This window comes from Panthera tigris, chromosome F3, assembly GCF_018350195.1.
Source record: "Panthera tigris isolate Pti1 chromosome F3, P.tigris_Pti1_mat1.1, whole genome shotgun sequence".
In the NCBI taxonomy this organism is placed as follows: domain Eukaryota; kingdom Metazoa; phylum Chordata; class Mammalia; order Carnivora; family Felidae; genus Panthera; species Panthera tigris.
The window spans coordinates 67314224-67441747 of record NC_056678.1 but is presented as its reverse complement, the minus strand read 5'-3'; the positions used below and the strand labels follow the sequence as shown (position 1 = coordinate 67441747).

General features: G+C 58.6%; 6 protein-coding genes across 9 annotated transcripts; 4 read left to right on the top strand and 2 right to left on the bottom strand.

The window, feature by feature from the left end:
• Positions 1–20606: 20606 nt before the first annotated feature.
• Positions 20607–56407, bottom strand: IQGAP3 (IQ motif containing GTPase activating protein 3). 2 transcript variants are annotated; one of them, XM_042976368.1, is made up of 38 exons: positions 56331–56407; positions 53828–53915; positions 49267–49423; positions 48669–48746; positions 47305–47381; positions 46580–46647; positions 46378–46491; positions 45978–46156; positions 45267–45345; positions 44552–44715; positions 44044–44131; positions 42318–42481; positions 40765–40922; positions 39393–39511; positions 39151–39314; positions 37609–37699; positions 36648–36815; positions 36423–36562; positions 36154–36324; positions 33279–33362; positions 33049–33120; positions 32885–32954; positions 31449–31657; positions 30722–30874; positions 30302–30465; positions 29748–29972; positions 28813–28953; positions 27496–27580; positions 26918–27150; positions 26495–26627; positions 26309–26411; positions 25574–25700; positions 24585–24672; positions 23736–23948; positions 23194–23360; positions 22882–22980; positions 22441–22549; positions 20607–21594 (listed from the first exon to the last, which is right to left on the bottom strand). In XM_042976368.1, the coding sequence occupies exons 1-38, from the start codon at positions 56365–56367 to the stop codon at positions 21469–21471; spliced, it is 4905 nt and encodes a 1634-aa protein (XP_042832302.1). In that variant the 5' UTR covers positions 56368–56407; the 3' UTR covers positions 20607–21468. The 2 variants fall into 2 exon arrangements, with proteins under 2 accessions (XP_042832302.1, XP_042832303.1); XM_042976369.1 differs by having other exon boundaries at positions 20607–21582.
• Positions 56408–56655: 248 nt separating this feature from the next.
• TTC24 (tetratricopeptide repeat domain 24) lies at positions 56656–67824 on the top strand. Its single transcript, XM_042976327.1, has 10 exons — positions 56656–56755; positions 61512–62230; positions 62425–62628; positions 63219–63347; positions 63444–63556; positions 63877–63975; positions 64854–64921; positions 65066–65172; positions 65800–65896; positions 66476–67824. The coding sequence occupies exons 1-10, from the start codon at positions 56739–56741 to the stop codon at positions 66555–66557; spliced, it is 1635 nt and encodes a 544-aa protein (XP_042832261.1). The 5' UTR covers positions 56656–56738; the 3' UTR covers positions 66558–67824.
• Positions 67825–71257: 3433 nt separating this feature from the next.
• Positions 71258–73498, top strand: NAXE (NAD(P)HX epimerase). The gene is made up of 6 exons (XM_042976330.1): positions 71258–71460; positions 71577–71685; positions 71782–71892; positions 71968–72081; positions 72684–72831; positions 73191–73498. Exons 1-6 carry the CDS (start codon positions 71279–71281, stop codon positions 73391–73393), a joined length of 867 nt encoding a protein of 288 aa, XP_042832264.1. The 5' UTR covers positions 71258–71278; the 3' UTR covers positions 73394–73498.
• Positions 73499–73535: 37 nt separating this feature from the next.
• Positions 73536–79764, bottom strand: GPATCH4 (G-patch domain containing 4). Of its 3 annotated transcripts, none has more exons than XM_015540162.2 (8): positions 79688–79764; positions 77865–78003; positions 77333–77406; positions 77137–77229; positions 76968–77054; positions 75526–75617; positions 75223–75273; positions 73536–74811 (listed from the first exon to the last, which is right to left on the bottom strand). In XM_015540162.2, the coding sequence occupies exons 2-8, from the start codon at positions 77941–77943 to the stop codon at positions 74076–74078; spliced, it is 1212 nt and encodes a 403-aa protein (XP_015395648.2). In that variant the 5' UTR covers positions 77944–78003; positions 79688–79764; the 3' UTR covers positions 73536–74075. The 3 variants fall into 3 exon arrangements, with proteins under 3 accessions (XP_015395648.2, XP_042832262.1, XP_042832263.1); XM_042976328.1 differs by lacking the exon at positions 79688–79764 and adding an exon at positions 78457–78543; XM_042976329.1 differs by lacking the exon at positions 79688–79764 and adding an exon at positions 78478–78511.
• Positions 79765–95006: 15242 nt separating this feature from the next.
• On the top strand, positions 95007–96704 carry HAPLN2 (hyaluronan and proteoglycan link protein 2). Its single transcript, XM_042976706.1, has 5 exons — positions 95007–95094; positions 95311–95664; positions 95795–95911; positions 96039–96221; positions 96424–96704. The coding sequence occupies exons 1-5, from the start codon at positions 95007–95009 to the stop codon at positions 96702–96704; spliced, it is 1023 nt and encodes a 340-aa protein (XP_042832640.1).
• Positions 96705–110881: 14177 nt separating this feature from the next.
• Positions 110882–124179, top strand: BCAN (brevican). Its single transcript, XM_042976185.1, has 14 exons — positions 110882–110889; positions 111798–111907; positions 112488–112862; positions 113191–113365; positions 113623–113750; positions 114250–114543; positions 116451–116672; positions 117136–117759; positions 120886–120993; positions 121481–121639; positions 122211–122293; positions 122668–122812; positions 123290–123480; positions 123785–124179. The coding sequence occupies exons 1-14, from the start codon at positions 110882–110884 to the stop codon at positions 123887–123889; spliced, it is 2727 nt and encodes a 908-aa protein (XP_042832119.1). The 3' UTR covers positions 123890–124179.
• The last annotated feature ends 3345 nt before the right edge of the window (positions 124180–127524 follow it).

The following is a 127524-nucleotide window of genomic DNA, read 5'->3' as shown; positions in this document are numbered from 1 at the left end:
CCCCTCGGCGCTGCTGCCCCCGTGCGCTTGCCGCGGTCCTCCCCGCAGGCGCGGCAGCCGCCGCGCACACGAGCGGCCCCCCTCGGCCCCCAAGCCCCGGGAGAGTTGGAGGTGGCGGTCTAAGTAGACAAATTCAGGGTGGACGCCAAATGGCGACAAGATTCCGGCTCCCCCACTTAGTGTGCGCCGAAGCCGCGCGCAGAGGAGCACGTTCTCTGCCGGGGGTTACCTGGGGAGCTCGCCCGCCCCTCTACCTGTGACGGGCGCCTCCCTCCCCGGGCCCGGTTCGGCAGACGCCCAGCAATTTAAAGCGACAGCTCATAGTTCTTGGGTGACCTAATCCCCAGTGCCTGCGGTCCCAGAGCACTTACAGCCGAGGGGGGCAATTTAAAGGGGCGGGACCTTAATTTCCCCCAGCACAGGAAACGCCCGAAAGCATCTTATTAAAGAAGCAGTAGTAGCTCTTAAAAAAAAAAAAATTAAAAATTAAAAAATCCCTAGTTGCCCAGGGCGTGGTGAATCTTCACGTGCCCTACAACAGGAGTGTGGGTGCCATGCCTGCCTACCCCACTGACCCGGGCAGACTTCTTCTCCATCAAACCTATTACCTCCAGATCCTGCTGCTTTCTACCTGCAGCCTTAGGAAATGATGGAATCCGGCTTCGATCTCTAAGAACCTTGCAGAACAGAGGGGCGCTCAGTTCTTCACACACCCTGATTTCTATCTGGCTGGGTCTGATTTACTGAACAAAGACGAGATTCTGCGTGAAGTGTTGGGTTAAGTTCTGGGTGAAGAGACTAATACATACGAGAGAGACAGCTAGTCGTGGTGATTGAAAGCATCAACAGTGGAGCAGTGGAGCTGCCTGGGTTCGAGTCCTCACCTTACCCTGCGTTACCTTCCCCCATGTATGTTACCTGTGAACACGGGTACATCGGTTAACCTCCCTGAGCCTCGTGATCCTCATGGCTAAAATGGAGATGGTGATAACAGTGCCTAACTCCCACGTTTGGTGTGGAGATTAAGTGAGCGTATGCAAGCAGACTGCTTAGAACAGTGCCTCACGCTACATTATAATAACTTAAGGGTTGGACTCCCAAGACAACTTTAGGCCCATTATCCCATACGAGCCTCAAAGGAGGCAAGATCAGTGGAACTGCTTTGCCAATAGGTTGGAGGTTTATCTTGTATGTCCTAAAAATGTCCTAAAACAGGAAGCCAGCAGGCCCCTATTTCCTTGGCCTCAGTTTCCAACCCTTCCACCTGGCCCCTCCTTCGGGAAACCTGATTTAAACAGTGTCCTGCTTTGTCCCCAAATGTAGCTTCTCAGTTCTCCATCAGATCTGGGAGATGGGGCCCCAGCACCAGAAGATGTCAGTCTTCCCTGCGAGGCAGGGCTAGCTTGCCCCAAAGACCTCACTCAGGGGAGGCTAGGGGAGCCCATCTGTCCCGTCCCAGAGGACCGTGAGAGGAGCAGAGCCTTGTGCCAGGGCTGGGGCTGTGGCAGTAGCAAGATGGGAAAGTGCCTCCCCCCTCAAGTGGGGAACCTCCCCTCACTTGTGGCCTCTATTTTTAGTGCTTCCCCAGGCTCTCGCTGGAGAAACCGTTTAGTCATCAGGGTGTTTATTTTCCGGCTGTTTCCGACGTCGGGAAAGCAGAATGTTGAGACTGGAGAGATCCAGGGCTGCTGGAAAAGACTTCTTAGGAACAGGCCTGGGAACTCAGCCTTCAGACCTTTGGGTCCCAAGATCGTGGTTAAAAACCAAAGTGGGCACGGGGCAGCCAAGCCCCCAGGAGACCGAGAGATGGGTTCTCAGCCTGCCTCCAGTTTGGAGTCTCTCCAAGCCAGAGACCCCTATGGCCCCAGCTCTACTTGAAGGATTTTCTCCAAGAACATAAGCAGCCCCCAGAACAAATTCTCCCTGACCGCTGATTCCCAGAAACCCCCTCCCCAACCTCTGATAGATCTGCGCGGTGAGCCTCCCGCCAACCACGGCTCCAGCCAATCTCAAGCCGGAGGCCGGCTTGCCAGGGCTGTGATTGGCTGGCTAGTCCTCCTGCCTTGGAATGTTGGGTCCTTAACAAAGGAATGAGGAAGGAAGGTGAGTCACCTGGGAGGGTGTTAAAGGGCCAGGAGCTGGAGAGAGAAAGCGAGGGAACAGTTCAGTGACGGAGATGGAGTGTCCCGAACCCTGCGATGCTGAATGATAATTCGCTAGAGAACAGAGTAGGAGAGAGTCGCAGAGACTGACGTTACAAGCGGGGTAGAATTTACATATATTTATTGGGAGAAATTCATGGAAAGGAAAAGTAACAAATACAAGGTCTTCATTTCCGAGAAAGACTAAGAAAGGATCTAGGGAGAAATGTTGCTGGGAGTTAGATTATAATAAAGACTTCCTGAAACTGACTCACCGCATCTTTGCCTTCTAGCCCCTGCACTACCCATCCCAGGATCCTTTAGGGGGAAGAATACCCTGGCAGCCTCAGGGGCCTGGGTTTTCATTCTTCCTTCTCCCCCTCTGGCTCCCAACCCATCTTTTGTAGAGAAAAGTCATCTTACAGCCCAAAGTTGCTATAAAACCCCCGAGGAGGCAGACAAGTGCCCACCAAAGGCCTATAAAGTGTGTGACTCCTCTGTACAGCGTGGCCCTCGCAGTTTCTACAACAAAGGGACACCCTTTATTCACACCGCCATCGGAATTGGGAAAGGTCTTCCTCACCCCCAAGGGCTGCTTCCCTTCTTGCCTGTTGTTCCAGAACCCTAGGAAGCCACTGCTGCTGTTCCAGCCTTCTTCTGGCTGCTTGGTTTGACCCCTTTCTCCTTCCTCACTGCCATTTGGAGGATCCCCGCCCCCCACCTCCCTCCATTTCATCCCTTCTACTGGGCTGATCATTCTTCCTCCCCATTTTTCAATCTCTCCCCACACCTTCCACCTTGTTTGTGAGGGCAGGGGCCATCAGCGGGGGCCTGGGGGCCCTCCTGTGCGCACATTCTCCGCCGGGGCCTGTGTATCATCTGCTTGTGTAGAGTGCTCTGTAAGCCACGTGGCTACCTCGCCAGTACACATCGGGCTGGACTGACATTTTTGGTTTCCAATTTACTCTTCTGCACCAGGTCCTGATCTCCTTGAGGGCAGCAGTTAAATAAGCTTTGGTTTTGCAGGGCCTGGAGTGGAACGCGTTCAGCCAATGTCTGTTACATGAATCTGTGCATATCTGTGTACGTAGCCGTGTATCTCAGTTAAGATTACAAAAACTTTAATGGATATCTCCTCTATTTGTCCATTGATTACTCTGTGCTGGCCCAGGGATGGGGCTCTGATCTGGGGCCCAGACAAGTCCAGCTCTAGGCCAGAAAGGGGGGCGGCGGGGGGGGGGGGGGAGGAGTTAAGCAGAGAGTTGTCCCAGGCTGTGCTGGCAAAGCTGTGCCCCAAGCTCAGTGCCAGGGTGCCCTGTCTGGGGCCAGGCCCGGGGCAAAGGGCAGAGGCCCCACCCTGGATCTGAAGGGGGCAGGAAAGGGGTGCCAAAGCCGGGTCCTCGGTCCGTGCCCCCCCTACAAGAGTTCCCTGCCCCGGGCTGGGCAGGATGTGGTGGCAGCTGCAAGAGGGTGGGCAGGATGTGGGGGTGGGGGCAGCTGAAACGAAGCCTGACATTGCCTCCCCAGCTCCTCCCTCCTTCCCTCCCCCCCCAGCCCGCCCCCTCCAGGTCACGTGCTTCTAGCCCGGGCACCGACGGACTATTTCTCCCTTTCTGCGGAAGGACATAATTGACATGGCAAACTCAAGTCACCTTCGACTTCAGCGGTACCACGCCTTTTTCTTGCCTCGTAGCCCAGGACAGAAAGTTTGCCAGATACACATTTCTTTAAAGCCCTGCTCACCAATTCGGGAGTGGCCCCTTTAAATGCAAATGAACTGCCTTCTCGCTCTCGCCCCCCGCCCCCATCCCAACTTCGCTCCTCGTGCCCAGACTCCGCCAGCTGCCATTGACGTCACGCGTGCGTCAGCGTCGCCAGCCCAACCAGACGGCACGTGGGGGGAAGAAGGTGGCCTTAAAGGGCCAGCCGCCTTCGGACGGCAGGGTCGCAGCTGTGAGTTTGGCCTTGGAAAGGAGGCATGAAATGAGAGGTGGGGAAATCTATTGGAGCGAGAGGACATGCAGGATAGACGTTAGGAAGGACAGGTAGGAGTTGTGCTCCTTCCCAGAGTAGGAGGGCCAGGCGTTTCCTCTAGACTCCCCAGAAGGTTGGGGTTTGCGCCCGGGAGAGCAGCGCTGGAGGAGAACAGCTCTGAGGGTAGAGGAGGCTGGCACTTAAGACAGTTATAATGTCAGTCCTTCCTTCATCCCTGCCCCGCATGTCCGCAACGCAAGGAACTCGTTCTCCTCGGCATCTCCAGCACGGAGAGCAAAGCTCCTGGTAGGCAGGTATTCGGTATTTGTAGAACCAATGGGATCCAGTGCAAAGTCGCCTCCTTCAGGAGGCTCTCCCTGAATGCCCCACCGGCGGGCTAGCGCGAACACTGCTAAGGACGGACCGCCCACAGCATTCAAGGAACCTGCGTCTTCCTTCCTTGCTTTAGCGACCACGAGGCAGTGCTGAAGCGCTCAGATCTTGGAGTGATGTAGGCACGGGGGGTCGAATCCCCTTTATACTGTTTACTAGCTGAGGGACTTTGGAACAAGTGTGTTCATCTTACCTCTGCTAAGTGTGAAATGGGGCTAACGCTGCTTGGACCACATACTTGTCAGCGGGATTGAAGGAGGCCGCCCCTCTTGCATGGTATCTGTTCCATTGTAAGCCGCTCAGTGATGGTGGGGAGTGCGTTTTAGGATGCTTCCCTCCCCCACTAAACTGTGTGCTTATTGAGAGCGAGGACCGTGCCCACTAATTTATTCCCAGAACCCACACCATGCAGGGTTTAGGGTTGGTGATTTAAAAATGTTTGCTGAGTGAATAAACATGAGTGAATGAGTGATTTCAGTATTTCCTGAAATCTGACCTCCAAACCCACCCCTGAAGCTGTTACCCAAAGGGAGAAAACATTACAAATGCCCCCCCTCTGTGCCCCAGCTTTTCAGCTCTGTGGCAGAGGTTGGGGTGAGGCCCTCATCACTGTGGTTGAACCAAAAGTATTATGCAAACAAGCCAGAAATGATGGGTCTGCAGTGGAGAGTTGAGGGGGCCTCCCCACCCGAGCTCTGCTGCTTAGAACCCTGACCCGGGACCCCCAGGCTGGGCTGCCAGGGGCAGAGGACACTAAATGGAGCTGGACGAGGGGAGTTTCTTGCCCCTTCAGAGTCTCTTAGCCCAGACACGGGTCCATCTTTGGCCTCTCCTTCTCCGGAGCCCTGTCTGTCCTGTGCCCGGCTCTGCCTCCCATCCCCCACCCCCAACCTTCATTCCTTCTACAGCTTCCCCGCCGTTATAGTGGGGGGTGAGGGGGGCACAAGGCCTCCTACCACCTGATTCCAGCTCGCTGGCCACAGGAGCAAGAGCCACCTCATCCTGGTTCGGCCTGGCTCGTAGCTGCTTATCGATCTGATTTTCAATATCTGTCACCATCTCTGAAGTAGAAGGGCGTTCAGACAACAGAAGGAACTTCTTGCCAGGGGAGGAGCTCTGAGAGCCCTCTCCTTCCCTGAAGACCAGGAGGAAGTGGGGTGACCCTCCTCTGGGAGAGAGCAACCCTGTCAGCTCAGGAACCGCGAGGGGCACGGATGGGTCCCCACAGGACTCTCCCCGCTGCCTGGGTGCCGGCTCCACCCTCTGCCGGGGTAGGGTGCTGTCCAGGAGCATTCTGTGTTCCAGAAAACCCCAAAATAACCCAACTTGGCTGTCCAGCTGCTATTTCTGTCCATCTTGTTTAATTATTCAAACCCAAGTTGGGGAGTGAACTATAAAAAGCTCTCCTACTTGGGGACCCAGGAGAGCTGGGAGGCTCGCCAGGCTGCATTACCAACAGGGCCACATGGTTTGGGTGAGGTCACTTGGTCCGGTCTCCTGCCTGAAAGTTCCATCTGCTGTTTGCCTGCTTCCTCTGCTAGAAGGCAGAGGCCAGGCCTCCCTCCTTGCATCTCCGGCTCTGTGGCAGCCCGTCCTGCCGGGGAGCCGGGCTCCAGCCCGCACTCTGGAAGCGTGCGCTCACGGCTTCCTAGCCCCGGTTCTTATCCCACAGATCCTATTATCAGACCCAAGCATCCAGGACTGAGGGGGTGGGGTGGCAGGAAGTGCAGGTAAAGAGGTCAAGTCAGGTGGACAGTGGGCCCTTGGAGGGCACTCTGTCGGTGGGGGGGCTGGGGGACGCTTTTCTGGGTGGGGCAGGTTCCTGTCACAGGTGCTGAGCTTCTTCAGGGGCTTCTCTTGGGGACTCTGATATTGTAGCTGAAGGGACAGAGGGAAAGCCGCAGGGACTTTGTTTTTCTGGGCCTAATCCTCTTCTGGTCGCCCAGAAGTTCAATGTCAGTTTCCATTGAAACTGAAGCCCAGGTGGCAGGTGGCGGTGGGAGGTGCGGAAAGCAGGGTACCCCTGGGGGTCTGTTCTGGGATCCCCCCTCCCCCTTAGGCCTTTCCTAGAGAGGTGATAACAAAGGGTGTGGCCACAGTTGCTATGGCAACTTGGGGAGCGTAGTGGGGGGGGGGGGTGTTAGGACTGGGCCTCGCTTGGGCTCGGTCTGAGCAGGAGGGGCCGAAGGAGAGGCCGGGCCTGCCCTTGGGACAGATGCAGGTGGAGGCAGACTTACAAGATGGACAAGAGGACTAGGGCTTTGAGCCCCAAGAGAGGAAGGGACCACAGGGACAGACCCGGAGACCCAGGACACAAGTTGGGGGGGGGGGCGGCGGGAGGTCCAGTGTGGGAGGGGAGGCGGCAGCCTGCCAGAAGCTGGGGGCGGGGGCGGCGGAGCCCGGCAGGACTTTCCAAGAGACCATGTGGGACCCAAGTGTTAAAGAGGGCCCTGGGCTTTACCCTCGGCCTGTCTGGGGGCTTGTTCCCACACATTCCCTGGCAGCGGTTCCTGTGAAGTCCAACCTGCCCCCACCCCTGCCTCGGCTCTACTGGAGCTGCAGGGGAAGGTGCTGAGGTAGGGGAAGAGGCTGGCCGTTGCTAAGCAACCAGAGGCTGTGTACCTGGAGGGCATGGGAGGGCCCCCCCCCCCCGCAAGGATCGCGGGCGCCAGGGAGGTGGGGAGACCGCGGAAGGCCTGGGTGGGTGGACAAAGCTCAAGGCTCCCTCTGCCATCGTCCTCCTGACAGCGGCAGAGGAGGGATGCCCTTGTCACCCAGTAAGTGTGTTAATGAATGTGTGAGCGTGTGGCCCCTCTCCGGGGGGCTGCCGCTGCACACGGCCCCCGTGGGACTCTCTCTGAGGGCAGGCGGGGCCCGGGCTGGGGGTAGGGGCCGAAAGCCAGTGTAAGCCTCTCTCGCTGGTTAGGGGAGGGGGGAGGGCTTGCCTGTCCGTTGAAGGTAGCGGCCCTGTGGAGACGCTGCGGCTGGAGGGGGGCAGCTTGGGTGAGACAGGCTGCACAGGAGAGGCCGCCTGAAGTCCAAGTGCCCTCAAGGCCCGTGTGGTCCACCGTATTTCATCGTTTCTAATCTATTATTTTCAGCATATTTGGGGGCGGGCTGGAGATTGACAGAGGTAACCACCAAAGGGAGCCCTGTGGCCCACACACCTGCATCCCTGCCAGGCTAAGGAAGCCGCTCAGGCCATCCGCAGTGTGGACACACGACCGCCCCCGCGCGTGGCTGGTGGCTCCCCACGGACTCAGCTCCCATCCAGAAAGCGCACCTTCATGGGGCGAGCATTCGCTGTGCACCTGTGCCGGGGTCCTGGGGAAGCGGCGAGAGGTGGGCCCGGTGGACTCTCCCCCCGCACCTGCGGTCTCTCCCGGGATGGTCCCCAAACCCTGCAGGGGACTGCCTGTGCTTCGCCCCCTCTGCATAAGCGCTGCCAAGTCGCAAGACAGCCCCCCCCCCCAAAGCACGTGCTCCGGACTGACCCCCGAGGGCCGTGTTGCTGGGAGGACACAGGGGCCTCCTGGTTGCTGACCCACGAGAAAGAGAAAAACCTGGGAATAAAAGGGTACAGGCTCATTTTGTTTTCATGCCCGCCTCACGGGGGCACCCCGGAAGGCATGAGGCATATGTTCTCAGCATGGCACCACAAGCCCACGGATGTCTGAATCCTCATCCTCCTTGTACAGATGACCAAACAGAAGCTCAGAGAGGTTGAGGAGCCATGTTCATGGTCACACAGCAGGAAATGGCTCTGGGATTCCAAGCCAGGCCTGTCTGTTGCCCTGTAAATGATCAAGGGAGAAAACGCTTTCCCTGTTGCCCTGACTACGTGGTCACAGGGACACTGGAGGGGCCCAGGACCCCAGAGGGAGGGGAGACCTCAGAGCACAGTTAGGCAGTACCCCCATCAACTAATAAAGAAGCGGCGGGCACTCAGAAATCCTGCGTGGTCACACGGGGACCTCGGAATCGCTCAGGTTTAGAGAAAGCCAGTGCAGAAGGCTGGGTCGGGCAGACCGGAGATTGAGTTCCAGCTCGGCCGTTTCTAGCTGTGTGGCCTTAGGCACGCCACTGACCCTCTCTGAGCTTCACTTTCCTCAGCGTGAAGGTGACACTCCTGGAAAACTGCAGAGATTAGATAGGGCTATGTGTGGTGCCTTGCAATAATTCTCCTCTCCTTCCTTTCCCTGCAGGAGGAGATCGCGGGTGACCAAGGGCACATTGAAAGGCCCACGCAAACCTGGTGGCCGAATGACAACAGTATTTTGGGGGAGCCTCGCAGAGGTTTGTGGAAGGTCTCTGAGATGTCTCCCCCTCTCGTGGCGGGGGCAGCAGGGAAGCGACGTATGAAGCAAGAGTTATCAAGAAAGGGCCCGAAAGCTGTCCTCTGCTGGAGGGGTGAGTAATGACCACAGGTGACAGAGGGGACACAATGTCCATTCCTGTTTCTCACCTTTAAGACAGATATTTTTTAAGTTTATTTATTTTGAGAGAGAGTGAGAGAGCAGGGGAGGGGCAGAGAGAGAGGGAGAGAGAGAATCCCAAGCAGGCTCCACACTGTCAGCAGAGAGCCTGACGTGGGGCTCGAACTCATGCACCACAAGATCATGACCTGAGCTGAAGTCGGATGCTTAACCAATTGGGCCACCCAGGTGCCCCCCAAGACAGATATTTAAAGTGGAGACAAGAGGGGCACCTGGGTGGCTCAGTCGGTTAGGCATCCGACTTCAGCTCAGGTCACGATCTCGCGGTCCGTGAGTTCGAGCCCCGCATCGGGCTCTGGGTTGATGGCTCAGAGCCTGGAGCCTGCTTCTGATTCTGTCTCCCTCTCTCTCTGCCCCTCCCCCGTTCATGCTCTGTCTCTCTGTCTCAAAAATAAATAAACTTAAAAAAAAAAAAAAGAAAGAAAGCCCATATGACTTTGGGCAAATCATTTAAAATAAATAAATAAATAAATAAATAAATAAATAAATAAATAAAGTGGAGACAAGAGAATGGAAGTTCTAGAAAGGATGACAATAGACTCCCCAGCCCAGTCATCCGTGACTTCCTGTGTGCAACATGGGGATCAGCCGCTGTGCCCGAAGCCACAGGCGGCCTCGCCTGGTCTGGGAGGCGTTTTGGAGAAAGACGTGCTAAGACTGGAGGGGAGAGGAGGCTCCAGGGAAACGGGGGAAGCCAGACCCTCGCAGCTGCAGGCCTGAGCCACAGGTTGGGAAGGTCAGAGAAGAAATCAGAGCGGGCCGGGCTTCTCCAGCCCCCGGACCGACCGGCCGACCGCTCAGGCCTGTGGACGCCAGCTGGCAGGTGCGGGAACCACCCGGAAACAAAGCCCTCTGCTCACCCGCCAGTCGCTGCTCGCATCTCACGAGTGCACAGGTGAGTGGAGCGTGTGTCTGAGACTGAGAAACACTTCTCGCCACAAGAAGAACAGTTAGCGACTGTGCGGTAACGGGCGTTCGCTGGGCAGTCGCGGTGGTCATGCCACGGCACGTGCAGACACCCGGTCCTTCTGTCGTGCGCCTGAAGCAGATGTACCGTTATAGGGTAGTGGGCTCGCAGGGAAAGAGGAAAGACGGAGCATCACTGCTGTGCCCGGGGCTTGGACTCTGTGCACAGGGCAGGGGTCTTTAAGGGTGGCCTCGAAGGCTCGGAGCTCGTCAAGGGCCCTCCCGGAGCTCCACGCAGGGCCCAGTGGCTTCCTTCGTTCGTTTGGCACAGCGGGCCCCCAAGTAGGCCTTCCTTTGAAGCCCCCTCCCCAGACCAAAGCAACCCCCCTCCCCCGCCGTGCTGCGTTGTGGAATGTCTCTGCCGCGGAAGGAAGGCCGCACGGCCGCACGGGGCGAGGAGCCGAGCCGGACCCGCTGAATGGCAACTGTCGTTACAGTGACTTACGGTTTCCGGGATCGATTGGGTTCAGCTGGGTGGTTTTCACTCAGCGGCTCGTGTTCTGACCGGGTTGCGGGTGAAGGCGTCCTCTTGGCCTCACGTGTCTGGACTCGGGCTGGGAACACTGAGACGGGCGGGCTCCAGAAAAGCTCTGCTGATTTCTCTGTCTAGCCCGTCCTTGTGGTCTTTCCAGCACGGGGCCTTCAGAATCCTTCCAGGGGGGGGGCTCAGGGCTCCAGAATTGACGTGTCTGAGCACAGAGAGCCACGGGGGCGGGGGGGGGGGGTCGGTCCTGCTTCTTAGGACCTGGCCTTGGGAGTGACCTAGTGTCACTTCTGGGCCACGGTAGTGAGGCGGTCACGGGCCCCTCCCGGGTGGGGACGGAGCCTCCACCGGTGGACAGGGCAAGGTTTTGGAAGAGCGGTGGGATAGGAAGTGGCCTGCCCGTTTCTGGAAACCGCACTCTGCCACAGTATGTTTGCACACGTGGATGCAAATATATAGAAAAAAGGCCCCAGAGGGTCTGTACGAAAATATCAGCAAGGCTTACCTGTGGAGGGGGTGGGGTGCTGGTGTCTTCTGTCTACCTTCGTATGCATTACTCGAGTCTTTTACTTTGAGATGATATGTACGTTATTTTGTTGAATGGAAAGGGAAGAAAAAAGGGAGAGACACCAGGTAAAAGTTGGCTGTAAGCCCTTCATCATAACAGGTTTGATAGATTGGTGTTTCTGGAGACTGTGGCACCAGGCATCTGAATTTCATGAACGCATTTCATTAGGTTGGTTATGTTTTATTTATTTTTTTAAGTCTATTTTTGTTAGTAATCTCTGCACCCGACGTGGGGCTCAAACTCACGACCCCGAGATCAAGGGCTGGAGGCTCTTCCGACCGAGCCGGCCAGTAGCCTCAGGTTGGTTATATTTTATTTTGTTTTGTTTTGTTTATTATTTATTATATTTTATTTTAATTTTTTAAATGTTTATTTATTTTGGGGAGACAGAGAGACAGAGCGTGAGCAGGGGAGGGGCAGAGAGAGAGGGAGACACAGAATCCGAAGCAGGCTCCAGGCTCCGAGCCGTCAGTGCAGAGCCCGAGGCGGGACTTGAACTCACTGACTGCGAGATCGTGACCTGAGCTGAAGTGGGACACTTAACCGACTGAGCCACCCCGGAGCCCCAGGTTGGTTACATTTTAAGTAAGATGCAGAAATGCGGACAGAGTTATTATTATTTTTCAGCGTTATTGAGATATCATTGACATATAATACATTATATCAATTTCACATGTGCAATGTAGCAATTCGATGCGAATTCCTATTGAGAAAGGATCACCACAGAAGGTTAGTTAACACTCCGCCACCATCGTGTGCCCACGGGTGTGCGTGGGGAGGACATTTAGGACCTGTTCTCAGCAACTATCACGTGTCGCTAACTGTAGTCACCACGCTGTGAGTTACACGCTCAGCACTGGCTCCTCTCCTGACCGGAAGGTTGTGCCCTTTGACTAACATCCGCCGTTTCTACCCCTGCCCCCGAGAACAGCGTGATTCAGTCCTTTAACAAACATTTATTGCCTGCTGCGGCCGTACCCGGGACATCTTGTTAGCAGGTCTGAGTTAGCTTTGAGGGACATCTCTCTAGGTCCCTCCGTGGCCGGGTCCCGCTCCCCACGTTTACGTGGAAAGAGAAAAGCGGGTCCTGTCGAGGAGATGGCGTCAGGATGTAAAAAGACTTCAACGTATTAGATAAAAATCGGGGCTCCTGGCTGGCCGTGGAGCGAGCGACTCTCGATCTCCGGTTGTGAGTTCGAGCCCCACGCCGGGGGCACAGACTACTTTAAAAAATCTTTAAACGTGTGTCCGTACATATGAGATAAAAGGAGTGAAGATGTTCCTCTCCACCCTTGCGATCGTGTATTGCTATGTAACGAACCGCCTTAAAACGTAGTGGCTCAGAACAACAATAACAGCGTGATGGGTATGATTATGGTTCTGGGCCTGACCGAGCTCAGCCGGGCGGCTCTCTCCCAGGGCCGCTCCGGTGGCTGGAGGGCCCCCAGAGGCTTCCGCTCACGCTCAGTTGTCAGCTGGGGCGTCCACCGCCAACGTCCCTGGACACTGACGCTTCTGCACGAGACCTCGGCTTCTTCACCGCGTGACCGGAGGCTTCCAAAAGAGGATGTCCCCCAGGACCAGACGGAAGTCACCACATTTCTTACGACGTTGCTGTAGAAGTCAACAACCTCGCTCTCAGGGTGATATAGATTCGAGGGGAGGGAGCACCGATGTCGCCTCTCAGTGGCAGCCGTGCTGCTGTCACAGCAAGAGCACGGGCACGGGGATTCTGTCCTGTCCACCTTAGAAGATACAGTCCGTTGGAGCGCCCGGGTGGCTCAGTCGGTTGAGCGTCCGACTTCGGCTCAGGTCATGATCTCACGGTCCATGAGTTCGAGCCCCGCGTCGGGCTCTGGGCTGATGGCTCAGAGCCCGGAACCTGCTTCGGATTCTGTGTCTCCCTCTCTCTCTGCCCCTCCCCGACTCGTGCTCTGTCTCTCTCTGTCTCAGAAATAAATAAACATTAAAAAAAAAATTTTTTTTTAAAGACAGAAAATACAGTCTCCTACGTTCAGTAATTATCAAGGAAATTAAAGGTAAACAGCGATGCTTGTGTTTTTCAAACGACCAGTGGACTCAGTTAATGCAGTAAAAGCTGGGCCTTCTGTGTCAGGCCATGAGCTAAGCTGTGCTCCAGTGAGAGGCGCCCGAATCCCAGAGCAAGAGCCTCAGTGCCCGGGGGCGCCCCGCTGACCCAGGCAGGGGACTGTGCGACTCTTTTTTTTTTTTTTTTTTTTTAATGTTTTTGTTATATTTTTGAGAGAGAGAGACAGCATGTGAGCAGGGGAGGGGCAGAGAGAGAGGGAGACACAGAATCCGAAGCGGGCTCCGGGCTCCGAGCTGTCCACACACAGCCCGACGCCGGGCTTGAACTCACGGACCGTGAGATCATGACCGGAGCCGAAGTCGGATGCTTAACCTGCTGAGCGCCCCGGGAGTGTGCGACTCTTAATCTCAGGGTCGTGGGTTGGAGCCAGAGATTACTGGGCACAGAGATTACTATTAATTAATTAATTGATTAATTAATACACAAACGAAAAGAAAAAAAAGTCTCAGTGCCAGACAGTGGCTGTCTCTGTAGGGTGCTACCGGCCGGTGACTGGGCTCAGGACACGGGTCACAAGGCGGGTCCCAGGCTGATGGAGGCTCCAGGGCTGTCGTCGCTGCTCCCCTGGAGCACAGATCCCACACCAGGGAAAGGAAGGCTAGAGAATCACAAGCGGGACTTTTATTCCTGAGCCCGAAGGTAACTTGCTGCGTTTCCACTCCCGTTTCCGTGGCCGGGCCGGTGGCACAGCCCCGCCTAACTGCACCAGGCTGGGAGACGAAGCAGAGTAGGCGGGGGGAGGGGGGGCCTCTGCCCCAACCTGTTTGGCACCTGGAAGGCCACACGTGGTCTGTGTCACCACCTTTCCTCCAGGCGTCCCACGGCTTACCTCTCCCTCCTTGTCAGTGCTGAGATGTCTTTTCCGCGGGGAAGCCCCTCCTGATCACGCTATTTAAAATTGCAGCCCCCCCCCCCCCCATTCCCGTGCGTCACCCGGGATGTCCCTTGTTCTGCTCTTTCCGTTTTCCTAAGCACTTACTGCTTTGGACATACCGGAGTATCTGTCCCCCCCCCCCCCCCCGCCACCGTCCGCCCCGTGAGGACACTGATTCAGGTTGGCTTTGTTTACTGTGCGTCCCAAGTGCCTGAGATCGCGAGGCCACGGAGCGCGTGGCAGTGTAGCGTGCTACGTGGCCTCGCCGTCTCAGGCACTTACTAAATATTTGTTGAAGGACTGAATTTCTTAAAAATACTTGCCGCTGGCAAGGCTGCGGTAGGACTAGCACTTCTGTGCCCTTTCGGCGGGACTACAAATTGGTGCAAACTGTCGTTTTAAGTCAACTTTCAATTTGGGCGCAGCGTCACATTTACAGAAAGGTTGCAAAAGCAGGACAGAGAGTTCCCGGACAGCGCTCCCCGGTCTCCCCGAGGTTAGCGCCCCGCGTTCCTGCGGTCCATCTGTCAACACGAAGAAACCAGTATTGACCAACTCAACTCCAGTGCTCAGTGTCACCGGTGTTCCCGTTAACGGCCCTTTTTTCCGTCCCAGGATCCAGTCCAGGGTCCCACAGTGCATCTGGCAAGCCGTCCTTCTTAGACGTGTGTGTCCCCCGCAGAGAAAGGAGTCCTCTTATGCCTCCCTGGCGGAAAGGCAGTGGACGGGTTTCACAAGACCCGGCGAGGGCGGGTTCTGTCGATTCGCGGGAGTCAGGCTGGGCTCCTTTCCGGACTCTGGACAGCTGACCGCGACGCGCACCCCTTCCTCTCACCTCCTGTGCCCTCTTTCCGTGAGTTGGTGCAGGTTTTCTGGACGCTTGGCCGCAGGTAAGAAGATCCTTTATAAAGCACACACCCTGCGAAGCAGAAACAGTCCAAGGAGATACACACGGGCACGCGGATCTAGGTGCCAGGACGAATCGGGAAAGCAGTCTTGGTTAGCAGCAAGAGAGGAACGTCAAGCAAGAGGTGACGACAGGCTTCCAGGCTTGTCTGGAGCGGAGCGACTTGACCCGGGAGAGGTGACGGTCTGACCCCCTCCCCCCCCCCCCCCGGGACCCCGGTGCCAGAAGCTGGTGGCCGTCTCTGCAGGGTGCTGCCAGTGGGTGACTCAGCCCCATCCGGCTTCGCTTCCTGGGTGCCGCCCTCAGAGTTCAGAATTCAAGTTCCCACGGCCGAGGGGAAGGAAGTCTGAGTGTCTGCTCTGGAGTCCTGAGCCCAACGTCCTGGTGGGAGGCAGTTCCGCTGACTGTTAGCCCCACGGCTGCGTGGAGGGAGGGGGATCAGCTCCCCGAAGGAGGAGACCCAGAGAGACTGACGCCGACAGGCAAAGGGTTTGTAACACAGCATTCGTCTGCCAGAACATAAAGCATCTAGATAGTTGTTTCTTTTTAAGTAATCTCTGCACCCAGTGTGGGGCTTGAACGCACGACCCTGAGATCCAGAGTCACACGCTCCACCTAGTGAACCAGCCGGGCACCCTGGTTTGTCTCATTTAATGTGGGAGGCGCGGGGGCACCTGGCTGGCTCCGTGGGTTAAGTGCCCAACTTCGGCTCAGGTCATGATCTCTCGGTTCGTGGGTTTGAGCCCCGCGTCAGGCTCTGTGCAGACAGCTCGGAGCCTGGAGCCTGTTTCGGATTCTGTGCCTCCCTCTCTCTCTGCCCCTCCCCTGCTTGCGCTCTGTCTCTCTCTCTGTCTCAAAAATAAACATTAAAAAAAAATATATGGGAGGCTGTTTACAATGTAAATAGAAAAAGCAGGTTATAAAATGAGATGCATAGCGTGGTTCTAACTGCAAATACGATTGGGAGAAAAGACATCAAAATGTTACGAGTGGTTATCATTTTGTGACAGTGTCATGAATTGTTATGGCCCCTTTTTTGCTTTGTAAATATTTCCCAAACTTTCTACAGTGAATATGTAATGGGAAAAAGCGACAATCATTTTATTTATTTATTTTTAAATGTTTATTTCTTTTCGAGACAGAGAGACACAGAGCGTGAGCAGGGGAGGGGCAGAGAGAGAGGGAGACACAGAATCCGAAGCAGGCTGTCCAGGCTCCGAGCTGTCCGCACAGAGCCCGACGCGGGGCTCGACCTCAGGAACCGTGAGATCCTGACCTGAGCCTCTAGATCTGAAGTCGGAGGCCCCACCGACTGAGCCCCTCGGGCGCCCATATATTTTTTTTTTAACTTTTTGATTTATTTTTATTTTTCTTATTTAAGCAGGCTCCACACCCACGTGGGGCTCAGACTCACAACCCCGAGACCAAGAGCCGCCCCTCCACCGGCTGAGCCAGCCCGGCGCTGCCGGGCCGACATTTTTGTGAAATACCACAAACGCTAGTTACTAGAAAAATGCAGCGAAGAAGTCCTGTGAAATACAAGCTCCATGTTCTCTCTGTAGATTCGGGGGTTAGGCCCCTGCCAGCTGGCTGTCAGTTTCCGAGCGCTCGGTCTCAGGTTCTGCGTGCGGCTGGGGGCCAAGAAGGAACGGCTCGTGGGGCCGGCGGGGAGCTGCCGCTCTGGAACGAGGGATGCTCGTCCTCAGCGTGTGCTGGCTCTCCCCTTCCTGAGAGGGACGGAAGCTCATCAAAGTAGCGGCACAGACACTCCCCCCCCCCCCCCCCCCCCACCATTCTAGTCCCCGAAGGCGGCCGCCGCCGAGTCCCCGGGCATCGTCCGGCACAGCACACACGGCGGGCCGCTTTTCACACCAGTCCGCTCGTGTGTGCTCATCGTCGCCGTTGGCCGTGCCATGTCCCATCGTGGGGCTGCTCTGCCCCCACGCACAATCCTTGCCCCATCCAGGTGCGTTCACAGGAAGCATCCCCTGCTGGGCGTGTGCAATTACAGCCTTAAAAAGTAACCGCTTGGGGGCGCCTGGGTGCCTCCATTGGTTCAGTGACGTTAGCTCAGGCCGGCTCACGGTTGAGGGGTTCGAGCCCCACATCAGGCTTTGCGCTGTCAGCTCAGAGCCTGCTTTGGATTCTCTGTCTCCTTCTCTCTCTGCCCCTCCCCTACTCCTGCTCTCTCTCTCTCTCTCTCTCTCTCTCTCTCAAAAATAAGTAAACATTAAAAAAAAAAGTACAGCTTTATTGAAATATAACTCACATACCATAAAATGTACCCTTTGAAGATATGAAATCAAGTGGTTTCACTATGGTCAGAATTGCAGCCTTTAGGGGCGTCTGGGTGGCTCAGTCAGTTGAGCGTCCGACTTTGGCTCAGGTCACGATCTCACGGTTCGTGAGTTCGAGCCCCGTGTCAGGCTCTGTGCTGACAGCTCAGAGCCTGGAGCCTGCTTCGGATTCTGTGTCTCCCTCTCTCTGCCCCTCCCCTGCTCATGCTCTCTCTCTGTCTTTCAAAAATGAATAAATGTAAAAAAAAAAAAAAAAGAAAAAGGAATTTCAGCCTTACTACTTAATTACGGAGCATTTTCACCACCCCTAAAAGAAACCCCACACCCACCAGCACTCGCTCTGTTCTCCCTTTTCGCCAGACCCTGGCGCACTGATCGACTTTCTGTTCCTGCGGATTGGCCTGTCCTGGACCCTCATACAAATGGAGTCAGACATACGCAACCTTTCGTGTCTTTCACCTTGCGTGTTCTCAAGTGCCCTCTGTGCGGTTGCGTGTGTCGTGACTTCATCCCCTTCGACGGCCAAACGGTACTCCCTTTGTATATATCACCCTCTCTTCATCCGCTCATCAGCTGGTGAGCATTTGTGCCCAGACTTTCCCGGACACGTCGGCTTCCAGTTCTCTCGGGTACGTGCTCAGGAGGGCGAGTTGCTGGCTGGTATGTTTGACATTTCGAGGAAACGCCAAATTGTTTTCCAAAGTGGCTCCACCGTTTTCCAACCACCCGGGCCCTATAGCAATCAGTTTCTCCCCATCCTCAGCAACCCTTGTTGTTAGCTGTTTTACTTCAGCCATCCTAGTTGGGGATGAAGTGGCATCTCATTAAGATTTCATTTGCGGGGCGCCTGGGTGGCTCAGTCGGTGGAGTGTCCCTCTTGGGCTCAGGTCATGATCTCGTGGTCCGTGGGTTCGAGCCCCGCGTCGGGCTCTGTGCTGACGGCTTGGAGCCTGGAGCCCGCTTCGCGTTCTGTGTGTCTCTCTCTGCTCCTTCCCCGCTCAGCTCACACACTGTCTCTCTCTCGAGGATAAATAATAAAAGATTTTAAAAAATCCATTTGCATTATGCTAATCCTAACGATGCTGAGCATCTTTTCATGTGCTTATTAACTAATTGTGTATCTTTTTTAGAGAAATGGCCACCAAAATTGCCCATGTAATTGGGTTGTCTTTTTATTTTTGAAATAAGTCCTTTACAAGATAACACAATCTGTGGGGTGCCTGGGTGGCTGCCGGTGAAGCGTCTGACTTTGGCTCAGGTCGTGATATCGTGGTTTGTGGGTTGGAGCCCCGTGTCAGGTTCTCTGCTGTCAACACAGAGCCTGGAGCCTGCTTCGGATTCTGTGTCTCCCCTTCTCTCTGCCCCTCCTCCACCGGTGCTTCTATCAAAAATATGCATTAAAAAAAAAAAAGACAAATGATTTGCAAACATCTCTCCCTTTCTGTGGGTTGTCCTTTCATTTTTTTCAACTTTTTTAAAGTTTATTTTACTATTTTTTAGCGTTTATGTTTTTTTGAGAGACACAGTGTGAGTGGGGGAGGGGCAGAGAGAGAGGGAGACACGGAATCCGAAGCAGGCTCCAGGCTCCGAGCTGTCAGCGTAGGGCCCCAACGCAGGGCTCAAACTCACAAACTGCATGATCATCACCTGAGCCGGAGTCTGATGCTTAACCGAATGAGTCACCCAGGCACCCCTAAGATAATTTATTTTGAGAGCAAGAGAAAGCATAAGCAGGGGAGGGGTAGAGAGAGAGGGAGAGAGAGAATCCCAAGCGGGCCGGGTGCCGTCAGCGCAGAGCCCGATGCGGGGGTCCATCCCACGAACCGTGAGATCGTGACCAGAGCCGATGTCAACCAACTGAGCCACCCAGGTGCCCCTGTCTGCATTTTCCTGAAGGTGTCCTTTACAGCACAAGTTTTTGACTTTGCTGAGGCTCCAGTGTATCTAATTCTTGCCGCTGGTGCTGGTGGTTCTGGTGTCTTCAGAAACCATCGCCCGATCGACGTCATGCAAATTTACGTTTCCTTCTAAGAATGCTATAGTTTTAGCTGTTAGTTTTGGTTTATGATCTGTTTCAATGTTGGTATACGGTATGAGGTAGGGGTCCGGCCTCATTCTTTTGTACGTGGATATTCAGCTGCCCCAACAACATTTGGTAGAAAGACCTCTCTTTCCCCATTTCTGATGTTGTCAAATTGTCCCTGAAGAGAGTGCCCTCCCCCATAGGACCTACGTGCCTCTGTGTCACATTGGCCATTGACAGGAAGACAGTGATGAACCGGGGCGTGTCAGGGGCCACCGGGAGGGTTGAGCAGTGGGCTCGAAAGAGGGCGGCACGAGAGGGTGGGCTGAAGGAAGTGGAAATGTTTCCCTCAGATAAGACACGAGGTGGGGGAAGGTGAGCCCGGAGGGGGTGGGCCCGAGTTTAGAGCCCTGCTCTGCCCCTTGCCGGCTGTGACCCAGAGCTCCGAGCCTCGCCCGCCTCAGTTCTGTCACCTGCCCTGCAGAGGGCGGGGGTGGGGCGCTCCCCTCTGCGGAGTTGCTGTGAGAAGTGCCTGCAAAGAGCCCAGCCACACAGGCCCTAGTGACAGTAGCCACGGTGACGAGCCAGCGCGTGCTCCACGTGGCTGAGCCCACGCGGCTGCCGGGGAGCATCACGGTGGTACCCAGTGCTGGAGCCGTCGGGCGAGTGTGAGCTTTTCAGTGACGGCTGATGGTGTGTGGGAACCCGAATCCACTGTGTGTGTCACTGTCACTCAGAGTGAGGCAGTACCGTAAGTCTCTGCTGTGACATGTTATGGGAAGGAGACGATGTGACAGCGAGACAGATCCTGAGTGACGGAGCGGAAGACAGACCCGCCAGGCAAACCGGGGGTGCCCAGCGGGGGCTTCTGGGCGGGATGTCAGGGCGGGTGCCTCTGTACCGTTCCCTCGTCCCTAGGCTTTGTCCCTGCTCCCGGACAGCAGGGAGGAAAGGAGGGGGGCTCTTGTCGCGGAAAGGGGGTTTTGCTCAGAGCACAGAGGCCGCAACACACCTAAGCAGCTGTGGCCAGAGCACACGAGGAGAAGCTGCTGGAAGTGTGTGCGGAGCGGGTGGGGCGCAACTGGGCCTGGTCCCTCCTCCTCTTGGCTTTAGCCTCCAGAGCTGCGATAAAAACAGCACCAAAACCTAAGCACTCCTTCCCCGTGCCCGTGCCCGTGCCCCGGGGCAGGCGGGAGAGGAACCAACCCTCGTCTAATTAAGCTTTTACGAGCTCGGCCAGGCGGGCGCTTCGGGGGCTGCAGCAAGGACCCCCCCCCCCCCCCCCGGCTCTCCTCTCCCGGGCAAGAGCCGTCTCAGAAGCCGGAGACCTGCTCTGCAGGAAATGAAGCCGGGGTGAACTGCACATGTGCGGGTGACGGCTGCTTTTATTCAAGTGACATCAGGGGCAGACGGACAGGAAGTTGGGTGGACGTGGGGGAGAGACAGTGTCAGGGACAAGAATGCAGGGACTGGGACTGCCCGGAAGGGTGAGCGAACAGAGGGAAAGACGCTCTTCGTGCCGTAGGAAGGGGACAGGACGAGTCTGAAACACGAACGGGGACCTTCCTGCCCCCCACCCAAGGCGTCCTGCGCACACGGCGGGAGGGGCTGGCGGGACTGTTGGGACATGGGAGATGGCAACGCCTTCTCTGAGCTCAAAGAGATGAAGGGGTACACCCAGGGGGAGGGCCACACGGTGACCCCCAGTGCCGGGGGGGGGGGAGAATAAATATCCTCGGAGCGGGACTTGAGGTAACGGGGCGGGGGGGGGGGGGTTTCACCCGCTGCTGCTGAAGAGGGAGGAGGGAGCGGGAGCCTGGCTTTGGGGCCTGCAGGGAGCAGGGAGGCAGAGGCGGCGGGGGCAGTGCTTGCAAATATCGGGGTGACCGCGGGAGGGCAGCAGCGGGCAAAGAGCAAGGGCCTCAGCGGGCCAGGGTGCAGGGCCCAGGTCCCCGCGCTGCGGTCCGGCAGGGACACCGAGGGGCTCTGGGGCTTATCGGCCACACGGCCAGCCTCTGGGCAAGGCTCACTGTCACCAGGGAGCCTTCGTGTGGCCCGGTGGGCCAGCTGCTCCAGCCGGGGTGGGGGCGGGGGTGGGGGGGTGGTGGTGGTGATGCTCCCGGAGCTCGGCCCAGCCCTGAGCCCTGGGCGTCCGCAGGGCTGTGAGCTAGTGTTAGTGTTGAGACCCCGCAACCTGGCAGGGAAGAGGGGCTCGCGGAGCGGCCCCTGCCTCCGTCACTTCCGCAGCAGTTTCTTGTTGAGGAGGAAGATGAGAAGGTTGACGTTGACCTTGGCCTTGTTGAAGAGCTTCATAACAGCTACACCTTCGTACTGGAGCTGCAGGAGGTCCTGGGGAGAGGGCAGGGGTGGGGTGCGCGAGGGCTCCTGGTGGTGGCCCGGCCAGTCTACACAACGCTCATGCCCCCGAGCCTCCCTCGCCCACCCAGGGGCACTGGCCGTCAAAACCCCAGTTCACAGATGAGGACATCAAGGCCAAGAGAGGCACAGGGACTTGACCAAATGTCAATTCGAGCAGAGTCAGGGCTTCAAACCCCTTCTCTCATTCAAAAGGCCAAAGGGCAGAACAAAAAGACGTGGGTTTAAAGTCACTGCTTCCTGGGGCGCCTGGGTGGCTCAGTCGGTTGAGCGTCCGACTTCGGCACAGGTCATGATCTCACGGCTTGTGAGTTCAAGCCCCACGTTGGGCTCTGTGCTGACAGCGCGGAGGCTGCTTGGGATCCCCCCCCCCCACCTCTGCCCCTCTACAGCTCGTGCTCTCTCTCTCAAAATAAATAAACCTAAACAAACAAAATCACAGCTGTCCTGAACACTGGCCTGTGTCTCAGGCTGCGTCTTGTGTCAGCCTCAGAGCCCGGAGAACAGGGGCCACGCTTCAGGGCTGTGCAGAGGGCCGCAGGGCGGCGTGTGCGAGGTCCCAGACACGTGCTGGGACATCAGGACTCATCCGCTCTGACAGTGCCCGCCAGCTGCACGCTCTGTGCTTGGCGGTGGGGTCTGGGCCAGGGCCTGGGGACAGAGGCGCTCGGGCTGCAAGACCCTCACCCTTCTGTTCAGGAACGGACGGTGCTGACGGGCGGGGTGGGGAGCTGACGTCCCCCGCAGCTGAGAGGAGCGAGGCGGGCCCACTGTCCTCAGGCGGGCACCCGAGCCAGGCCGGCGGCTTGGGGCCCCTGGGGGGCCTCTCACCTGGTAGTGGAGCTGGAACCGCTCCACGTCCACACCCAGGAACCGGGCATTGACTTCGAACTTCCCTGCCTCGTCTCCAGGGCTGATGTCAAAGATCACATTTCTGAAGCTTTCAGGGACAGGATTCAAAACGCGGACTCAGTGCCTCCTTCCAGGGCCCCGGCCCCCCTCCTCCGGAGCCCAGACTTCCCGTCAGGGCTCGCGGGGCCCCGGCTGCCTCTGTCTTCGGCGTGCCTGGCCCTTACGGCCGTCCCCTCCTCCAGGACGGGTCCCCGGTGCCCTCCCCCTTGGGTGTGTCCGGGGCTGTGCCGGACCACGTGCGCTGCCCTCGGCTTTCTGTCTGGAGGTGTCCCGTCTCCCCATCACCCCGCAGCCCCTCCAAGGCGGGGCCACGCTGGGGCCCGGTGGGGGTCTGACACTGTGCCCTCCGAAGACACGTACTGAGAGGTGGGAAGGCCCTCGATCTCCAGCAGGACCCCCTTGTCCAGGAGCTGGGCAGCAGTGTAACGGAGCGACGGCTTCTTCCCTTTCCCGGAGCTCCTGGTTTAAAAAAGGGCCCAGGGAGTTCATGGAGCCGGGTCTTCAACACCAAAGACCCCAGTTCTCCCTGTGGCGGCCGACTCGGACCCCGAGGTTCTGTGAGGGGACCGAAGGCCAGAATCGGAAAGGGACCCTGCCGTCCCGGGCGACCTCCCTTTCAGGGGTCACGTGGGCAGAGGTGAGAGGTCACGGGGAGCGGGAGGGGGCACCCACTTGGGGCGGGGGGCCAGCTGGTCCAGGCAGGCCCGGATGTACTGGCTGTAGTAGTCGCCCTGCTCCTCGAAGAAGGTGGCCTTACTGTCCAGGCCGCGGAGCGTGGCCCCCAGCCTCACCAGCTCTGCCTTCCGCCTCTGCCGGCAACGGCGCTGGTTGCGGATGTCCTGGGGTTGGGGGATAAGGGAGGGGGAGTTGCCCCCTGCGACGGGAGCGCCTCGGGGCCGGGCCGGGCCCACAACAACTCCCTGTGAGGGTCTCCGGGGAAAAGCAGGAAGAGGGAGGTTTCCCAGCTGCTTTTCCGACGAGGAGGAGGGTCTCGAGGATTCCAGCCCGAACCCTCAGGGCCGGGGCCTCGCCCCCACCGAGGAGTCACGGTTTCAAGGCTCCTGGTCTTTCAGTACAAGAGCGCCCTGAGTAACGTTCAGACCTCGCCTTCAAAACGGACCCTCTGGCTGTGCCTTGGCCTCCCCCGGCTGGTGAGGATCTGGGCGGACACGTGCCGGGCGGGGGGCATGTCCCGAGGCGCCCCGGGTCGCTACCTTGGCCAGTTCGTCCACCAGCCCCTGGTAGCCGTCGCTGGCGCTGACCAGCCCCAGGCCCTCCAGCCGGCGCAGGTTGCGCAGGACGCGCCGACGCTTGTCCGCCAGCGGCAGGAGGGAGTGCGCGGTCAGCGAGCGGTGCCGTCGCAGGGGCTCCGGGGTCTGGCTCTCACGGGCCCGGCGCCAGCTCGTCAGCCGCTCGTGGGCCGCTTCCTGAGGGACAAAAGAGCTGCAGGGATCCGCCGGCCCTGCGCCACTCCGCCCCGAGGCCGGGGCGGACCCCGGCTCATCTGGGGCAGGGGTGGGTGCGGTGGGGAGGTCAGAGACGGGAGAGGGCCTCGGGGGTCCCCACAGTGGGGCAGTGGCCCAAGGAGACCGGGGCGGAAGCCGCAGCGGAAGGGGTTCTGGACACACACCTCCCAACACCGCGATGGCTCCAGGGTATCTGGGGCGCCCCTCTCCTCCATCCCGTGCTTTGGGACCTGCCCCTACGGGCCATCCTCGCCTTCTCTGCAAGGCCCTCGGCTCTTTGCTGCCGGGGGCCCAACCGGACCTCCACCCAGTACCTTCTCTGCCTCCAGGCCTCGGGCGGCCCCTCTCCCTGCAGGATGCCTGCCCTCCAGCGCCCATTGGGGTAGCTGCGCGATGCCCCTGAGCCGCCCTCCCCACAGCACGGACATCAGGGGCTTTGGGGTCTCGCTGCAAGGGGAGCCGGGACGGGGGTGCTGTTCTCATTCCTGGGGGGCACATCTGTCTGCTTGTGGAGCCTGGGTGGGTCTAGGGGAGGAAATGGGCGGTGCCAGGAGCGGGGGATGAACAGACCAGACTCGGAGCTACCCGGCCACTCACCTGCTCTCTGGACGCCGGGAGGGACAGCATCTCCTCGAGGGAGTCCCCAGGCTGGAACTGCATGATGTCCACCAGCATCTGCTTGGTGCTGCAGGAGGAGGGGAGGGACAGGGAAGGGTCTGGGCCCGGGGCTGGCCAGGAGCTGAGGGTGGGTGCACCCTGCCCCGCGTCATGGCTGCCAGGGACCTCGGGAGGTCAGGAGAACAAACGAGGAGGGAGACCCCAGGGTGAGATGCAGGGCCCGAGTACAGAACCCCCTGTGTGCACACACACCGGGCCGCCTCACCCCTGCCCTCACCCCCGGCCCCCTGCCAACAATGCCCTCCCACAAACTGTCGTCCTGAGTCCACGAGCTAAAGGATGTGCCTCCTCCTGTGGGAGACCTTCCCCAGCTCAGGTGTCCCTTCTCTGAGCTCTCAGGGTGCCTGACGGCCACCTTCCTCTTGGTGGCTCTGGCTGTGTGCTCACGCCTGGCCCCGCCCTGCTAGAAGTGCGATGGCAAGACAAGGCCAAGGGCCCAGCTCACCGGTTCGCTGGGCAAGTGGGTGGGGAGGGGCCGCCCTGCCAGCGCGAGACCGAGGCGGCGACTTGGCTCCTCTTCTGCCCAGATGGCCAGCCAGCCCTGCGGGGCGCCCCCCTCGCTTTCACAGGACCGGGGGCGGAAAGCTCCCGACCTTCTCTCTCAGCAGGACACCCACCCCGGGTCTCTACACTAAAGCAGGGAGACCATCCCCGACCTCACGGTTGTCCCTCGGGTCAAACGGTAACAGCGCAGAAACACACAAACGTCAGGTGTTACCGACACCCCCGCTCTCCCTCGGCCTCAGCTCGGCACAGAACAGAGGCCGAGGTGGACAGCGGAGGCCCGGCGAGGGCAGTGCCGGTGAGCCTCAGGGGGACCCGCCCGAAGGACAGGAGCCCAGGAAGACAGTGGAATGGCCTCGCCCCCCATCCGAGCAGGGGCCGGGGCTGGGGCCACCTTCACCCACCTCAGAAGCAGGCTCCGGGCACTGGCATCGCCGGGGTCCGTCTCCAGCCCTTCAAACTTGTTGGCGAGCGTCAGGGACACCTCCAGCTTGCTCGGGTCCAGGCTCCTGTCCGCGGCCACGCCCTCCCCTGAAGTGGGGGGAGGGATGAGACGAGCGTGCCCCACGTGGAGACAGCCGTGCTACGTGCCCGCTCCGGGCACCTCTATGCCAGGAGAGGCGGGTCCGCCAGGGGCAGCACCCACAGGACGGCTCTCGTCCATAGAGCTCAGCCTCCCGGTTCCCGCGGATGAACCTCTGACCGACGCCCTCTGCCCAGGCGTCGGGGCTCCCAGCTTTCGATGTGTCACCACCCCCGCCCTGAACTTCCACCCCCGCAGGGCCACATCCTGTCACTCCATGGACACAAGGCCCTGTCAGAGAAACCCTTAGAGACTCCAAACGGACCCGTGTTCATCCACACCGCTCTCCCACGATTCGATTGGCCGTTCGCACGCTGGCACTGGGTCCCTCTACTGTCTGTCCCCTTTCTTCCTATCAGTCCAGGTCCCTGTGTCCATCTTGGACCAGAGGGAAAGGAGAGGTGCTGTGCGGACTGGCTTTCCGGCACGCGTCCCTGACTATGTAGCTCCGGAGAGAGCCTGCCGGCCCGCCATTCAGTCTGTCCGTCGCTCCCTCCCTGCAGGCCCCCCCCCCCCCCCCCCGCCGCCGGGCCCCCTCGCCAAGGACGGCGCGCACCGATGAGGTCAGGGATGGGGGGCAGCTCCCCCAGGTCCTCCAGGAGCTCGTGCAGGGGGTCGCAGTGATCGGGGGCGACCGAGTCCTGGTGCTCCAGCAACAGCTGCAGGTGGGAGGAGAGAGCAGCTACAGACCAAGCCAGACCTTCCCCCGGGGGCCGCCCCCCCGCCCGGCCGCGCCCCTCACCCTGTGCGTGTTGACCAGCTCCCCCACGGTGACGTGCACCACGGGTTTGGCCACAGCCACCATGTCCGAGTACTCGTCCATCGCAAAGCGCTCTTCCGGCTCCGGCACCTGGCAGGCTCGGCAGACGAACCTCCTGTCTCCAGAGGAAGGGTGTGGGAGAGGGCGGGCGGCACCCCCACCTGGTCCGTGCGCCCCCGCGGGGCCGCCCGGCCCCCCTCCCGGAGTCCCCTCGAGCCCACTGCCCTGGACGGCCCTCCTCTGCCTCCGCCGGGCGATGCCTCCAACAACCCACGCTCCGGCTCCCTGACCGCCGCGCCCCGGCCGTGCCGCGCTTCCCCCATGGCCCAGAGGGGGGAGGGGGGGCTCGGCAGAGGACGAGAGCAGGAGAAGGGGACAGGAGGGACAGGGTGCCGGGACGGAGACCTGAACTTGAGGTGCGTCTCCTCCAGGTAGTCGTTCAAGACCCGCAGGTGTCGGCTCTCCCCGCGGAAGGCCTTGCCGGCAGCGGCCTGCTGCAGGACTTGGGCCACGGCCCCGAGCGCGTGGCGCTGGGGGGCGGCCAGGGCACCGCCCGCCGCCACGGCCACGATGTCGAAGGCGTCAGGGGCCACGATGGCCGGGTTCAGGAAGCGGTAGTACAGGAGGTTCCCTACCACCTGAGGGGCAGAGGAAACCGTCCCAGAAGCGTCCGGGGGTCCGCCCTGGCAGCCCCTGCCCCGCCCCCCAGCTCCCAGGCTGGCGACCCGCTCGAGGTCACGCGGCGAAAGCTGGGCAGGGGCTGGGACCGGAACCCAGATCCCCTGGGCCCGTGCGGGACTGTCCGGCCTCTTAGCTCACGACCGTGCGCCTTTCCGCCCGCCGGCAGAGGCCCTGCTGGTGAGCCAGCGTGGAGATTTCCCCGCTTGATTTTTACAGCGTCGGGTCTTCTCTCCATTTGTCTCAGTCGGGGGTTCACCAGCAGGGCAAAAGGGAGCTCGCGAGTCTGGGGAGGGGACACTCGCCTTGTAGACCTCGTTCTCTGGGGCGTCGGGGAACTTCTCCGCCAGGGTTGTCTTCAGGACCTTAGCAACGTACCGCATCCCGTACCTGCGGACAAAGTGTGCGTGAGCCGCGGTCCGCCCGTCTCTGCCGGAGCTCCAGGCAGTGACCCCTGCTACTCACGGCCCGCTCCCTGCCGCCCCCTCCCCTGCCCTAGTGTCAGTGCCCAGGACCAGGGCCCTGCCGCCCCCTCCCCTGCCTCAGTGTCAGTGCCCAGGACCAGGGCCCTGCCGCCCCCTCCCCTGCCTCAGTGTCAGTGCCCAGGACCAGGGCCCTGCCGCCCCCTCCCCTGCCTCAGTGTCAGTGCCCAAGGACCAGGGCCCTGCCGCCCCCTCCCCTGCCTCAGTGTCAGTGCCCAGGACCAGGGCCCTGCTGCCCCCTCCCCTGCCTCAGTGTCAGTGCCCAAGGACCAGGGCCCTGCCGCCCCCTCCCCTGCCTCAGTGTCAGTGCCCAAGGACCAGGGCCCTGCCGCCCCCTCCCCTGCCTCAGTGTCAGTGCCCAAGGACCAGGGCCCTGCCACCCCCTCCCCTGCCCTAGCGTCAGTGCCCAGGACCAGGGCCCTGCCGCCCCCTCCCCTGCCTCAGTGTCAGTGCCCAAGGACCAGGGCCCTGCCGCCCCCTCCCCTGCCTTAGTGTCAGTGCCCAAGGACCAGGGCCCTGCCGCCCCCTCCCCTGCCCTAGTGTCAGTGCCCAGCCGCCCACTAAGTTTGCATGTGGCCTTCAGCCTGGCCCGAGACCCTCTTCTTTGCTCCAGTCTCCCCTGGGGAGCAGCCCAGGTCCCGATATTCACTTTGCCTCCCCCCACAGAAGCACCTTCAGCGTGGACCTGGGGTGTGGGGCACTCCCAGCCAGAACCCTGTCCCAGGACAGCCTGGGAGGCTCTGGGAAGGCCAACCTTGTCTGTCATCACCGAGCACCCGGGAGGGGCTGGATTGGAGGCGGGGCCCGAGGAGAACAACAGATGGGGGCTTACACCACCCCCTCCCCCTCGCCGACTCCTTCCCTGGTCTGGAAGATGGAGATGGCCATTCGTGCCCTCCCTCTAGCTCAGGGATTTTGTGAGGATCAAGTGAAACTATGTCGTGGAAGTAACGTACGATGACAGAACAGTGTTCAAATGTGTTAGATTCTGTTATTGTCACTGTTCCTACCACAGATGTGCCACCTACTGATTTAACCTATTCCCGCCTCCTAGAGTGCTGGACACAGAGGTTTACAGCTCGCCTGGCCTGGCCCTCTTGAGGTCCCGTGCCCGGGCTGGGGCGCGGCTGATGCGCTTACGGAATCTGGTCCACAGAGGAGATGATGGCTGCAAGGAACTTGTCCGTCACGGCGAGGAGGCTGCGGAGGGAGATGTCCAGCCGTCTCTGGACCTCGGGGTGGCTCAAGGCCTGCTCTGGAGTGACGTCATAGGGGAGGTGGCTGTGGGCAGAGAGAGACGAGGTATCGGCCAGAGCCCCTCCCACGGCCTCCCCTCCCGAGTTCCACCCTTTGAACCCTCCATCTAAGGGCGGCCCCGCGTGCTGGAGGGGACCAGGCCGGAATAAGAGAAAGGACTCAGAGGAAAGGGAGCGAGGTGGGTGGAAGGCGAAGGAGGAGAAGCTGAGGGCCCACGGGGTGGACGCGGAGGGACGAGCGGACGACCACGGTCTGCGCGGACTCCTCAGCGGGGCTGGAGGCAGGGTCATCCCTCAGCTAGTCTTTGGCGGTTGGGGCGATCGGGAAGACGGCCTCGGCCTTGCAGCCCCAACACGCAGGCCCGTGTGCCACCGGAGAGGCCGCCAGCGCGGGCGGCTCCTCGGCGGCCCCCTTCCCAAGGACCGTGCCCCCGAGTAGCACCCCCAGTCTACAAGGCCGACCCAGCTCTCCTGCCACCTCACTTGTCTATCCGCCTGCAAATCTGGGTGCTCAGCTATCCCCCATCAAGGAGGCGTCCGTATCCCGACTCCCGGCAGGTCGGACGGGCCACTCTCAAGCAAGCACCGACACGCCAGTTAAACACGTTTGCACGTTCACCTGCGTTCCTTCTACACCCAGGTCCGCGTCATTGACATCAGTTCCACGTTAACCACCAGAAGGGGCGCTAAAAGCTACTTTATTTCATCCTGCAGGGCCGGGGTCGTATCCGCATAAATCAGCAGCTCATTTCTATGCCACCTTCGGAGCTGGTCAAAGGAGATCTCCCTCTGCTGCCGCTCACCTGCACCGCCCCTCACCTGCGCTGGCCGGTCTGGGCCTCGCTCTGGTTGATCCAGCTCTTGTAGAGGTGAATGGGGTCGATGTGGACACTCAGCGTCTTGTCCTCCAGCACGTCCTGGACGACTCTGCCCAGGATCTCGCGCAGGGCGCTCTGGCCCCGCCCATTGCGGTAGAACCTCACCACGAGCCCCACTACCGCGGGGTTGCCTGTCACCATGTCCTGGGGCTGCTCCACCTTTGACCTGTAGTTCGAGAGGTCACCGGAGCTGGTCTCCTGTCTCTGCGTAGGACAAAGAGCTGCTCCTCTCCGAGACTGTGGCCCTTCACAGCCTGCTCTGCTACGGCCCCTCTCAAGGCCTGTCCCGACAGCCTGTGCGCTAACTTGCCCGCCCACACCCTCCCTCCGTACTGTCCCCGGAGGCTCTTACAGACGCTCCGCGTGAGGCTGAGAAGAGGTCTCGTGGTTCCATTTGTGCCCTCAAACCTCAACAAACCGCCCCCTCGTGAAGGGGCCGACGGTGGCGTCTCTCAGCCCGTTCCCTTCCCGCTCGTCTGGGCGCGGGAAGCCTACCTGATCTCCTCCCGGAGCGCTGTCTTGAAGAGCTGGAGCAGGAGGTAGGCCTCGCGGCGGTTGGAGGCATAGTTGTACAGGCTGAAAATCACGGACTCCATGAACTTGGTGGTTCTGTTCTGTGGCATGCGAAGGATCAGCTTGGCCAGGTAGAGAGGCTGAGTCTGCAAGCAACGGGGGAAACAGGAAGCGGGTGATGTGCCTCGAGGGCCGGCGGTGCATTAGAGGCTCTCCCGATGGGGCCCGGAGAGGAGGCGGCGCCGGCCCGCTGCCTGGGAGGCGCGAGGAACCTTCCAGACAAGCAGCAGTGGGGGGCAGTCTCCGGGGTCAAGGCATTAGGGTTACAGGCACAGAGAGGCCTCCAGGCCCCAGGCCCTTAGGGGACGGTGGGGTCCTCTCGTCCCAAAGGCTCCTGCTCACCTGGAGCAGGTACAGGAGGTGCTGGTAAGCCTCTAATTTCTGCCTTTTCTCTTTGCTCAGCGACTTCAGGCCCTTCTGCTGGTCCAGAACCATCATACCCGACAGCTGTTCTTTGTTCTTATTGGTCAGCTTCTTGCAGTGGGAGATCACCTCCTGCAGGTGCCGGGGGGCACGGCGCAGGGTCAGAATCAGGCCTCGAGGAACCGGGCCTTTCTGCGGTTCCAGGCGCCCCCGCACACGGTTCTAGGGTGCGCTGCGCCCCCCCCCGCCCCGCCACTCCGTCTGGCACCTCTGCTTCCACAGGGTGCGTCCCTCCCCCAGGAGGGCCGGCTAGCAGCCCGGGCGTCGCGTCCATGGGATTCTGCTCATTTCTCACGGCGCGCGCCCGGGCTGGGGCCACCACTGCCGCTTCTACCCACACGGCACGGCCTCGTAATTTGCGGTTTGAGGAAATTTCCTGTCTGTCTACACGGGCCTGGTGAGGTGGGCGCCCTGATTATTCCCGCCTCCGAGGAGGAAACAGACTCAGAGATTAAAGAGGTGGCTGGCGGCCCCCTCACTGGGGAGCGGCAGAAGCAGGCATTCTAATTCCACCGTCACCTGCCCCCCGAAGCGCCGCGGGAGCGAGGACCTGAGCCAGCTGATGAAATCCGACACGTAACACGTACTCGGGTAGCCACCTCCCTGGAAGCAGCTGGGTCTGGCGGTGGGCGGCCCGGCCCCTCACCTGCAGGGTGATCTGGTTCTTCACCAGCAGGCCGATCTTGATGTCCATGAGGTTGAGGTCCTGCTGCAGCTGCTGGTTGGACCGGATCTTCCTGACCACCTCTTCCTGAAGCTTCAGCAGCTCTGCCTCGGCCAGGAAGTCCTCCTGGCTTTGATTCAAGAGGTGGGCAAATCTGCACACCACGCTGAGAGGGGGATGGGGCACGTGCACTGGCGGGAAGGGAAGAGGCGTCAGGACGAGCCGGGCCCTCGCGGGGGCTTCCTCAGCAGCTCCCTGCCTCTTACCACCTCCTGGTCCCCAGCCTGCTTGAGGCCAGCAGGCCGCCTCCAGGCCTGTCCTGTCCCCGAGCTCCTTGTCTCTTATGGGCGGCTATGACGGAAGAACCGTCCTTCCCTTGCTCTCCTCGCCCCTGGGCCCAGGCCAGGGACCTCTCCCGCCCCCAAGTCAGAGCCCTAGCTGCCTCCACGAACCCCCTACTCCAATTTGTTCTTCTGATCGGCTGAGTGCCCAGAGTCAGAGACGGGCAGGCGGCACCCCTGCGGGCAGGACGGGCAGAGTGGGGTAAGAGGGACGTCCCAGGGCAGTGCAGGCCACCTGATGCCCAGGAATGCTGCCTCAGGCCTGGAAGGGAAAGGGGCCCACCTGTTCCAGAACCCAAAGACTGGAGGAAACTTGGAAATGGACCCTGGGTCTATTTCACAAAGAGCAGGGCATCCAAGGCCGGGCTTCTGGACTTTCAGGACAGGAGCCAAGAACGGCCCAGAAGGACCCCTTTGAGGCTTTAGGTGCATGCCCCGCTGAGGGGACAAGGGGCAGGATGACAGAGCACCCCTAGGTGCTGGCACTCAGTCCTGACACTGCAGAAGGCTTCATGCACGGCCCAGAGGCCGGAGCTGGGGGAGCCACGGGTCACGCAAGAGTGTGGGGAGAAGCCCTTTCCCTTGATTATTTTGCTGGTAGCGATGGGGAGATAGTGGAGGCCTGGTACAGAAAGAACATGCTCGAGGGAGTCCTCCAGGGGACCGGGCCATGTTACCTGGCGGGCAGGAGCTTCTGCTACAACCCCTATCGGACGTTCTGCACAGACGTCTCCTACTCTCTCCCTGCTGTGTGGCCCCAGGAGGGACATCTGGACCTGTCTGAGCCTGGGGGATTTCCTGTCTCTACCACCAGACTGGGGGATCCCCAAAGGCAGAGCACATGTCTTCACTCCCACACGCACCCCGGGTCCTGAGCCATATGCTCAAGGTCGGGGACATCAGCTGTCGACGAGGGCAGGGGCTCAAGAAGGGCCAACGACGTCTCCAGAGCCCAGGCTGCAAGCTTGGGGGGGGGGCGTGACCCTCTGCCTTGCTGACTCTCGGGGGCCATGGGCTCGCGCGGACAGGGGAGGGCAGGCCGTGTACTCACGACAGAGAGAAGACCAAGCCGCGTACCTAGCATTCTGTAGTCATCCCGGGCTTTCCGGGCTCGGAAAAACGCCTGGATCTTCACAATGGAGTTAACCTGCGGTGAACACGGGTGCGAAAGGGCTGCTGGCCGCCCCTGCCCTGGTCTCATGCGTGAAGGCCGGGCACGGGGACAGCAGGAGGACACTCACATTCTTCTGGAAGTATCCCAGACGCCTCCGGTACCGCCTCCGAGCTGCCCACATCCGGACCCAGGCCTGGATCTGAGGACGCGCACTGCGTCAGAGCTCCAGGCTCGGGGGCCACCCTCCGGCCCGGGGCCAGTCCAGCTGTCCCCAGAGGCCACGAGGCAAGAGGACTAAACAATTGTTCTCAGAGGGCCCTTCAAGAGACAGGAACCCACCCAAACCGTGACAGCTACCTTGATTACGGCGTCCGAGTTTGCTTTTAAATACTGCAGCCGTCCCAGGTAGGTCTTCCGCTGCCTGTAACCCCGCCAGTGAGCCTGGGCGTCAGGACAGGAAAGGAGAAGAGCCCGGCTGGTCCCCGCTAGCCTGAGAGGCCCTCCAGGGAAGCAGGAGGGAGGCAGGCAAGGGGAGGGGGAGGGGGAGGGGAGGGGGGAGGGAAAGCCAGCCCTGGTGTCAGAGAACTTCCATCCACACGGGGAGACCAAACACCTGCCGCCCTCCCTGGTCCCGGCACACGCGTATGCACACGCACGCACCCAGGCCAACCAACACCTCCTCGCAGGGACTCTACTGTAAGGCAACGAGCTTAAAAGACAGTAGTCATACAGTCTACACCCCGTCACCAGAGCATGCGCCGTGTCCCCCCAAACACACGCACGTGCTCCGCCATCCCCCACGCCCAGTCTGGGGAGGCGCACAGAGACACAGGCACACAGGCAGAGCCGTGGGGGCCGCGGGCCACCCACGCTCCCCTAGTCACACTCCTGTTCCAACAACCCCACCCCGCTCGCGCCCAACCCTGTGCCAGCCTCCCCTGCACAGAGCACAGCGATTCAGGGCACCCGGCCCTCTTTGGTCTCTAAAACCAAACCTCACGGCCCCCTTCCCTCTCAGGGGCCTCTCCCCTTGCGTGCCAAGCCTGTGTAGATTAGTTTCCTAACGTACTTCTCGGACTGTGTCTCTCTCGGCCCCAAATTTCCAGAAGTTCTCGACCATCTGACACACACACGTCCCCCCACCGGCTCCTTCCTCCGTGATTCCAGCCACACCAGACGATTCACTTTCCTCTCAACGTGCCTGCTGACTTTCTGCCCGACGCTTCGTTTACGCCCCCGATCCCGACCCCCAGCCCCACCTGCCCCCAAAACCCTTCGTGTCTTTTAGGGCCTACATGGAGCACGCCCTGGGCGCTCAGGCCCTGGGCGACACCCCGTCGCTGACACTGGGGCTGGTGCGTTTGGAGTATCCCTTCTCGACCAACTGCCCTCCCAGCCCTCCCCAGAGCCAGCCCTCCGGGCCGGGCCCCCTCCTGAGGCTGACCGTGTCACCCTGTTGGGACGGGGTGTAAAAGAGGCAGGGTGGCCCCAGGACGGCAGCCGTCCACCCTGGAGCCTGCGGGCCCAGGAAGCCCCCAGCCCAGGCCTTTTCCCGGTGCTACATCCTCTCCTTCTGCAGGTACAGACTGTCCCTCTGGATACCTGCTGCGGTGAAAAGCAGAGGGGACCCCTCTCCTCTCTTCCTCCACCCACCCACACACAGCTCCTTCCTAAAGAGCCCCCCCCACCTCCAGTCTGGATTGGTCGAAAGACAGGACAGGGACTGGCTCTCAGCCAGGCTCAGAGCCTTCGGGAGACAGGGAGGTCTCTGTACGCCCCACCAACACCATTGCTGACCCTTGCTACTTCTCTACGGCTGGAGGACAGGTAGCCCGAGAGGCTCTGGGCCACCTCTCCCTTCCCCTGCCTCCCAGGACCTAGGCCGGAACCCGCACAGCTCCAGGGCTGGTGGCAAATGCGCCCTGACCCCATCCCCTCTGCCACTGCTGCCGTGGCTTCTCAGCTCTGTGGTTTTGGGGTGAAATTCCAGTCCAGGCTCAGGCGGGGGGAATCCCTGCGATCAGACCACTCGGTGCTAACTGCTAAGTCATCTGCATTGACTTCTGGGACCAGCGCCCTGCCAGGTAACCTGGTATCACGGCCAGCACCAGTGGAGTGCTCACCAGCTCAGCGCTACGTGAAACTGTCCTGCTCAACCCTCACAATCCACACGTGAGGTCAGGACCATCGTCGTGAATGAGGGGACGGTGCTGGAGAGGGCTTAGGGAAGGCGCCCAAGGTCCTCGTACAACCCAGAAATGGCAGGACCAGGAGGCGAACTCCAGCCTCTAACTCTAAAGCCCAAGCCCTCCGTTACCAGCCCCTACACGGGCTAGTGCATACTCAGGGACCACTCGCCGCCCCCCCCACCCCCCCGCCCCGGGGGACTCTTCTGGGTTGCTCTGCGTCCCTATCAGCACAGCATCTAATGTCAGCTGTGTTCCTGGCCCCGCCAGGGGAGATGTGGTCGCTCCTCTGTGTGTCTCCCGTCCGTCTCCTGCCCTTGCCCCGGGCCAGCGGGCATCCTTGCAGATACCAGGTGTGCACACGTTCGTTACGTAAAGTATCTTCACGGTGCACACGTGCCCGTGACACCTGCAGGTCACATCTACCTGGGGAGTCTCTATGTGCTCGACTCCCATCTTTTCTGGCTCATAAGGTGGTCGGGCCCGAGGCCCACCTTCCGAGTTGCCCCTGCCCCCAGTTACTCGTGGGACCATCTGCAGGTCGGAAGGATACAAGTAGAAAGGGCTGGCTGGAGACAAAAGTTCCCCTTGGGGCTGGTCCACCCTTTCCTGTTTACCCCCGACCCGGGACGCCCCCCTCACGTCCGAACCCCAGTGGCTCACTAAACCTCACTCCCTCTTCCCCACGGGGAGGCAACGAAGCAGCTCATGCCCTGGGGACAGTGACGGTGATGACAGTGACTGGCACTGTTCAGATGCCCGTTGGATGTCACCTCGCTTAGCCCTCACGACAGCCCTGCTACGACATTCACGTTTCCATTCTGCAGACGGGGAAGCTGGTCCAGAGTACGTGCCTGGCGGGGTCACGTGGTGACTAAGTGGCGGAGACGGGACCCAAACCCAGGCTCTGGAACACATGTTCCTCTCAAACCCCACTGCTCAGGGGCCGGAAGATCATCCTCCTCCCACTCAGCAGAGAGCAGGCAGGAAGGAAACCCCAAAGCCCAGACCCCAGGCCCTGGACTTCCAAGGCCAGTGCCCGCCACCTGGATCTTGATGACCGCCGGCAGCCAGGTCCTCAGAAAGCGGGAGCGCTCAGCGAACTTCTGCCGAACCAGGAAGCCGCGCATGCGGGCCTGGAGCTGGATGACTAAGCCGACGTTGGCCTTCCAGAGCTGTTGGCGGTCACGGGCAGCCGTGACCTTGGTGATGGCGGACTGTGGAGGCAGGAGAGAGCCTGTGGTACCCTGGCAGGCGGAGCCTCAGCTACAGGGAAGGCCCTCCCCGGCCCCTCCTGCACAGGGGCTCTGCCGACCTGGATCTCCTCCCGAGTCAGGTGGGACGTGTTCAGGCGGCAGCCGGTGGGCGGCTCCCAAGTTCCCCGGAAGGTCTGCAGGTGCAAGTAGTAGGCGGAGCCATCCTTCATGTCGTGTTGGACCCAGAGAGCTGCGTCCCCTGAGCAGAAGCCAGGTAAGGACGCGAGGCTCCGAGGAGGCGGCGGGCGGCTGGGACAGGCGGAGGGAGGGGCTGGGGCCATTACCTGGGCGCCGCTTCTTTGCCATGGCTCCTTCCAGGACTCGCTGGTAGCTGTCGGCGCAGTTGGGAACCACCCCTCGGAGGGCCACGGAGGGGTTCCTTAACACCCGCTCTGTCTGGGCCGCCTTGCCCTCCTTGATGGCCTGGTTGATGGCGGCCACACCGAGAGCCACTGACAGGGGCATCAGGAGGCAGGGGTTGGTCCTTACCCCTCCCCCAAGTCCCTCCCAAGCGCCCTGTCCTGCCTACGGGAGTGGGATTCACAGGACACAAAAGGCCCATCTAAAGGAGGGGACAGGGAACCTCCCAGCATGGATGCAGACATAGATGAAAACAGAGCATGCAGCTGTGCCTGGAGGAAAAGGTAGCAGTCAAGGAAGGCTTCCTGGAGGGAGGCAGCATGGGGCTGGCTGGGGCGGGGTAAGAAGACAGCTCCAATCTCTCTCGTACAGAAGCTCAAGGGCAGGATACGGGCAGAGAAGCTCAGGACAGTTTCTTAGGGAGAGAATAAAGTCCGAGAAGTGCAGCACCTGCCTTCCGTCACGCAGACAGACAGACAGACAGACAGACAGAGGGACTCCAGACAGTACAGACCAACACCACCAGCACGCGCTCTGCAACGCAAGTGTCTCTGTGTACTGACCCCCGCCGCCCACGCCTGAACACCCCCCAGCCAGAGCGGGCGGTATGGGACGGACCTTCGGCCACCATCCAATTTCACACGCTCAGGCTTCGGGGTCAAGTACCCACTGGAAGGCATGGACGGAGGCACGGGTGGGCTGTGGGCTCTCAACCCTGAGACTTGCCAGCCCGGCTGCTGGAAGCCCACCCTCTAGTCCAAGCAGCAAGGCCCTGCTGTGATTCTGGCCCATCTCCCTGGGTGGGGAGCCCACACCTCTTTCCCTCCCCCAGCCCCCACCCCACCCCGGCCACCAGACTCCTGCAGGGCCCCCAGGCCCACGTACTCTGCTGTGCGGCGTTCGTGTCCTGGTTGGCTCGAACCACCTCCCGGCGGATCTCTTCCAGCCACAGCACCGCTCCGGGGTCCCCCGTTGCCTGGGATGTCAAGAGATGTGGGAGAGATGAGAGCCGGGCCAGGCAGGCCCCAAGCTCAGCTGTGCGAGGACCCGCGTGCAGGCATGGCCTTGTCACCTGCTCCGGTGGGCTGCTGCCAGGCTCAGAAGGCTCGGTCCGGGCCTGTTCTCAGCTTGGCCGCAGCACCCCCAGAGCCTCCGCCCTCCGGGCAGCTCACCTCCCTGCCCTTGTGCCTCAGCCACGTCCCAGGAGAGCCCGGACCAAAGTCTCCCTGCACCTGCCCTGCTCCTGCGCCCCTGTGCCTCATCGCGCACCTTCTCGGGCCGATCCTGACCCTGGCCTCCCCTCTGTCCTTCCCATCCCTGCTCCGAACCTTCTACGCCACCAGGTGTGGCAGGCTACATGTGACCACAGGCTGAGAGAGTCTGTGCAGGCCACAGGGTCAGGCTGGTTCCCCGCTGCCCCACCCCCCTTCACCCAGCCCCAACCCCAGACTCCGCTCCCTGCCAACCCTCCTCACAGACAGGAGGAACTTTTTTTTTTTTTTTTTTTTTAATTTTTTAATGTGTTTATTTTTGAGAGAGAGACGGAGTGTGAGCGGGGGAGGGGTGGGGGGTGTGGACACAGAATCCGAAGCAGGCTCCAGGTTCTGAGCTGTCAGCACAGAGCCCGATGCGGGGCTCGAACCCACGAACTGTGGGATCATGACCTGAGCCGAAGTCGGATGCTTAACCGACTGAGCCACCTAGACGCCCCACGGGACAAACTTTCTAAACAAAACGTGACTGGCCTCTGTGCTCCAGGCAGTGCTCTAAAGCACTTTCTTTGGAACCGGCTTTTGCAAAGCCCACAAACGATGCTCGGCCCAGGAAGAACCCAGGCAGCTTTACCAGCACGCCATGTCACCGAACCCCTGACCGCGAGACACGTCGACTGTCATGTCGTGTGTGCAGGTGAGGAAACAGCAGGACGTGGGCAGGGTCAGCCCACCAGGATGCACACTGAGGCGTCTGGCCCAGCAGGTCTAGCCCTCAACCCCCCGCGCCACCGTGGGCTCAGGGCGCTAGAGGCTTAGGACCCCACCACGCTCTCCGATCGTGTGATTTCCCCCATTCCAGAAGGCACGTAGAACCAGCGCGTGCAGTACGTTACGGACGCGTTGGCAGAGCTCAGAGACACGGGATTTGCTGGAGGTCACAACGTCGCCGAGTGTCAGAGCAGGAAGTGCGGCCCCGTTCTCTGGCCCCCAGGCCTGGGCTCTACCCACGCACAAGCCCCCACCACCCTCTGCATGCTGGCATCCGGAGCTCGGTCCAGCGCCCTGGCCGTGCGGCCACCTCCCCCCACGGCCCCTCCTGCCCTCCACCCCCAGAGCGGACTCTCATCAGACTGGGCTGGCCCCAGGTGCATCCTGGGACAGCTCTGCCCACGGCGGACGCTCTTTCTGCTCCAGCGACCGACGCAGACCTCACCTGGGCCTTCCGCCTTTTGGCCGCCACAAGGAGGAAATGGTACCGAGGGGCCACAGGCAGGTGGACGTCGTCCAGGCCAGCCGAGGGGAGCAGGAGGGCCGACAGGGTCTTCTCGGGGCTGCCCTGGTCCAGAGCCTCGTTGATGAGGCTGACCGCCAGCACCTCTGGGCAAGACACACGTCGGTGGGCAGAGGGACCGGGTAAGGGATGGGCTGCCTCCGCCCGCCCTGGACTCCACTCACGATCGGTTTCTTCCTGCACCTGAGCGTTGACCTGGTTCACGGTGGCCTGCAGGTCATTCCAGCTCAAGACGCCGTCTGGCGCACGCCCCCGCCGCAGCGCCACCAGCGCATCAAAGTAACTGGCAGCAGAGGGAGAGAGGGCGGGCAGCGGGGGCCCCGCCAGCGGGAAGTCAGGGGGCTCGCCGCGCTCTCCTCCTTCCCTTCTCCCCTTGTCCACTGTTCTTCCGAGGCCCCTGTGCTGGCTCCCCGCCCGGCCCGAGCCCTGCGTGCCCCAGCCTCCCACCGCTCGGTCTCCGGACTCGTTCCCTGACCCCACGGCTCGGGACGCCGAAACCTTAAGGTCTCCCCAACCCGCCACCCGTGCGTGAACGCCAGCGGCCTCCTCGCTCCTTCCACGGATGCCGGATGTGTTCCCACGCGTGCCGCTCACGCCTGAGCTCTGCACCTCCGTTTGGCCTGTGTGCCCCAGTCCTTCCCACTCCTGTCAACACACACTCCAATCTCTAAGGGAGGAAATCTTGGAGCCACAGGTGACCACGCTCTCCCCCTCACAGCCACATCCACACGCAACCAAGTCCCGTCAGGTCCACTTGGGGAACGGACCCAGGACCAGACTCCCCTCCGCCACCACCCACGCCCGCTGCCCTCGGCCATGACTTCCTCGCGCCTGGCCTGGAGGCTGCCTGCCCGTCCTGATCAACCCTGGAGCCATCCCCAGTGCAGCAGGCACCGAGAGCCTGGCAAAAGGTCACATCGCCCCCTCCTCACCGAAACCCTCCTGTGGCTCCCTTCCCAAGCTATGGCGTGGCCCCCACTGCTTCAGAGCCACCACTCTGCCCTCTCTGCCTGGCCACGCCGGCTTCCTGGCACTCCCTGCACACACCAAGCAATGTCCTGCTCTGGGCCTGTGCCCCACGCAGCGCCCCACAACCACAGATGCCCCGAGGTCCCTCTCAACGCCCCCTTACCGACGGGGTCTTCCCTAACCCCCCGCCTGTCCCCAGCCTTTACCCCCTCGGCCCCTTCTGGTTCTGCCATGGCTCTTCCTCCCTGCCAGTCATCCGGCACGTTGGCTTTGCCTGTCCCCTCTACGAGCACGTGGGTTGGATGAGAGCCGGAACTTGGCTTTGTTCACTGCCATTTCCCACCACCCGGGATAGTATCTGGCACGGGGCGGGACTCAAACCTCTACGAAAGCACAAGGAATGGAGGAAGGGGGGGTGCTTGGGCCCCACTTCCAGGACGAGTCACGGGCCAGGGGCTGCGAACAGCCCCAGAGAGGGGCCTGGGCCCGCGCAGAAGGCTGGGTCCCAAGCAGAGGGTGGAGTCCTGGCTCCGCCCCCTCCCGCTCACACCTGCTAAACCTTCTCACCGCTGAGCGTTCTCTCCTTGCACCTCGGCCAGGCCCGTGGCGGGGTTCACCAGACTGCTCCAGAAGCCGCCGACATCCCTGGCCTCCAGGGCCTGGTCAATCAGGACCACGGCTGACAGCATCTCCACGGCCACAAAGAGCTCCTCGTGGCCGAGCTCCTACAACAGGGGAGCACCGATTCCGTGGGGCGGGTCAAGGGCTTGGGGCCACTGCTATCCTGCCCCCAAGGCCCTCCCACATCCCAGTCTCTATCCCAAGCCCCAACTCATTCGCTAATTCACTGTGCCCAACACTGAGTGTGCTCACCGTGTGCTCAGGGGGTAAATGCCCCCACACACTCTCTCTGTTCTCGTAACAAACCAGCGAGGGAGGTACCATTAATGTCCCCACTTTGCAGATGAGCACACAGCATAAGTTGAAGCTAGCCGCCTGGTTCCAGAGCCCACGCTCAACCAGAGAGCCGCACCGACTCCTTTCTGATTCCCGGCACACGCCAGGGAGGGCGCAAGGCCCCGGGAGACAGAGAGGGGGACACAGGGCCCCTCCACACGGCACCACACGGCACCACACGCCCCACTTCCCGGCCCAGCTTTCTCCTCCCTTCCAAACACCTGCGCGTACTGTTCCCTCCTTCTAGAGCACCTCCCTGTCCCGTACAGAAGGAGTACCGCAGATAAGGGTCACAGCAGCGGAGCTCACATACCGGGCCCACTTCTAAGCGCGCGCGGTGACGCGTGTAGCCCTCACAACAATCCTGTAGGGAATTATGTTCTTGTTCCCGTTTCACACATGAACTGAGGGGCAGACAAGGAACTAACGCCCAAGGTCGCACAGTGAGGACACAGCAGAGCCAGAAGCTGACTCCCGCTCTGCCGTCCGTGGCCCGGGTCACCGTGCGTCACCTCCTAGGGCTCGTCTTCTCCGCCTCGTACTGCAGTCACCGGTATGGAGACCGTGCCCTTCCTGAAGGCCATGACTGGGGTCATGCTCTAAACTTCCCTCTGTGGGTATGATTCTCCACGGGTCTCCTCTCTTCCAGGAAGCCTTCCCGGACTTACCCCTAGCTCTGCTCCCTCCATTTCCTCGTCTGAAGTCCTCTGCCACTGACACCATCCGTTTCTCCCTCCCTGTGACTATCTGGACCCTCAGGTGTGTTCCACCTCCTGCAGGGACTGGGACTTCCCTGCAGGGGGGCTCTGTCACCTCCATGTCTCGGGAGCCGTCTGGACAGGGGTGAGGGGGCACACAGAGAGGTGACGGGCACAGACTTCCACGCAGCCGGCTTAGCATGCCCTCTCAGCACTGCCGGCCACGGCCGTCAGGAACCGTATCCACCTCTGCGCCTCAGTTCCCTCCCCTCTACATGGAAATCTTCCTCACCCGCCAGGGTTCTAGCAAGGATCAATGACCGCGTAGAGCAGCGTCCGCTCAAGAGTGCTAGCTACTATGAGAGCTCAGGATCCCTCCGAGGGTGCTCTGCACGGACCACCCCGGGCCCCCCCCCCCCCCACTGCTTAGGACGCGGGGTCAGGACCCTCATTTCTGGGGCTCACCCCTCCCTGCTGCTGCTGGAGCACTGCCAGCTCCTGCTGGTACACAGCCGGGGCGCGGGGGCACACTGGAGGCAGCCGGGCTTCTGGGCACATCAGCTCTGCCACCGTGTCGGCCGCCACTCCCCTCTGGATGGCTCCGTTGATCCTGCACACGGCCTGGAGCACTGCAGGGGAGGAGGGAGAGGGCTGTACGGGCCGGGCGTCCAGGGCCCGTCCTAGTCTCCTGGCTAACTGGCTTCTGCTGGGGTATCCGAGGGGGAAACGCCTCTTCAAAACCGTTCCGCCTTCTGCTAGGTCCAGAATGAGCTTCTAAGTGTTTGTGAGGGAGGGGTGCTGAGTCACTTTGCGGGGCACTGAAAGAAGCAGTGCGTCAGGCCCAGAGATGGAGCAGCTCGGCCGGTGGCAGAGCGGCCGCCTTGGCGGGGGGAGGTGCAGGGGCGGTGGACGCAGGACTGGCAGGAGGCTACGGGGCACGGCTAAGAAGAGGTCAGTCAAGGGCTCTAGGGGCCACATCTCGCCGACAGCACAGAGGGGTAAGTGGAGCCGCTTGGGCCACAAGGGGCAGGAGCGAGCTCGGAGGGGCCACGGGGCCCCAGGGGGGTTTCCGATTTCAAACCCCGGGGCTTGGGAAGTGCCGAGCAGATGCGGGCCCTGGTGTCAGGATGCATCCCCTGGGGAGAAGGAAGGGTCCAAAGACGCCGGCCACTCCATGCCAGCGCTGCCTCCCGCCCCCAGAGCTCTGGCAGCCGGGGAAGGAGGGGTCCTGGTGGGAGACGGGGGACGGAAGGGGCAGAGGCGGCGCTGACGGATGCCACCACCCGCTTTCCCCGGGTGAAAGTGCACAAGGAAAGCAGCCCGGACGACCGAAGGGCTGGCAGCGGGAGAGCGAGGGAAGGACAGGCTGTCCGGCCGGGCGGAATGGGCGTGTGACAAGAGGAGGGGGCACCGGAGGCCTCATCTGCCTCACGGAGCATAGGGGACCGAAGTCCAGGCCGAGTCAGGGAAGAGGCCAGGAAGGCCCGAAGACACGCGACACAGAGGTGAGCGTCTCACACCCGTACGCGACTTCTAACGGCAGGTCAGGACGGAGTTACACGGCTGAAACGGGGCTGGTGGCCACAGGCTGTGGCACCCCCCCCCCCAACTCTGCTTCACTTCACTCCTGCCACACGCTGACCTCCCGGGAGGGACACGATCACCAGGCCACACTCCTCTAATAAAAAATTGTGTTTGTATATGATGTTTTGTTTTTCAGTTGGCTTCACGCCCAGCGTGGGGCCCAGTGGGGGGCCTGAACTCACGACCCCAAGATCAAGACCTGAGCTGAGATCAGGAGCTGGACACTTAACCGACTGAGTCACCTAGGTGTCCCTGTAGATAATGTTTTTAAGGGAAAGTGAGCTGATCATGAGTTTCTCACTACAGTCGAGAGGCAAGGACTCAAGCAGGTTGAAACCGTCCAGATACAGGGCAAGTGCCCTGAAGAAAACTGTCTGCCCCAGGAGCCGGCCTGATGTGACTGTCGTTACCCCTAAGGCCTTAAGGAACTCGTCTGTAGTGTGCACGCAGGCAGCCTGGGCCCGGGCACATCAGGGAGGGGAGAGGTCCCGCTGGAAACGTGGGCAGCAGTTTGCATCGCCCTACACACCCCTACACAGAAGCCAGCCGAGGGTTAGATGCCGCAGTGATGGGCCCGGGGCCAGGCCTCGGCCTGGAAGTGACTTACTGGCTTGCTCCTGATAACCCTTCACGTTGGCTGCAGCCACACCAGCTTGGACCTCCTCCTTTTCCAGAAGATCCACCAGGCCCAACTCCTGGGGAGGGGAAGAGGTGACGTAGGAGAGAGCTCTCACGGGAGCTGCCCTCACGGGCTCCCAGGCCCACCCACCCCCACCTCCCTGCCTCTAAGTCTGGCTCTTTCTTACGCAGCAGGAACTGAACTAACAACACAGGCAGCACGAAGAGAGTGTCATGGAGAAAGCCAACGGCAACGAGGACGAGATCTCTTGTCGCTGAGGTCCCCATTCAGCCATGGGGGAGCACGTCACTGCTCGCCGGCTGCCCCCGGGGACCCCTTGGTCAGTCTGGGCCATTAGGCTTTGGGGTGATGTAACCATTTACACACATAGTCAGCACTTACTGAATACAAGGAGGGGACGGAGGGGATGCCTAAGGAAGAGGCGGTCCCCATCCCGCAGCAGACAGACAGAGCAGGGAGCAGGTAATCAGCTGACCTGTGCCTTCTGTTCTCTGTCTGAGCTCAGCTGTTCCAGGTACCAGTCAGCAAAGTCTCTCCTCACTCCGCGCAGGGCCAGGGCAGGGTCATGAAGGGCCTCGAGCAAGGCCCCAGGGCTCTGTCTCTCCAGGGCATCATCAACAACTTCTAGAGCCCCATGGACTGCAAAGACCAAGACCCCCCAATGAACGATGTGCAGAAGCCCAGCCGGTACCACCCCAGACCTGCCCTGTTCTTCCTGCCCAGCATGACCCCCCGCCCTAAACCTTGATCTTGGCAGCCTCCCCTCCTCCCCACCCCAGACCGGGAGGACATCCTGACCCCAACAGGCAGCTGCCCACTCCATCCTGGGTCTCCAAACAGCCCCTCCTGCCCTCGTGTCCGCCCCACCCCATCCATTCCTCGCAGCTCCTTCTCCCAGGACCCCGGGCCAGCTGCCCTTCTAGCAGCAAGAGCTGGAAGTCTTGTCCTTTGCCTCTGCCCTGTCCGTGGATCTCCATTCAAACAGAAACCCCCCAGACAGGGTCACTTCTCTGGACAGCGAGAGCCGAAAAGCAGCACACACCCTGCTGTTTGACTTTGGTCTTTCCCTGAGACCAGGGTTGGCCCAAGTGAGGCTACAGGGCCTCTGGCCTGAGAGCTATCCCTGAACCTCCCGATGCGGGGGCTTGCCCTGGGAGCACCCCGAAGCCCTCCTGGCCCAGGTCTCTTACCGTTGACGTGGTTGATGTGCCCCTGGATTTCAGCCTGAGTCAGGTAGCAGTCATATATGTCCCAGCTTTCTCCACCATCCTGCAAAGACCATGCCGAAAGGGAGACCCGGGAAACAAGCTCAGTCCTCTCCTGCTCCCCCCCTCCCTGTCTCTAATTCTTCCCTCCCCTGGGCGCCTTCCCAGGCCAAAGGTCAGTCTGGTCAGGAGGAATCTGGGGCTGCCTGGAGGGCTCAGGTCATGATCTCACAGTTCATGAGTTCGAGCCCCATGTCGGGCTCTGTGCTGACAGCTCAGAGCCTGGAGCCTGCTTCGGATTCGGTGTCTCCCTCTCTCTCTGTCCCTCCCCTGCTTGCACTCTGTCTCTCAAAAATATATAAACATTAAAAAAAAAAAGAAGAAGAAGGAATCTGGAGAACCCCTGGGTTCACGCCCTCGGCATGGACACGGTTAAGTCAAATCTCCTGTCCAGTCTCGGACAGTTCTACGTCCCCACCTCAGCCCGGCCAGAAGATCGAGTCCCCAGAACCCGTCTCCTGCCTTCTCTCCTGAATCCTCATCCCTGGGTGCCTCCTCTGCTTCTCTACAACAACCAACAAGCGTTTCTCTCAGCAACTCTGGGCCGTGGAGACAGGATGTGCCGGAGTCCTGTCCGCCAGAGGCCTTCTGGGCCACCCCACTCTCCACGCCTGCACAGCAAAGGCTCCTCCTTACTCGGGTCTGGGCGCTGGCAGTCTTCTCTGCCTTGGCCTGGGCCAGCAGCTCCTGGTAGATGGCTGCCAGAGGCTCTCGAAGATTCTCCAGCAGAACGCTGGGATTCCGCAAGGCAGCCAGGGTGTCCTCGACCACCCCTCGCTCCACCGCCTCATTGATGGCGAGGACCGCCGCGTGGACTGGGAGGGGCGTGGAGACAAGGTCAGAGGCCAGAACAAACCCCAGACCGCCGCAGCACGACCAGCCACAGGCCACCCTGACACCATTCCCTTTTTCCATCCAGAGGGCCAGGCAAACCAGGTCACCTCACAGATGACAGGTCACCAGAATGCATTGGAGGCTTGGAGTCTGCCCTTTCACACGGAGCCCACCCCCCAGCAGGGCAGAGCCACACCCCTACCTGCGGCTTCATCCACCGACAGCTCATTGGCCAGAATGCCCCCGATCTTGCTGAAGGCCGGCAGCTGGAGGCCGTATTTGGCCAGTTCAGAGGCCATGTTGCTAAGTTCCTCGGCTGCAATGACACCACAGGTGCCTTTCCTCAGGGCCAGAGCCCCCAAGACCCTGCCCGCACGAGCGGCTGGGGAAGGAGCTGGGCTCACCTGAGAATTTCACTTTCCCGTAGAGATCATGTATCTGAGGGGCCAGTCCCAGCCGGAAGAGGAAGAGACTGGAAAAGAATGGAAGGCGTTGGGGCCTATTTATTTTGACACGGTCTGCAGGAGATGCCACAGGGACCTGGACAGGGAGCCCACCACACCTGCTCCCAAGTCCCCCCAGTCCACGGGGAGCAATGTTACTGGAAGTCAGGCCGAGGCAAGCGCTACAGAAGATAAGTACGATGCTCGAGAGGCCAGGGGGCATCGGGACTTCACAGAGAAGGGCACACTGCGGTTACCAGGTGGACACAGAGGGTAAGGCAAGCAGAGACCCGCAGAGCCGGGCGGGCTTGAAAGGACATGGGAAATGAAGTCCGGACGAGACGACGCGGCAGACGCGGGAACTGGTCGGCCACTTTAAGCTCTAGCCAGCTGGATGCTGATGGCCGGTTCTGAGAAGAACCAAACAGCCTGAACGTTCCCGCTAGGTGAGCCGCATGGGACGCTCTTGAGGGCTCGTTTTGGTTGCTTTGGGCCCCAAGCACAAACGGAAGACCCTTCCCTCCTGCCCTTTTCCTTCACCCCTGCAGGTCAGACACAAACGTGTGCATAAATCTACACACAACGGCAAAACTCTGAAGTCTCACGCTCCTGAGAAGTGCCTGCCTTCCTTCCTGCTGCCATGTTTCCTGTATCCACCCGGAGGACGGAAGTCTGGGGCCTCTCACCTGAGGGCATGGATGCAGTAGACCACCCGGGGCATGTTCTTCTTGTCGTAGATGTCTGTGGTCTCCGGGAAGAAGGTCTGGAGGGGAAAGCAGCTGGTTACTGCCGCTGGAAACGTGAAGCAGCACCAGCTATGGAGAGAGGGGCTGAGGAATGGGTCTTCCTCTCTGACCCGGGGAGATACTCCTTTGTTGCCTGGGGCTTCGAAGTCAGCCTCCCTAACCTCTGACAGCCAGCACTGTGGCCACACACACCAAGTGTTAAAGAAAGTGAGCCGAGGCCCAGGCGCAGACGCACATGGCCAGATTCACGGGACACAGGCAAGACTGTTGCGGTTAGAGGATGCAGGCCGTGTCCTCCAGGAGAAAGAGGCCCCCTATGCATCCCGTAGACACAGCGAGCCTGCGCCCCTGTGGACTCTCGCCAGGCAGGCGGCATGCTGGGGGGCCGGCCGTGCTCCTTCGGAAGGCCCAAAGAGGCACACGCTGTCCAGGACCACCGAGGGCACAGGGCGTTCATCCCTGTCTCTGGGCCACAGGCCTCTGATCAGTGGGGTCCCCTTGAAGAACTGAGTCCTCCCTCCAAGACACGGCGTCCCATTCCGCCTGGCGACTCCCATGAGGTCGAAGCTCAAAACCTCTTGGTTACTTCAGATTCACAGGAAGGACCCAATCTAGAGAATTGACAGCGTTCCAGCCTCACTGAGGACAGCTGGCCCCTATTACTCCTGCCTCCCACCAAAGTCCCCTTACTGCTGCTTCCTTGTTGCACAGTTGCCTGTAGGAAGAACCCTGCAGAGTCCTATCATGCCTTAATTGGTACAGTTCCTTAGGATTCATAAAGGGAACTCACGCACATCATCCGGTCCTCCTGACAGCCTCACGGGGTACACAGGGCAGGGATCACCATCCCCATTTTACGGTCGAGTAACACGCTGAGATCCAAAGGGCAAGGGGACGTGCCATGTACGGCCAACAGGGGACCCGGGCCCGGGCCTCCAAGTCCACCACCAAGGGATATGGCCCGTAGCAAGCCCACATCACGCCACAAAATTCTGGTGGAAGGCTGGCTAAATATGCATCCACTGCGTTGCACGGGGGCCTCGCTCACTAATGGGGACAGTGCAGCTTAGGTCAGGGGGCCTTCACCTCCCTCCACTTCCCTCACCCACAGGAAGTAGAGGCAGAGACCAAGTAACGTGGTTCAAAGACAGACACCTGCAGGCAATTTAAACCCTCAGGTTAAGTTAGCTAAGGAGACACATTTTGACGAGGGCCGAAGGATCCGGGGAGACAAAGCGTGCGTGGTGGGGGTGGGGGGCCGGTGGAGAGTAAAGATGCTCCCCAGTCTCGAGGCCCAGCGTTACCGAAGGCAGGCCGATGTGGGCTATGGCCGACAGCCAGAAGTTGATGTTGTCTGTGTGGCGGAAATGCAAGCCAGTTGCCTGAAAGGGAAGGAAAGAGAAGAGAATCTATTTCTACAGTTCTCAGAGCTCCCCATGGGCACAGCCCAGACCGCGGCTTGGAGATCTGAAGGGCGGGGTGGGGGGTGGGGAGCCAGCGGACCCTGCCCTGCAGATTTCCCATACTCCGTCCCCCGACCCTCCAGGAGAGAGTCACAGACGGAAGCCACCAGGAATGGATGACCCAGCAGGACTTTTGGGAAGGACGGCAGACGGGGGATCGACAACCTAGTAAGGCTTCCTAGTAAAGGGGAGTCCAGAGGTGAGGCGGGAAGGAGACAGGGCTGTGCCGGCCAGAGCGTGGCGAAGGGGCAGCGCGTCCAGGAAGTAGCCTCACGGCGGCAAAGCCCCCAGGCCTCTGAGCGTAGACTTGGGTAGACCCGTTTGCTCAGAAGCCTCATAGCAGGGGCAGCCCAGGGCCCACCTAGCAAGAGTCCCTTGTTGCTAAGGAGAAGGGCAAGCTAAGAGGAAGCAGGTAGAAGGGAGAGGCCTCCCGCCCCACCTGGTACCGCAGCTGCTCCGCATCATAGATCTTCTTCAAGGGGACCACGGCGGGTGCAAAACAGTGGCCCAGCTTGGCCAGCAGCACCCCGTTCCGGAGGCTCTCCTCCAGCTCCACGGGGGGAGGAAGCTCCTCCTTCAGGCAGGCCTCCATCCAGCTGAAAGCACCAGAGCCGGACTGTGCCTGCCACCCACCCTGGCCCAGCTCCCGCCCCTCCCCCAGCTCCCCTCTCTGCCCACTGTCTGGGTGCTCCCACCTCACCCCAAGCCGCCCCGGACACTGGGATGGGCAGTCCTCAGCCCCCTCCACCCCTGAAACTCCTCCCGGTCAGATCCTGAACCCGCGCATCCCCGGTGTGGTTCAAACGGGCCAGAACCTCCCACTCGGTCCGGTCACGCAGGCCTGCTGACCACACCGAACCTGCTCGCATCTGTCATTCTGCATGTTTTCTGGGAACCCAGGTACTGAAGGGTTCTGTCCGCCCCAGTGACCTACACAGCTCATAGCCCAGCTTGGAGGACGACGAGGGTAGTGGGGAACCCCCAGGCTTGGTGGGAGGGGAGCAGCACACAGGGCCAGGAAGGCCACAGCCCTCCGAGTCAGAAGTCCTGCTTTCCACACCATCCCCCACTTCGCCTTCGGAGCCTCACTCGTACAACTTGCAAAATGAAGAGAACGCGACCTGTACTGTCTCTGCCTCGGCAGCAAGTGAGCTAACGAGAGCGAACGTGCTGGGGACAGAAACGTAAAGCATCATTATCACTGATGGTCGCGCGACGGGCACAAGGGAGAGCGTAAGCGTTCTCCAGATGGGCTTTCCAGGCTTCTCCCTGTACGACGTCTACAGGAAAGTGTCTGTTTCCAGAGCGAGCCAGTCACACTGCGCTGCACTCCGTGCCTTCCCTGCCACAGACGCCTGCTTTCCTGTCCACTCATGCTATCTGTTTTCCTGGAGAAGATTAAAAACACGCTATTGATCAAAAGGACAGAATGAAGCATTTTCTGCTGCCTTAGAGCCCACATCCATTTACAGGAAACACGGGTACAGAGGAACAAGCTGGCTGAAGCAAGGAAGAAAACAGACAAATCCAGGAGGGGAGATGAGCTACGGGGCACATGAGCCGGTTCCTTCACCAAGTCCGTGACGTAAAGAACTGAAGAGGGGAGGTGGGTCATCCTGGATTAAAGAAGATGTAAGAGACACCAACGTCGGATACAATATGTGAGCGTTTTCAGATCCTTATTTGAATAAGCCAGCTGAAAAATAGGCTATTTTTTTCAGACCATCAGGAAAATTTGAAAATGGCCTGGGTATGGACCTTCCCAGGATCGATGGATGACTTCTTTGGCTATTATAATGGCATCGTGGTTAGTATGTAAGCAGATGTCCACACACTTTAGAGATAGGCAAGGACGTGTGTAGGGGGATAAGAGGACGGGGTGTTGTCTTTGTCCGCAGTGTGACCGTCTCCGTGGAAAATCGGAAAGAAGGCGACACAAAGCCTCCGGGACCCAGTAAGGAGCGCAGCAAAGCTGCGGGACGCAGGCTTAATACGCTGAAGTCAACCACTGTCCCATATACCACAGCGAACAGTGGGATTTGAAAAACACACACGGTTCCCACTCGCACCCCCAAAATGAAATACTTAGGTCTAAGTCTAACAAAATACGTACAAGATCTCTGAGGAAAACTACGAAACCCTGATGAACAAAATCAACGGAAAACCAAACTACGTGGAAGACGCCCCACGCCCTGCACTGTAAGGACGCCAGCTCTTCCCAGCTGGATCCACACGCTCGGAGCCATCCCGAACGAACTGCCAGCAAGTTGCGCTGCGGATAGCAAGACCCTGACCCTAAAGCCTGTATGCGGAGCCTGAAGGACCAGGAGAGCCAACACGACATTGCAGGAGAAGAACAGAGTTGGAAGACTGACGAGACCCAACTTAGCCACAGGAATCAAGGCAGTGTGAAAGAACAGACAGACCAACGGGACAGGATGCAGAGCCCAGAAACAGACCCACGTAAACACAGCCAGCCGATCTTTGACACAGGAGCAAAGGCGATCCGATGGAGTAGAGATCATCTCCTCAACAAATGGCACTGGAACAGCGGGGCGTCCACACGCAAAAGAAATCCATCCAGAGGCTGACTTCACACCCTTCACAAAAGTCAGCTCAAAAGGGATCATCAGCTTAAATGTAAAATGCAGAACTATAAAACCCCTCGAAGATAACACGGGGGAAACCTAGGCGACCTTGGGTGTGGCGATAACTTTTTTTTTTCTTTAAGTAATCTTCGTACCCGACGTGGGGCTCAAACTCACGACCCCGAGATCAAAGGTCGCATGCTCCACCGACTGAGCCAGCCAGGCACCCCTGGCAATGACTTTTTAAATATAATGCCAAAGGCACAGTCGTCGGAAAAAAAAAAATTGGCCAGCTGGACTTAATTAAAATGAAAAACTTCTGCTCCAGAAAAGACAATGTCAAGAGAATAAGACGAGACACACTCTGGGAGAAAATATTTGCAAAACACACATCTGATAAAAGACCAGTATCCGAAATACACAAAGAACGGGACGCCTGGCTGGCTCAGTCGGTAGAACATGGGGCTCTTGATCTCAGGGTTGTGAGTTTGAGCCCTGTGTTGGATGTGGAGCTTATTAAGAATGAATGAATGAATGAATGAATGGAAGGAAGGAAGGAAGGAAGGAAGGAATGACTCTTAAAACTCAACAATAAAAGAACAGCTGATTAAAATATGGGCCACAGATACCCATTAACGAACACCTCACCAAAGACACACAGATGGGAAAAAAGCACAGGAGAGTTGCCCCACACCGTATGTCATCCGGGAAAAAATGAAATAGAAGCAGTGAGATACCACTGCACCTGTTGGAATGACCACAGTCTGCACACCGTCTACACCCGGTGCCGCAAGGAGGTGCCGCACCAGGAGCCCTCGCTCACTGCTGCTGGGAAAGCAAAATGGTGCAGCCGCCTTGGAACACGGCTTGGTGCTTTCTTACAAACCCAGAATGTTCCTACCATGCAACCCAGCTCCCTCACCCTGGGTAATTGCCCACAGGAGTTGAAACATGTGACCACAGAACAACCTGCATGCAGGGGTGCCTAGGTGGCTCAGTTGGTTGAGCATCCAACTCTCAATCTTGGCTCAGGTCATGATCCCAGGGGTCCTGGGGTCAAACCCTGCATTGGGCTCCGTGCTGAGCATGGAGCCTGCTTAAGATTCTCTATCTTCCTCTGCCCCTCCCCTGCTTGTGCTCTCTATAGAGGGATGGATGGATGGATGGATGGATGGATGGATAGATAAAAACCCTGCAGGCAGATGTTTATAGCAGCTTTGATGGTAAACGGCATAGCTTGGAAGCAACCAAGAAGTCCTTCAGTAGGTGATCCCTCTCTGCCTTTCCCCTGATCACGCTTTCTCTGTGTCTCTCTTGCTCTCAAAAAGAAACTTAAAGGGGCGCCTGGGTGGCTCAGTCGGTTAAGCGTCTGACTTCAGCTCAGGTCATGATCTCATGGTCCGTGAGTTCAAGCCCCACGTCGGGCTCTGTGCTGACAGCTCAGAGCCTGGAGCCTGCTTCGGATTCTGTGTCTCCCTCTTTCTCTGCCCCTCCCCTGCTCGTGCTCTGTCTCTCTCTGTGTCAAAAATAAATAAAAACATTTAAAAAAAAAAAAGGAATGAGCAGTCAAGCCCTGAAAAGACACGGAGGAATCTCAAACGCACATCACTAAGTGAAAGAAGCTAGTCTGCAAAGGCCATGTACCTTATGGTTCCAACTATGGAGAAACGATGGAGACCGTAAAAAAGATAAGTGGTTGCCAGGGGGCGGGATGCGGGGACACAGAGGCAAAGCACAGAGGATGTTTAGGGCAGTGAACTTACTCCAACACACCACACTGACGGATAACGTCATTCTACGTTTGTGACGCATTTCACAGGGTGTGCGATACCAAGAGTGAACTCCAAGGTAAGCTGCGGGCTTTGGGGGATCATGTGTCAAGGTGAGTTCATCACGTGCAACAAACGTACCACTCTTGGAGATGCCGATAGTGGAGGAGGCTGTGTATGTGTGGGAGCAGGGGGCATATGGGAAATCTCTATCCTCCTCTTAACTTTGAGCCTGAAACTGCTCTAGCAAGATAAAGTCTTCTTCTTAAAACAAGAAGAAAAAAAAAAAAAAAACATGGGGTGCCTGGGGGGCTCGTCCATGAAGCATCTGACTCTTGATCTTGGCTCAGGTCGTGATCTCACGGGTTCGTGAATTCAATCCCTGTGTCGGGCTGCGAACTGTCAGTGAGTAGCCTGCTTGAGATCCTCTCTCTCTGTTCCTCCCCCGCTAACCTGCTCTCTCTCTAAATAAAAAAATAAACTTAAAAAAAAAAGAGAGAGAGAGAGAGAGAGAGAGAGAGAGGTGCTATTTCAACTCTCCCTCTCCCACAGAATGGACTCCTTTTGCATTGGCTAGGGGGCAGGTGCCTGGGGCGGGCAGGGAGGGGATGGGGCTCCAGAAGGAGGCAGCCCCTCCGCTTACCGCTTGGCTTCCTCCAGCCGGCACAGGTACTGATAGGCCACGTTCTGCCGCCTCTGCTCGTCCATTTCCTCGGCTGTGAGGCGTTCATCTGAGGAGTCAGGGGGATAAGGTCAAGGCGGGGAGTATAGGACAAAGGGCCATAGCACTGAAGCTGCTTCTTAACTCTTAGGCAACTCTGCCCAGTGACCTGGAGCACCTCACGCGTCGGTGCCCCTCTTCCCGACAGCCCTGGCTCCCATCTCCAGCCCCCACCCCGTAAAGCCGCTCTGGTCAGCACCTGCAACAGGGGGCTCCCCTGTGTCAGAGGTGTTCCCTCCTGTTCCTCTCCAGCCGGCTCCTGACCCCTCCTTCCCCTCCATTTCAAGCCCTTCCCTCGAGGTCTCCCCACACGGATGTCCAGACCCCTCCGTGGCTGGGAACTTAGCTCCTTATTCTATCCCTAATAGCCTCTGAGTTCTCTAAGACCTGGGCCCGTGTCATCCTCCCCAAGGACCCTCCCAGAGACTTAGGCTAACAGGACCAACGGGACTCACCATCCCACAGCCACTCATTCACGCCCTACCTTCTGCACGTCAGGCCCTGGGCTAGCAGACCCTTACTCTAAAGAAACAGATTCTCAGGGTGCCTGGGTGGCTCAGTAGGTTAAGAGTCCCACTCTTGATTTCGGCTCAGGTCATGATCTCACTGTTTGTGAGATCGAGGCCCTCCAGGCTGATAGTGAGGAGCCTGCTTGGGATTCTCTCTCTTCCTCTCTCCTAACCCTCCCCTGCTCATATACATGCATGCTCCAATGCTCTCTCTCTCTCAAAATAAATAAATAAACTGAAAAAAAAAAAAAACACAAAGAAACAGGGGCACCTGGATGGCTCAGTCGGTTAAGTGTCCAACTTCGACTCAGCTCATGATCTCATGCTTCATGAGTTCAAGCCCCACATCAGGCTCTGTGCTGACAGCTGGGAGCCTAGAGCCTGCTTCGGATTCTGTGTCTCCCTCTCTCTCTGCCCCTCCCCTGCTCTCTCTCTCTCTCTCTCAAAAAATAAACATTAAAAAAAATTTTTAAGAACAAACAGGCAGAAAGGGGCAGAGGGGGGAGGTAGTTCAACAAAGGGAATCATGTGGAAAAGGGCAATCACTTAGGATTAAGTGGAAAGAGAGAGAGTCTTAAAAGATCACAAAGCTATCTCTACTCTCCTTTTTGCTTTAAGTCACTTGAGGAGGAGAATAATCTCCAAGCTCAATAAAATGTAGACAATACTCTGACCCCAAACTTGAGAACTGGGGTCCCTTAAGTGAGAGAGCACACGTATTGTGCCCTCCCACAGCCCCCCTCCTCCTGTCCCCCACCTCTGGAGTCTCCTTAGGGAAGACAATACAAAACCAGACGCGGTGAGACAAAGTTGCACGCGCACACACACAAGAAATAAACACAGAGGGCCTGAAAAGAGACAGAGCTGGATCAGTCTGTCTTTGACTCAACACTTCATGCCAATCCTACTCTTTATCTCATTTCCTTATCGTGCATATCCTGCAACATGATTTGGAGGAGGGACAGGGTTATTGGAATCGACAGTTGAGCAAGTTAAAACACACACACGCACGCACGCACAAAACCTCCACGTTCAGATCCGAAAGGCCCAGCCAATCATAGGAAATCCATCGGTTCCCTCCAGGGAGTGTACAAGGAACAAGTGTTGGCTGCTAAGCACGGAAAATCAACCGGTAAGCGAATGACATCACCTCAGAGCCCCGAGCTGAGGGCTGTGTGAGATGGGCGGGGTTTTGTACACTCATGGGTCTTAAAAACAGTCTTCCTGCCCTTCCAAGGTCTGAAACTAGCTTCCCTTCAACAGAACGGAGAACGGGGACTTTGTTTTTTAAACGCTAACGGCAAGGAAGGGGAAGAGGCGGAAGAAGGAGATTTCGCCTTTCATTCGGAAGGTCAAACAGAAACCTTTCTGCCACCAAACCTCCTGACGCCGGTCTCTTTCTCAAGCAGTGTATTTGCAAGCGCGGCCCACGGACTACCTGCCTGATTACGTGGGGTGCGGGAAGCAGCGCAGCGGGCTTGCTACAAACGCAGGGAAGGGCCCCAGTCCAGACCTGCTGGAGCTGAAGCTCTGGGAGAGGGCTGCGGAATGCGGATTCGAAACAAGCCTCCTGGGTAATTCTGACCCTAACCTTTGAGAGGCCTGATCTCAAAGCGGCATCAAAAGCCGAGGTCTCTGGGCGTCCCGCCCCCCCTTCCCCGCGTAGCGCTGGGCGTGCAAGCCTGCCATCCGTAACCGCTGCCTTTCTACGCGGCCACCCAGGCCACCTACACCCGCTCAGCCCCAGGGCCCCGGAACGTGGGGATGCGGCAGAAAGGTCGGTAAGCTTGGAAGCGCGGCGGGGTCCGGCGTTTCGCCGCTCCCGGTGCCACTGCGGCCCGCCGGAGACGCGACTGGGGGCTCCCTCCCCGCGCAGCGCAGGCCCGCCGCCCTCCTCGGTCCCCCTCCGCACTCACACGGCGCCGGGCCCGCGCCCGCTCTCCGCCGCTCCATGTTCCTCCTCTTTACAGGTTTGAATCTCCCGCCGCCCGGCCACCGCCCTCACCGACGCCGCGGCCGGAGCGCACTTCCGGCCAGGCCGCGGGGGGCGCTGGGATTTGTAGTTCCAGGCCGCGCGCGCGCAGGCGCAGGAGCGCCGCCAGGTGCGGAGGCGGAGGCCGCCGCGGGTGGGGGCAGGGCGGGGGGAGCTGCCCTCCCTTCTCCGCCCGGCCGTGGGCGCCTTGTTCCTCTAGGGCTCCTCCGCTGCTAAGGTAGCCTCTGCCCTTGCCGCCGTCATTTCTCCCCGGTGTCCCCACGGACCCCGCTCCGCTTCCTGTAGCATTCTTGGTTCCCGCCAACTTGCGGGCCAGCTTGTACTGAACTGGATGGTGCGGATGCAGAGGTAAATCAACATGATTAATGCCTTAAAAGCCGCTGTTCTGGAATCGGTGACAGACCTAAAGTCAAATAAATTAGAGGTCAGTGATACGCAGAGGGACGAGGTCACTGCTGCCGCGAAGCTAAGGGCAGGGAAGGTCAGGAAGACTTCCTAGTGGAGGCGGCAGCTGATCTGGGTTGGAAAGGGAACAAGAATTCATCAGGCTGAAAGAGGAATTTCAGTCCGTGGAAACAGCATGTGCAAGAGCCCGGAGGTGAGTTCAGGAAATAAGAAGCGGTTCGGTTTTATCGGAGAACGACGCTCGGTCCGGGAGACGCGGGAAGAGAGCCTGGAGGGGCACGGCGGGCGCTGCGGTACCTCGCGCGGCGCTGACGTGCCTGGAGGTGCTCTGGGGGGCGGTCACGAGCCGAGGAACACCTCGGACCCAGGGCAGCGCCAGATTCCAAGTTTATAAAGACTCCTTCTGCAGCAGGGCGTGGAGCGGGGGAGGCTCGGGGCAGAGGCCAGTGGAGACTGCAAGGCAGTAGCACAGGTGGGAGATAGTCAAGTCTGAACTCGTGAAAATAATTCTGACACCTGTCCTGAATTTTATTTTATTTTTTTACTATATTAACTAGCAGGCTTCCCCAATGGTGTGTCTCCTTTTGCCCTCCCCCCCCCCCCACTCCCCTGCCTCATTCAAGCCAGGAGGCAGCCTAGGTTCGTAGTCTCAGGGGAGGGATTTGAAGGGGTAGGAAACAGGAAACATCCAAACCTTCAGAGGGACAGAAGAGACTCAGGGCGGAGACAAAACTGGGAGATGTGGGGTTTGAAGACAGGGGGTGCTCCCTGAGATCAGAAGGGATCCCCTTTGCTCTCCACCAGCAGGAAAGCACAGAGAATCTAGGCTCCTGGGGATGGAGGTCGCACTCCCTGCTTTCCGGGCAGCACAGGACCCTGACAAGGAGCAGTTGCATAATGAGGTTGTGCAGAAACTCCCCAGCTGAGCCAGAAAGGAAGTACCCGGGTGGGTTACCCTCACTTCTGCTTTGGGACGAGGGCCCCTGGCCCCGTCAGGACCAGGTCCGTGAGATGAAAGGAGGTGTCGGTGGATAGTAAGTAAATGGCTGAGGACCCAACGGGCCTTCCCTCTCGAGTCTTAGCGTCCCCTACTCCCTGCATCCTGGGAGAAAGGAGGGGACAGAGATCCCGACTCATATTGTCTCCACCATCCCAGTGCAACAGGGGCTTGAAACAGGGGCTGAGCAGAGAGGTATTTCTCGCATACCAGGGTTAGGGACCAACACACAAGAATGACGCGCATCCGGTGTTCTTGCCTACTGGTACTGTATTTAGCATTATCTTGTTTAATCTTCAAAAGAGGGACGAGGGAACCGAGGCTTAGAAATGTCACACAGCTAAAAACTGGTGGCACCAAGACACGAGTGCAGCCCCAAGCTTGACTTCTCCACCGATGTGCGCTAAGCCGCCTCCACGGCCGTGGCTATGAAACAGCGGAGGAGGGCGCGCTGGGGAGAGGTTTCAGAGGTAGAACCGTATGACCCAGAGCGGAGGAGAGGGGTCACGGATGCCCCCCGCGTTTCCAGCTCACGGACTGGGTTGGTGGTGGAACATGGGGTCAGTAGATGGGAGGAAACAGGAATTTTGCTTGGACGAAGTAAGTCTGGAGATGTGCATGTAGAAATTATTGGCCGGGGGGGGGGGGGGGGGCGGGGGCACGCCTGGGTGGCTCAGTCGGTTAAGCTTAAGCGTCTGAGTCTTGATTTCCCCTCAGGTCATGATCTCATAGTGATGAGGTCAAGCCCTGCATGGGGCTTTGCGCTGACATTGCAAAGTCTGCCTGGGATTCTCTCTCTCCTCTCTCTCTGCCCCTCCCCAGCTGGTGCTCACTCACTCTCTCTCTCTCTCTCTCTCTCGCTCTCTCGCTCTCAAAATAAATAAATAAACAATAAAAGAAATTATTGGCTTATCAGTGGTGTGAAAATCAGAGGCGTGGATGCAGTGTTCGTGGAAGTGTGCGTAAGGTAAGAAAAGGGCAGAGGGCAGAGCACTGGGGACCCTTAGCATTTAAGGGGTGGACAGAGGGCCCAGCAAAGGAGACAGAGAAGGAACTGTCCGAAGAAGAGAAAGAGCCAGGACACGCGTCCTGGAAGCCCTAGTGAGGAGACGGAGTTGCAAGGGGATGTCGGATAAAGTGGGGGATCAAACAAGAAAATGATTCGGAAATGATCGCTGGGTCATCGAGAGGTCGTTGGAACCTCGGTGAGAGTAGTTTGAGTCCCCGTACCTCCCTAAAACCTCTCCCCTTAAGGGAAGGCTGCTGACCGGGCACAGAGGAGCTGCCTGGCAGGCCCTGGCCGGGCTGTGGGAGCGTCCTGGAGGCCGGCCCACGGGTGGGAGCTGCAGGCAGCTGGGAAAGCCTGCGGGCACGGGCCCCGTCTGTGGCACGAGGCGCTGTGTCTGCACACCGCAGGCGTTCAGCAAACACTGTCCAGCCGTTTCGGGGGAGCCCGACTACTTCCTGGTAACTTGGTTTCTGGCGAAGGCCTCTCTACTTTAAAAGAGGGTTCTGGGGGCGCCTGGGTGGCTCAGTCGGTTAAGCATCCGACTTCGGCTCAGGTCACGATCTCACGGTCCGTGAGTTGGAGCCCCGCGTCGGGCTCTGTGCTGACAGCTCAGAGCCTGAAGCCTGCTTCGGATTCTGTGTCTCCCTCCCTCTCCCCCTTCCCTGCTCATGCTCTTTCTCTCTCAAAAATAAATAAGCATTAAAAATTAAAAATATATATATAAAATACAAATAAAAAGTCTTCTGCCCCAGGTAAATGAGGACACTTGCCTTCTAATGCCAGCCACCCTCAGCGAGTTAGCACAGTAGGGGCCGCTGTCACGGGCCTGCTGTCCTCTCATTAAGCAGAACATGGATGTTGCAGATCAGAGCAGGGGCAGAGAGACTCTTCTGATCTCCAGGCCTTTCCTGACCATCGCCTTTCCCCTCGTTCCCAAATGTGGAATGTACCCACACAGGAGCACAGTGTGTGTGTGTGTGTGTGTGTGTGTGTGTGTGTGTGTGTGTGTGTGTGTGAAAGGGCTCACTTCTAGGACAGCCCAGGCCTCATTAAAGCTTGCAATCCCAGTGCAGTGGAAGGGACCCTGGGCTAATCAGCCCAGAATCAGAAAACCTGGGCTCTAACCCCAGCTGCATGGTTCTGTGACCTCAGGCACGTCCTACCTGCTTTCTGAGCCTGGTCCCCTCCTCTGCGGAATGAGAGTTTGGCACAGATGATCTCTGAGGTTGTAACCAGGCACAGGCCCGTCATGCTTTGGCTCCTTGCTTAAAGTGAGGGACTTGAGGGGTGTGTGCAGAGGTGGGCAGTGGTGGGGCAGGAAGGGCGATGGGATCCAGGTAACTGCCCAAGTGCCGTCAGTGATCCAGCACTGGGATAGGTCGTCTGAACTGTCCATCAAAAAATTCCCTAGGAGTGGAGGGCGGTGCCTGGTTGTCTGGTAACCCCGGGGCTTTGAGCTAAGGGCTTGGGGAGGTAACCCAAGCCAGAGGGACCATTCCAGAAAGCCGGCCGCAGAGAGGATCGAGGGAGGTAAGGTATCCTGTGGCTGGGGCCCCGAGACCTGGTGGGGTTAGCGCGGAATGTCCCAGGGATGAGGGCCTTGAAGGCAGGATTCCTAGGTGTTCTTAGTTGCAGGGGGAATTTCTTTGAAAAGAGAGACATCTCTGCCTGCCTCTTCCAAGAAAGAGGGGAAACAAGGAAAGAAATGGGGGGGAGAGGGCGCTGAGCGTGCAGGCCCCAGTCTTTACCACCCTCCCCCCGGTCTCCTGGGAAGAGAGTTCAGGAAAAGGCTTTGCCTTTCTAGGAGAGAGATCCTAACAGGGAAGCACATGTGATGACTGGAGCAGGGGGCTGGGGGCCCAGAACCAGCCAGTTGTGGAACAAGAGGCCCCGAAGTGGGGCGTGGGCATGAATGGCCGGCCGGCATCCTCCGTCCTGAAAGCTGACTCCTTGCCGATTCAATAGCCCTCTCAGCTCCACGTCCCCGGCGCCCTGTATGGCTCCCGGGGTGTAGCATCTGTTGAGCTGACCCGACCCACACCTAGGAGCCCCTAGATTGTGAGTGCGAGGGTGTCCGTGGGGAACAGTGATGGTGGAAGAGAACAGATGATGGAGGGGAGGCCCTGCGCGTGCTCCGTTCAGCAGCCCTTTCGTTTGCTCGTTCAGTGAATGTTTTTTGTGTCGTGGTAAGGTACACATACCTTTTTATCCCATCAAGCCGTTTCTAAGCGCACAGCCCAGTGGCAGCGGGTACACACGCATTAACGCATTAATCATCGCCTCCAGCCACCTCCATCTCATTCGATGGACGTTTATTGAGGACCTACTACGTGCCAGACCCTAACGTCATTCCAAATCTGGTAGGAGAGGTAGACAAGAAAGTCAGCAACTTTCACCCGGTGTGATAAACACTGGAAAAGACACGGGCACAAGGTGCCGTGGGGTCCGGAAGGACCCACATGGCTGAGGGAGGAGGCTTTCTGTTACTTGAACTGGGTCCTGAAGGAGGACAGAGAACGAGTTGGGACGTTGGAGTAAGGGCTGATGTGGCGCCCAGGAGGGGTGCGGAAGCGGAGTGCGGCGGCAGCGAGAAGTCCTTACGGCCCTGGGGGCGGGGTTAGAGCTGAATCACCCGAGAGGGAGCCTGCTTTGGAGGAAGCCCAGGGTGACATATTGACCCCCCTGCTCCCCAGTGTCAGCACGATGTCTTCCTCCAACCCTGAGGATACCCCCCGAGAGCCTGAGTCTGAGCCTGAACCCTCAACCTCCAAGCAGAAACAGAGGGGAAAGCGGCCACAGCAAGAGGCCAGCGTCCACGCCCTCACCAGGGCTGGCCACGGGGCGCTCCTGGCTGGCCGGAACCACGAAGCCCTGACCAGCTTCCAGAGGGCCTTCGTCCTGGCCTCGGAGGCCCCGCAAACTCGCGACGCCCCTGTTCTCCGGGCCTGTGCCTTCAACCTGGGGGCTGCCTACGTGGAGACCGGGGACCCAGCCCGGGGCCTCGAGCTGCTCCTGAGAGCCCGACCTGAGGAGAAGGCGCAGGGCAGGCGTCATGGCGACCAGTGTTTCAATGTGGCTTTGGCCTACCACGCCCTGGGCGACCTGCCTCAAGCTTTGGCCTGGTACCACAGGGCCCTGGGTCACTACCAGCCACTAGGCGACCATGGGCAAGTCCAGGCAAAAATGGGAGCCTGCTACCAGGCTCTGGGACAGCCTGAGCTGGCAGCCCACTGTCTGCAGGAGGCAAGCCGGGCCTACGCCCAAGCAGGGCAGCCCCAGGCTGCGGCCTTGGCCTTGGGGGCTGCGGCGGGGTGTATGCTGAAGAGCGGGCGGCATGGGGTGGGCACGGTGACGCGGGTGCTGGAGGAGAGCCGGAGGCTTGCTGAGAGGAGCCCTGAGCACAGACTGCTGGGTGAGGCCTGCGGGCAGAGGAGAAGTGGGGTCTGGGGAGATCAGACCAGGCGATGCTCTGAGACGTGGGGTGCAAGCGGAGGCTTTTCCGAGGGCTGGGGAAAGGGCCGGAGGACCCCAGGAGAGGGGGACAGGGGCCGCACCAGGACAGCTGCAGCTGACCTGGCTGCCCGTGACCCTGGCCACGCCCTCCAGGGCATCTCTATAACGACCTAGGCCTGAGCTACTGCCAGCTCCAGCTGTTCCCGCTTGCAGCGGAGGCCTTCCTGCGGGCCCTGCCCCTGTGTCGCGGGCCGGGAGAGGAGGCCACGGTGCTGAGGAACCTCGGGACGGCCCACAGTGCCCTCGGCAACTACCGGCAAGCCCGGGAGTGTCACCAGAAGGCTGCTGACCTGCATGGTGGGCACCAGGGGCTGGGGGCTGCGTTGGGACCGAAGGACTAAAGGGGGGGGGCTCCAGCCGGGGCCCGAGGCTGGAGCGTGGACGGACCTTTGGGACTGGTTATGGGGCCAGGAAGTCCAGAGCCAGGAGGTGAGGGTTGGGGGAGCAGGAGATGGGATGGCCAGACAGGACGGTGGGTTGAGGGCCCAGAGACGAGGCCTGGGGCTGGGGGGACACGGGGGGGGGGGGCAGAGGGCAGAGCCCCGGGCGGGAGAGGAGCCTGATGTGGAAGCCAGTGCCTCTCTGGTTAAGTGGTTGTGTGCAAGTGAGTCCCTGTCGCTCTCCGAGCTTCGGTTGCTGCACGTGCAGGAAGGGAACTTTGCCGCTTCGCAGGGTCAGGTCACCTTGCCCAGCTCAAGGTGGCCAGCGGGGGTGGGGGGTGGGGTGCGTTCAGGCCGAAAAGCAGGCCTGAGGAGAGGCCTCCGCGGTGCAGCTGGAGGCGCGCTGGGGCTGAGCGCCGGGACTCCCGGGGGCCCGGCCTTGGCCGCCGGGGGATACGCCTCAGAGGCCAAGGCCCCCCGCTTACGACGGGGTGGCTCTGTCGTCAGGCTCTGGGGGGCAGCGGCGGGAGCAGGGCCGGAGCTTTGGCAGCCTGGCATTTGTACTGAGCCAGCTGGGGGACCACAGGGCAGCCAGAGACAACTACCTACACGCCCTGCAGGCGGCCCGGGACACTGGTGAGTGGCAGGGGGACGGGCGGAGGGTCCCCGGGGCTGGTGGGGAGGGTCCGTCGCGTGGGGAGCCGCCAGAGGACCCCCGGGCTCTCTCCCCAGGGGACACGAAGGGCCAATGGCAGGCCTGCGAGGGGCTGGGGGCTGCCGCAGCCAGACTGGGGCAGCACGACCAGGCCTTGACGTACTATAAGGAGGCGCTGGCTCGGAGTCAGGTGAGACCCTGCGCCCCAGAATCTAACTCTCCCTGCTCCCCTCCTCTGCTGACACTCCTGCCTTCGCCTTGTCTCCCCCACCACTCGTCACCCACCAGACAGACACACAGGGCACAGTGTGCTGGGCCCCGGGACACTGCTGGCACGAGGGGTTCGTCTGTCCACAACTGTGCACAGGCGGTGACAGGATCCTGGCAAAGGCCCGGGGCTGCGGTAGAAGAGAAGGAAGACGAAGCCCCCTTCCCTCCTCCGCCTCCTGTCTCTTTCCTCCCCGATCCCCAGAGGACCCCCACCACCCCCGTTATCTACCCTCCCTCCAGAAGGAGCCAGACTCTGTGCGGGACCGGCTGGTGGCCAAGCTGGCGGACGCCATGAGGACCCACCTGGCCCGGGCCGGGCTCGTCCCCACGCACGCCCTGGTGAGGTGACACCTGAGACAAGGAGTGGGGGTGGGGACAGGTGGCCCAGAGAAGGGGGTGGTGGCAAAGCAGGGCTGCTGCCCCGGGCTGCTCGTGTGTGTTCACCTGCCCCAGAGCCCGAAGAGTGGACACGTGTCGCTTTTCCGAGGACACCTGCTGGTAGGGAGGTGGGCGGGGGGGGGGGGGGTGGCCCGTCTCCCAGCGCTGGGCAGTGCCAGGCCTTTGCCCGAGTGGTCACTAGCCCGGAGGCTGAGCCCTACCCAGAGGAGCTGGAAACCAAGTCCCTGGCTGCAGTTCTCCAACAGGCCACACGGTGGGGGCGGTGCTGCGGTTCCCAGTCGGGGTGGCTCTCCCTGCGTCTCCACCAGCCCCTGGCTCTCTGGCTCCCCCGACCCTCTCTGGCCTCCCTGCCTCTCACCCCTCCAGATAACCTCGGGGAACCTCCCACCCAGGAATTAAAATTATACTCGACTATTTATTATATTTATTTAATGGGATTCATGTCTTCTCTTAAAGACTAGGACACTGTATTTATAATTTGCAAGTGAAACTAAATTAGCCTGGTCCGGGCAGAGGACTGGACTGGGGAAGAGCTGGGGTCCGTCTGAAGGCAGCCACCGACTTCCTGTGACTTTGCCCCTGGAGGCCCCAGGCAGGATGAGGTGGAGGCCAGGCTCTGGCCATGTCTGATCGTCCGTGAGCCCGAGTTCTAACTTGAGCGTTACTAGCACGGACCTCGTCGCGGATTTCCGCTCTCAGAGGCGTGGCCCATCCCAGTTAGCGTCTAGCACCGCTCTGTGTGGGGCCGCTGCGTGTGGAGGGAACATACGCTCGCGGCTACGTCACAGCGGGTTCCCTTTACTCCCCGCCATCCCCAGACTTGGGCTCCAGGGAGGCCCCAGGCTCCAGGAGGGCCGGGAAGGGGCAGAGTGGAAGTGAGGCACAGGTGAGTGGGGTGGGGCCGGGGCTCCGGGGCTCCACGGGGGTGCGGACGCTGGTGGGGTTGGGGCCGCGGCCACGCAGGCACCCCGGGGTGGGGTGGGGGACGTGTCCCTGGTGCTGCTCTGCCTCCTGTTCCCCACCCCTCCAGGTCTTCGGGTGGGTGGGAGGAAGAGGAATTGGAGGAGGGCCAGGAGGAGAGAGAGGACCAGGCCCCACCGGATGTCCCCCCGGCGTCTTGGGCGCAGAGGCTGGAGTGTGAGTGGCAGCAGGCTGTCCCTAGCTGTGCATCTCCTACCTGGACACGGGAGCACTCTCTCCCCCACGTTGGTTTCCTGGATGCCCCGCCTCCCCCTGGGTCTGCCGCTGACGCCTGACCAGCCCCCTCCCCTTCCTGCTCACCTCTCAAGGCCCTGGCCCAGTCTCCCTGACCCCTTTCTCAGTCACCTCTTCCTGGCCGCTTCCGTGGCTTTCCTAACTTCTAGAACTTTGCATCTTAGAACACCAAGTTTTATTGAAAGCCTACCACGTGCCAGGTACGGAGACCGAGTGATTTTCTTGCCCTTGCTCACCGTGTACCAGCCTCGTCCCCCAAACACTTCGACCTCTGGGGCCAGAGCTGTTTGCTACTTGCTACTCACACTTGAACTCCCTGTCTTCCGTTCAGTGTGCCGTCCTCCGGGCAGCAGTGGGCGGTGGGCGGCCCAGCTTTGCCAAGCGCCTGCCCCGTACGGAGGGTAGTCTTTCGTGCGCCCCGTGCCAGCGCCCGGTGAACGCACCCCGACACGCACCCTCCTTGTTCTTCTCCCAAAGTTTTCTCTTTGCACCATGTGGTTCTTGGCGCAGAGAGGCCTGTGATGAGTGTGCCCGTCCCTCTCCGTCCAGGTCCAGGATCCGGGGCCCATCTCCCGCTTGGAGGCCAAGGCCCCCTCCGAATGGAGCATCCTGGCATTCTGGTCCCCAGTGGCCCCCAAGTCAATAGGTGGGTCCCCGGGGGAGGGGAAGAGGCCTGGGGAATGGATGAAAGGAGTAGGAGAGGATGTGGCTTTGGATGGTTTTAAGGGGGGTGGGGGAGATATGGCCAAGTACTTGGGGGCATAGTGCTTGGACCCTCTCTGTCTGCCCTCGAGCAATCTTTTTTTTGTTTTTTTAAATATAATTTACTGTCGAATTGGCTAACATACAGTCTTGGTTTTGGGGGTAGATTCCCATGGTTCATCACCTACATACAACACCCAGTGCTCATCCCAACAGGTGCCCTCCTCCATGCCCATCACCCGCTTTCCCCTCTCCCCCACCCCACCCCGTCCACCCTCAGTTTGTTCTCTGTAAGCCCTCGAACACTCTTAACAACACTCACCCAACTCTGGAGCCCTGGGGGTCCCCTGTCTCCTGCACAGCCTGACCGTAGGCCTCCCAGAGAGGGAGAGTCCCACTGAATGGGGGGGCGTGCAGCTCCAGCTTGCCCCCTCCTGCCCTGGGGCCCAGTGGCCAAGGTGAAGGCTGCCCTCTGCTCTGTCCCCGGCCGCTGCCCCTGGCAAGCCCTCCCTGACTCCCGCAGGTCGCCCGGATGGCCCAGGGAAACCCCAAGCAGGAACCCTCAGAGGAGACTCGCCAAGTCTGGGTTCTGTACGATCATGTGACTCCACTCTGCTGGCCCGGAACGCGGCCTCTGTGCTTCCTCCGCAACACTCAAACGTTCCGGGTTTCTGGGACCAAGCCTCTTCCCGGGGATTCAGCGCTGCATGGACACGTGATTTGCCACCAACGACAGATGGGCTGTTGTGCGCATTGAACAAGGGCTTGGCGGTCTCGGCACTGAGATGTTCAGTTTGCTCCTCGCTGGAAGTTTGGGGCTCAGGGGGCTAAAGGAAAGAGGAACGTGGACAGTGAATTTCCTTCTGGATCCAAACCTCATGATTGCTGAGGCCCTTGCCAGTTCCAAAAGCTGTGACATGTTGGCCAAGAGGCTTTGCAGTCACTGACGTCTCCAGACGTCTATTTTCTCGAATGGGAAACGGGGATATAGCCCGAGAGAGGACACCTCTGAACGCACTGCTGTACCGTCGGGGGTTTGGGAGGCAGCCCCGCAGGCCTGTGGGACAGCCGCGATGAGCGGTCACACGGCGGTCACACAGGGCACAAACCACACGGTGCTTCCTCCTGCAGTCCTCACGGTGGATGACCCCCTTTCCCAGATGCGGAAAAGACAGCACCAGGGTTAATGAGTTTGTCCTCTCAGGCTACACCACTAGGCAGTGGGGAAGCCGGGACTCAAACCCAGGCCGTCAACACCTTCTAGAACGCGGGGCAGTTCCGCGCCTCCACCCCCGCCCCGGTCATGCTGGTGCTTACCAAGAGCTGACCGTGTCGGTACCAAATGTGCTTACGCTGGCGTATGTGTTATTGCAATTTGTCATTTAATTAAATATCATGCAAACTGGTGAACCAAGTGTGAAAACAAGCACCGTTTCTATGAAAACTAAGTCGAATCCTTAGAAGTCTTGATTAAGGTGACTCAATTCAAAAACTACTATTGAATTAGATGGGACCAAGACAATTATCACGTTTGGCTGCAAAATAATAAAAGTCTAGATGAATTTTGCTCTTAGATTGCTTCAACCACGCCACTCGCTGTTCCGCCCCCGTGAGCAAACTGGAAATCGCAGGTGGTCCATTTATGCGCGAAGGATGAAGAAGTCAGTCGCGGCCTGTTCTCCAAGAAGAGACCCTGGCCACACTTTGACAGATGGCAGATGAATGTATTTTTTTTGTTTTAAGTTGAAATAAAAGAACCCATTCCAGGTCGTGTCCGAGAAGAGGGTTTCCACTACACCGGGAACTCCTCACCGTGAGATTTTGAGGATTCATTAAAATCTCTGCCGAGGGCCTACCATATGCCCGGCATGCCACGAGCTGCTGAGGACACTGGGGACACGGCCGCTCACCTTTCTTATTGTCTCGTCAGGTGTTGGGGGTGTCTTGATTCGGATGCAGGTTCACCAGCTGTAACAGAGTCCAATGTAATCTACCATTTATTTATTTATTTATTTTCTTTAAAGTTTATTTATTTGGAGAGAGAGGGAGGGGCAGAGAGAGATGGGGGGGAGAGAGAAGAGAGAGAGAGAGAGAGAGAGAGAGAGAGAGAGAGAGAGAATCCCAAGCAGGCTCTGCAAGGCCAGCCACGGGGCTCGACCCACGAACGGTGAGATCGTGACCTGAGCTGAAATCGAGAGCAGGACGCTTAACCGACCGAGCCACCCAGGAGCCCCGTAACTGTGCCTTTAAACAGAGAGAACTTTACTCCTGTCTCACGTAAGCAGTCCCCATGGAGGCGGTGGCTTCCTGGAGCTCAGGGAGTCAGGCAGGACGCTCTGCCGTCCCCGACACAGCATTCCCATGCCATGTCCTAACCTGGCTGCCCCACCTGCGGCATAGCACCTTCATTCCTGCCGGTAAGAAGGAAAAAGGAAGTGGAGGAAAACCTGCGTTTTTTAGAAGGTGCCATCTGGCAGTTTCAAGTCATTTCTGCTCGGACCTCATTGGTCAGAGTTTAGTCACATGTACGTGCCCGGCTGCTGCAAGGGAGACTGGAAAATGTAGTGTGAAGCCGGGCAGCCGTGTGGCCACATAAAACTCCGGGGTTCTGTTGCCGAAGGAAGAAAGGAGAGTGGATTTTGAGGGACAAGCAGCGGCAGCTGCCACACGGGAGTATACCACGGGGTCAGGCCAACCCCGTGTCAACCGTCACTGACTCTACTACTGAATAGCTGTATTATCTTAGGCAAATGACTTCTCTCTGCGCTAGTCAATGTCCTCATCTATAACGTGGGGATAAAAATGCATCGTAGGATCGACAGGGTGAAATGTGTAAGCATCCGGAACTCAGGAGTGCTCGATCCATGAGCCTTTAATAAATTGGTTTTGAAGGCATTTCTCAAAGAAAACTCTAGAAGCCTGGAAGCAGAAATAGGATGGAGTAGGTCTTCGGCTCTACTTCCTGGGGACATGTGGTGAGATATGCTTGTGTCACTGTCCTATACTTAACATCTCATCAGAATGAAGACAGCAATGACAACCCTTTCATTGTCATTCAGGCTGTTTGGACCCTAGCTCCCCCTCCACCAACAGCTACCGCTGTGTCATCGGGCATGTGGTTCAACACCTTGAAGCCTCAGTTTGCTCTTCTGTAAAATGGGAACGATAACAGGGTTGCTGCAAGGGTAAAATGAGCTGATTCATGTTAGCGTGTGGCACATGTAAGTATTCAAATGTTATCTGTCAAAAAAGCACGCTTCATATTGTGTTTTAGAAATAAATCTTCAGGGGGCACCTGGCTGGCTCAGTTGGTGGAGCGTGTGACTCTTGATCTCGGGGTCATGAGCTCGAGCCCCATGTTGGGTGTAGAGATTACTTAAAAACAAAAAAAGAGATCCTAACAAAAAGGGGAAGGACTTATACATACTGGTGATGGTATAAAATGAATGAGGTCTTGGATAAGATTATCCAATTGTAAGGGACATTACAATTTAGATGTACAATTTCCAGCCACAAACACAGTCTAACAAAAACAATTTTCCACCACAAATGCAGTCTGATAAATTCTATTTCATACAACAAACATGTAAAACAAGCATGGCTGGGGGACAAGGGTATATCTTACAGGAGATGATAAATCTTTTATAATTCAAAAGGAGAATAGCAGGAAAGTAATTAAAAGCAGGGGGAGTTCTTGCCTTTCTCAGTGAACTAGCCAGGATACAATTCATGGCACAGAAAAATAACATAAAAACAGGACCTTCACCTGGTTAATTACTTTATCGTAGTGTCTTAGTGGTAACTGGTGTGTTATTCCCAAGACTTCCCCCCCCCACACTCCGCCGCTTAAGTATGTGAGAGTGTGTGTTTGCATTCTATTTATTTAGTTATTTTATTTATTATTTTTGAGGGGGGGTGCAGAGAGGGGAACAGAGGATCTGAAGAGGACAGCGGCAAACTCACCAAATTTGAGATCACAATCTGAGCCGAAGGCATATGCTTAACTGACTCAGCCACCCTGGCACCCCTCTTTTTAGTTTTTATTTTTGTATTTTTGTATTTGCGTTCTTAAAACCTCTTGGGTAAAAATTGCAGTCTTCCCCTCCAGGTGTTTCTTGATATGTTTTTGGAATCTGGAGCCTATGGTTTCAACTACATTTTTAACCATGACACTCTCAACCTATTTAAGGTTTATAACTTTGTATTTCCATAGCTATTATGTTGATGACAGGGAACAAGTATTATGTATGATTAGAGAAATGAAGCATGCTATCCTGGTAAGCAGAGGTAGGGGCAGCTAATGTATTTGGGGGAGGGGTCTTAAATTATACTGTAAACAGCACTGCAACCACTCTTAAGGTTTAACTTACTTCAAGCTTAGGGGCTCCTTGCTTGCTTGACCTAAGTCCCTTGGTCTGTAGCAGAACACCTACTTTCCTAGGGATTAGACCACTGGCCTTGAGGAATGAGGGATCAGGCTCTCCGGGAGGTAAGGCCTGCCCAAGATCATGACCACAAATGACTAAGGGCCCAGGCACCAGCTTCCCTTGCACAAGCCCCCACGTTTCTGGCACCGCCCTCCCGTTTAAAACCCTCTGGCTTGGGGGCGCCTGGGTGGCTCAGTCGGTTAAGCCTCCGACCTCAGCTCAGGTCATGATCTCACGGTTTGTGGGTTCGAGCCCCGTGTTGGGCTCTGTGCTCACAGCTTGGAGCCTGGAGCCTGCTTCGGCTTCTGTGTCTCCCTCTCTCTCTGTTCCTCCCCTGCTCTCACTCTGTCTCTCTCTCAAAAATAAAGATTTAAAAAAAAAATTTTTTTTTTTAAACCCTCAGCTTGGCCGGATGGGGAAGATGGCCTTTGGGGTGTTAGTGCATTCTCTTCCTGAATAAAGCAAACCTTCGTTTCCCCCCATCACTTGTCTCTCGAGTACTGCTCTTCCAGCCTGAGCAGTCCATCCCGCGTTGGGAACCGCTTGCCGTGTAAGTGACAACATTAGCCCGATTTACCGAGCGCCGCGTCGCGGGCGCGGTGGCCGGCTCTGCAAGCGCTGGCGCCCGTGGAGCGCGTACTCGCAGGGCACTGACACCAGGGGTGCCACATGCACTCGCGGCTGGTAAGTGCCCGGGCCGCCCTCTGGGCAGGACCCGCAAAGCGACCAGCCACCGCCCACGCCGCTGTGAGCGAAGCGCTCCGCCCCCAGGGAACGCGAGGCCAGGCGGCCGCGCGCTCGCGAGGGGGCGGGACGAGCCGAGGCCCCGCCTCCAGGGGGGCGGGACGAGGGCCGCGCCTGCGCCGGACGAGGGGGGAGGGGCGCGCGCCGCGAGCTCCATGAGGGCCCTGCGGGCGCTGCTGGGGTTTGGTCTGCTGGCCGCCGGTTCGCACCTGCAGCGCGTCCGGGGCCCGGCCGGGGTCTGCCGCGCGAGGCCAGCCTGGTGGGGGACGCGGCGGCCGCAGTCGGGCGGCCGCGGGGACCCGGCGCTCATGGCGAGCCCGGCGGTGAAGTACTTGAGGTAGGCGAGGCTCGGGCGGGCTCGCTCCGGGGCGGGGGCGGGGACTGGGACTGGGGCGGCAGCGCGCCCGCGCTCCGAGCGCCCTGGGGCGGGACTCAGGCGGTGGGTGTCCGCAGCCAGGAGGAGGCCCAGGCCGTGGACGAGGAGCTGTTCAACGAGTACCAGTTCAGCGTGGACCAGCTGATGGAGCTGGCGGGGCTGAGCTGTGCCACAGCCATAGCCAAGGTCGGTGGCGCCGGTCAAGCCCGGGGGGTGGGGGTGGGGCCGGGGCGGCCTGGGGCCGCCCAGGGCCCCTGTGACGCCCCCTGACTCCGCCTCCAGGCCTATCCCCCCAAGTCTATGTCCCGGAGCCCCCCCACGGTCCTGGTCATCTGCGGGCCCGGGAATAACGGAGGAGACGGCCTGGTCTGTGCCCGGCACCTCAAGCTCTTTGTGAGTATCGGGGCAGGGCTGGGCGGCAGGGGGCTCCGAGGTCTGGCCTCGAATGACCCCTCTCCTTCCCCCTAGGGCTACCAGCCAACCATCTATTACCCCAAAAGGCCTAACAAGCCACTCTTCGGTGCACTGGTGACCCAGTGCCAGAAAATGGACATCCCCTTCCTTGGTGAAATGCCCCCGGAGGTAGGTGGCCGAGCTCCCCCGCCCATCTCTCTGGAGGACAGACTCCGGGCAGGTGGGGAAGTGCCCCGCACAGGTGCCTAAGTGTACCGTTTGACCAGGAACAGTGTGAAGAGCCCGCCCCCGCTCCAGCAGTGCCCGAGGCCGCCTCTCACATCCATGGCCACACCTTTCCCTCTGACTTCTGAGGTCAGGGCCTGCTCGGCAGGCAGTAACCCCCTGAGAAGGGGCTGATGTGACTGCCTCATCCTAAGCCCTTTCTGCAGGGACATGGACCTAAGGATGGGAAATAAGAACTTTGCTTTTTAAGTTTCTTAACGCATTTCACAGGTGAAGAGACTGAGGTGTTGCAGAGAAAGCAAGGGGTCTGTCCTGCCTCCAGCTGCAGGTGGCCTCACCCCGTACCCGCCCCAACGGCAGGCAGGCAGACAGGCACTCAGAACAGAAACCACGTGTGGACTCCGCTTGGTCTAAATCACTGACCAGTTTGCACTGAAGTCTCTGAGGGAGATAAAATGACCCGTTGCCCCTGAGTGGTGTGTGCCCGGGACAGCCCTGTCCGGTCAGGGGCTCCCACACCCTCTCCTCTCCCTGCTCCACCACAGCCCATGCTGATCGACGAACTGTACGAGCTGGTAGTGGATGCAATCTTCGGCTTCAGCTTCAAAGGGGACGTCCGGGAGCCATTCCGGAGCATCCTGAGCGTCCTGAGCGGGCTCACCGTGCCCATCGCGAGTATCGACATTCCCTCAGGTGCCGGGTCTGAGGAGCTTGGGTGGGATGGGGGCCTGGGTCCTGCCCTGTCTTAAGATAGGTACCCAGGAGTCCTCATTCTTCCAAGGCTCAGACCAAGCTCTAAACAAGCTGAGTGTAAAGGGGCAGAACACAGCTTTTGGGATTCCACAAAAGGGCCAGGGGGCAGGCCGGGAGCTGTGTGCTGGACCCAAGAGACCAAAGCCTAGGAGGCCATGGCCATGGCCATGGAGCTCCAAGGATGCGGGTTCCCCAGGCAGAGACACGGGGCCCCTGCTCGTTCAGGACAGGGGCAGAACGAGGTATGGAAGAATGGACACCTGCTCTCTCCTCTCTCCCTGAATACACCCTCTTTTCAGGATGGGATGTGGAGAAGGGAAATTCTGGAGGGATCCAGCCAGACTTGCTCATCTCCCTGACTGCACCCAAAAAGTCTGCGAGCCACTTCACCGGTCGCTATCACTACCTGGGAGGTCGTTTCGTGCCTCCTGCTCTGGAAAAGAAGTACCAGCTGAACTTGCCGCCCTACCCTGACACGGAGTGTGTCTACCGTCTGCAGTGAGGGAAGACGGGCGGGCGTCCTTCCCAATAAAGACTTAGCGCCCCCCTCCTACCGCCATGGGGTCCTGGGAGCTGTTCTGGCAATAAAAGTTACTGGGTGGCAGGAGCTGGACAGCAAACTGAATGAGACATGGCGCCACCTTTCTGGGAGAACAGAGCAGGCAAGGGAGGTGGCCGTGGCATTTCAGGGCAATGAAAATGGACTTTCAGATGCTGAAAAAAAACCCAAGTGAGGTTCTCTGAGCTTTCTCCGTCCACTGACAGGGTAGCAAGACGGAGGTGAACAGAAGAAATCCCTTCAGAGGCATCCCAGGAAACGAATTTGTATTTAGGATGTTAGCAGGCGGGGCGTGGAGAGGCCAGTCAGGACTTCCACCCGGCCTGGAGCCCAAGCTAACCATTTTTTCTAGTGCTGACACTGGCAGGCTATGGGCTGGAGTCCATTCTGCCCACACCTGCATCTGCCTTCAGCAAGGGTGCCCCTCCAGAGGGCCTCTGCCTTCCTGTCCCCACAGTCCCCAGCGCTGTGCCCACACCGTCCTGTGAGCAGCTGGCGCTCCGGCACTCGACTTCCTCCTTGGGAGGGACTCCTCACGGGGAGGGCGCAGGAGCGCTTGTCCACTGGGGGTCTCAGACTTCAAGTCCTGAAAAGGAATCTGTAGAGCCCCGCCTTGTCCTGCCCTTCAGTCTTTCTTCTGTTTCTCCTTCCTTGTTCTCCCATCGGGGCTGACTCCAGCTCTGCCCCCCTCCCCCTCCCCCACATCCTCCTCCTCCTGGGGCCGCTGCCTTTTCTTCTTCCTTCTCCTGCTTTTCCTGTCACCGTCACCGTGCCTTCTGCTCGCTGCCTCCTGGGCCCCACTGTCTTCGGCAGCCCGGGCCGTGGCTTCTGCGCCCAAGTCTTGCTGCCGCCGCCTCTGCTCGCGTCTGCTGCCCGGCTCCGCGTGTGCCCCGCTCTCCGCCTGTTCCGGCCCAATGCCTCCTGTTCCACCCGACACCCCCACCTTCTCTGCTTGGTGCCGCCGCTTCTTCCTTTTCCCGAAGGGCTCATCCGTTTGCTCCCCGTTCTTCCACTCTCCCAGCTCACTCGTTCCTGTGGCCTCCCCGTCCCCGCCTCCGACAGCTGTGCCCCCTGTCTCGTCTGCAACCGCCTTTTCTCGCCGTTGCCCTTTCTTCTTCTGGCTTCTCCTGGTGCTCTGGCCTGGGTCCTCTGGGCACTCCTCTTCTGCATCCCCATCAGTTGCCGTAGCCTCTTCCTCCCCTTCCTGCTTTCTTTTCTTTTTCTTCTTTTTGCGGGGCTTGCTCTCAGACTGTAGTTGAGAGGTCCCGGGGTCCTGGCCTTTGAGATGAGCCAGGAAGGCCTGTTCTTGGGCCTCCAACCGAGCGAGCTTAGCCTTCATCGTGATCCCAAGACGAGCAGCCCTGGAACACATGGAGGCCCGGGTCGGAGTGAGGTATGGGGGAGCAGGCCTAGTCCCGAGATTGTGTGCAGAACTGGCAGGGGAGAAGCTGCCTCTCTCTTTCCAACGTTTATTGTTTTGAGAGAAGGCGCACGTGAGCAGGGGAAGGACAGAGAGAGAAGAAGGTTCCACACTGTTGGCACAGAGCCCGACGTGAGACTCGATCTCATGAACCGTGAGATCATGACCTGAGCCACGATGAAGAGCTGGACACTTAAGTGACTGAGCCCCCCAGGTGCCGCGGAGCTGCCTGCAGGCAGCTGGAACCCTTCCCCCTGGGGTGGGAAGAGTACAGAGTGGCGCAGACCATCCTCTAGGGTGGGCTTGCGACAGGGAGGAAGGCAGGGAGCCCGGGGAGCCGAACGCTACTCACTTGTGTGCTGTTCGCCCCTCACAGGCTTGGAGCAGCATCTCATCGGTCAGACTGTGGGGTGGGGGGATCAAGAATTACACACAGAGCTCGTGGAAAGGCCTGCCCTCTCCTGCCCTCTCCGGCATTCCTTCAACACTGACTTCCTGTTCGGGACCTGGCACTTTCTAGGTGCCGGCGATGCAAAGATCAGTACAACGCGGCTCCACCCGAAGCAGCCCAGTCAGGCACGAGACTTGGTGCCTTCTCTGGAGGTTCAAAGGTCTCTCCTCCCGCACCCCCCCCACCACTGAAATGAGGTCTCACATCTTTGGAGGCTTGGACCCCTGGCTGTCATCATCACTGTGGCTCTCCACGTCTTTGTCTGGCTGTTCACCACCTGACGTCAGCGTGGCCGTCTAGAAGGAGTGATCGTGGGGGTGGACAGAGCCCGCTCAACACCACTGCCAATCCCTCTCCCCTCCTGGAACCCCCCAGGAATTGGTAGCCATAGGCACAAACCTGCCAGTCCCCGATACGGCTCCCTGAGACCCCCAGGGAGGTGTGCCGAGCTGCATACTTCCAACTCAGGCAGGGGGTGGGCTGCAGCTGTGGGGGTGGGGGGCAGTGGGCACAAGGGAGGAGGGAGTGCTCCGGACCAGCAGGTCCTCATGGTGCTGACTGTAAAGAGGGTGCTTCTCACCCCTCCCCCACACCTACACACAGGGCTTTATTTAACCGGACTGAAAACCTACCGCGGGCCAAGGGTTGGGGTACACAGTGGAACAGGATCGAGCGATCCAGCCCACGTGAAATCTACGTGTGGGGCGAAGGGAGGATGGCAGAACACAGGCCATCGTGGTGAAAGCGCTGCCTGTGCCAGAGGAGGGGTACCCAAGCTGACTTCAGGGTTTAGGGAAGCTTCAGGACCTTGGTGAGCTCCGGAAGACAAACAAAAGTTGGCAGGCAGAGGGGGAAAGGCAGCGGGAGGAGCGCGTGCAAAGCCCTGAAGGTGAAAGAAGATGGAACGTTCCTGAGAACTGATTCTATCCGGCTAACAGTGCAGAGGTCTCAACAAGGGTGAGTACAGGACAAGGCTGCAGGGGCACACGAGCCAGTGTGACACATCAGGACTGTCGTCCTAGGTCAGGGACGAGCCAGAGCCCCAGTGAACTCTGTTACAGAGAGCACTCTGGACGCTCTGTGGCACTGAACTAACGGGGTGAGGAGTCTGCGTGTAAGGCTGAGACAAAACCCAGCAGAAAGGACAATGGCCACAGTGATGAGGACCAGGGGAAAGGGCTGCTACATGACACAGAGCCCACAGCACATAACAGATGCTCCCTTCTATCAGTATGCTGGAAAGCAGGAGTCTGCAGAGCTGGGTTCTAGTCCTGTCTACAAGCCACTTTCCCCACTCTGGGCCACAACTGCACAATACAGAGGATGGGTCAGATCCTCTCTCAGGTCCCCTTTGGATTTGGAGTCCTTCGCACTGGACATCCCCTCTCACCCTGCTCTGGCAGCATCTCCGTCCCCCCACCCTCTATCGCCGCCCCTCAGCAGATGGTAGGATCCACGGGACCTGCAGACCTCAGTCCTGGCCGAGGGCCAGGCAGTCTAGACAAGCAATGGCAAGGTTGGTCACAGAATGCGACGTTAGGGTGGTCCCCAGAACAGGTAAGGCATGCAAAGCAACTGTTCAGGCCCCGGGGGAGGCCAGGGACGGGGGAAAAAGGATGGACCCTCTCACACCCACCCCCTGGTACCTTTACAAACTTCTGATACAGTAAGTTGGGCTTGGGACGATTACGACGGGTAGTCTCCTTAGAAAGATGCCTTATCCGGACTCCATCCTGGGGGAAGGTGTCAGTCAATGGGTGGCACAGGCATGTCCCAGGCCCCCACGGTCCAATGGCCATCTGTCAGCACTCCTACCTGCCCAGTCTCCACAACCAAGCCAGCTGCAGTCTTGTTGAAGAGCTCATTCCACCAGTGGTCTGTGAACTCCTTGGCAGGGTCATGTCCCACCTGCCAGAGGAAGAAGTGTGAACCCTGAGGACCTGTCCCCGCCCTGTCCCCAGAGTCCCCCTCTCCCACCCACACTGCCCTCCCTCAGCCTGCCCAGTCTTACCCCATGAGTGTCCTGCTTCAGCGTCACCCTGAGGGCCTGGGTGATGCCATTCTCCTTCCGGCCCAGACCTTTGCCTGCAGGACGGGGAGCGACCCGTTTATTCTGCCGCCTGCCCTGAGCCCCCACTGGGAGGGCCACTCTGCCCTCCCACACGGAGCGCTGGGTACACTCCGTCCCGGGCGGATGCCCTCCAGTCCCACTGTTCCTGGCATTTCTGCACACAGTGTCCCTGCCTTTGTCTGAGCTCAAGCTGTCTTTTCCTTCATGCTTCCTCCAGGACAGAGGTTGTGCCCCTTCCCCCCTCTCCCAGTCCTCCCAACCACTTCTTTCTCACGGACCCACTGTAAAATTTCTTCCACTCTTCCATTTTCTGGAAAAGCTGGGAATTTTCACCTGTAAATTTCCCTTTAAACTAGCTTTTCCTCCTCCAGCTGCACGGATTACAAATGGGTAGCCCAGGACGCCGCCGCTCCCCTGGGCAGAAAGGGGCCAGAAAGTTGGGAGGATGTGGAAGGGGCGCCACGGGGATGACCTTGGGTCCATCCATGCTTCAGCAGCTGCTCCTCGGCAAACTTCATCCCACGGCTCTTAATCTCTGGCGTGACACTCATGGTGACGGGAGGGTCACTAAGCTCAGGCCCTCAGCAGAGTAGACGACATCATTCTCATCCCTTCAAGAGAAAAGGAGAAAGTGCCCAAATCACCCATCAAATCCATCCCGGCTGCTCTCATAAAAATTCTTTTCCGAACCTGGGGCAGAGACAGAGAAAGGAGGCCCAGTCTTTGGGGAGCTCCCTGTCTGACCACAGAGAGGTCAGCAAGTCGAAAAGTCAAATCCTAGTGTCAATAATAATACCGAAATGTACCGAGAGCTCGCCACATGATGATTTCCAATCTTCCCAGCCCGGGAAGAGTACTCTGCATTCAGAAAGGTATTACTCTCCCTACTTTAGAAATGAGGAGATTAAGGCCTAAGGAGGTTAGGCAACTTGCTCCAGGTTACAGAGCTGATGTGTAGACGGCCACCAGACATCTTGTCTGCAGACTCCCTGCTCTTCACCACTGCCCGACAACATCTCCCGCCGTTTATTACCATGTAAAAACAAAGCTGAGAGGCTTTTAACCTGAGCTATAAGAATACTCAACAAAGGGACGCCTGGATGGCTCAGTTGGTTGAGCGTCCGGCTTCAGCTTGGGTCATGATCTCGCAGTCCACGGGCTCGAGGCCCGCTCTGTGCCGACAGCTCGGAACCTGGAGCCTGCTTCAGATTCTAGATCTCCCACTCTCTCTGCCCCTCCCCCGCTCGCTCTCTGTCTCTCAAAAAATAAAATAAACATTAAAAAAAACAACAACAACAAAAAAAACAATGATGACCAGTCTGGTTAGGTATGAAAACAAACCCAGAATGACTTCCATTTCTGTTCACGTTCTTACCGTGAAGGACAATTAAAGGACGATTACCTGAAAACCTGATACTCCGAGAATCCCAACAAAAAAGCGCTGAATGAAGAAATGGCTCTCTCTTGCTTCTTGAATTTTTAAGAATGGTAAAAAAACACTGGGGCCTTTAAGGCTACCTCAAAACTCTGCCTCCTCCCAGAAGTTATCGCTGATGTATCAGCCCCCAAATTTCAATAATAAAAACATCTAACACTAACTCGATGCCAGCATGCTGCTAATTGCTTTACACAGATTATCCTATTTCCTCCTCCCAACAATCCTACTAGCAAGTGTTGCCATCATTTGCAAACGAAGAAATGGCACTGAGGAGTTTAGCTACCCGCCCAAATCAGAGAGCTGGCAAGTCGTGGATCCGGGATCTCAGACATCCCAGAACTGGTGTTAATACCCCCTCGGTCTCTTACGGCTCTCTGTGCTTCCCGACGAAAGGTTTACCGCAGCCTCTCCCTCGTGGCAGAAACCATTCGCCCTGGAAATCGGAGTCGGACTTTGTTCTCCAACCCCAGTGCACTTAACGCAGCGCCCGGAGTGAGAATGCGTCCAGCCGGTATGACACAGGTGGGGGCTGCTTTAGCCCGCTGCCCGTGGATAACCGTGGACAGAAGCAACCAGATCCCAGGCTGCGCGCCGCAGGCTCTGAGAAGTCTGCGAGCGCGCCTTCACGAACTATCTCCTCTCCTGTCAACCTGAGTTTTTTGGGAAAGTGGCCTAGGCCAGTCTCCTGACAGCAGTTCCAAAGGGCCGCTACCCTCTCCCTAGCCTCCTTCCTCGTGAGGTTTAAATCCCAGCCCTCCCGCCGCGGTCCCGCCGGGCAAAGCTACTCTCCTGCTCTAGCCTTTGCTCCCGAGCCCGGGCTCCGAATGCCACCGTCGCGGAGGGCGGTAGCCCCTTACCGTCACCGCGGGGCCCTCTCCGCAGGAACACGTGCCCCCTCCGGCCAGGGCGCCGCCATCTTCCCGGAAGTGCCGGGGACTCGGCCCCTCTAGGCTGCCGAAACCATAGAGACCATCACGGGCCCCGGAAGCCCGGGCCCTTGGGGCCTGGTGGGTGTTGCGGAGGCGCCCTGGCGGGTATGGTTGCCATGGAAACTCGCGCGCCCGTTTCCGGAGGTTCGGGGGTGTTCTACTCGCCGCCAGCCTACAGCCCCGGAGCGGCCGAGGGACTTGTCCTAACTGGCCCCGGGACCGCCGAGAACCGCTTTGGCTGCGACGCTGAGCTAGTCCCGCCACAGACGTGGGGAAGGAGTCTCCGGGGAGCGCGCAGGGGTCGGGAGGGGGCCCGTCGGGAGTGGTTTCGGCGGGACCAGTGCTCAGCTTGCGGGAACAGGCGTTTGGAGGTTTGAGTAGGCTCATCAAACGCTGTGCCGGGACCTGCCTCTTTGGTACTGGTGATGCCCTGACTCGGGAGCCTCTGGCCTGGCCGGGGTCGTTGACGCCGTGAGTGGGGCTGGAGGAGGTGGGGGTGGGGCCCGGAGCGAGACGCCGGGCCCCGGGGGTCCCGGAATGCGCGCCAAGCTGGGGACTTTGCACTTGCAAGGTGGCTCCACTGAGCAAACTGTGCAGTTCGCTGCACTTGGCTAACAAGTTAGCAGGAGACGTTGCACATGCCCCCAGCCACACCCACTGTGCCCGGGCCCCGCCAAGCCCCCCGCAGAACTAAAACCTGAAAAAATCCGCCCATCGGCCTCCCTATATCAGTATTTACGGGAAGTTAAGGGTGCACCTGCTCCAGAAACTGGAAGAGAAAAAACCGGCGGTGAGGTTTGTCAAAATTGCTCGCTTTGTCACACTCCTCTTCATCACATTTTCTCCGTAAAATTAACTTTACTTTTAAAATATGCTAAATGTGGTGCGGAGGTGGGGGGCCCCTGGGTGGCTCAGTCAGTTAAACGTTGGACTCTTGGTTTCAGCTCAGATCATGATGTCACGGTTAGTGAGTTCGAGCCCCACGTTGGGCTCTGCACTGACAGGGCAGAGCCTGCTTGGGATTCTCTGTCTCCCCCTCTCTCTGCCTCTCCCTCTCTCTCTCAAAAATAAATACACATTTTTTTTTTTTTTTTTAAACATGCTACATGGAGGGGCGCCTGGGTGGCTCAGTCAGTTACGCCTCTGACTTCGGCTCAGGTCATGATCTCAGGGTTGGTGGGTTGGAGCCCCGCATCCGGCTCTGTGCTGACAGCTCGGAGCCTGGAGCCTGCTTCCGAGTCTGTGTCTCCTTCTCTCTGCCCCTTCCCCGTTAGCGCTCTGTCTCCTCCTCTCTCAAAAATAAACATTTTTAAAAATGCTACATGGGAACACTAGTTTAAACAATGGCGCTCGGTTAGTGGAATTCTAGATGCTTGCCTAGTGAAATTCTTCGTGATTGCTACGAAGATGCTCCTCAGACACTGGATTCAGTTTTGGAATCTTCTGTGAATGGGAGTCACTTCTGAGTCCTTTTCTCTGCCACTAACTGTGGGACCTCGAACAAGCCACTTCTGCTCAAGAGCACCCTTTCCCTGTCTGGAAAATTAGAATGTTGGACTAGCTAAATCACCTTTACAGACTTGGTTCTTTTGTGGTCTCTCGGGGACCACTGAGGGGATCCCCAGACCGGGCTTCAGTTTCCACCACCTCCCTCTCCATTTCTTCTCTCTCCTCTCCCTATCCAATGTCTTACATCATATTGTGGTGATAAAAGAGGTTTGAAAACTCCGGAATGAGGGAACCGCAGGGGCCCTTCCCAGCCCACAATACTCTGTGGGTCACTCTAAAAACCGAGTGGCCCTAATTCCCTGACCCAGGGCCCCTATTCTGGTCTAAGGCCTTGAGCTCTGTGTTCTGCCTGACTCATTTATTCAATAAACATTTATTAAGGGTCTTCTTTTTTTTTTTTTTAATACTTTTAAACATATTTTTTAGTTTATTTATTTTGAGAGAGAGAAAGCATGGGAGGGGCAGAAAGAGAGAGAGAGAGAGAGAGAGAGAGAGAAAATCCCAAGCAGGCTCCATGCTGTCAGCACAGAACACGATGCGGGGCTCAAACTCACTAACTGTGAGATCATGACCTGAGCCAAAAGCAAGTCGGACCCTCAACTGATGAGCTACCCAGGTGCCCCCATTAAGGGCTTTCTAGAGACCAAGGGCTGGAGGTATAAAAGTGTCCAGCCCTGTCTTGTTGGCCCTCACAGTCTTGCTGAGATACAAGTTGCCAAGCATTTATATCACAGGAACAAGAGCTCTGGTGAGGTTAGGACACAGTACTGGGGTGGGGGTGGGGAGTAAGATGGCTGCACCCGCCCGTGTTCGGGGGCCCCCGGGCGAAGCTTTCTGAAGGAGCCTCCCTTGAAGGTGCAGGCCTGGCCCTGGCGACGGTGTGGGATTGCAAGGGAAGTGGGCCTCAAGGAGTTCCAAGTGACGTGGAGTCTCACGCCTCCTCACAAGAGTAGAAACAAAGGCTGTTAGAACAAGAATACGCGAGTACTTTGAAGGAGGTAATCTGGCTTGCAGACATAGCACGGTACATAGAAATACTTATTACAGTAATATCTAAAAATGGAAAAATTGTAAAGAACCTAAATAGCCCACAACAGAATGGCTAAATAAGTTAGTGTGACCACACGGTGGGCTAACATGCAGCCTTAAAATATGATGTTGAAGAAGGATTCTTAATAACTTGGGGGAAATGTCTATGATGTAATTGAAGTGAAAAGAGCAGATACAAGATGGCGCCCATAGTAAGGGCTCATCTTTGTTAAACATCCATAGGTAAGGGCTCATTCTTGTTGTTGTTGTTTTTAACATAATCTATTGTCAAACTGGTTTCCATACAACACCTAGTGCTCATCCCAACAGGTGCCCTCTTCAATGCCCATCACCCACTTTCCCCTCTCCCCCACCCCCCGTCAACCCTCAGTTTGGTCTTAGTATCCAAGAGCCTCTTATGGTTTGCCTCCCTCCCTCTCTGTAACTTTTTTCCCCCTTCCCCTCCCCCATGGTCTTCTGTTAGGTTTTCACTCATATGTGGATCTTGAGGAACTTAACAGAAGGGCTCATTCTTGTTAGGCATCCATACGTAAGGGCTCATCCTTGTTAAACATCCATAAGTAACGGCATCAGAAGGAATAAGACAGTTAAGCATTAAAGTAATATAGCAAAAGAAGTACAAGACTTGTACCTGAAAACAAAATGTTACTGAAAGAAAATAAGGAAGATCTAAATAAATGGAAAGATGCCCATGTTCATGAATGGGAAGACTTAATGTCACAATCCTCTCCAAATTCAACACAATGAATCTGCAGATTCAACACAGTCTCTATCAAAATCCCAGTCAGCTTTTTGGCATGAATTGACAAGCTGATCCAAACATTCATATGGAAATCCAAGGAGCCCAGAATAGCCAAAACATTCTCGAGAAGGAACAAAGTTGAAGGACTAATGCTTTTCTATTTCAAAATTTACTACAAAGCTACAGCAATCAAGAGTGTTGTTCTGGTATAGGATAGATGTACAGGTCAATGGAATAGAATCCAGAGTCCGGGAATAAACCCATAAATTTATGGACAATTTTTTGGCAACAAGAATGCCAGGATTCAACGGGGAGAGAATAGTCTTTTCAACAATGGTGATGAAACAATGGATAGCCAGATGCAAAAAAAAAAAGAGAAAAAAAAGAATTTGGACCCTTCCCTCATATCATGCAAAAACTAACTCCAAATGGATCAGAGAACTCAATGTAGGAGCTAAATCTCTAAGGCTCTTTTTTTTTAATTAAAAATGTTTTATTTATTTATTTATTTTGAGAGAGACAGAGAGGGCACAAGCCTGGGAAAGGCAGAGAAGGGGAGTACAGAGGATCCAAAGCAGGCTCTGTGCTGACAGCAGAGAGCCCAACGCCGGGCTTGAACTCACAAACAGTGAGATCGTGACCTAAGCCAAAGTCAGACGCTTAGCCAACTGAGCCACCCAGGCACCCCTCTCTAAATCTCTTAAAATTAAAACTTTTGGGGCGCCTGGGTGGCTCAGTCGGTTAAGCGGCCGACTTCAGCTCAGGTCATGATCTCGCGGTCCGTGAGTTCGAGCCCCGTGTCGGGCTCTGTGCTGACCGCTCAGAGCCTGGAGCCTGTTTCAGATTCTGTGTCTCCCTCTCTCTGACCCTCCCCCGTTCATGCTCTGTCTCTCTCTGTCTCAAAAATAAATAAACGTTAAAAAAAAAAAAATTAAAACTTTTGTGGTCCAAAGGACATTATCGGGAAATTCAAGAGACAATCCACAGAATGGGAGAAAATATTTGCAAATCATGTATCCGTTGAGGCTCTAATGTCCAGAATATATAAAGAACTCTTACAACTCAACAATAAAAAGACAACAGCATTTTACAGTGGACAGAGGATCTGAATGCACATTTCTCCAAAGAAGATCTACGCGTGGCAAATAAGCTCATGAAAAGATGCCCAACTTTATTAGTCACCAGGGAAATGCAAATGAAAATCATAAGGGATACCATTTCACACCTACTAAGATAACTAATTTTTTTTTTTTTTTTTTTTTAAGGATAACAACATGGAGAGGATGTGGAAAAATTGGAGCCCTCGTGTAATTGCTGGTGGGAATATAAAACGGGGCAGCTGCCTTGGAAAACAGTTTGAAAGTTCCTGAGAAAGTTAAACATAGAATTACCATAGGACACGACCGTCCCACGTCCTGGGTGTGCGCCCAAAGAGAACTGAAAGCCTATGTCTGTATGGAAACTCGTGTGTGAATGTTAATAGAAGCATCATTTATAATATTCAAGAAGTGAAAACAGCCCAAACATCTATCAACTGCTGGATGGATAAATGAAACCTGATAGACCCACGCAGTGCAATATTACTTGACCATCAAAAGGAGTGAAGGGCCGGTGCTCCCCACAATGTGGAGAAACCTTGGCAACGTGCCAGGCGAAAGAAACCGGAGACAGAGGCCCCATCCTGTGTGGTTCCGTCTACACACAATGTCCAGAACAGGCAAATCTGTAGACACAAGTCAGTTTGGGAGAGGGCAATGAAGAGTGACTGATCTGGGCACAGGGCTTCTTTTTAGATTGATGAATTGTTCTGGAATTACATAGTGGCGGCAGCTAAACTCGTGAATATCCTAAAAACAACTGAATTGCATTTTACAGCATGTGAATTATACCTTTAAAAAATGCACAGGCACACTAGAACAAAGGAAGAACACGAACATGTTATAAGCAGCCGTTCCTAGGTGAAGGAATTATGGGTAAGAGTTTCCTCCTCTTTGTACCTTTTCCCCGAATTTCAAATTTTCTGGAGTTAGCATATATTATTTTATCAGAACATAACTTAAAAAATTTTGTTTAATGTTTATTCATTTTTTGATAGAGACAGAGTGTGAGTGCGGGAGGGGCAGAGAGAGAGGGAGACACAGAATCCAAAGCAGGTTCCAGGCTCTGAACTGACAGCACAGAGCCCAACGCGGGGCTCAAACTCACAGACTATGAGATCATGACCTGAGCTGAAGTCGGACGCCTAACTGACTGAGCCACCCAGGCGCCCCTTGGAAAATAACTTTAAAGCAGCAAATGGGTACAGCCCAGAGTCAGTGCTGAGGGATTTGGCACAGAGAAGAGAAACATAGAGGAAGTGAGCGTGACCCTGGGATTACCGACTCGAATTCCTTTCTGTGTTTCTGGACTCGAGTGAAATCCTCAAGGTATTGGGTTAATTTTCTGTACTGCGTTTAAAGCCCCCCCCCCCCAACAAAGCCCGAGGGCTCATGAACGCCTGAGTCACTTCTCTTCCCCAGCTCTTGTCGCCCCCCCCCCTTTTTTTCCCCTGCAGATAAAACCTGAAACTGGGGTGTCTGGGTGGCTCAGCAGGCTAAGCGACCAACTCTTGGTTTCGGCTCAGGTCATGATCTCAGGGTTCGTGTGCAGAACCTGCTTGGGATTCTCTCCTCCTCCTCTTTCTGCCCCTCCCTGCTTGCGTTCTTGCTCTCTCTCAAAAATGAGTAAGTAAATAAATAAATGAAACAAAACCTGAGAGCGAGCTTAGACAAAACAGCTTGCGGTCGCAAGTACAATGCGGGGCTTTGAAAAGCCTGTATCACAAGCACTGGCATGTTTACAGAACAGCCTCTGTTTACTTTCGTTTCCGGGTGGAAAAGAAGGCGCCCACGTCTCAGTTTTCCTTAGACCGAGATGACTTCCTAATCCCTCGCCTAGGCAGTCCCTCGTTTTTCTACCTCATTGACCCAGTTCGCGATAATAAACACATTACAACCCTCTTCGTACAGTGCTTTACTATTGAAAAGTAATGGTTTTTATAATGGTGGTTTACAGTTTAAAATGCCATTTTCCCAAACATTATCATATTTGATCCCCACCGTGACCCCGCGTTGGATGTAGTTGTCCCTATTTGCAGGCAAGTCAGCGGAAGGCCAGAGGGCACACAAAACGGGGATGGAGAGGACCGCGGTCTCAGGGGGAGACAGGTGTGTCCCAGAAACGCCACTGCCACCTGCGCTTGGTACCATCCTCCTGTCCCTTCGGGGTCAAGGCCTGAACTCCAATCGCAGTCTCCCCAAGTGCTTCTGAGGACCTATTCCTGGCCTCATGTCCCCCCTGAAGGGGCCTGAACCCCGAACGCAGAAATGCTGGCCTTGAGGTGGGGTGAGCCCGGAGGGCAGGAGGGGGCAGGGGCCAAGGGGGCCTCTGTCCTCCGCAGCTCTGGGCCACCTCTAGAGTCACCCTGGAGAAGCACAGTGTTCAGGGGAGCCGGATGCATCCACATTTGGGTTGCTTGTTTTCTATTTGTTTTATTTATTTTTAGGTGCAAAAGGTGATTTTATTAAAGCACAGGGAGGACCCTGGGCAGGGAGAGCTGCCCTTTTTTCTATTTTTAAAGTGCAGTCCTTCCAGAGACCTCAGTGGAAAAGCAGTGGGACCGGTCCTGCAACGGATGGCGTGGGAGACCCCGCAAGCCCCCACCCCCAACTCCCCACCTCGGAACCAGACTTTGAGAAATCGGGACTCCGCCCCCTGCGCCCCGGGCTCGCGAGAGAGCGAGGGTCGTCCCAAGGGCGAGCGGACACCTGCGCGCGCCCCCTGCTGGCCCTCGGGCGCCCTGCACGCCAGCACCGCAGCCCAGACTCCCGACTCAACCCACGTGATCCCGGTCCTGGAAGTTGGGAAGGACAAACAAGAAAATGTTCAATTTACTCTATGTGGTGGGATTGAGGGAGATTTTCATTTTTAATGTTTTGATGTTAAGTTGTATACAATTAAGTGTATCATCGCGTGATCGTGTTTTTAAAAAGCAATAAAAGTTGCCTTCCAATGGAAAAATTGATTAGTCTGGGATTCATTTTGGCTTCACTGTTACATTTAATTCTCTAAGATTCCTGGAATTGATTTCGTTTATGGAGAGGGTTGTGGCTCATATACATCTATATTTTTTCCCTCACGACGTGTAACTAGTTGTCCCAACCTGTGGCACCGTGAATGTCCACCAGGGGGCGTCAGGGTAAATATGCTGCAGTCACCCACTGGGACACCATTCAGACCCAGAACCAGAGGAAGCTTTATGTCCCATGCTGAGGGGACACATGCCATACACTATTAGGCGAAAAGAGCAAGGCAGGGAACAGCTCCTAGGATATGATCTCAAGTAGATTTAAAAAGAACATGCAGGGCACCTGGGTGGCTCAGCAGGTTAAGCATCCGACTTCTGCTCAGGTCATGATCTCACGGTTGGTGGGTTCGAGCCCCCCGTCGGGCTCTGTGCTGAGGGCTCAGAGCCTGGAGACAGCCTGCTTCCGCTTCTGATTCTGTCTCCCTCTCTCTGCCCCTCCCCCACTCACACTCCATCTCTCTCAAAAATAAAAAAAGAAAAAGAAAATAAGAACATGCAGGGGCACCGGGGTGGCTCAGTCGCTTGAGGGTCCAACTCTTGGTTTTGGCTCAGGTCAGGTCTTGATCTCACTGTTTGTGAGTTCAAGCCCTGCATTGGGCTCTATGCTGGCAGCATGGAGCCTGCTTGGGATTCTCTCTCTCCCTCTCTGCCCCTTCCCTGCTCTCTCTCTCTCTCTCTCTCTCAAATAAACTTAAAAATAACTTTAAAAACAAACATTGATTTAACTCATGAATGAGGGAACAAGGCAAAAAAGGAATCTCAAAGTAAGATTACTAATTTACACATGAGACTGGTCGACTTTCTAAGGCAACCAAACTGAAACACTTTTATGGTTAACTTCTGTATTGGGCAACAACAGCCGATTACTTTATCCGCTTCTGCGGGTTAACCACCAATAGGACGGAACTATAAATGTCTGGTTGTGGACTATTTATCAAGTAGACTAACAACAAAGGTACATTCTCCAGGCGAGTCCGGTGGCTGTCAAGCAAGCTTTTGACGATGCTCCAGAGTGATACCAAAAAACCACCCGGAACAAGCACTTGTCCGTTTACCTTTTCCAAGTTTGGAGGAATTATTCTGTCACAGAAGGGAGGAACTCCTCTAGCTTTGGACATAAGCTACCTGGGTTACCTAGTGGCTAGATGACCTTGAACAAGTTACTAACCTTCTCTGGACACTGGTTTTTGTGTCCACGAGACGGGAATGATGCTGTGACAGTATCTCTCCCGTGGGAAAGGATGGGAGCTCTGGGATGGGGCTCACTCTGTAAATTATCCAAATTCTGGTCTGAGAATGGTAGATGGGTACGTCCTTCTGGGTTTCAGTTTGATCCACGGGAGCCTGGGAGTGGGGGTCTGCACACAGTGCGGTGGGACCTAGCCTCGACCAGCTGGGCGGAGAGCACAAGCAGGGGTGTGGGAGAGCCCCAGGCCCCGCCCCATGAGAACGGCTGATGAATTGGGAGTCGGGGTCTCAAGGTACTTGCAGGAGGTAGTTGAACAGAAATACAGTTTCAATGGTCCACTCGTGGGGCGCCTGGGTGGCTCAGTCGGCTGAGCGTTTGACTCTTGATGTCGGCTCGGGTCATGATCTCACGGTTCGTGGGATCGAGCCCTGTGTCGGGCTCTGTGATGACAGCGTGGAGCCTGCTTGGGATTCTCCCTCTCTCTGCCCCTCCCCCTCTCAAAAATAAACAAATAAACATAATAAATAAATAAATGCCCCCCTTGAACACAATGGCGAACAGACTATTAACAAACAGAATGACAGGTGACATGACTATTAAAAAGTAAAATATAATTGTAGGGGGCACCTGGGTGGCTCAGCCAGTTAAGCGTCCGACTTCGGCTCAGGTCACGGCCTCATGGTTTGTGAGTTCAAGCTCCGTGTCGGGCTCTGCTGACAGCTCGGAGCCTGGAGCCTGGAGCCTGCTTTGGAGTCTGTGTCTCCCTCCCTCTCTGCCCCTCCCCAACTTGTGCTCTGTCTCTCTATGTCTCTCAAAAAATAAAAACTAAATGTAACAATTAAAAGTAAAATATAATTGTCAAATCTTTGCCACCATGAAAATAGCTTCTAGATGTTTGTCTCTTACTGTTCTCTGTGCTTCCTGCCATTTGACCTTACCCTCACCTCCACCAAACATCACCCCCAGACTGGGAACTTCCATCCGTTAGCGTTCTCTGCACACCGAGGCCCTTCAGAAAATTGTCATTTTATTTTTAACGTTTGTTTATTCGTTTTGAGAGAAAGACACAGAGAGAGAGAGAGAGCTGGGGAGGAGCAGAGAGAGAGGAAGGGAGAGAATCCCAAGCAGGTTCCACGCTGTGAGCTTGTAGCCTGACACGGGGCTCGATCCCACAAACCACGAGATCGTGACCTGAGCCGAAATCGAGTCAGACGCTGAACCGACTGAGCCCCCCGGGCGCCCCCAGAAAATAGGTTAAATGGATCGCAGTCCCGTTGTTCAGGTGAGGACACAGGCCCAGTGAAGAGGCTGCGCCCCGGGGACACACAGCCTGCAGCAGAATCACGACCGGTACCCAAGGCCGGCTCAGAGGCAGGCTCAACCATGCCCCGCGGCTGTAACGTTCGGACCCTGGAGCTCTGTCCTGCACACACAGGGCAGGTGTCTGTCTAGCTGGTGGGTACATCCGTGGCCAGGAGCGGAATCCAGGTGAGGGGCCGAATTGAGCAGAATGCTGAGTTGAGCACTGCTGCCTTTCGTCCCTCAGGGAAAGGCCAGGGACAGCCATGCCTTCTAAGGCTCTGTCCGCTCTCCTCTGACAGCCCTCTGGTGCCGTGAGAAGGTTCCCGCACAGGAGGAGCTCCCCCTGCCCCCCAGCAGGCCCTCAGAATAGACAGGGTTGATGGACCGGAACACTGGCCAGGTTGGGTGAGCAGCAGGTGACACCCCCATTCCATTCCCTTGAGACTTTGCCGAGCCAGGCAGGAGCTGGCCACGCGGCCAGCCAAGTCCTCCCCCTGGACACGGTCAGTCCCAGTTTCGAGGTCCCGGTCCTACTGAAGTGGGCACCGGGACGCCCACTTCTCAGGAGCCCCAAGCTTTAAAAGGGCTCAAGAGACTGAGCTCCGTCCAGGACGTCCAGGTGGGGCCGGGCCACCGAGATGAGGAACAGTCTCCTGCCCAGGCTCCGTGGGGCCTCTGAGGCACGGAGGTGACGTCCTCATGCTCCGCAGACAGACAGAAGTATAGAGAGTGGGAGGCAGCGGTCCTGAGTGGAAAAAGCGCCTTTTCCTGAAGACTGACGCGTCCCCAGCCTCCCCCCTACCTCCTCCCACGGGGATGCAGGGATCCAGCCCCCCAGGAGGCTCCGCCTGGGCCAGAGAGAAGCGTGGCCTGGGGCTCGCAGGGTGGAGGAGGGAGGCGGCTGTGTGTGAACCTCGCTGGAAGGAGAGGGGGTCCTGCCAGTCACCCACAGCCTCTCCCTGCAACCGCCTAAAGGCCTGCCTTGCCAACTGTCCTCATCCCTCATGCCACAGTCCAACGGGACCTGCTCGTGCGCAGCAGGGATCAAGAAGCTGGTCGGCCGGCTGCCTGACGCCAGGTCTGGGCGCTCGAGGAAGAGAAGTCAGGGCTTGTGCGGGCTCGTTCCCGTCACCTTGCTGAGTCTGCAGCAGCAGGTGGCAAAGACCTCCACCCAGAAGAGCGAGCCCAGCAGCCAACCCTCCCGGTCCGCTGAGTGTCTGGCAGACTGAGGACCGGGGGTGAGAGGACCTCGGGCAAAGGGAGTGCAGTCTGGCTCACCGCACATTTCTTCCTGGGCCCTCCCTTCCCCAGCTCCGTCCTCAAAGGGCTCTTTCCGCCTCCATCAACTGTTTCCAGGCCTTCCTCCCTGCCAAACTCAGCCTCTCGTGGGTCCACACACCTGAGACTTCCAAACCACGGTTCAGAAGCGATCTGGGGAGGCGGGAGGGCAGGCCGGGGGGCCCGGGCGGTGGCAGAGCCGCCGTGTCCCCCTCCGAGCCGCTGCAGGGGGCTGTTTGTCTGAGTTGGGTGTTGGCCAGCCAGATGCGCGGGATGGGATCCGGGTGTCCTCGGCCCGAGACAGGGGCCGTTTGTCCTTTTCCTCTGGGAGGAGGAGGGAAGGGCTCGGGACGGGGATGGTGATGCAGGACGGTGGAGACTGTCCTCCAAAGCCCTGAAGGGAGCAGGTGGCGTGGGCTCCCTGTTAGGAGACGCGGCCCCAGCGGAAAAGCCCGCAGCCCGCGGACTCGGAGAATCCGACTGAGGCTCCGAAGAGGGATTGGCGGGAACAGCAGCAAGTCCCAGGCTCCACAGCTGCCTTCCGTGCGGGCTTGGGCAAGGCCCTCTCTCACCAGGTCCTCTTGGTCGGTGACTGAAGAAGCTGGGCGTCCTGAGGTCCCCTCCGGTTCCAAAAAGCGCACGATCTCAATAACCCAAAGCTACTGATGCGGGGTTGCCGGACAGACAGAAAGTAAGGCTAAGAGGGACCGGAAGCTGGAAGCTTCCTAAATGGCTATTTCCGGAGAGAGTCCTCCCTCTGCCCTGACAGCAAACAAAAAAGAAACAGGCTTATCCTGGGCGTTGAAACGTTCTATGTGCTGATCCGGGGGTTAGTTCCGTGGCGTGTATACTGGTAAGTGCAGTGAGCTGTCCACTGGAGGTCTCTGCGGCTTGTCGGAGGCAGATTGTACCTCGACAGAAAGGTCCGGACTGGGCGCGTGAATTCCAGCCGCTTACACTCTAGGGGGCGCGGTGGAGAAGCGTATGTCCTCCCAGGGAGGTCGAGGACCTCCCTTCTCCGGAGCACTGGCACTAGGAGGAGGCGGGACAAATAAACCGACCCCCCTTTTGGAGAGCTCTCCGAAGTCCTTCTCGGAAACTCCCGTTGCCCTCCCGGGCGCAGAAAGCCCTCCTGCCTTCGCTCCCCGTGCTATTCCCACCACGCGTTCTGCCCTCCACGGGGCCCCGCCACCCCTGGCCTCACACCACATCTCTCCCGAGGCTTGAAGCCTGGCGTGGAGGGGACCCCCCCCCCCTTTCAACCTTCTCACCAACCGCTCTCCCCGCCCCCACTCCCCTCTCCCTGGGGATGTCCAGTCCTGTTCTGAGCCTGCCCCTTCCCCGGCCCTTTTTCCGGTGCTGTGTGCCAGCCGGTCCCGCATCCCACATCCCCAGCTGTTGACATTTCGTTGCCCTTGCCCACAGGATAAAGAAAGGGCCCCTGTTATTCAACAATAGGGGGAAAGACAGAGACAATGGGAACTTGTGCTTCCGATGGGGTGGGGACGGAGCGGGAAAGAACAGACAGACGGACAGACAGGGGGCTGGACAGAAGGGGTCAGGTTTCTTGAAGCAGCTGGAGGTCCTGGAAGTCTGGGTCCCACCCCGAGAGCCTCCTCCCACAGGCAATGCGCACCCGGGCTCCGGAGGACAGAGGTGAGGACTGGTTGGGGGAGGGGAGGGTGCTGCTTGGAGGAGGCCGTCGGGGAAAACCCGAGACAGCGGGGGGGGGGGCTTGGCCACAGGTCCTCGAGCTCACCTGTAGCTCCTCCGCACACCCAGCGGCCAGCATCATACCCATCAGGCAGTCTGCTCCTTCTCTGGCCCTCGAGCATCAGGAAGAAACGAGGCGCCACCCCCTCCACGTTCTTCCAGGTAACCCTTCCCGGGTGCCTCCTTTACTGCATCCCTTTGGGGGTCCCCACCCCTGGCCCCAAGCGCCGCAGCTTCCCCAGGCCCAGGACAGTGAGCAGTGCGCATACAGTGCCGGGTCACGGGCTGGACACAGGTCACTTAGCCTGGCCTAGTGGAGTGGCGAGGGGGAACAAAGCTCTCGGCACCTTGGCTGCTTCTGCGAGCTCAGGGCAGCAGCCTTTCCTCAAAGGTGCAAGAGGAGGGACCCCGCTGATCAGGCGCCCAAGTCCCAGGGCCCTGAAGTGCTTGGATCTCGCAGGGGCCCAGGCAGCGCCTTCACCGGAACCCGCCGCCAGTCCCTGTCGCTCCCGTCCCTGAGAAGAGAGCGGCTTCTAACAGGTAGGCAACTGGGGCTGTCGGCTCTCTGGTTCTCTGTAAGGGCTACGAAGAGGGTATGTGTGCGCCTGCTTTCAAGGACAGAAGTACAGACCGGTGGGCTTGAGCCTGACCTCAAATCCGCGTTCAAATCCCAGCAAACCCTCCTCTCACCAGCTGTGCGACCTCCCTCAAGTCTCCTAGAATTTGTGCCCTTTGTCTGAGCATGCGTAAAAGGGGATTCGTACGTACGAGGGGAGGGCCGGGCGCGCTCTCACGCAGGTGCGTCGGCGTGGCTTCCCACCCGCCCTCGGCCCACGCGGCCCTCCCGCCCTGGGCGCGTCCCCGGCCCACGCACTTGCCCTCCAACCACCGCGAGGCCCTGCGTGCCCCGCCCCCCGTTTCTCCCGCGGCCCAGGCCTTCGTTTGCAGGAGGAGGAGGGGCTCGTCTCCACCTCTTCCGACTCCAGCTCTGTCTCCTCCTTCTCCCTCCCGGCCGGCTCTCCTTCCCAGAATCCTTCGTGTGGGCTCATTCACAAACACACTTATTTAGCACCCACTGTGTGCCAGAAGCGATGCTGGATGCTGCGGATAATAGCTAACACATACATGGCGCTTACTGCATACCAGACACGATTTTGAGCACTGTGCACGTTACTTCAGTGAGGTCGATGGGAATTACTACCCGCATTTTACTGATGAGGACTTTGAGGCCGAGAGAAGTTAAAGAACTCGTTCAGAGTCACGCAGTTAGCACTTAGAGGAATCAGGTTTAGAAAATGAGTCAAGCTAGGCTAAGGGGTCCTTAGTCCAACTTCTAAAAAATGGTCAAGGTGATAAAGAACAGATAGAATAAGGCAGGGGGAAAACTGGGGCGCCTGGCTGGCTCAGTTGGCCGAGCATTAACGCTTGGTCTCAGGGTCGTGAGTGCTAGCCCCATGTTGGGGGTAGAGCCTACTTACTAAAGTCAAATAAATTTTTTTTAAAAAGTAGGGGAAAATCAACTATTGAAATAGACAATTGTGTTTGGAATTCGTTTTTATAATTTTGTAATTGCCAGAAACCTCACTGATACGGCCTACACGCGCATATGTATTAAAATTCACACTGTTAATTCAGTGGCTAATCAAAGTCCTTCCAAGAACAAGTGTCCAGGCCAGTGTGGTAGGCCACAGTGCACTGCCGCGGGCCGGGGAAGAGGAAGGTTTTCCCAGAGGCGGTTTGGCCCGCAGTGACGCCTGGGAGAACCAGGTGAGAGTGAATCTGGACACTTTTGGAGCCAGAAGTGCAACGTGTCTGGAAGACTGTGCAGAGGGCACAGCGGGTGGGAGGCGACATTGAAGGCACGGTGAGAGGCTGGATCCCAGAGGGCCCTGGAAGCCCTGGCTAGGAGACCAAACTTTATCCTTAGGGCAAAGGGAGCGACTGCTTTAAGCAGGAGAGTGACAAGGTTTCATTGGTCACTCTGGCTCCGCTGGCGGGTAGCGTTGGGAGAGGAGACAGACGGCGGCCGGCGGCAATCCGGCCAGGCAATCCGGGTTTCGGGACCCAGATGGGATGGCCCCTGGGATGGGAGGGGGAGGGGAGGCGGCGCCAAGTCTGGCCCTGCGGTCTGAGAGGGGCGGCCCAGCAGGCCTGGGGGAAGGGAGTGTGTTACTGCCCCTTCCCCCATCACCTTTTGCCCCCAACAGCCCCCTTCTCTGCCCTCACGCCTTCCAGCTGGACAGTCCCCTCAGGGGTCCCTGATAGATGGGAGCTCATCTCCAACCCCACTGCCTCCCCGCTTTGTGCCCCGCAGACGGCGCTGGGCTGACTCTCCATCATGCCAGGCCTGCTTAGTCTCCCAACATTCTGCCACTTCCTTCTCCCCTGGGCCCTCGCCATCTTCCACAAAGCGCTGGGGGACCTAGGTAAGACCTCAGCCCCGCCCAGACTCTGGGGAAGGTGGGGGAGCGGCTCCAGGGGTGGGTAAAGTGGATAGGGCAGCCATAGGAGGTGTTCAGGGAGTGAGAGCCTTTGCTGAGTGCGCAGTGGAGGGGAGGGGGGGTGGCCTGGGGAGCAGCGTCTGGACGGGCACCTGCAGTGGGGGTCAGGGGGTTCCTGCCACTGTGGCCCCCTCTGCTCAGCACCCCACCCCGGCCCCCACTACCTCCTGCCCCCCATCCACGAGGTCATTCACTCTCGTCGTGGGGCCACGGCCACGCTGCCTTGCGTCCTGGGCGCCCCGCCTCCCAGCTACAAGGTCCGCTGGAGCAAAGTGGAACCGGGGGAGCTCCGGGAAACGCTGATCCTCATCACCAACGGCCTGCACGCCCGGGGCTACGGGCCCCTGGGGGGGCGCGCCAGGATGCGGAGGGGGCATCGGCTGGACGCCTCCCTGGTCATCGCGGACGTGCGTCTGGAGGACGAGGGCAGGTACCGCTGTGAACTCATCAACGGCATCGAGGACGAGAGCGTGGCGCTGACCCTGCGCCTGGAGGGTGAGGCCCTTGGGTTCCCGCCCCCCTCTTCTCCTGTGGGGCTTTGGCCGCCCCAGCTCGGCTCTCCCGGAGTCCCCCAGCCCTCTCCCCCGTCTGCCGGCCCTCCTCAGGCTGTCGGCGTCCCCCCCAGGTGTGGTGTTCCCGTACCAGCCCAGCCGGGGCCGGTACCAGTTCAATTACTACGAGGCGAAACAGGCGTGCGAGGAGCAGGACGGGCGTCTGGCCACCTACGCCCAGCTGTACCAGGGTGAGCGCCCGACCTGGGCACCGCCCGGGCCTGTCGGGGCTGTCACCCGGCTCCGCGGGGGGCGAGCTCGGGTCAGGTTCCTGCCGGGACCCCTCTGACCCCCGCCCCGTCTCCCCCTGCCCGCCAGCGTGGACCGAGGGCCTGGACTGGTGCAACGCGGGCTGGCTGCTCGAGGGCTCCGTGCGCTACCCCGTGCTCACCGCGCGCGCCCCGTGCGGTGGCCCGGGGCGGCCCGGGATCCGCAGCTACGGGCCCCGCGACCGGAAGCGCGACCGCTACGACGCCTTCTGCTTCACTTCGGTGACTGCAGGTGAGCGCGCGGGCGGCGGGGGGGGGGGGGGGGGGGAAGTGACGGGGGGCGGGACCTGGACCCGCGTGGTCCCTGCGTCACTGCGCGGGCCAGGCTCCCGCCCCCGCCTCCCGCGCGCCTGCCTCGGCACCCCCACCGCTGCCCGGCCTCGGTCCCGGGGAGGCTTCGGCCGCGGCGGGGGGTGACGCGCCCCGCTCCCCAGGCCACGTGTTCTTCGTGCCCGGGCGGCTGACGCTGTCTGAAGCGCACGCGGCGTGCCGGCGGCGCGGGGCCACGGTGGCCAAGGTCGGGCACCTCTACGCCGCCTGGAAGTTCGCGGGGCTGGACCAGTGCGACGGCGGCTGGCTGGCGGACGGCAGCGTGCGCTTCCCCATCACTTCGCCGCGGCCGCGCTGCGGGGGCCTCCCCGACCCCGGCGTGCGCAGCTTCGGCTTCCCGCGGGCGCAGCAGGCGGCCTTCGGGACGTACTGCTACTCGGAGTAGGGCCGCCGCGGCCCCCGTCCCGCAGCCTGCCACGGTCGGGGTCCCGGGGTCCCAGGGTCCCGGCCGGGCGGGGGAGGGGAGGTGGCGGCGCCCTGCGAGAGGGGGGACCCCCCCCCCCCGGACGCTCGCACCCGGACCGGCGGCCGTTCGCGCGCTCCCGCGGCCGCTGCTGGGGGAGGGCGAGCGCCCGGGGCATTAACCCACTTCTGTACACAGCAGTTAAGTAACTTGAGGACTTTGTGTGTCGAGGCGGGGCGGGGGTGGGGGTGGGCACGGGGTGGCCTTGGGCCCATCCGGCCGACCACGCTCCCGGGGAGACGGTCAGAGGTGGGGCCCCTGCCGCTGGGAGCGAGCCTGCCGGACGGCGGGGGTCCCGAGGAGGGGGCCCCAGAGGTCGAGGGGGACTGCGAGCACCGCGGGCGGCAGAACCCGGGGACGACGCGGGAGAACGCGGGGTGCTGTTGCGCCGGGCGCCACGCGGGGGCGCCACGCACCCACCGGAGACTGTGGTTCAGCTCGGCCGAGCGCTCCAAACCCTCAGGCCTGCCCGCTGGGCACCACGGAACGAGCAAAGATGAGCCTAGACATATTTCACAATGTGTTTGTATCCTGCCAGTCTCCTACCCTGTGTAGGAAACTCGTAGCGTTGTTCCGCCGACGGGAAGCTGACCCGTGCTCGGGGAGGAGGCGGCCAACACCAGCACCAGCTAAGGCCACCAGCCACCTGCCGGGCTGAGCCTTGAGGGGACTGTGTGTCCGGCAGCCGCGAGGCGAAGCGGGGAGCTGGACCGGGAGCATTCTTAACATCCGGCTGCGGGAAACAGACCGGGAACTCAAGACACAAGCTCAATTCTCATTAATTCGTTTTTCTTTAATATGTATACTATTTTAATTAATTGACTAATTGGTTTGTTTATTCATTTTACTGTTCAAGCAATCTAACTGCACCGCAACAAGCTTGGGCTAGTGACTAACCACTGGAGCAAAGGGTATGAACTTTCTCATGGTGCTTGATATATATGTTGTAAAACTGCTTTCCGTGAGGGTTCTTGGCTGTAATTGTTAAAGGGAAGTCATCTCATGGGGTTTTATATAAAGGACAACGAATGATCAAATGAACGGCATCTTCGATGACTCTCAGACAGCAAGTGGAATGTTTGTGGCAGTTCCTAAGCTTTGCTTTTCTGATCTTGGTCACGGGGCAGGAAGATCTGCCTCCAGGGCCTGCCGGGATCGGTAATTGAGACGATGGGTGGCACGTCCTGGGGGCACATAGAGGTGCTCAGTAAATGGTACCTGTGATGATGGACGGTTGTTATTACAAGAATACTAACAGTAACAGAACAACCGCAGCAATTATTCAGGTTCTTACCAGGTAGCCTGTAGGACTGGTTGCTGTATGGTGCTGTCTTCACCAGGAGGAGCTCGGTTATGCTGCGGTAACAAACGACCTCCGAGTATCAGGGACTTAAGACAAGATCATTTCTCCCTTAGGCTACCTGTGCATGGTGGTCAAACAAGGGGGCCCTTCTCATTTTCTTATTCAGGGACCCAGGCTGCTAGAGCCGCCGCTATCTCAAATGCCGCCAGTCCCCACACCAGGAGGAGAAGATAAAAAGAGCTCTGGAGGGTCTTGTCTCTGCAATTAGCCACCGCCGCCCAGAGAGACACCTGTCCCTTTCTGTTCACAGCTGTTTGTCTAGAACTAGTTACAGACCTCGCTCAACCACAAGGGGGCAGGAGAGAGCAACCCTACTCGGGCCTAGAAGTAACATTGCAACTAATTAATTGTTCAGCACCTGGCAGCAGCCTCACCACAGGCACCCGGGAGGGCAGCCTAGATTCTGGAACATGCTAGCAGTCATCCACTCCTCCAGGGCCCTTCTGGCTTTTCTAAGTTCTGGCCTGTCATGGAGTCAGAAAGCCAAGACGCTGGGCCCAGCACCGCTTTGTTCTTTCCCGCGCGGAAAACGCATACACATGACCGCCCATTTCTACAACTACTCTCCGTGCTGCTGTTACTTTTTCTTTTTTGAGAACTTCAAACAGACACACAAAATAGAACATTGGAACCCTTCATCATCTGGCTTGACCATCCCCAAATTCTTTCCTGTTCCATGAATTCCCTCACTTGTGTTCATGTCTGCTAGAGTATTTCAAAGCAAATCACCTGTACGTGTTCACTATGTATTTCTAACGTATGATGACTTTGAAAAAGAACCATACTTAGGACACTGGGGTGGCTCGGTTAGTTAAGCGTCCGACTTCGGCTCAGGTCAGGATCTCACAGTTCATAAGTTCGAGCCCGTGTCAGGCTCTGTGCTGACAGCTCGGAGCCTGGAACCTGCTTCGGATTCTGTGTCTCTCTCTCTCTCTCTGCCCCTCCCCCACTCATGCTCTGTCTCTCTCTCTCTCTCTCTCAAAAATAAATAAATATTAAACAAAATAAAAATAACCATAATGCCATTATCACACTCCACCCCCCCAATTGATGTTCTCTAATACAGATTTCATGATTGATTTCCCCTGAACGTCTAAAAAATATCATTTTATTGTTGACTTGCCCAAACCAGGATCCAAGTAAGGTCTATACATTGCATTGGTTACTTTTTCTTGGTTAGTTTTTAAAAAAATATCTTTTAGATGGTGATATTTCTTCCTCCTTCATTTCTTCTATGCCATTTTGTTTATTTGTTTAAAAGAAACTAGGTTGGGACGCCTGGGTGGCTCAGTCAGTTGGGCGTCCGACTTTGGCTCAGCTCATGATCTCGTGGTCTGTGGGTTCGAGCCCCGAGTCAGGCTCTGTGCCGACAGCTCGGAGCCCGGAGCCTGCTTCGGATTCTGTGTCTCCCTCTCTCTCTGCCCCTCCCCCACTCATGCTCTGTCTCTCTCTCTCTCTCTCTCTCTCTCTCTCTCTTTCTGTCAAAAAAATAAATAAACATTAAAAAAAATATATTAAAAGAAACTGGGTTATTTCCCTGTCAGGTTTCCCATGTTCTAGATTCAGTTGAGTGTGTCCCTGTAGTGACAATTCATGTGGTCCTCTGTCCCCTCTAATTATATTTAGAAGTTTGATTAAACATACATTTATTTTTAGGGGCACCTGGGTGGCTCAGTTAGTTGAGCATATGACTCTTGGTTCCGATTCAGATCATGATCTCACGGTTTCGTGGGTTTGGGCCCCGCGTGGGGTTCCGCACTGACAGTGCAGAGCCTGCTTGGGGTTCTCTCTCAATCTCTCTCTCTCTCTCTCTCTGCCCCTCCCCCCCTTGTGCTGTCTCTGTCTCTCTCAAATAAACAAAATATTCTTTAAAAATATTTAAACATACATTCTTTTTTTCCCAGGAATATTTCATAAGTAGTACCGAGTATCCCATCAGGAGGCACGCGGTGTCTGATTGTCGATGCCGTGGTTGATCAGGAAGTTCTGGTAATTTCAGCCTGGTCCATTCATTATAAAGCTCCTTGCTGTGTTAGGTGCCTACGGCCTCTGTAACAAATTACCACAAACGTGGTGGCTTAAGACAACAGAAATGTATTCTTTCTTTTTTAATATTTATTTTGAGAGAAAGAGAGAATGTGCAGGGGAGGGGCAGAGAGAGAGGGAGACAGAATCCCAAGCGGGTTCCACAACGCCAGTGCAGAACCCGATGTGGGGCTCGAACCCACACACCGTGAGATCGTGACCTGAGCCGAGATTAAGAGTCGGACGCTTAACGGACTGAGCCACCCAGGCGCCCCAGGAATGTGTTCTAGGGTTCTGGAGGCCAGACGTCCACACCGGGGGTGACATCCTCCTTCTGCAGACTCTGGGAGAATTTTCTTGCTCCTTCCATCTCCTGGTGGCAGGCGACCCTCGTTGGCTTCTCCGGCTGCACGACTCCAGTCTCTGCCCCTGAGGTCACGTTGCCTCATCCTTCTCAAGTGTCTGTCTCCTCTTCATCTGTCTCTCACGAGGACACTTGTCACTGGATTTACCCCACCTGCTAATCCAGGGTGATCTCATCTCAAAACCGTCAACTGAATTTCGGGAATGAATTCATGTAATGAGTTACATCCACACAGACCCGTTTCCAAACAAGTTAACATTCTCAGGGCTTCAGGGGTTAGGATGCGGACATATCTTTTCGTGGCCGCCATGCAGCCCTCTAGGTCCATCGCCTTCTAATCTAATGGCTGCTGATGACCATTGTCTAGACCTATCAATCGATAGGAGCCCCAAACAGACCCTCCAGTTGTGTCATTTCTCCTTCCTTTATTATTAGCTGTGAATAGTCTCTAAAGAAAAGTTTCCCTTGTCGATTATTGTTACCCTGGCTTAGAAGCACTCAGGGAAGGTAGGATTAATGGGACAGGTGCTACGGCGTGAATGTTTGCACCCCCTCCCCGAGTCCTGTGTTAAAGCCCAGTCCCCAGGGTGATGGTTTTGGACACGGCGCCTTTAGGAGGTAGTCCCAGGATGAACCTGGTGCCCTTATCAGAGAGGTCTGGGGCAGCTGGCTTCTCTCCTGGCACCACCCCGCCCCCCCCACCCCTCCCCCCGCCAAAACAATGAGGAAGTGAGGGACCCTCACCAGACACAGATCTGCAAACCAGCGTGGCCAGCGTGCGGAGCCTCCTCCCCATCAGCTCCCATCAGGGCATCAAAGCGACCCATCCAGGAAGCAGGCCTGGACTTCTTCCCCCTCTGAAGCCTGGTCACAGAGATGCCCCGCGACGCTCTGGGTGAGCTGAGAGAGAGTCACGGGTACGACACAGACCGGGCACGTGGGAGGCGGGCTTGCTTGTGCTCTCTGAATGCACTCACGCCCCAGCACAAACGTTCACCCACGCGTGCTCACGACTTGGTGGCTCTGAATTCCCAGATCTTTTTTTTTTTTCTTTTCATGTGTATTTACTTTTTGAAAGGCAGCTATGCTTACCACTATACCACCAACGCTGGCTGTATTTACTTTTTGAGAGAGAGAGAGCAAAAGAGGCAAAGTGCGAGCGGGCAAGGGACACACAGGATCCGAAGCAGGTTCCAGGCTCCGAGCTGTCAGCACAGAGCCGGACGCGGAGCTTGAACCAATGAACTGTGAGATCGTGACCTGAGCCGAGGTCGGACGCTTCACCGACTGAGCCACCCGGGTGCCCTGAATTCCCAGATCTAATAGGACAGTGAGACAGGGAAGGGAAGGAATCCCATAAATTGAGTAAATGACCCAAAAAACAGGAGCAGGTGATGACTGTGGACAGCTGGAGCCCAAAGCTGCTGGGAGTGAGGGGGGACGAGGGGACTTGCCTCACGGTGTCCCCACCTGAGGGGGACCAGGGTTCTAGTCTACCAACTCTCTCTCTGTCACTGGCTGAGGCCTGTTTCCAGGGCACCAACTCCCACGCACGCATGACTTGGACCAAACGTACCCGCACACTCAGAAAAAGTCCTCGGGCAATCAGCAGCCTTTGTCTTGTCAGGGTGGCCAGTAAGGGGACACAGGTGGACACTGACAGGACCCACTAGACCCTATTAATTCTCACAACTGTGAGTTGCTGCCCCATCAATGCCCAGGGGTGACCAGGGATCTTATTTTGTTTATTTCATGTTTAATTTTTTTTATTTTAGAGTGAGAGAGGGTGCACACAAGCAGGGGAGGGGCAGAGAGAGAGAGAATCCCAAGCAGGCTTCATGCTCAGCACAGAGCCCGATGTGGGGCTCAATCCCATAACCCTGGGATCATGACTTGAGCCAAAATCAACAGTCGGACGGACGCTCAACTGACCGAGGCCACCCAGGTGCCCATGGATTTTTTAAAAAATGTTTATTCATTTTTGAGAGAGAGAGAGAGAGACAGAGCATGAGCAGGGGAGGGGCAGAGAGAGAGGGAGACACAGAATCCAAAGCAAGCTCCAGGCTCTGAGCTGTCAGCACAGAGCCCGACGCGGGGCTCGAACTCACAGACTGTGAGATCATGACCTGAGCTGAAGTCAGACGCTCAACTGACTGATCCACCCACGTGCCCCTTAAAAATTAAAAAAAAAAAAAAATTTTTGTTTTAATGTTTATTTATTTATGAGAGAGAGAGAGAGACAAGGTGCAAGCGGGGGAGGGGCAGAGAGAGAGGGAGACACAGAATCGGAAGCAGGCTCCAGGCTCCGAGCCGTCAGCACAGAGCCCGACGCGGGGCTCGAACTCACGGACCGCGAGATCGCGACCTGAGCCGAAGTCAGACGCTTAACCGACTGAGCCACCCAGGCGCCCCTCGATATTCATTTTAAAGCTGACATTTCATCGTGGCTAACAGGAATCTTCACAAATTGGCTCACGGGTCCCTTTGACATGAGCCTGGCCTGAGTCTCAAAACTTCCTTTATTCTCAAGTACGACAAGCTATCCTGTCCCTGACTGGAATGCGTCCAGGAGGCCTGGTTCCTGTGAGTGGAGAGTACTCTTTAGAGACCACAATCTGGCCGCCGGGGCCACGCAGTGTTACTGGGTGGTCACTGTTGCTCAGCCTTTTCAGCAGACGGGAGCTGTCCGTACAAATCGCGAGTTCATGCTGTTATTTCCAATTCACAGAAAACATTGGCAGTTTTGCTTGACTTTCCTCTTCTCGCACTGAAACTCCTAGTTCCGAACACCGTTACCATAATTACTTATTTGCTTTCTTAAAAGAAATAATGCATTTTGAAACAACAATGCCAACATTATGATTTCTTCGTGGTTCTTTTTGTCCCGAGGGATGAATAGTCAAAATGGTGCGTTTTATAATCACTTGAAAGAAAAGTCCCCCATGTGGCTTTGCCTCCAATGTCATCTTTTATGCACAATTATGCACACTTGTTTCACTTTGTTTTCTTTATTTTTTAAGTTTATTTATTTGTTTTGGGGCAGGGAGGGGCAGAAAGAAGGAGAGAGAATCCGAAGCAGGCTCCACGCTGTCAGCACAGGACTGGATCCCATGAACCATGAGATCATAACCTGAGTCAAACCAGCTTGGGTCCGACAAGAGTCGGATGCTTAACCGCCTGAGCCACCCAGGCGCCCCCACTTTGTTTCAGATTTATAGGGATTGCATCCCTGTGTTCCTTTTAATTTAATCCAAAATTAATTTAATTATTTCAAATTTAATTTTATGTTTTTATTTTATTTTTTAAATGGTGATTTTTTAAAATTTTTTTTAACATTTTATTTATTTTTGAGACAGAGAGAGACAGAGCATGAACAGGGGAGGGGCAGAGAGAGAGGGAGACACAGAATCGGAAGCAGGCTCCAGGCTCTGAGCCATCAGCCCAGAGGCCGACGCGGGGCTCGAACTCACGGACCGCGAGATCATGACCTGAGGCGAAGTCGGACGCTTAACCAACTGAGTCACCCAGGCGCCCCCACTTTGTTTCAGATTTATAGGGATTGCATCCCCGTGTTCCTTTTAATTTAATCCAAAATTAATTTAATTATTTCAAATTTAATTTTATGTGTTTTTAAAGTTTATTTATTTTGACAGACTGTGGGGCCGGGGGGGGGGGGACACAGAGAGAGAGGGAGAGAGAATCCCAAGCAGGTTCCATGCTGTCAGCACAGAGCCCAGATCGGGGCTCGATCCCAACACACCGTGAGATCATGACATGAGCCAAAATCACGAGTCAGTTGCTTAACTGACTGCACCACCCAGGTGCCCTGCTTTTATGTTTTGATTGTATAAATTGTTTATGTGGCACCAATGTCAAAACCATAAACAGGATGCTGTTACCATTTTACAGGTGAAGAAACTGAGGCCCACAGACACGAGCGTTGCCCCAGCACCACAGAAAAGTGAACAATCTCTCGCCTGCAGGAGCAGGGAGAGGGGCTACGAGGACTCTCCCTACGGGACCCCTTTCTCTAGAAGGAGCTCTGGATGGTCTCAGGGTCCAACTCTCCAGTCCCTTCCGCTGCTCTTTGGGGAACAGTCTGGTGGTCCTCTCTGAACACAGGACTTTGCTCCCCTCCAGGCGGAGATCTGTCCGCTCCTGCTCAAGGGCTCTCCCAAGATGCTGTTCAGCCTGTAGGTCCCACTGCTGCCCCCTCGCCACCCGGCCTGCCCTGGCACCCCGCCCCCCGGCCCTCAGCTGCAGGAACCATCAGAACACTGCTGGCCGCTCCCCCGTCTGGGCTGGGGTCCCGTGCTTCCTGGCCCCTTTCAGAAGTTATCAAAGCCCCCATTCTCCCAGCACAGCTGTGCCAGCGTCCGGAGTGCGTGTGCACAGCCCCTGTCCCGCGTCCCCACGGCAGAGGGCCCAGGTGCCTCTAAGACTTGCAGGGCCTGGGGAGGAACTGAGCTGCCCGGGCCCCACCTCCAAGTCTGGGAAAGTGGGGCCAGGTGCCCAAGGGGCTGCAGGGGCCACCGTGGCCGGGAGTCCACTGAGGAAGGCTGGGGGCTAATACTGGGGGGAACCAGGCTGCAAGAACCTGGGAGGGGGCTCTGTTTCTTCAACTTGGGTCACGGCTTCAGCATTGGCCTGGGGGGGGGGGGGAGAGGAGGGGATGTCAGGGGAGGGGGAGGGGGAGAGGCAGGAGATGGATTGTTCTCATCCAGAGAGACTGGAAAAGTCCCCAGGGCCCAGGAGGCTGGGAGGCTGGCCAGCTGGGCTGCCCTCGCTCTCCCTCCCTCTCTCTTTCTGTCTCTCTGCCTGCACCATTTCTGTCCCCTGAGAGACAGCTGGGGCCCGGGCGAGAACCCTGGCCTGGACGTCCGTCAGAAGACTTGCATTTGGCCATGGTCAGCCAATCGCATGCTGTGTGACCCGAGGCAGTCGCTTCACCTCTGGGTGTGTTTCCTTGTCCAGAAGGTACGAGGACTTCTGACACCTTCTCCTTCTGTTACTGGGGCAGGAAGTTCTCCCTGAAATCTCACTTTAATTCCTCCTGCCTCTGTCGACCCTCCTGCTCTCAGCTGGTCCCTGAGGGTCCCTTTCGGAGACCTCGAGGGGGTCTTGGTTCTTGCCTCTTCTCAGAAAGGGACAGAAGTCGGGGGGGGGGGCGGATCGTGTGGCCAGGGACAAGATGCTAGTTAAGATAGTAAAGAAAGCCCCTGATCAGCAGGTGCTGGTTAGACTTCAGCGCGGATCTTCAGCGCTGGAAATGTGGGGAGGCCTTCATCTCCTCCCCTGGGCAATCCTCAGGAAGGACTCCTTTCTCAGATAACGATGAGCCCTCCGTCCCATCCACAGGGGAGTGGCCTGCCAACCTCCTGGCCAGTAGATCGGTGCAGATTACGGGGTGTGTGTGTGTGTGTGTGTGCATGCACGTGTGTGGCTAGCAAAGGAAAGGAACTAGATTTTGCTGAGCTCACCCGTGGCCAGGGGCGGTAGTCTTTACCGAGTGCCATAGATACTATGCGGCCCGTTCAGAACAGGAAACGGTTTGAGGAACGAAGCCCGTCCCGAGGTCTGGCCGCCGCAGATGGCCAGCCAGGGGTCTGACCTCAGTGCCCACGCCTGCGGAGGCCTGGCCCTCGTCAGTCTGCTCGGCAGCGGCTGCCTGTTCTCGCACCGCGTCTGGTTTCCCACCAGGGCTCTGCCTCTTGGAACAGACTGTCTGCTACCAGCCCTGGTCCAGACCCAGAGGCTGCTGGCCTCGGTCAAGGTTGGACTCCCCCAGGAGACACCAAAACGTGTGTCCACACTTCTAGTCATGAGGGGAGATGGCAAGAAAGGTCACTTTCTCTCTTCCTCCATCACAGCCAGGTTTCCCCGCGGCAAAGAGCTGTAGTTACGGGCAAACCACCACTGAGATTGAATTTCAGCCCCTTGGTTGCCTGGCCCCGCCCGGCTGGACTCAAGCCCCATGTGGAGCTGAGCAGGCACTTGTGGGGACAGGCTGGATGCGTGCCCCCGTGCTGAGGCTGCCCTGGGGGAGGCGGGATATCTTTCGGCTCGGGCTTGCAAGGCCTGAGGGGGGCAGAGGGAGCCTAGGGCTGCCTGGCGCTGCCCGGATCTGCCCCAAGGCCAGATCCCCCCTCTCCACTGGAGGACTTGGTCCTAAAATGGTACGTGGTCCATAGTGGACATTCAGTTAATATTTACTTAATGAAATGAATAAACGGAGGTCTCTCCCTCCCCAGACTCTGTCAGGCACCTATTCTGTCCTCTCCGGACCCACATCCCTGCCTGGGTCATTTCTCTTCCTAAAGGACCCTCCCACCCACCACCCCCAGGTGTTCCTGTCCTGTCTCTACAGTAGATGGGCGTCCAGGGAGGGGCCCGGATTCTACCTTTAGATCCTCAAGGATTCAGGGAGCAGTTTTTTGTGAGCTTCTCGAAAGCCCTTTGGAACCAAGTCTATGGCACTGGGCGTAGAATCCAGGCGGTGGTGACTGGGGCAGCTGGGGCATCAGCAGAGGGCAGTCCAGATTCCAGCACAGGAAGGAGGGACTTGGGTGCAGTCTAATGGAAGGACAGACACCTGTCCTGAGGCTGATTCGCATTGCAAGCACCCCACGTTACTGGGGATATTTTGGGGGTGCTGCTGGAGATGATGGGGATCAACCCCTCCCCCCCCCCCAACAAGCTATCCCTGGTGCCACCACCGGTGTCCAGGAGAAGGAATCCAGGCATCTGGCTGTCCTGCCCACGGTCCGTGCCAGGGGCTCTGCTTCTAGTCCCGGGAGGGAGGGGGCAAGAGAGAGGGAGGAGCAGAGAGAGCCTGGGAAAGCAGAGGAAAGAGGAGGCCCTGGAGACGGGGAGGGGGCATCATTGGTATTCCGAGGAGTCCCCCACGGCTGGCTGGGCAGCACTCGAGGCCCACCCCCTGGCACCAGGCTGCACATTCATCAGCCACAGCCCCGCTCAGGGGGCCCTGTGGGCTCCCGGCAACGCCGGGGGTTCGCACATTGGTTGGCCTGACCTGTATGTCCACGCACCGTGCTGTCGCTCCCCCACAGCCCGTCTAGAGAGCCCCTGACTGGCCCGGCTTAACCCACGAGTCTGCTGTCTAACCTCCGTCCCTCCAGCTGCAAAGTCAGCCCCTCCTCCGCGCAGGCAGTGGGAGCACCCCGTAGACGGGACCCAATCAGAGCTTCCGACAGGGAGGTGGCCTTGGTCGTGGTCGTTTGCACCCTCTTCCTGCCTCCGAATGGGCGCCCCTCCCCCTTTTACGCTCCCGTCATCCTTTCCCTTACTGTGCAGGTCTGAGTCCCTCCTCCTCGCCCCTTGCCCGCGGGAAGTCCCGCCGGCAGTCTAACGCCCATCCCTCCCGCTGCAACATCCTGCTCCAGCTCCGCGAGCCCTCCCTCCCCGCCCCTCTGCCCTCCCCCCCCCCCCCCCCCCCGACTCCAAGTCCCCGGCCTCTCCTCCCCAGAACCATGTCCTACTTCGCACGTCCTTGCTCTCGCTGCCGCCGCCGGGAACGGACGCAGAGGAAGCAGCGGGTCGCGTGACCTGCCCGAGCCCCCCGCGTCCCCGGCCAGGGGGCGGGGGCGGCCCCGGGGAGGGGAGGGGAGGGGAGGGGCGGGACGGGGGCGGGGGGAAGAAAGGGGGTTTTGTGCGGCGCCCGGCGGCCCGGCGCCCTCTCCCGAGCGCCCTGCGGGCCCGGCCTCTCCTCGCGCCCGCGCAGTCCCCGCCGCAGTCGGCTGCAGCCGCAGGACCGAGCGTGGACCCGGAGGAGAGCCCGGAGGAGAGCCCGGAGGAGGCGGCAAACTTGGCGGTGCCGCACCCTAGCCCCGGCCCTCGGCCGCCTGCCGGTAGGTGAGCGCGAGCGCCGCCGGGCCGCCCGGACCCTGGAGGGGAGGCGGCGGGTCCGCGCCCCCAGCCCCGCCGCCCTTGCCTCCCGAGGCTCCGGCGCCCCCGGCCCGCTGACCCCGCCGCCCCCCCCCGCCCCCACCCGCCCCCACTCCCCACCGGGGTCCGCCGCGGGCCAGCCCCCGAGCGCCTGCTGCCAGCCCCAGCCCTGCGGCCCGCGGCCCCCCGACTCTGATGGGAACGCCCCCCCTCCCCGGGTCCCCGCCGCCTCCCTACGGCGCGCCCCGCTGCCAGCAACCCCCGCCCAGATTTCCGACCTTGTCCGGGGCGGGCGGGCGGCGGGAGGAGCCGGGAAGCGGCCCTCCTTCTGGGGGCCCCCCTCCCCAGAGCCGTAGCTGGGGGTCCGGGCGCCCGCCGGAGCTGGAGTCCCAACTCTGCCACTTACTTGCTGTGTGACCTTGGACAAGTTAGTTGACCTCCCTGAACCTGGGGTTCCTCATCGGCGTAACAGCATTTTTCTCAAAGTTAAGGCTGTGCACCGGAAGCCTTTTTAAGAGGCCTGGCTCAGGTGGACGGAATTCTGTTTACCACTCCTGCTTTCCTTTCTAGCACTGCCTTGGGCTGGGGGACCCCACCCCCGGTCCTTTCACGTCCCTCTCCGCTTGGAATAGCTCTGCCCACGTGCTTCCAGTGGGACCCAGAGATTTGCCATCAGTTTTGTTAGTGCTGTTAGTATCTGCGTGATTTCTATTCCAGATAACAGCAGTGAGGTCAAGGGACACTGTTACCCACGGACCCCCCCCCACACACACTGCCCCCCACACCCCCCGGAGCATTACCAGCGCCTGTGTTTTCGTGGCTGACTTAGCACTGTCCACCTTTCGGATTCTGAACTACGAGCAGCTGCGGTGGCTGGGCAGTGATGTTCCTAACAGTGTCTGTCACTCGCTGCTTATGTGACTTCTCTAGCTGGTCCCGCGGGGCCTGCGAACGCCCGGCCGCCGTTGTGCACTCGGGTTGCTGCTCTCACCGTGGCTAAGGGGACAGTTCGGAGCTTCCCTCCTGCTGACCCCGCTGAGAACTGGAACCTAGTTCCTATGGGGCCCACCTTGGACTGCCAGCGGGGGGGCAGGCGGGCAGCACCCCCTCACCACTCAGCACGGAGGTGGTGGGTGTCGGGCGTGTGTACGCATGAACACACACACACACACACACACACACACACACACACACAGGCTGGTCTTGGGAAACTCAAGGCAAGGGCCGAAATCCCAGAGCTGGAGCAGGAAAGAATGAGCTGGAGAGGGGAACGGACAGGAAGACGGCTGAGCTCTCGGGGACAGAAACAGAGGACAGCAGAGGGGGTGCAGAGGCCAATGCCCGCACCGAGGCTGGCGCCCGAAGAGGGGATAGCTAAGTTTTCTCAGGACTCCTAGCTGCACAGGATGGGGCTGAAGCCCAAGCTTGGGGCGGATTGGCAGTGGGGTGGGGACAGTGCAGAGGTCGCCAATTGTGACAACCACAGAATCCAGGCCTCTCTGGTCAGTGACCCCCGTTCCCGGAGGTGGGGGTGGGCTCACCTCCATAGTCCGGGGTGGCCAGGTCTTTATCGGTCTCAGACCTTCTCCCTCTATCCCCTCACCTTCAAAACAGAGGTGAGAGGGGGGTCCAGGATGCCGGTCCCAGAGTGGCTCCAGATATATGGGTTTCTGGGCCACCTGTCAGAGAGCTGGGACCCGGTCTGTGAGCAGTTCCGGCTCCAGCCCAGAGAGAGGGGAGGGAAGGCGCCAGAAAGGGGCCTGGCCCGGGGCCTGGCCCACTCAGATGGATGGCGAACCGTCTGCCCAGCACCCGGCAGGCACTGGCTGCTCATGCCAAACGGTCCGCCCTCGTCCCCAGAAAGCAGTCCTCCCAAGTGCTCCCGCGCCCAGAGCTGGTCTCCGCGTCTTCTGATCTGGCCCCATCGAGAGAGACCCTGGACATCTGGCTCCTGTCACTCCTTCCCCAAGTCTGACTGTGAGGAAATGAAGCCCACCGTAGTGGCAGAAATGGAGGTTACAGTGGTGGTGGGGGGGCTTTGAGATTCCCTGGGGGGATTTGGGGGAGACATTTCCCAGCAGCTCAGGCTCAGGAAGGGGGAGACATGCGTGAGGGCAGAGCCTGAGAGGGCACAGAAGATGAAGGCTGAACAGTGGGCCTGGAGTGGGAATGAGCCTGATCGGTAGGAAGTCTTGCCTGGAGTCTAACCTGCATCCCTCCTGCTGCAGGTCGACCTGCCCCATGGCGGGGTCTTCAAGCTCTCCTAAGTGTAGCCCGGCCCTTAAGGGTGACGTTGGACACTAGCCCTGCAGCCTTCGCTCCTGGAGGCTCATCGGGCTGGTACCTGACTTGGCCTGGCTGGGGACTCTGGGTCAGCCCTGTCCCTCTCTGCCTCTCTGGGTTCCATTTCTCAATGTCACCCCCCCTCCCCATCCCTCCATTATGAGAGTGTAAGTGCTTTGAGATCTTCAGAGGAATATTCGGGGTTCTCACAGTGTCTGATAGCCAAGAGAGCAAGAGGGAGATGGCCCCTCCCATTTATTCTCACCCTCCCTTAGCCCACCCCCCAGCCTGGGACTGGGCGGGGGGACGGGAGAGGCTGGATGGAAGCCAGACTGGCAGAGACAGGGGCTTTGTCCCAGCTGGTTTCTGAGCCAGGGGATCCGGTGGGAAAGCCCGTGCCAGGCAGAAAGGAAGGCTGGGAAGAAGAAGGGAGAAGGCAGCCAAGGAGGGGGTGGAGGGTGCTAGGAGTAAAGAGAAGAGTTTCCTTATAAGTAACGGTGGGGTAGGGAGAGGCCAAGGAGGGGTTGGGCTACAGAGAAGTTGTGCAATGCCCAGGGTCAGTCTAGGAGGCCCTCCTGGAAGAGGCCAGGGGGGTGTGGTACTCAGGGAGGAAGGGACAGGAGGGGAATGTTGGAGGGGTGCTGGGGCAGGAGGAGGCTCTGGGTTCAAGGAAGGAGTCTGGCACTGGGAAAAGCAGAGGGAATTGTTAAGTATAACAGCACCCACCACTCATGCTGGGGGCATTTATTGAGCTCCTGCTGTATGCCTGCCGCTGTGCATCTGTACAGGGGTCCTAGGGTGGAAAGCACATAGCCTCATTACACCCTGCGAGGTGGTTATGATGCTGGTCTTTTACAAGGAAGAAAACAAAGGCCCTGAGACCTTAAGGAACTTGCAGCAAGTTGACTAGCGCCCAGGTCTTGGTTCCGAGGAGGAATCCCTGGTGGGGAGACAGGATCGGAAACGAGGGTGTTAACAGTGAGGTGGGGACGCTGGGCTTCTTGGGCCACGATATGCATGCTCGGGTGCCGGGGGAAGTCCATCTTGAAGTCTAACCCCATCTCTCCTCCTCAAGTCCCTCCAGCAGCCGGAGCATGGCCCCACTGTTCCTGCCCCTGCTGATAGCCCTGGCCCTGGCCCCGGGCCCCACGGCCTCAGCTGATGCCCTGGAAGGGGACAGCTCAGGTAAGCGACCCCACTCAGGGTCACTGTCTCTGTCTCCTCCATCTCCCCTATGGAAGGGAATGGCCTCGCTTTTTGTCCCACCAAACTGTTCCAGCCTTGGGGGACCCAGGGAGGAGATAGGATGGGGGGGGCACTGTGGGGAAAGGTCTGGCCTGGGACACTTGGAGATAAGGAAGGGATGAGCTGTGGGCTCTGGGGAGGGGAGGGGGAACTTGGGGGTAGGGCTGGGGAGGGGCAGGAGTGCCAGGCTGCCCGTCTCTAGGGTGCGGGAGGGATGAATAGAGCTGGGAGGCAGGACAGGGGGAGAAATCCTGCAGGTGACTCTGAGGGAAGCTCTGAGGACTGGAGGACCCAGGGGGTGAGGTTAGAAAGCCTGGGGTGCAGCCTGGGAATCGTGGGGTGGCGCTGGCCACTCTGGGGGCGGAGCCAACCCGGAGACTTTGGGGGCAGATCTGGAGAGGGTGCGGGGTGGCGATGCAGGACTCTGGGGGTGGGGGTGGGGGGGCGCATGGAAACCTGGGCGGGGAGCCCTTCGGACCCAGGCGCTGAGTCCCAGCCGGCCCCGCCCGCCCACCCGCAGAGGACCGGGCCTTCCGCGTGCGCATCTCGGGCGACGCGCCGCTGCAGGGCGTGCTGGGCGGCGCCCTCACCATCCCGTGCCACGTTCACTACCTGCGGCCGCCGCCGGGCCGCCGGGCCGTGCTGGGCTCCCCGCGGGTCAAGTGGACCTTCCTGTCCGGGGGCCGGGAGGCCGAGGTGCTGGTGGCGCGGGGGCTGCGCGTCAAGGTGAGCGAGGCCTACCGGTTCCGCGTGGCGCTGCCCGCCTACCCGGCGTCACTCACCGACGTCTCCCTGGCGCTGAGCGAGCTGCGGCCCAACGACTCTGGCATCTACCGCTGCGAGGTCCAGCACGGCATAGACGACAGCAGCGATGCCGTGGAGGTCAAGGTCAAAGGTGAGGGGCAGGGTGGAGGGGGGGAGGGGAGGGCAGGATAGCACTCCCCGCCCCCCCACCCCCACCCCGGAGCCCACAGTCTGAGGGGGAAGCAAACATACGTGGAAGGCACAGACTGAGCTGGAAAAGGAGTGCGTAGACACAGGCCTCTGTTACCTCCTTTCTGTCTTCAGGTGGAGGAAATCCTGCCCAGTCTAACTTAAGCCCCTCGTGCTGTAGAGTGAGCGGGATGTGGACTTCCCCCCTTGTGTCCAGGGGAGTGGCAAGGAGGGCGAGGGGAGGCCAGTGTGGGGGTGACCACGCCTCACGGCTCCTGTCTGCCCCTCAGGGGTCGTGTTTCTCTACCGGGAGGGCTCTGCCCGCTACGCTTTCTCCTTCGCCCGGGCCCAGGAGGCCTGTGCCCGCATCGGAGCCCGCATCGCCACCCCGGAGCAGCTCTACGCCGCCTACCTCGGGGGCTATGAGCAGTGTGATGCTGGCTGGCTGTCTGACCAGACCGTGAGGTGGGCTGGGGCCGCGGACCGGGGGTTTCTAGTTGTGTCTGGGGTGGCGGGTGGCCCGGCCTCTGCGGGGGGCTGCCCACTGCCTCGGGCCAGCCACACGGCGCTCCCTGCCTCCTGGGAAGGAGGGAGGTGAGGACCCCGCCCTGGGGGGTGTCCCTGCAGAACTGGGAAGACAGCTGGCTACCTTGAGGGCAGTGTGGTTCGGCGGGGGGGTTGGGGAGGGCATCCCTGGTGAAGGCATCTGTACTCGCTCCCAGGTATCCCATCCAGACCCCACGGGAGGCCTGTTATGGAGACATGGATGGCTTCCCTGGGGTCCGGAACTATGGCGTGGTGGACCCAGATGACCTCTATGATGTCTACTGCTACGCTGAAGACCTAAATGGTGATTGGGGGTGAGGCGTTCCCAGGCCTGAGCCCGTTCTCCGGTGCTGCCTGTAGGTCCTTCAGGGGCCTGTGCTGGACCCGTCGTCCCTCGTGTGTTCACTCGGGCATCCAGGGGGGTTGTTTCCAAGGAAATGACCGGTGTCCCTCCCGCCAAACACAGTCATGGACGCAAGCCCATGGCCGGGGCCTCTGCCAGGTGGGATGAGACTGAGTTTGAGTTTGACTCTGCAGCCACCCGCTGTGTATGTCTCTGCCTCTTAGCATCTCTGGGCCTCGCTTACCTTCTTTGCGGAATGAGGACGTCGAGCCGGGCTCCTCTGAGTAATAACATCCCTGCTGAGGCTCTACCCGAACTTTGACCTTGAAATAAGACGTTTGACTCCATGTCACAGATGAGGAGACTGAGGCCCAGAGAAGCCCGCCTAGGGTCTCTGCAGGAGCCCAGGGTCAAAGGGGCTCCCAACTTCCTGGTGACCCGGCCCCCTCTTCCCTACCAGGAGAGCTGTTCCTGGGCGCCCCTCCAGACAAGCTGACGCTGGAGGAGGCACGGGCATACTGCCGCGAGCGGGGTGCAGAGATCGCTACCACGGGCCAGCTGTATGCAGCCTGGGATGGCGGCCTGGACCGCTGCAGCCCCGGCTGGCTGGCCGATGGCAGCGTGCGCTACCCCATCGTCACGCCCAGCCAGCGCTGCGGTGGGGGCCTGCCTGGCGTCAAGACTCTCTTCCTCTTCCCCAACCAGACCGGCTTCCCCAACAAGTACAGCCGCTTCAACGTCTACTGCTTCCGAGGTGAGCCAGCCCCCCTGCAGACGCCGCGCCCCCCCTCTCTCTGTGGGTCAGACAGCCTTGAGCCCTCTGGTCCCACCCAGCTCGTCCGGGTTTGCTCAGGTCTTTGCCGCTCGCCTGGAGGAGCCTGGGCACCGAGGGTCCTCATTCTGGTTGTGCCCTCTGGCTTGGGTTGTGTGGCCCCGGGGAGCGCCTGTCTCTCCAGGGTCAAAGCTGCCTCTTCCCTACCGCGCGGCTGGATAGGTTTCCATTTCTGGTCAGCGCATGAGTGGAGAGAGATGATGGACATTCTCTGAACCCAACGAATGGTCTGTTCCAGTTAACCTGATGCCCTCAAGAGCCCTCGCGGGGCAGGGGGGGCGGCGGATTCCAGAACCTTCAGCTTGAGGGTGTCAGATCTTTAACCACTGAGTATTGATGGACAGACACAATTCCCCCCACAGGGAGCAGGTCCTCAAGGACAGTTGGGGGCAGAGATGGCTTCCTGATCACATCTTATATTGGGGGCTGAAGGGAAGGCAATGCCTGGGACCCCCGGAGGCACCCCCAGTGACTGACAATCAGGGAGGCAGTGCCATGGCGTGCGTGGGTCCTGGCCTGAAGTGTGAGCCCGCGGGACTGCGACAAGGGCCGGAGGCAAAAATGAAGGGAGAATACACAGCCTCTCCCTTCAGGGAGCTCCTACTCTGAAGGGAGAAGGCCTGCTTCTGCCCTGGGAGCCCCCAGTCTGAGGGAGGACAAGATGCCTTGCTCCCAGCACGAAGAGAGACTAAGAGAAAAGCATCACTTCTATTGGACAGATCTCCAAGTATCTTCCGCCTGGGGCTAGGGAGCGGTGGGGAAGTGGAGTCTAGAGGAAGGCAGGTCCCTGTGGAAAGGCCAACCGAAAGGCGGATGATGATGATTATAGTAATTATGAACATGTCTATACACTGATCACGCGCCAAGCACTGTTCCAGGAAGCCACAGAAAGAGGGGCTGGATGGAGAGGTTGGGAACAGGTGGAGGACAGAGGCAGGCAAGGACACAGGTTTGCTTGTCTGGCATGAGTGAGGCTCACTGGAGCAGGTGACGCGGGGAGGGGAGGGGCAGGACGTGCTGTGCTTGCACGTCTGGCTAAGCACAGACAGCCCTCGGGGCTTTTCTTAGCCCAGTTCCGCGGCCGCTTCATTGGTTTTCTGATCTTGGCTCTCTTCTCCAAAGACGAGGTAATCCATTCGAAAGCTCCTGTTGTTGGAAGGGAGCAGCTTTTGGAAGGATGGGGCGACCACTTCCTTTGCCCTCTTGCCCCGATGCTGAGACCCTCGGGTGGTGACTGTTGAATGTCCTTCCTGCACTCCAGCCATCAGCTCTCCTGGGCAATGCCCCCTGGCCCCTTCCATTTCAAAAGTCTCAGGAGCCCTGGGAGCCCTCACACCTTGCTCCCAAGGTGTCCCAAGGTCCTGAGGCCACCTGTCCATCCTTCTGCCTCCGTGTCCTTTCTCAAGGGAATCTCTCTCCCCTGAGCCTTTCCTGACCACTGTATCTAAAGTAGTACTTCCCACCGTTCTGTTTCCTTATTCTACCCAAGTGTTCTTTATATGGTAACGTTATATGTGTGTTTGTTTATTACGTAGCTAAGTTATAAACTCCCTTAGGGCAGGAGGCCTGGTGCTTTTTTCTCTACTGTATCCTCAGTGCCCAGAAGAATGCTTGGCATGACACAGAGTGGGCACTTGATTAATGCCTGAGGAACAAGTGATAAAGTCCTGCAGTGCTTCCTGGGTCTTCATGGGTCCTCCGCAGGAAAGATGAGTGAGAACTGGGAGAATTTCATGGTCTCTGAGTCTAACCCAGAGCCCTCGACTTCAGGCTGTGACTGAGTGCAAAGCCACCTGTTTAACCTCCCACTGACGCTTTCCTCTTCACAGACTCTGGCCAGCCCTCCACCACGCCTGAGGCCTCTGACCCAGCCTCTGATGGGCTGGAGGCCATTGTCACAGTGACAGAGACCCTAGAGGAGCTCCAGCTGCCGCGGGAAGCCGTGGAGAGCGAGTCCCGGGGAGCCATCTACTCCGTCCCCATTGTGGAGGATGGGGGAGGTGCAAGGTCCCCTCCAGAAGACCCGGCGGAGGCCCCTAGGACCCTCCTCGGTAACTGGAGTCCCTTAGTAAGAGAAGCGGGGGTGAAGCCGCCCGTCCTGGGCTTACGGCCCCCTGACGGCCCTGACCCTTCTCAGCATCTCGGTGATGCAGGGCATCTCTCCAGTACGCTCCCACCCCTTGCCTTTCCAGCACATTCTACTCCAAACTCTCTGGGTCTGGGAAGCAGGGTGCTCCCTCCTTTGTTCCCTCCTCCTCCTTGCCTACCCAAAATAGACTAGAGAATTTTAAGACAAGGAGAGGGAGACGCGGTGACGATGTTTTTGTACCGGGCTAATGACAGTTCAGCTCAAGTTGAAGGTCTTCTGGTGGCGAGCAGGGGCAGCCTCCTCCCGGCCTCCCCCGACCCGCCGCGGGCCTCCCTTCCCATTCCCCCTCCCCAGCCCCGCCTTTCTTCCCCTCTTCCGTTCGGCCGGTGCTGTCCCTGGTGCTGAACCACCTATGCTTTGTCTAGAATTCGAAACCCAATCCATCGTCCCTCCCCCGGGGTCCTCAGAAGAGGAAGGCAAGGCTTTGGAGGAAGAAGATGAAGAGGAGGAAGAGGAGGAGGCAGAGGAGGAGGCCCTGTGGGCCTGGCCCAGCGAGCTCAGCAGCCCAGACCCAGAGGCCTCTCTCCCCACTGAGCCAACCCCAGAGGAGTCACTCTTGCATGCCTCCCCACCGCCAGCGAGGCCAGTGCTACAGCCTGGTGCCTCACCACCTCCCGATGGAGAGCCAGAGGCTCCCAGGCCTCCCAGGGTCCTTGGACCACCCACTGAGACTCTGCCCACTCCCACGAATGGGAAACTGGCCTCCCCACCACCTCCCACTCCGGTTGGGGAGAGAGAGGTGGGGGAGGAGGCCGGGGGTCCTGAGCTGTCTGGGGTCCCTCGAGGAGAGAGTGAGGAGACAGGGAGCTCTGAGGATACCCCTGCCCTGTTTCCAGCCACACGGGCCCCTGAGGGTGCCAGGGAACTGGAGGCCCCCTCTGAAGAGAATTCTGGAAGAACTGTCCCAGCAGGGACCTCAGTGCGGGTTCAGCCAGTGCTGCCCACTGACAGCGCCAGCCAAGGTGGAGTGGCCGTGGCCCCCTCATCAGGTAACTTCGCCCAAGGCTCAACCTCCCTCTTCCTCCTCCTCCCCTTTCTCCCCCTGAAGCTCTGGGTCACATGATCCACGATCCTTTAACCGCCATTGCCCCGGCCTCTCCTGTCCTTCGTCTTCATTCTCCTGTACACCTCTGCCTGTGGGTTTCCAACCTTGGACACCAGCTCTCTGATTTCTCACCTCGCGACCCCCAGTGCCATGGCCCTACCCCGTGATTCCAGCCCCACCACTGACCACCTGGGACTCCTTCCTGCCTTTGGCTTTCCACTGGTGACTTACTGGCCCCACAGAGCACCCTCCTTCCTCTTGTGATAGGGGTTCCTGGGTCCCTATTCTACTCTTCGGGGCTCAGGCCCCTCCCCTACTGCCCCCTTCCCTCCCCTTCAGACACCCCACTGATGTCAGGAAGGCCTGGGGTCAGCTGCTGGGGTCTAGGAGAGCCCTTACCCCCACAGAGCCTTAAGCGACTACTTCTGTGAAGTATTTTTCGACTGTTTCATGGAAAACAAGCCTTGGAAATAAATCTCTATTAAACCACTTTATAACCAAAACTCTGGCACCCTCTGTCTGCACCCCAGCTGTCTGCCCTTTTCATTCCCTGGATTTGTGTTGGAGGCAGCTCTCTGATGCTTCCCTTTGTGCTGTGTCTCTCCCTCGCTCGCCCGTGTCCCTTGCTCTCCACGCCTCTCTGCCTCCTCCTTTTCATCCTCAGCCAGCGCCCTTTCCTGCCCTCCTGTCTAACATCGCTCCCTGTTCCCTTGTCCTCCCCTTAGCTCTCCTCTGCCTTTCTTCCCGGCTGCTGAGAGTCCAAAGCTGAAGTCGCTGTCCATCGGTCTATGGGACTGCGAGGGGTTGTCCCTCACTCCTGATGGGGAGAAACCCCCACCAGCCTGAATGTGTGTGTGTGTGTGTGCGTGCACACACGTGCACACACACACACACACACACGTGCTTGTATTCATTTCTGATCCATCTTGATGGCTCCCGTCTAGAGCCATACATACAGACTCGTGATAGAGAAAGTCCATCTCAGCACAGAGGCCCAAACTGGCATCCGGGCACCCCAGCCCCCCGTCAGCACAACTCAGCAGGGAGACGGCATCTAACAAGCATCCCCCTGCCCACAGCCTCCCCCTTCTTCACTAACCCCTGCACTAAAGCCCACCTTACCCTTAGGAAGAATGGTCTCACCCTCCCTGAACCAAAGGATCTCCAAGTCCCTAATGCTGGCGAAGACACAAATCAGGAGGCGAGGAAGAAGGAATGTAGAGGTGGGGGGAGGAGTGGGGAGTTAGATTCTGGGGTCTGAGAGCCGCCCTACCCATTCAGGGAAGGCTGAGCTTCCCAGTGGGGATCCCTGGAGACGGCTGGGATCCGCCCAGTCCCAGGACCCACAGCCCTTCCTGCATGGTCCAGGGCTGGCTAGGGGCCCCTGCATCACGCCCAGCCTCCCCCATTTCAACTATTGGCTCCCTGCCCAGCTGGCCTTGGAGTTCAGTGCCGTGTGGGTTAGGAGGGGGTCTGGTGGGAAGAGATGCATCAGTGGAAGTCTCTGCAGGACCTTAGTTACCCCACCTGGTGGGTGAGGGATGTCCTCTGGCCCTGCTGTTACAGCAGGAGTGAAGAACTCTGTGGTTGTATGTAGCAGTTGGCCCCAAGAAGGGGGAGGAAGGAAGAGCAGAAAGTTCCTTCAAGAGGAGTTCCCTTGCCCCCACTCTGTCGGTCCTGGTTCAGGGGAGGGACCTCTGGCCTGGGGTGGACAACCAGGGACCGAGTGTGGAAGTCTCTGTTCCCCAGGGCTGGCTGGCTGAACGCAGAGGTGCAGGCAAGCGTGAGGAACAGAAGGGGCTGCAGGACTCCTGCCCTCCGCGGGGCCTGGTGCTAAATAAAACACCTCCCCTCCCCCTTTGCCCAGGGAGCTGGTGCTACCAGCCTGGAAGAAACTGTTGGCAGGAGGAGAGGTGACAGGGTGGTGGTGCTGGAACAGCTGATTCATTTCACCCCAAACAGCGAGGTCATCCCAGCAAAATTCTTGGAATCGACTCCAGCGTCTCCTCCCCCTGCCTCTGCTCTCACCCCCACCAGGCGGAGGGAAGCACAGTGGGCCTCGCCCTTGGCTGCTGGGGGTATGGCGTGGTCTGAAGAGTCCCGCCCAGGGGTGGTTTTACCTCCCAAGCTGAGAGCCCAGCCCTGCACTGTCAGTCTGTGGGGCCATCTTCCTCTTCCTGGACCGGAAGGAGTGGAATCTGCCCCGTCCAGCACCCACGCCTGGTCTAGGGCAGCCGCCTCCCACCCCAGGATCCAGAGGGAGAGAGTCCTGAGAAGGCAGGAGACCCAGCCAGACAACAGATTGCAGGCCTTCAGGGCAGCGTGTCAGTCTAAGAGGACTGCCTGGAGGAGAGAGTGCCAGAAGAAGGGAGAGAGATGGATTGGGGAGGGGGGTAGGCTGACTGGCCTGCAGAGGGGGCCTGGGGAGGGGATTGGTTCTTCACTATCAGCTTCTGGGGTTGTTGACTCTACCCAGAGAGTAAGAGGGAGAGCTAGCCCCCCACCCCCACCCCAGTATGGGGTCCCAGAAGCAGTCAAGGGCAGGCCACCCCTCACTGTTGCTGTGGCGATTCTCCTCTCCTCCCGCTTCATCCAGCCCCCACCGAAACCACACAAAACCGTGCGGGGACCCGGCACAAAGACAAGGCGGTGGGGAACCAAGCTCCAGGCCCAGAGAGGTAGAGTGACCTGTCCAATGTCACTCGGCAGAGCCAGGAGCCAGATAAGAGTCCAGGTCTCACGACTGACAGCCCAGCATCTTTCCCTGCAGTGGGGTGGGGTCCTGAGGGCCTTTCTGGCCACTTTCGCCCAGCCCCCGTTAGACTGGGCCCACGCCAAGGGGCACCGCAATGGCCAGCACAGGGCTGAGTCGACCCCGAAGTGGCAGGTGGTGAGGGGGGTCAGGGTGGGAGAGAAACCGGAACTGAGGGCTGGGCTGACTTCAAGATGCTGTGATAGCTCTCAGGTCAAGGGCGTTGGGGCCGTGGACGCGCCGAACCCTCTCCTGGGGGGCAGAGGCTGCAGAGTTGTGCTCCCCTGCTCCTCCCACCTCACTTCTCTCCCCTCTCAGGTGACTGTGTCCCCAGCCCCTGCCACAATGGTGGGACATGCTTGGAGGAGGAGGAGGGGGTCCGCTGCCTGTGTTTGCCTGGCTATGGGGGGGACCTGTGTGATGTTGGTGAGTGTGGTGAGCGGCAGGGGTGGGGGCGGATCTGGAGCCTGGCCCCTGCCACAATGTGCTCGCTCTGGAGCCGGGAGGGAGGGCACGGGCCTTGTCCTGAATCTCCATTTCAGGCAAATCACACAACCTCTCCGAGCCCTACCAATTTCCTCATCTGTCAAGTGGACCAGAAATGCCTTTCCCTAGCGGCCCCTGTGGGAGGGGTGCTCGGTACCCGCCAGTTCTCTCCTGGGAAGAGAGGAGGGCGCGGCCCTTCTCTGGGGTGGAGGACCGGGGGGACCCAGGCTGGGGCCGCAGCCCTCACCCTGGCAGTCCCTGTGGCCCAGAGGAGGAAGCCATCAAGGCCCCCTGCACAGGGCCCCTCCTGGCTCCCCGTCTCCCCTCATGCCCTCCTGTCTCCTTGGCACCTTAGTCCCGCCCCCTCAAGTCCCCTCCAGGGGACCTGGCCCTTCTGGCCTCAGTTGCCCGCCCTTCTGCGCCCCAGGCCTCCGCTTCTGCAGTCCGGGCTGGGACGCCTTCCAGGGCGCCTGCTACAAGCACTTTTCTACCCGGAGGAGCTGGGAGGAGGCCGAGACCCAGTGCCGGATGTACGGCGCGCACCTGGCCAGCATCAGCACGCCCGAGGAGCAGAACTTCATCAATAGTGGGCTGGGGACGGGGCTGGAGGGGACCCTCGTCACCTGCTCTCTCGCACTCACCCATTAACTCATCATGAATCATGCGTGAGTGTGTTAATTAATTAACTCCCTTACTCATTAACTCAGGTACCCATTACTTGGTTTACTTCATCCATCCATCCATCCATCCATTCATTCCCTTTTCTGTCCTCGCTCCCTCCACACGTGGGTAGGGGGGCTTCAGGCCGAGAGGGCTGGGGTTGGCGCGGGGAGTACACCTGCATCGGCCAGACTGCACCCCCGCCCCCCCTCCGCCTCCTTCTGCGGGTCCCGACTCTGACCTCAATGAAAGCTTCTGCTCTTCCCCCAGAGTTTCCCCTTCCTGGCCCCGGTGACACTTCTCTTCTCCCCAACCCCTCCGCCCTCCTCTGCCTTCTACCCGTCCGCGGGCAGATGGGCCGATGGGAAAGCAGGGAAGCGCGGGGTGGGTCTGGCGGGAAGGACTCGCGCGCGCGGGCCGCCGGTAACGGGGAGCGGCGCCACCTGCTGGCAGCGGGGCTCACTGCGCACCTTCGTCCGCCCGCGCTTTCTCCGCAGGTCGATACCGCGAGTACCAGTGGATCGGGCTCAACGACCGGACCATCGAAGGCGACTTCCTGTGGTCAGATGGCGTCCCTCTGGTGAGAGGCTCCGGCCGCCCCTCTAGCTGGCTCGGTCGCTTCTTCCAAGCACTTCTGCCCTCCACCTCCAGTGACCCCATCCCTCCCCCTCCTTTTTCTGGCCCTTTCTCCGCTCTTCTCCACGGGCCCCGCCTCCCTTCCGTGCGCTTCTCTCTCTTCCAGTCTGGCTCTCATTACCCCTCCCCGCCAAAGCCCGCGACCTGTCCTTTCTCCTCCTGGACCCCTACCCCCCATCCCCCTGTCTCCTCTCTCCTAGTGCTCCCCCCCCCCCCCCCCCCGCCTTGTCCTGCTCAGGCCCTCTAGGTCCATCCTTCCCCCCGCCCCCCCGCTGCGGTGCGGGAGCCCTCACCGCCTCCCCCACTCCGTCCCCCCAGCTCTATGAGAACTGGAACCCTGGGCAGCCTGACAGCTACTTCCTTTCCGGGGAGAACTGCGTGGTCATGGTGTGGCACGATCAGGGACAATGGAGTGATGTGCCCTGCAACTACCACCTGTCCTACACCTGCAAGATGGGTCTGGGTGAGGCCGGGCAAGGGGGAGGAGGGGGCCAGGGGGATCCATCACTGCTGGGTGTATAGAAGGAGGGGGCGGGGAGCCTGGGTGGCTCAGTCGCTGGACAGGCCACTGACTCTTAATTTCCGCTCAGGTCAAGATCTCAGGGTTGGTGAGTTCCAGCCCCGCAGGGGGCTCCAAGCTGACAGTGGGGAACCTGCTTGGGATTCTCTCTCTCCCTCTCTTTCTGCCCCTCCCCTGCACTCTCTAAATAAATACATAAATAAACTCAAAATTAAAAGGAGGGCGCAAAGCTACAGAGGAGTCAGAAACGTGTCCCAGGCCATGGGCAAGGGGACGTCTAACAAACGAGGTGGTCCACCAGGAATCTCTGCTCTTTTTTGCATCACCCTGTGGCCCACCCCCTCCTCCTCCTCCTGCCGACTCTGGGAGCTGTCACCCGCAGACCCGGGCTCCCAGATCTTGACTGTGTCCCCCCTGCAGTGTCCTGTGGGCCTCCGCCAGAGCTGCCCCTGGCTCAAGTGTTTGGCCGCCCACGACGGCGCTATGAAGTCGACACCGTGCTTCGTTACCGGTGCCGCGAGGGGCTGACCCAGCGCAACCAGCCACTGATCCGCTGCCAGGAGAATGGTCGCTGGGAGCCCCCCCAGATCTCCTGTGTGCCCCGCAGGCCTGTGAGTGCCAGGGGAATGCAGGTGGGGGGCACTAGCCAACAGTAGCTCTGGGCTCTAGTCCTAGCTCTGCCGGTCGCTGGCTGTGTGACCTTGGAGTAATCACTGCCCGTCTGTGAGGCAAAGAGGAGGAGATGGGCTGGATGCCCCGGGGTCCCTTTCAGTGCCGATGTCTGAGAACAGTAGCGGAGCCAAGACGAGTGCTTTAACCGGGGCTCAGGGAGCAGTAACGCCCGGGGTGCAGGCTCTGAGAAGAGACGAGGAGGAGGGGCCCAGGGGAGAGCGTGAGTGTGTGTGTCTTTCCCAGGCTCGAGCTCTGCACCTGGCGAAGGCCCCAGGACATCAGGGGAGGCTACTGGGACGCTGGAAGGAACTTTTGACCCCTCCTTCCAGTCCCTCTCCAGGCCCCTAGGGAGCAAGGCCTTGCCCGGCACTGCCCTCTCCCCATCACCTCTCCCCATCACCGGTTGACCACTTGGGAGGGTGCAGCTGCCCTCCAGGCGGCAGTGCCTCAAGGGGTTTGCGGGAAGCACCTGGGCGGCTCCAGCCTAGACTAGACCCTCTCCCCCCTGCCTTGGCTCAGGTTCTCCCCTCAGGGCCTCGGGGAAGGCCCCTAAGTGCCTCAGCTGCCCCTCTCCTTGCCATCCCCTGGGGGGGGCACGTTGCCCACCGTCGGGCTTCCCAGGGGACTGGGCTTGCAGGATGGGGTACCTGCCAAACCAGCAGGAAATAAAGCTGCATTTCAGCACAAGCAAGGTTGATGTTTCTGTGTGAGAGAGAGAAAAAGGAAAGTGGGGTGGGGCTGGGCCTCCCAGGATAAACAGCCCTTCTGTGTTTATTAACTTCGGAGGTCGGAGCGGTCCCCAAGATGCCAGTGGATAGGACAGTGCCTGGCACAGAATAGCTGGGAGCTCACGGGGATCGGGGGAGTGGGAGCGTGTTCCGAAGGAGCTGGAGTGCTCAGAGTGCGGGTCCAGCAGACCTAGACGAGCTCAGTCTGGGGAGGGAGAGAGACAGAGGGCCATGGAGAAAGCAGAGACCCGGCTGCCTTGGTGTCTCAGTTCTGAGGCTCCCCCGGGGGGGGGGGAGTCACTCGAGGGAGTGCAGGTTTGGGGGTTAGACTGCAGGAGGGCTTGCTTCCAGCAGAGGAAGAAGAGAGGCGGGAAGGGAGAAGCGGAGGAGGGGTCCCCAGCCCTGCAGTGGCCTTGGGCTCAAGGAGTGACCTGGTAGGTCTCCCAGGCTGTGCCCGGCAGAGGGCGCTGTGGACTCAGGCACGTCGGCCTGAGGGTGCCGTGTGCGCGTGCGTGCGCCGGGCTCGGCGCCGGGAGTCGCAAGAGTCCCGGGGGACCGCCAGGGGGCGCCGCGACCTCTGGTTGGGAGCCGTCGGGCGGGGAAGCGGGTAGCGGGCTGCCGGGCGGAGGGTGACTTCCGGCCGTGCCGCGCTGGCCCCGGGGGCTGTGAGTCATCGGAGGTTGAGATGGTGAGGTCACTCAGAACCCGAGAGAATGAGCGGCCGCGGGTGTGCGTGTACAGGATTGTGCCTTACCGGGCCTCGTGGTCGTGTGCCTTCCGGACGGGGTAACTCCTGCCGCGGGTCGCGGCCCTCGCCCTGGCGCAGTCGCGCACATGCACACGCTGCCAGGTGTTCACACTTCTGCTTGTGCCGGCTCTTAACCGCCTTCGCCCACGTGGGCGATTCGTCCTTCCCTGCAAGTCGGGAAAACCTGATAAAAGTCAGAGACAGGGGGCAAATCACAGAGGCTGCGAGCCGCATAGAAAGACCCAGAGATAGTGAGGCCCGCAGGACAGGTGCTTGTTGGGAGGAGCTGGGGGCTTCTCCCCGCCATGCTGCCCACCGTGCACGGAGACCCCCAGACCAGCTGTGTCCGGGCATCCAGCACGACCTCCCAGACCCACCGACCACCAGGACCCCTCTCCTCCCGCAGGGCTCACCTGCCCCTCCCTCTGCCCTCCCCCTGCCCTCCCCACACAACCCAGCCTCCCAAGGCTCGCGAATGGGGCTGTTTCTCCGCGAGCCACAGGGAGGAAAATGGTCCTGAGGCCAGAGCAGACCCCCCTTTTATTCTGTACTTGGATTGCCTGTGACTGCCTAGTCCGTTTCCTGTTCGGATGTCAGGCGTTAGATGGATTTGTGAGTTGAGGGAGACAAGATGGGTCTTTGAAGGTAGGGCCTGAAGAGGAGAAAGGAGGCTGAAGGGGGGGCGGCGTCTGTCCTTGGGCTCCTAAGGGAGGCTCTCTGGGAAACATCCTCATGGTGACGGGGTTGAGACGGCCAGCTGGCTTTCCCAGAGGGTTCCTGGGGGCGAGCCGGAGGGGGCTTGGGTTTCCCAGCCCTGCGGCTAACACTTCCTCACTGGATCTCCCCCACGGCGGCAGGCTGGGGGCCGCCGTCCGACCTGTGCAGAAGGGCAGTTCCACAGGTTGACACAGAGCCGGAACTCGAATCCTTTCCCCCTCCCGACACCTGCTGGCTGCTTCAGCAAGGCGGCCGGAAACGGAAGCCTTCTCCTGCTTTGTTGGGCTTCCTGGAGAAGGGGGAGCCGGTCCAGGGATGACTCAGCACCCTGAATAGAATCCAGTGCTGACCCGTGTGTGTGTGTGTGTGTGTGTGTGTGTGTGTGTGTGTGTGAGAGAGAGAGAGAGAGAGAGAGAGAGAGAGCGAGATGGCGGGGGATGGGGTTTTGGCACCTCATCTGGGAAGAGCCCGGAGCAGGGGACACCTTCCAGGGCACAGCACAGACCATGTGCCCACCCTGTCAAACCCCTGGATGTGTGGCTCAACTCGGCCTCTTTCCCGCATGTCTAGTGTGGGGTCCGCCTCAGGGTCTCCTGTTCTCTTGGGATGAGGTCAGCGCGTATGGATACGAGTAGAGAAGGGAGGTCCAGCCTTAGGTGCTTGGCCATCGGTCGCAGAGGGGCCTGGAGGCCGCTGAGATGGCCCTTCCAGAGGCCCTCCAATGACCGTGGTCCCCAGCAACCCCCCAGACTGCTCTGACCCTCACCCCACCTCCCCATTCCTCCCCCGGTCCCCACCTCCCCACCCCCAACTCCTACACAGTGCCCTGACCTCACTGGGGCCTTTGTCCCAGCCCCGAGGCCCTGTCTGTAGGCCTGTCTCCTGCACAGGGAGAGAAAGGGCCCCATTGTCCGGGGCCGTGCAAAGACTTCCAAAAATGCTCAGCCCGTCAGACCCCTGGGGGTGGGAGGCGCCCCCTGGGGGCTGCGGTCAGATCCCTGCCTGAAGTGAGGACCCAGGTTCCTTCATTACTCCTTCCTGAGATCTAGTAGCTTCCTGCCCCACCTGCTGCAAAGCAGCCCGCTTCCTCCCAGGAAGGAAGAACCAAAAGATTTGGGGCAGAGCAGGAGGAAGGGGCTGGAAAGGGAGGAAAACCGAGAAAGAGGGAGAAGGAGGAAGAATGTGAGGCAACTCGCCCACCGAAGGACTCTGGACTCTATTTAATGGTCTGAGTGGGTGGATCTTGCGACCTCTGTGTTTATTTCCTGATGTTTTCTTTCCTTAGTCTTTGGATAGCTTGTTAGCCGAGGGAGGGCTGCTGACCCCTTGGGACTGGGACATTTAAGGGGAGCATCCCACAGCCCCTTGACCCGTGTTTATGGCCCCCAAGAGGCATCTAGGGACTCTTAGTAGCATTGGCAGGGGACGTTTCTCCGTGCCTCAGTTTCCCCATCAAGGTGAGCTGACGTTCTCTGTGACATGTGGGGTGACTAGAAAAGGAAGGATCCCAGGAGAAACCAAGGGATTCGGGAGTTGTGGGGGGGCCGGGGAGAAGGGGGAAGGGCAGGTAGAGGATAGGACAGAAGAAGGGAGAGCAGGGGGAAGGGTGGGCTTGTGAGTGGTGAGGGAGGCTGACCGAGGGCCAGAGCTGGTGGGGCACCTCCCCACCCCGAAGCCCCCCGGCCACCTTTCCCGGGACGCTGGGGCACTGGCTTGTCAGCAGCTGAGCCCACAGCTGCTGGGAGGTGGTTCCTCGACGGTGGCCCCCTGGCATCTGCCTCCGTTTATTT

Bases quoted from the DNA above. Each gene is read 5' to 3' on its own strand.
- IQGAP3 (XM_042976368.1), bottom strand. From the start codon at position 56,367: ATGGAGCGGCGGAGAGCGGGCGCGGGCCCGGCGCCGT. The intron at 49,424-53,827 runs GTAAGCGGAGGG...TGGTGCTTTCAG, and splicing joins CGGCTGGAGGAAGCCAAGCG to CTGGATGGAGGCCTGCCTGA. The intron at 46,648-47,304 runs GTGAGAGGCCCC...ATTCTTTTCCAG, and splicing joins TACTGCATCCATGCCCTCAG to TCTCTTCCTCTTCCGGCTGG.
- TTC24 (XM_042976327.1), top strand. The intron at 62,629-63,218 runs GTGGGCACCAGG...CTCTGTCGTCAG, and splicing joins GAAGGCTGCTGACCTGCATG to GCTCTGGGGGGCAGCGGCGG. The intron at 63,976-64,853 runs GTGAGGTGACAC...CGCCATCCCCAG, and splicing joins TCGTCCCCACGCACGCCCTG to ACTTGGGCTCCAGGGAGGCC.
- NAXE (XM_042976330.1), top strand. From the start codon at position 71,279: ATGAGGGCCCTGCGGGCGCTGCTGGGGTTTGGTCTGCTGGCCGCCGGT. The intron at 71,686-71,781 runs GTCGGTGGCGCC...CTCCGCCTCCAG, and splicing joins GTGCCACAGCCATAGCCAAG to GCCTATCCCCCCAAGTCTAT. The intron at 72,832-73,190 runs GTGCCGGGTCTG...CCCTCTTTTCAG, and splicing joins GAGTATCGACATTCCCTCAG to GATGGGATGTGGAGAAGGGA.
- GPATCH4 (XM_015540162.2), bottom strand. From the start codon at position 77,943: ATGAGTGTCACGCCAGAGATTAAGAGCCGTGGGATGAAGTTTGCCGAG. The intron at 77,407-77,864 runs GTCATCCCCGTG...CCCGTCCTGCAG, and splicing joins GAAGCATGGATGGACCCAAG to GCAAAGGTCTGGGCCGGAAG. The intron at 75,618-76,967 runs GTACCAGGGGGT...CACTCCTTCTAG, and splicing joins TGTATCAGAAGTTTGTAAAG to ACGGCCACGCTGACGTCAGG.
- HAPLN2 (XM_042976706.1), top strand. From the start codon at position 95,007: ATGCCAGGCCTGCTTAGTCTCCCAACATTCTGCCACTTCCTTCTCCCC. The intron at 95,095-95,310 runs GTAAGACCTCAG...CCCTCTGCTCAG, and splicing joins CAAAGCGCTGGGGGACCTAG to CACCCCACCCCGGCCCCCAC. The intron at 95,665-95,794 runs GTGAGGCCCTTG...CGTCCCCCCCAG, and splicing joins GCTGACCCTGCGCCTGGAGG to GTGTGGTGTTCCCGTACCAG.
- BCAN (XM_042976185.1), top strand. The intron at 120,994-121,480 runs GTGAGTGTGGTG...TCTGCGCCCCAG, and splicing joins GGGGGACCTGTGTGATGTTG to GCCTCCGCTTCTGCAGTCCG. The intron at 121,640-122,210 runs GTGGGCTGGGGA...CTTTCTCCGCAG, and splicing joins GGAGCAGAACTTCATCAATA to GTCGATACCGCGAGTACCAG.